The following is a 142,603-nucleotide window of genomic DNA, read 5'->3' as shown; positions in this document are numbered from 1 at the left end:
CTGCTGAGGTCTCTGCTGTCTCTCGTTTTTTTTTTTTCCTCTCTCCTTCTTTTGTGCAGTCCAGTCTTGTAGATTTTCTGGTCACAATTTGAGATCCGTATTCTGCTATCTTCTGCATTCTCTAGCTGTTTTTAGAGACCAGCTCAGACGCAGATATGCAAGTGCTCAGCAACCACACTCAGGGCCAGATTGTCTAAAGAACTCAGCTCCCTCTCAGGCACCTAAGCAAGCACCAGATTTTCTGAAGTGCTCCGCACCCAGCTGCACCCATTGGGACACTTCTGTGTCCAGATTTTCAAAAGAACCCAGCACTCAACGCACACCCAATGTGCTGAATGCTCCTGCACCCGTTTGATAGGTGCTCGAAAGGCAGCTGAGCTCTCTTGAAAGTTCCGGCCTCTGGGCACCGTGCATAGTGGTCCACATCTTCTAACAAGGGGCTAGTGCTTTTGGCTGCACGATTCCTAGAGAGCAGGCATGGTCCAGTGGTTCAGGCACTAGCCTAGGACTTGGGTTCAAGTCCCTGCTTCACCACAGTCTGCCTGTGTTACCTTGAGTACATCCCTGAGCCTTTCTGTGCCGGCTCCCTTCTGTACAGTGGGAATGGTAGCACTTCCCTACCTCACAGGGCTGTTGTGAGGATAAATACCTTTAAAGGACAGTGTGATGTCCAGATGCTGTAGAAAAAATGGGGACGTATTAGTACCTAGAATAGTGAGAGACACTCTCTTTAGGGGCTGGTTTTCAGAGTGTGGGTGCTCAGCACGTCCTGAAGATCAAGCCCCTTTAAAGTATCTCAGGTTGTGCACCAGCAATTGAGACAGCCCAAATCAGGAATCACTTTGGAGTTTTAAAACGCTTAGCTCGCCACTGCTTAGAGGGACAACATGGTGGTAGGCAATATAGTAGTCCTACGGAGTCTAGGCAAGAGAGACACTGACTACCCTCTTCTGAAACTGTCACACGACTGTCTTTACCTGCTGCTCTGAGCGATACGTTTGTGCGTCACTTCCATCTACCCATTTCCCAACCTCCGACGCCTCCAGGGGGCAGCGAATGTTTTATTTGTAAAATCTAATATGAGGAGTGATAATTAGGAAAAAATAAAACAGCCCTGCAGCAGTTTGTACGTATCTTTGTCACCTGCCCTCTTCATAACTGCATCTTGCATGGGCTATTTATAGGGCTCCCTGAGCCAGCTGGCTCTAAGGCAGGTAGGTGCTTGTGACCGAGGCATGGGTCGTATACTTTCAGATGAGCAAAGGTGTCTCTCCTGAACAATTAGCTGGCGGCAAGCTGGGGTGGGAATCTAACCTGCCGTGCACTGTCTGTCTCGGCGGATCCTGCTGGCGCACATTAAAAGTTCCTTAATGGGCTTTAATCTACTCCTGTTTCAAAGAGGACTAGAGCAAAGCCTGTTAACAAACCCGTCAGCAGGGTCCACATGGACAGTCAGTGTGCAGCATGCTAGTGAAGGGTAGATTCTCACTCCAGCTTGCGGGGAACTAAGGCCAGGTCTACACTGTCAACTTACATCAGTATAACTACAACGCTATGGGGTGTGAAAAAGCCTCGCTCCTGAGCTACGCAGCTATCCCGACCTAACCCCCGGTGTAAACAGGCTTCTCCCATCGACATAGCTACCACCTTTCGTGGAGCTGGATTAACTGAAGCTGCAGCATTTTAAGTGTAGACCTGCCCTAAATGTTTGTGTAGAGAAGCCAGTATGTCGAGTGGCAGAAAACGAATTGTAAGGCAGGTGCAGGGGAAGACACATGCCGTGCTCTAGGCATCAGGGGAGAGGCGCTATAGAAAAACCCTTTAGACTAGAGCGATTGGATTGGTTAGATTAGATAACGGGGGTTGTGGTTGGTAGAGAGGAAGGATCAATGTAGCAATCATGCTCTGAATGCCAACAGCAAGTGTCAGGTTATCACAGCACAACTGAAATGGCTTAAGGAGCAATGGTATTGCCAGAGACGGTTTAATAGTAACATTGCAGCTGCAATCAAATCATTTGGTTCCTGAATCTGCCCTGCCTTTCCAGCTATGCTAATGGGGAAATGCCCGGTGGTTCAGACTTTCATTTGACGGAAGCAGCTGGTTGGGTGAGAGAAATCACCACTCTGATCCTAGGAAACAAGAGGGTCAGCATGGGATAGCGGATAGTGCACTGAACTGGGAGGGAGCCAGGAGATCTGGACTCTAGTCTAGGTTCTGCTACTGACCAGCCAAGAGACCTTGGGTCTGTCACTTCACCACTCTGCACGTCTTCTTCCTCTTTGTGTGTCTCGCCTAATTTGTTTGTAAGCTCTTTGAAGCAGGGACAATCGCTCACTGAGTGCGTGTGCAATGCCTTGCATAATGGGGCCTTGATCTTGGTTGGGGCATGTAGGCGTTAATGTAATATTAATAACAATATTTTTAAAAATGAGTGCTCTTTGATGTAACATTGTCAGCATGGACTGCTGGCCACCTCTGCCCAGCATTTCGGGAACACACAGGATTGCCAGAGCAGGAGTATCACTGCTGTTGATGCACAAAGAAAGAAGTAAACAGGATGAAGTGATGTTAATTTCAAAAATGTGTGTGGAGGGTGAGGGCAGAGATTCTGCACGAGCCACATAAAGAATGGCCTTGCTAATGGAGATACTTAATTAGTAATAATTAGTGAGTACCTTCCAAACATTAACTCTCAAAACACCCTTGAGCTATGTATTATTATCCCTATTTTACAGATGGGTAAACCGAGGCTCAGAGCGGCTAAAAGCTCCCTTGTGCACAGTGACCTATTCCTGTTTCAAAATGAGTCATTGACAGAGCTGGGCATGGAACCCGGGCATCCTGGCTCCCAGCTCCTGATGTGACACTTGTCAGTTTATTATTTTCCTGCTTTTAGAAGAGCAAGCTGGGGTGAGAGTCAAATAAATCAATCAATGAAATTAACCTGGAAAAACAAAGCAGGTGGCTGTTAGTGTCTCTTTAATTCCGCTGTTTTTTTAGCTGCAGGGCAGTGGGTTCCCTTGGGAAATAGAAGATGCTGTTACCAGCAGCAACATCCTTGTATAACTAATGACAGCAGTGGGGTGCTGGGGCTCATGGGAGAGGTGGGGATTCTTTCCATTGCTCAGTGATGAGATTTTTTTTAGGAGACTAAGGGAATTAGGGCCAGGTTTGTCAAGGAATTTAGGTGCCTAACTCTTATTGAGTTCAGTGGGAGTTAGGTGCTTGAATACCTTTAAAAATCTGGCTCTGAGTCCCTTGGAGTGAAGATTCAGTTCATGCAGCGTGTTTCCAGTCAGGATGTCTTTGGCTGGAGACTAGGCACCCGGCTGGTGCCAAAGAAACACATTGCTCTGTGTTTTTAGGTGGTGGTCTCGGGCATAACATGGGTGGAGTGGCCCAAGGAGGAATTATCTCTGGAAGGGTTAAGATCAGCCTTGGAGATGTTCACAGTCAAACAAGCTCCCATTATAGATTCTCTCCTGCCTGGTAAATGTTCCTCCAGCCACCACACTGAATATTCAGAGCCTGGCTTCCGATTGAAACGTGTTTAAATTGGCCGAAGGTCAAGAGTGCGTTTTCAGTGCACAGAACCTCTGGAGGAAAATTAATTTATTCTGCAAGACTGGGCGTCTGGGAAGAAATACCCGGTCATGTTCTGTTCTAGTCTGTTCTGTTCTAGTGTCTATACCATGCCCATCATCGTGGTCTCTAAGCATCATCCAGAGGTGCATTAAGTAACATAACTGGCATCAGACACATGTGGTTCTCTCTTTCTCCTTTTCATCTCCCCTGGGGCAAGAATAATGTGAGATTTTTTTAATTATTATTCAGTGTCTGCCATGCTATGTTTATCATTGAGGGCGATGTTCATCCTGCGCGTTGGATGATCTCAGATCTCTCTCTTAAGCCCTCGGGTTCTGTGAGTTTAGCATTCTCAGCGAGGTAGCTTAGGGCACTACCATGCTATATCGGCTCATTTTCACACCCCTGAGCGACGTAAGTTACATCGACTTAAGCGGTAGTGTAGACCACCCCTTGGCCTTACCTGATTTCCATGCCCTTCTTTTGGGGAAAGAAAAAAAATCTTGAGGGTACAGCTGCTCCAAATGGTTTAGGGCAGTTGTTCTCAAACTGTAATCCACGGACCGTGGTTTGTAGATTGCTGCATGGGTTTGGCTCTCCTTTTTTCCCCCCACTGCTAAATAGTATTAATAGTTAGCTTAAAAAGTATCGGAGTATGTTGTTTTCCATGAGTTACTCTGGCAATTGCTGTAGCTGCCACGGGGAAGTTTGTGATCCTGAATAGGAAGGAGGGATGAAGGGGGGTGATCTCCCACTTCTCGGCCTCTTGTCTTCTGTTCAGATGTATTGATGGGACTGGTCACACAGTCAACCCCCGATAACGTCCCTTCCACAGTCCCAGAGCCTGAACTTCCTCTCACAGCTCTCGTGTGCTGCTAACACCTCTCTGTGAAGCCTGAAACAAACAGCTGGCATTTGAAATTCCTAACAAATTCTTCTAGTTTTGGGGCTGGAGTAAAGTGTGTGTGTTGGGGAGGGGGGAGGAATTTGGTCTGTTTCCCCAGCAGACCTGAGAGCAGCAATTATTGGGGTATTTTTTAAATTGAATTTCTGAATCCACAAGAATTGAATTTCTGGGCTGATCTTAAATTCCGCAGCCTTAAAACAGATTTAAATATGTGATTCCTGCAAAACAGGGAAAAATTCCAACATCCCTGTTTATTTGTGTTATTTATTGTGAATTAAATAATAATTGAAAAAGACGTCTCCCCAAAGCTCTAAGCTCTCTGACACACCATTAACAATCACAGCAGCATTAAAATGAGCCATTCCAAGATACATAGCTGTATTTCCACCTGAAACGTCAGCTTTAACCCTGCCTTTGTACCATCTAGTGTGTCGTGGATTGCTCAGTGGCCAGGTATATGTTGGAAAGTATCATTTGATTAATGGCAGGTGATAGGGAGCTGTGGTGTGGCCAGTGCTGCTGATCTTCATTGAGACAGCTCACAAAGGGGCCAGATTTTCAAAGGTATTTAGGTACCCAACTTCCATGGATTTCAGTGGAAGTTGTAGCCTTTCTGAACCTAGCTGAATACTTTAAAAAATCTAGCCCTCAGTGCTTTATTTCAAAATACAGAGGTAGGAATCTCTTCCCACCAATGCAGTATAACCACCTAGTGGGAGAAAGCCAGTACTCTTACAAACGGAATAGGAAAGGCAGTGAGGGGTGTTGGTCCAGATCCTCAGCTGGAGTCAATGGATCTATGCTGACGTACGCCGGTGAGAGAGCTGGCCCTTTGAGACTGTGAACAGAGCAGAATGTAACCACTCCACTGGAATTTGATGGAAGGACCTGGGGTACCTGTGCCATCACGCAACAAACACTGCAGGCTGGTACTGTGGGTCTCGTGTCAGGATCATCAGCCTCATCAGTGACCTCGTTGAGCATATAAATAAATAATTCTGGCAGGATTCATTCAAAGGGTGGATCAGGATCTGAAGTCAGGACTCCTGGAGTCTATTCCTGGCCCTGCCATGGACTGGCTGCGTGACCTCGGACAAGTCGCATCACCTGCCTGTGTTTCCAGTTCCCCATCTGTGTGCTGGGGATAATACTTACCTCTCTCACCGCGGGGCTGCAGCTTTATCGATGTCAGTAGAACAGCTGGAGATCCTCAAGTGAAAGGCGCTGTAGAAGGGCTATTATTAAAGGGATCGGCTGGCTGGGCACAGTAACCTTTCCCTGCATAATGTCCTTCACTCTTCAAGCTGAAAGGGTAAATTCACATGCAAAGGAACAGCAGCAAAGTGTTTTCTGGGGAAGTTTCCACCCACCCTGAGACATTTAATGCTCCTATTGCTACAGAAATACCCTAGAAGCAACCAGCTCATAATTATCTCCGAATCATTACGTGGTAATTGCATAAATGGCCGATTCCTGCTCCTGACCTCTTAGGAATCTGCCCTGCCCTTAGCACAGACAGAATCTTTTGTCTAGTCCCAGTATCAAATGGTTGCTTTACATGGCCTTTCCGATAATTACAGAACCCTCCAAATCCTGTAGAGAGAAGGAACACATCTCCACTTATCCGCGATTGTTAAATAAGGGGAGTGGGCCCAGTTCTCAGTTGGTGCAAACCGGTGTAGTTCCACTGAAGACCACGCACCGACGAACGACAATCCCTCCCCCAAAGGTCTTGCAGTTTGAACAGACATGACAGAACAAGGCTGGGAGCAAGGAGTGTCATTATCTCCGTTCTGCAAATGGGAACCGAAGCACAGAGAGATTAAATGACTTGCCCAAGGTGACACAGAAAGTATATAGCAGAGTGAGAAATTGGACCCAGTCTGTTCTATTCAGCTTCTTATATTTTGCCCATCACAGTGGAGTCTGGCCTGCTGTGTTGTCTGCCAGCCACTTAGAATGGACATAGCAAATCAGCTTATTCCCCATTCCTGTGACTGGACTTCTTTAGACGTTATTTTTAATGTTCATGAAAGGTTCCGGTTTGACCACACCGCAGAATGAAGCCTTGTTAGTCCAGTCCATGGTAACAGGCACCGCCTGGGTGGGTGACTACGAAACAGCTCTGTAATGTAGCCCTGCCAATGTTCCCTAAGCCCTGCACTCTGGAGACCACATCTAGGGGAGAGGTCGCCACCTCTGCTGCCCTCTGTATTTGTCTCTACAATAAATGCATTGATAATTTTTCAGTGCATTCAGCCCTGGTGGTAGGTGGTAAATGAACAGCCCCGGTGACTCAAAGCCTCTGTTTACCCAGAAAGCAGGTTCAGCACAGGTATGCATCCCCCCAGCACTGCCACACCCGAGTGTCTCCAGCACCACCCTGGAGGGACCTCCCTTCTCCACGGGAGCGTGGTTCACCCTCCACGGACCGTTTGGACCCCAGTCTCTCTGCTGAGCCTGGACACATGTCCACAGAAACTGGAGTAAAACCATAAACTTCATGCTGCATAGGCCACTAAGCAGCCATTAGACAGTCAGTGCCACTGAGCATCTGCAGCATGGTATCCCAATGTCACCCAGTCCCCCTTTTTAGGGGGTGCATTGTAAAATTCTGTCCAGTGCGGAGGTAGATTCTGCAGGGCTAAGTCTAACTTTCGGCTCATGTTGTCTGAGCCAGAAATCTCCCAGGGATTCCTCCGACTGCTCTGGGAAGAGGAGCCACTGTACTTATTATTTCTTTATTGTGAAGCGAAAAAGACGAGACAGAGATAAACTCTGTGACGAAGGCCTGAGGAGGAGGATGACGGCAGTGCAGAGTTACACCAGGCCTTCTGAAAAACTTAGAATGGAGATCGTTTAATCCCTGCCCTTGAGCCAGGAGGGAGAGCGGAGACACAGCAAATTAAAGCTGGAAGGCTGAGTTCTGAGAGACCTACAGCTCTGAAGACATTCTTCAGGTCATATGCCTCTGCTCTGCACAGAGACTGCAGAGACTCTCCTTGGAAGGGTCTCAAAGGGCCACAGGTGAGTCTGATGGATACCTGAGCTGGCTTGCATTGTACTGTATGAGGTTTAAGACAAGAATTTAAACTGTGTGCGCGCGTTTATGTATGTATTTACACCATGCCACCTTTCAGGAGCTTTTTGGCCAGGACTCTGGTTTCTTAGGTCTTTTCCAAAAGACCGTGTTAAATGCAGATAATGCCTCTACTTCCCAGTGACATCCAGTCTCCCAGGTAAACCAATCCCTCACCCAAGGATTGCCCCACACCCTGTTTCTCGCATGCCCCTCCCCTTTATCAGTAAATCTCCAGCCCCTCTTTCCCCCCTCCCCCCCAGCAAGAACAATGACCGCACTTTCCCTGCTAGGATGAGAATTCCTGGTACCATCAACAGCCCTGATGGTTGCACCATTTCTAAAGAGCTGTGATTGTGGCATTTCAAAGGCTTTGACTGCACAAGCAAGTCCTTTGTATTGAATTGCTGTCAGACAAATCCAAGGTGCTATTCTGCCAGGAAGGAAGGAGTCAAAGAAGATAGCAAACAAAGCCCCTTTGACTTCAGTTTTCCAGCAGAGGGGCTAGGAGAAAGGGATCCCTGGGAGTCATTTTAAGTCCATGAAAACAGAATACGGTGTCTAAGGGAGAGGGAATGATTTCATAAATTCAAATTAACAGTATGTGTTCGAGTTAAGCACGTAATCCATCCCAATCCCCTCTTATTAGCGGTTAATTGTATAATTAGTGGCACTGTGATAATGGTGTGGTGAGTGCAGCTAACTCCCATGTGCACAGCCGACTTGATGGCTTTCAAACCAGAAGGGAGTGCGGTGTAGTGGTTAGAGCAGATCACTTAGGATACGCTTGCTGAGTGAACTTGGGCCAGTCAGATTGGTGTAATACTCACCTGTCTTTCAGGGATTTTGTGAGGCACAAAGATGACCTGCAAAGGAACATTTAAAATTGCCATTTTCTGCTTCTTGAGGTACAAAGACATCCTTCGAGTTGTCTTTTACCTGCTGAGTTTTTAGGGTTTTGGGAATGCCCAGTCTGGTCTTCACTGGTTTTGCTGGAGGACCTCTTGTGAGTCTCAGATGTTTATTGTGAGCGCTCATTCCCGGACTGAAAGGTTGTGCAGTCTTTACCACAGACATATTCTTTCCAAAGTGTCCATCAGCCACTGGAATTCAATAGGTGTTAACCAAAACAAGGACATTTTAAACAATGTGGCAGAAAATCTCTTCTCTGACTTGCTCATCTTTGTCATCTTGACAGTGTGAATTCGCAGTTACGGCAGTTCTCCAGTCATCCATAGAGCCTCCTAGTATATACCAGACCTGAATAAGTTCAACCAAAAGATGAGAGAGCGCATGGAAAAATCTTTTAGGACACAAGCCTTTCAGGCCATCTTTATAAAGAAGCAAAAAAGAGGGCATCAAGCCCAGTCATCCCTTTCCACCACAGCTCTCCTTGGGATGCTCAGGGCAGCGTTAGCTCTGTCAGCATTTGTGGTATCAGTGACTGTGCACTCAAGTCACAAACTGAAACCACCAGGATGTTGTCCTCATTTATTGTTTGTATTACAGTGGGGCCTAGAGGCTGTAACCATGCTGGGGGCCTCATTGTGGGAGGCTCTATGCATATACATAGTCCTTGCCCTGGAGAGCCTAAAAGACAAAGGATGGGATAGGGGAAACATCTCCATTCTACAGATGAGGAATAGACTCCCCTAAGGAGTCCGTGACAGAGCCAGAAATCAGGCCCAGATCTCCGGAGTCCCAGGCAACTGCCTTACCCCCCTGACCATCCTTCCTTCCTGGAGCTGGTGTCAAATTCTTTCCCACTGATCTGCCATTCAGATTCCTTATAGCACCTCATCATCCTACCTTGCCTTGTAGGCTCCTCTAGCAGATCTCTCTCTCCTTCCCTCTGTGTGGATCTCATGCTGAGCTCCGTTATTGTCCCCACTTTCCAAGGGCTCAGGCATAAATGCTTTTAACTTGTCCAGGGCACCAGAGCTGTGGCTGCATGCTGAAAAGATGGGGACCCGTGTGGGAGACTGAACTACTAGACAGGTTTCAGAGTAGCAGCCGTGTTCGTCTGTATCCGCTACCAGGTTGCAACAAAGGAGCTGATAACTTCAAAGAGAGGAGGGGGCTGGGAGGGAAAAGTGTGCGTGGCCAGGATTGAACTGGGCTGCAAAAGGGATAGAGTCTGAATACATCGGAAAGGGGGTTTCTTTTCCATAGAACCACCCCTGTTTTGTCTACCACTCTAATAAGCAGCACAGCTGCTTTGAGGCAGGTTTACTGTGTAAGGGAGAGGGCCCTGTACCGCCACAGTTGCCTGGTAGCGAACTTGCAACGCTGTTCCATCCTGTCGCGTGGATGGGGTATCCGTACCCTGTGCTGCAGCCTTGAATAGTGAAAGAGCCGTGGCATGGTCCAGAGTCCTGGATCTTGTCTACTTTTTAAGGGGGAACAGCATTTTTAACCAAACTGTGTGTTATAACTGGGTCCCCCAAGTGTAGAGGGGCCCGCAGGGTGGCCCTCCATTTGGAGGCTGGAGGAGGTTTCCCGACGGCTAAACGGATGTTGGTGCTTTGTGCGCTCACAGCCCATTTTGGTGGGGTTTTCTTTATTCTTCCAGGCATGGTAGAGCAGGATCCGCTAACAGAGCATGCTGCCTGGGAATGGTTTATTCCGGGTATATCATTATCATTTGTGTAGGGTATTAACAGAAGGCAGATAACCAGCTGGCGTTTACATTCCAGCAGGGAGCTGCTGGGTGAGCCTCTCTGGCTGTTACACGTCCTCCTGTTCGCATTCCACTCCTAAGGAGGATTGCATTGCCGGTGAAAGGTTCCAGACAGACAGCCCCATGCGTAGAACAGCTACAGCGTGGACAGCTGCAGGGCAAGCTTCCCTGCCCGTATACCTCAATCCTGACCCGGAAGATGGGCGAGGTCACCTCTAGGCATCACAGGTTCATTCAGTCTCTGGGGCCTATTCCGTTCTTGCGAAGAGAAGAGTTGGAGATGCATGTGTTGGGGATGGGGGTAGGTTGCCATGTTGTTGGCAACTTGGGCATTTGTCCGCTGAACTGCAGCCCACAAAACTCATTGCACAAAGGGCTGCCTTGCATCTGCCAGATCACCGTTGAGCTGGGCCAGATTTGAACCAGGAGCGAGAGACCCTGGGCTAGCACCTCAGCTGGTATAAATTGACATAGCACCGGTCAAAGTCAAAGTCAGGGAGGAAGCTAGCCTGGCTGAGGATCTGGCTCTTACCCTTTTTTTTTTTAAAAGTACCTCTTGGTGTTTGGTTTTGCAACACCTCTTCCCGGCCTATAGCCAAAACGACGTCTGTTCATGCAGTTGATCAGCCTCTGGCCCCTTGCAAGGCCAAAATTCTTTGTGCATGAGAAGGTGCATGGGGAGGAAAGCTTAGTAATGTTGGTAGCCGGTAGAAAGGCATCCAAGAGTATTTGGCTTCCTGCAATAGATGGGGAAAGGTCACTAGCTTGGCAGAGCGCTGCGGAGGCTGGGTGACATCTGAAAGCGGGGAGGCGAAACTGACACACAAAGGAGCTCCTTGGAACCAGTTATGACAGTGGGCACATACAAGGCGTATGACCCGAGCCAAGGTAAGCACTGCCAAAGGCTGCCAGACCTGTGGAATGTCCACTGGCTGAGGGCAAATGAGAACACATAGAGTTCATCCGAGGAAGCTGTTTATTTTGCAGCAATCATGTTTTGAACAGCCTGGCATCAAGGTAACAAATCTGAGCTCTTGCCAAGCTTGCAGCCTCGAAACAATCACCTTATCACAGGGGGATCCCAGGCAGCTGCCTCTCGGCCTAGGAGGCTTTTATTTCCCTCGTTGCCTTCCTTTTTTTACAGGACTTTAATAGACATAAGCTCCCTGTTGTCTGACGGCTGGGAGTGCATCCTCAAGCAGTCTCCCCTATCGCAAGCCAGCAGCAGTTCCCCCGTCTCCTGCTGCCCATCAGCACAGGTGCAGCAAAAGGGAGATTGCACAAGCAGGGCAAAATACCTGCTGCACGCCTTGGAATGTAGCTTTATTAGCAAAGTCTGAAAGATCCCACCAAGATGATTTCAGATAAGGCCACTTAGAGGCCCACTCTTATCTAAACATTGACATACGGTTACGGCAGTCATTATTTGGATAGGGAACTGCAGGCTTATACAGTCTGTCAGAGGTCTATTCCAATGCCTGAGCAGCGGGTTGGCTGTATAGACTTGTTGGCATCAGGCTGGGAGTCAGGAGACTTGGCTTCAATTCCCGACTCTGCCACAGACTCCCCCTATGACCTTGGGCAAGTCACTTAATGTCTCTCTCTCTGTGCCTCAGTTCCCATCTGTCGAATGGAGATAAAAACATTATCTTTGGTCTGCCTTTTCTGTTTAGACTGCAAGCTCTGTGGGGCAGGGACCGTCTCTCACAGCACTTAGAGTAACAGGGCCCCAAATCTCAGTTGTGGCCCTCAGGCGCTCTTGCAATGATACGATTAATAATAGCTTTGGGAGGCAGGAGCTGCTGGGTCTAATCCCAGCTCTGACTCCCCGTGCGATGAGACTGAATTTCAGAGCCTCATCGTTCACGTACCGGGAAGCCAGCCTCCCCCTCACTGGAACGCCACAGCCTGCTCCATGGGAGTTCCGAATCCACGCGCCTCGTGATCTCTGGTGGCCTCACTGAGAAGTGTATGGTGACAGTGACCTCTTCCTGCTCACACACCTGCGTTTTGGAGGCTGCCCCTGCATGGCACTATCCTTGTGTTCTTGCACTCTCACCCGAAGGACTGCAGGCTGTTCGTTCCACCCTGAGACCTTCACCTGTGGCTCGTCTGTGGCTCTTGCATCATGAAGCACTTGGAAGCAGGTTTCCCGTTCAGACTTCGAATGGCTGTCTTTCAGCTCAGGGCTGGCAGTGGAGGGCTCTGACTCTCTCTTCCCACCCCCCTGCCCCGGCTCTGACTCCCTCTCCCCTCAGCTTTGCCAGAGAAATATTTTGGTCTACGAATTGCTGTTTTCTTCCCTTCCCCCTGCCTGTTGGCGTCTTTGTTTCCAGACATCTTCCCCACAGGTACTTTCCAAACGTTCGGCTGCAGGTTTACATGCGTGGGATGGTCCGGATTTTAACTGTGCCCCTTTGACTTTGTATAGCATCTGGGTAATGTTATGTTGTTCCAGAAAGGTAATATGTCTCCCTACACACACGCATGCATGCACCCAGAGGTGGGATGGGCAGCAGCTAAGCAACTGGGCTAGGAATTGAGAGAGCTGGATGCTGTTCCCAATTCTGCCTCTGTATTGCTCTGCCTCTTTAGGCTAGTCACTTAGGGCCAGATTTTTAAAGGCATTCAGGCTCATAAAGATGCAGATACACTGAACTCCTATTGAAATTAATGGGAGTTTGGCACTTAGGTGCTTCTGAAAATCCCGCTAGGCACCCATCTGCATCTTTAAGCGCTTAAATGCCTTTAAAAATGTAGTCCTTAACTTCTCTGTGCCTCTGTGTGTGGGGCCCTGGTTCCTTACTGGGGGCACTAAGCATTATTGCAATACAACTAATCATGTGTCTTGAGATCGACAGATAAGGATTATGAAGTTATTGTTTTTATTACTGGGGGGCTGCCAAACTTAATGATTGTTTGTGCTGTGCTTTGAGATCCTTGGAGGAAGAGGGTTGAATTGTTGCACTGATTCCCATGCAGCTTTCAGACATCTTCAAGCCACTGCATTTCCTCCACTGCTAAGCAAAACACACGTGCACACACACACACACAGCCAACCCAGGATGGGTGCACAACTGGTTTAAGGTTAAATGCCAGATTAGCTCAATCCTTGGCAAGGAGGCAGAATTGTGGTATTTGCTTATTCGCTTGCCATCATGTGACTCCCGGAGCTTTAAATAAAACAGATTTCAAACCCCGATGCAAAGCATTTTAATGCCTGATTCTACACAGTACTGCTGCCCCAGCACATGGCCTCAGACAGAAACCTAGTCAGTACCGCTTCTGTAAATTGTCCTGAAGGGGGGAAAATAGGTCAGGAACTGTGTCTTCTTTCATTAGTTTCTTCTTGTGCTGCTGCAGAAAGATCTGGCTGAGTTCTTGGGGCTGGTTTTTAGACTCAGATCAGCCCTGAGGAGGCCTGTCTCCTAGGTCTGAGCTGTAGTCTGGAGGGGATTTTAGTCTTGTGCATATCTATTTGGATTGAACCTCTCCTACTCCGCCCCCATTTCCTGAGAGTGGTGTGCAAGATGATGGCGTTTCAGGTAATCTGATAAGTGCTGACCTGGCATGGCAGTCTCACGGGAGAGATGAATAGCTTCGAAATCCAGGTATTAGAGTTTTGTGGAGTATAAACTGGCAGAGTTTCAGCCCCTTTCATAGGGGGCTAGGATCAAAATGTGATGCTGTTTGGAAAGGTCCACTCCAGTCTCAAAGATGCAGAGAGCGTACTAGCCCGTTGTGCTGCTGGGGGGTTTGTTTGGGGTTTATAAAATTTATAGCTGTTTATTGGGGGGAACCCTTTACTGTGCCCTACAAATGTTCTGTTCCATACCATGCATATTAAGGGAGGGGTGTGGAAATTGATCCTGAAGTATCAGGCTTCCTGATCTCGTGGGAATGGGAAACTGGTAACTCCAGCAGGACCTGCGGGGACGACAGAGCTTTACATCCCTGGGGCTCAAGGCACCTTACAAAGGATTCTGTCTCCTAAATGCCCGGGATTCTGACATCCAAGGATCACAAAGTACTTTACAAACACCAGCTCCCACAGTCCCTCTGTACAGCAGGTTTGTCTTGTCGGTCACCATCTTACTGAAGGGGAAAACTGAGGTGGCAAGAGAGGCTAAAGTGACTTGCTCAAGGCCACAAGCAAGTCAGTGGCAGCAGCATCCTGACACCCAGTCCTGTGCCTTCATAAGAATGGCCATACTGGGTCATATTCTGTCTTTTGATAGTGGCCAATGCCAGGTGCTTCGGAAGGAATTAACAGAACAGGTGGTCATGAAGTGATCTATCGCCCATTCCAACTTCTGGCAAACAGGCTAGGAACGCTTCAGAGCATGGTTTTGCATCGCTGCCCATCCTTTCTCCATAAAACCGTGCAACAGAACAAGCTCTTTTAAAGAAGAGTAACATTAGTGCAATGCTGCCCACATTGATTGTTGCTGAGGTCTCCCGCATGTCTGCATCCATTGATCCGGCCAGTGGGTGAGGGTCGGGGGAGGGAGCTCCAGGCAAGATCTTTGATTCTGTGCCACTTCTTGCAACAGGTAGAGGTTTGCCTTGGTATGCCTGGCATAATTCCTTCTCTTGCTGCTGCTGTCGTGTACCAGTTGTCTGCCCACTCCTTTCCTCTACACCAGAGGTGGCTGCATTTTAGTGGCAGGTGAAAATAGATCATGCCTGAATACTGATCTGTGAGATACAAGATCTCTGTCTCCTTACATGCATCCCACTAGTAATGGTTTTAATATGAGAAACGACAGATATTTCATCCCCAGTGTGCTGGTTGTTTCAGAATAAGCTGATCCCAGCTGGGATGCAGTCTCAGCCCCGCATGGTGTCTTAATGGTCACGCACAGTTAATTAGCTGGATGTAGAGCTGCTCAGACTCTGCTGTGCTAGATGGCTCTCCTAGCCTTCCACAGCAGCAGCTGCCTACCGACTGCTTTCCTGCTAGCCAGGGCCAGCCGAAAGGTCCCTTAATCGGCTTGCGAATCTATGGCGACGGTCTCGTGCGTGCTGGGGGCAGAATACAAAGGCTGGGATGTAATCGGGTGACAGGATCAGGGTACAGGGATCACCGCTGGGTAGAGCCCAGAGAGGATTAGGTTTGTGGACAGTAACTACCAAAGCTGTTTGTGTGTGTAAATCGTACTCCCCACCCCCCCAGGAACGTGCTGCATTTACATAGGGCTTACTGTCACTCAGTGGCCCCAAAGCCCCTCACAGACTTTGGAATATGTTTTAGGGTTTTTCAGGTTGCGAGGCACTATGGAAATGGCAGGTTGTTGTCATTATGAGTCAATATGGGTCTTGGATCGGTGTAACACTGAACTTTGGGTTTCTGTGTGTATGGGCCCCTGATTCTGTCCTTCTCTGTGTCCCATTATCACTGGTGTTATTTGTATTATTGTAGCACTTTGAGGACCCAGCTTTGATCAGGACCTCATTGTGTCAGGTCCTGTCCATACAGGTAGTAAGAGACAATCCTTGCCCTAAAGAGCTTGCAAACGAAATAGACAAAGGGTGGGAGGGAAACTGAGTCACAGAGCTGAGAAGAGACTTGCCAAAGGTCACTCTGCAGGTCAGTGACAGAGCCAGGTCACTCAGTGGTTGACTCCTGCCCCCCTAGAAGTCAGTAGCAAAACTCCTCTTGACTTCCATGGGGCCAAGATTTCACCTCAGGTCTCCTGAGTCACAGTCGAGTGCTATATCTGCTCAACTATGCTGCCACCACCACGATAGCTAAGAGCTCAAGACCCATCTACTTAATGGCAGCAAATTAAACTTGTAATTTAAACAGTTCCAAGAAATAAATGAATACAAAACCGAATGCACTTGTTGGGACCTTGGATGAGATCGGTATGTTCACCATAGCTGAGATTCTCATATTATTATAAGCCCATTCTGGGCCAGATCATCAGCTGGTGAGAAACGACAGGGCTCTGTTGGTTTGAAAGGGGCTATGCTGACTTCCGTCAGCTGAGACTCTGACCCAATAATCCCCTGAAAATAAGGAGCGTGCCAGGGACACGCTGACACAACCACCTTCGCTACTGCTCATCAAGAGCCCTGGTAGACTAGCAGACAATATGGGTATTGAATAGGCTACAGCCACTGGTGTGCGACAGGACCGTCTGTACTGGGCAAACGGGCTATTAATGGCCTATTGTCCAGCTGGCCAAACACGAGATACAGTCTCTCAGGTTAACCCTAGCCAAAGAATAAGCTCCTAGTGGTTTTTGGTTGCCGAAATAATGACTATCATTTTAGTGCCTTCACTCAGAGCCATCAAGCATTGCAAGGCTGTGACAGAGGGCCCTAGTGTGAAGTGCTGACTACACCGCCCGGGGCTGCTGGCCATAGAGAGACAGAGATACAAAGGAAATACAAGCCCCCTTTGTGTGATCCTGTTACTGGGCTCATTGTCAGGACTTAGGGGAACTGGGATGGAACTGCCTATCCAGCAAAACAGCTCTCCTGCCCGTGTGCAGCAGTGTGCCAAGTGCAGGTTATGGCAGCCGGAGGCTGGACCTGGAGGAAGCTTTCCGTAAAGCTTGCCTGGTGAGGCCTGGCAAGGTCTCTGTGGGTGCTTTGGACACCGGGTTTGGATATGGCTTCCGTCGCTTTGGTTTGCGTGCATCACCATCTGTGCTTCACCAGGACCCCACTGGGTTACCTCGTTGTCTTCATGGGTCCCGTGAATGAGGATTGTTGTCGGGGGGTTGAGCACAGGCGTGGGATCGAAACCTCAGTGCGCGAGGTGCTGTACGTGCGCAGAGCGACTGAGAGTCCCCGCCCCACCGAGCTGACAATCAAAAGAAAGACAGACGAAAGATGGGAGAAGGGAAGCTTTATCCTTCCTGGTTTACAGATGGGGAAACTGAGGCACAGCGAGAGTAAGTAAGAGGTGGGAACTGAACCCACCACTTCCTCTCTAACCAGGGCCTGGGGATGTGGAAGCTCAGGGAGTTCTCTGTGCCAGAAATGGGCTGAAGACCATTGCAAATGTGCTGCTGTTGCTGAAGCCAATGTGAGGGAAAAACTGCAGCCCAGGAAGTTGAGTCAGTTCCTCAAGGAGCGAAGTTCTTCTTTCAAGCAAGTGATTGATGCAAACAACCTGCCCTGGGATCAGGGCTCCTGCTCTTTGCTGCGGGACTCCCGTAGATTAATAGGAGTTGATTGCACGCCCCTCCTTGCAGGAGCATGATCTCCTGGCAGGGGTCTTTGTTTCCTGCGTAGGAGTGAAATGTCAGGCAAAGCTCAGCAGCAGGAGAACTGCATGTCAGGCAGGGCCATGGCCTTGTTCTCTCCCCTCATCACTCACGCTTCCTGGAGAGCAATCGGCACAGACAGCTGCATGGGAAGGCAAGGCGGGGTGGGGGAGCTTCCTAGGTCTCCAGCGGGGCTGGATTGAATGAGTTTCCTGTGAGTAAACAGGGTCATTAGGAACCGGGGGGGGGGGGGGGGGGGATTTTAGCCAAGAGGATGAGACCCTTAGATCTCTGTTGATCGGGTGCTACCGAATCTGTTGTGGAAATAGCTGTGCAGTGTGCCTGCCTCATCACCGGTGGGCAGGCTTAGTAATAAAGGCCCAGGGCCGGTGGCTTACATGGCGTGAGCTGGCTGAATGATAATGCCTATTTCTGACCTAGAGCATTTCATCAGTAGCTCTCAAAGTGCTTCACAATCGTTTACCGTGTTTATCCGCACCGCGCCCCCATGAGGTAGGGCAGGGCTCTTAGCCCTCGTTTTTATAGATGGGGACCTGAGACACAGAGAGGCCAAGTGGCTTGGCCAAGGTCACACAGTAATTGCACGGCAGTAGCTGGGAATTGCACCTGGGTCTCCACATCCTAAGCCAGTGCCCTAACCACTGTTAACTTTTACCACTCAAGAAGGAGATCTTGGAGTCATTGTGGAGAGTTCTCTGAAAACATCCACTCCACCTGCAGCGGCAGGTCAAAAAAGCAAACAGAATGTTGGGAATCATTAAGAAAGGGATAAATAAGAACACAGCAAATATCATCTTGCCTCCCTAGAAATCCATGGTACACCCACATCTAGAATACTGCATGCAGATGTGGTCGCCCCATCTCCAAAAAGATATATTGGAATTGGAAAAGGTTCAGAAAAGGGCAACAAAAATGATTAAAGGTATGGAACAGCTTCCATATGAGGAGAGATTAATAAGACTGGAACTTTTCAGCTTGGAAAAGAAACGACTAAGGGGGGATATCATAGAGGTCTAGAAAATCATGACTGCTGTGGAGAAAGTAAATAAGTGTTATTTACTCCTTCTCATAACACAAGAATGGTCACCAAATGAAATCAATAGGCAGCAGGTTTAAAACAAACAAAAGGAAGTATTTTTTCACACAACACACAGTCAACCTGTGGAACTCCTTGCCAGAGGATGTTGTGAAGGCCAAGACTGTAGTTCTGAAAAGAACTAGATAAGTTCATGGAGGATAGGTCCACCAATGGCTATTAGCCAGGATGGGCGGGGATGGTGTCCCTAGCCTCTGTTCGCCTGACAGGGGATGGATCACTTGATAATTACCTGTTCTGTTCATTCCCTCTGGGGCACCTGGCATTGGCCCCTGTCGGAAGACAGGATACTGGGCTAGATGGACCTTTGGTCTGGTGCAGTTCGGCTGTTCTTATGGACCATCCTTCCCCTCCATTTTCTGCGTAAGGTGGGACATGAACTGGTGTTGGCAGAGTCAGGTTCCAAGGACCACTGCTTATCTTCCAGAGCAACCTCCCAGGCTGTTGACGGGGATGTGCCACCTTGTGGATAGGCCCCAGACTTGAGATTCCCATGTGTTTGGATGAGTCACTGTGAAATCCCCATGCACACTTAGTTTTCATCGAAGGATGTTCTGGTTATTTCAATCCCATCTGCTAACTAGATCTAATCTCCCTTCTGCTCCCATTCCTCTAGCCACACCCACTTCCTCCACTGCACTCCCTCATGATTCACCCCATCTGCTAGTGCAACACGGCAGGCTAGTGGTAGCTTTCAAAGTGACCCTTGATCTGAGCAACCTCAGCTTTGAAAAAGTTCAAGTCCTGGCTTAGTCTCTTTCACTGAGTGCATGGCAGTGCTCTGGGTTCCCACTCACGTCTGGGTGCTGTTCCCAATTTCCTGCTGCCCTGCATCATGGGCAGTCATTTACACCAGTGCCCATGGGTGTAAAACTCTACCATGTTTTCACACTCACTTTGCACTGATGTTCATGACCAGCTGTAATGTAGTCAATGTTCTAGGGCCTAGGCTCGTCTCTTCCTCTATACCCGATCCTGGAAGTTATGTTCAAGGAATGTGCTTGCTGTCTGTCCCTAGGGTTGGATTCCTGAGGGCATGAGGAATGGCATGGCCAATGGAGGGACCACAGCTCTTCAATATGAGCCCTCCTGCTCAGAAACTGCCTGCCTCTATCAATCTAAACTAATCTCTCCAGGCATTTGATCGTGCTTGTCGCTGTAGTTTCTGAGCATGTTATTGGAATGTTATTAGAATACTGTGTAAGATGCATCTGTTCAACCTGGCTTTTTAGCCAGCAGGAGATGTACCGTTGGCTGGGGGAAGAAGGGGCTTGTTAATTTGGCAGATTTATTGTCGGTATGGGTGGGGGTGAAAGGCAGGAAGTGGTGCAGTTTGTGGTCATGGGTTGAAATTCGGTGCCGCCCCTCATGGAGCCAAAGGGATTTGCAGTCTTTGCTCCCTCAGGATTCTCAGCCACCCCAGGGAGTCAAAATCACCACCAGCATAAATTAGAGCAGCCACAGGGGCGTTCTAATTTATCTCAGCCTCCCAAGAACGTCCCAGAGACTCTGCAGTGGTATGTGCCAACTCCTCCCCCATCCCCATCCTGGCAGACCTCCTGTAAGGGGCCCAGTGTAGGGCTGTGCTGGGGGAATTCAGAGCGGTGCCTGCTCAGAAGGAATTCTCCCCTAACCCTTTGCGTTACAATGCCAAAGTGAGGGATAGGGGCTGGGACAAGGGATGGAATCTGTCCCACAATGGGTATGCGACACCCTCTGCAGCTGCTTCTCAGCAAGGATAGAACCCTAAACCTCCAGCACCAAGGCACAGGCCTCTCCTACTTGAGCTTAAAGAGTAACTGCAACAGCTAGTAGCAGTAGTAGGCTGTTATCCGGTGTATTGTCCAGTCATTAGAAGAGGACACCACACACTTATCCCATGTGTTACATCGATTAGCTTTTGTTCAGTTTGATGCCCATGTCTCCATAGGGATAGGCACCTAATCAACCAGTGCCTTGATTCATTATTTACTTAGCCCTGAAAGCGCATGCGGTCCTGTACAGTGGGCATGTTTGCCAAGCAAATAAGAACCTCCGCTCTGAAAAGTCTCCAACACCAACAATAACGAGTCAATGCTACCTAATAACTGTGAGCATAAAAACTAAATACTGAACCACAAGGCTTGCTGGAATGGAAAGGGGACAGTTGCGCATAGTGATGGCAAGTTACTTTTTGGCAGTCCTCTGGAATATCTGTCTCTTGAATTCCACAGCAATACGTCAGAGAGTTTTTCTGGGTTGAATACAAGAGAGATTCATCTGGCTAATTACAGCCCAACTGTCTGCTGAAATAGTTTACTGTGAAATATTGAGCAGAGGTATTGCTCATGCATCTACTGTAGCTTTAGTAAGCAGTTAAGTATCTTGTCATCAGTCCATGTAATTAGCGTTCTTGCCTGGATTTAGATTTGGATTCTGTCGACAGTTTTATCCAAGTATTTTCTATTTGACTGTTACAGTAAATGCAGATCATTCACATCACTCGTTTTAATCCCGATTTCTTAGCCGCATTCCTGTGAGAGTGATTTTTCATTTTGTCTGCTGGGGCCTAAGTTTCCCATTGCCATTTCAGTGGGATTCTTCACTTCCTGTCCTAAAGTGCTGTGTGATACTAATCAGCTGACTCTTTCCATCCCAGGGGTGGCTGCCTTTCAGTGGTGGTTGTCATAATTCACTTTGTCCTTTGGGATCCTTTGAGCTCAAAGGCATAATAATTGTAATAATATAATACCTAGCTCTTGTATAGCACTTTTCATCAGTAGACCTCAGGATACTTTACAAAGGAGAGGAGTCATTATCATCTCCATTTTTCACAGTTGGGGAAACTGAGGCACAGGGAGCGACGTTACTTGCCCAAGGTCACCAAGCCAGTCCATGGCAGAGCTGGAAATAGAGCCCAGGTCTTCCAAGTCCCAGTCCAGTGCTTTACCCACTAGACCACACTGCCAGCCCCTGTAAAAGAGTTGTATGAACCCATTGCCCACTTGGTATTCTTGTTTTGCTTCTGTAGAGGTGGCATTGAAAGGTCTAAAGTGCACTGACAGAGCCAATACACGCTTCTATTTCCTCTCGCAGCAGCAGCCAAAAGTCATTTAATACAAGACAAGGCCACTAGCAGTCATTATTTTGAAATCCATTCTGTGGGAGACTGGGCTCTCTTGGCTCATTAATGGGGTCTGCTCCTTGTAGTTACACCAGTGTATGCCACATCTCAGAAGAAACCCAAACAAAATTACCCTCTCCCCAATCCAAGAGACCACAGATGCTATCGCCTTCAGTGACGTTGCCAGTCATCTGCAGGTTACCAGGGGCCAGCTGAGAATGCAACCCCAGTGACTTCTTCATCAGCTGATTCCAAAAATCCTTTGTCACTTCTGCTGGGTGAGGAACACCCACAGCCACGGTGCCCTTAGGCTAGTCTGTCTTCTTCAGTGGTTCTATTTTCCCCATAGCAATAGTTCCTTCCAGCTACTCAGCGCTTGAACCTGGTGCTCCCAAAGGTTTGAGGGAGTGTCTCCTCTCCACCTTCTTGATCAAAGCAGTGAGGAGAGGGTCTGATGCAAGAAGTGATGGAGCTCTATATTGAAGATACCCTAGACTAACGCCAACGTTTCCCAGAGTGGCCACTAATCTAGTGTGCTTTGGTTTTTGGATACTGAACTTGAGACACGGGGGACCAGATTTTCAGAAGTATCCACCACCCATTGCAACACTTCTGGCCGGGTTGGGTGCAGAGCTCTTTTGAAAACGCATCCCCGAGTGCCGGATGTTCAGAGTGCTGAGGAGCACCTGCCCCACCCACTGACTTCTTCCATCTGCAGGTGCTCAGGACCTCTGCAAAATCAGACCTAAAAATAGAGGCACCCTTTTGCCTTTGACAATTTGGCCATGGGTGCCTCAAATCAAGCACCCGAAGGTTAGTGGAAACTTTTGAAAGTTTGGGCTGAAGCTGCTTCGTTGAAGTGAAATATCTGAAACCAAAACTCTCCAGAGTTAGGCTTTGACTCAGTCATTGATGCAGCAGTCCTGGATCAACTCCCTAGTGTAGACGTGATTCCCACCAGTGCGGCGTTGTTTACACTGGTGCAAGTTACCCTGGCTTGAAACTGGGGTATGCTGCACCGATGTTAGTCACTCGGCTCCCTGGGTAAGTCATATCTACGCTGAGGGTTGCCCTGGTACAGCTAAAAACCCAGTGCAGAGCCTTAGAAACAATCAGGTAATTCATTTGGGCTGAAACTTGACCGCGTCAGTGATATTTTGCCCCAGCTAGGCAGGACTGATCACGACAGGGTGGATGCATCGCAGTTTTAATGTAGCTCGTGACCATACAGTACAAAGTAGAATGAATTATTGTTTCGGAGAAATGGGGGGGAACAATAACTGTCCCATAAATTACAGCCTGTGGACGTTTTAATGTGAACCCCTTCATCACGTGTCTGATCTTGATTTCGTTGGAAGAAGCAGCCCGTGTTACACAGTGCACAAAGCCATAAAGATAATGAACACCGAATAGTCCAGGCACATAGCAGGAGCGGTAACTAACAATATCCTTGTGATTTCTTTGCAGCTATTTTTACCCCCAACCCACTTCCTCTCTGAGCAGGTTTATATTTAGTAGCTTATAGCAGCTAATGCTCTGGTAGGTGGCAATGATAGGAAGAGAGATTCTGACTGCAATTTATGCAGCTCAGGATTTTCTCAGCACTCAGAAGTTGGTTTCTGTTAAGTCATTGGTTACTTGCATTCATTTTGGGAGTGAGTGGGGGAAGGGGCACACTTTTTCTCCATTCTCAGTTTCGCCATTTCAGATTTAATATCTTTTTATTCCCTGATTCTTCCTTGTTTCTCTACCTCTGGAATCCAGGCTCCTGCATAGTGCCCCCTTCTGGCAATGGCACAATATAGAATCGTAATAGTGAAGGGAAAAGAAAAGGGCTCTGAAGGGATGTCAACTATCATGCTTCAGGGTACAAGCCAACCTCTATCTGATGATGGTCAGGAAGAAATTTTCCCTTGTGGGCAGATTAACTGAAGGGTTTCTTGCACCTTCATCTGAGCTTGTGGGACTGAGTGTCTGGCACATTCATCTGAATATCTGATGCTGGACTAGATGGGCTAATGGTCTGATCCAGTGTAGTACTTCTGCTGTCCTTTTGTCATGGCAGGCCTGGTGGCGGTGGATGCAACAGCCCCTGTGGTTCTTCAGCCTCCAGGAGAAACAGGAGCTTATCCAGGGCCAAGCACCCTTTTCCATGAAAGGGGTCAGGTACCACAGACAGCACGTGCTGAGTTCCTGCACCATTAGGTGTCGAAGGTTGGGCCCATTGCCTGACCACCCAGCCTAACAGTGGCTCTGCAACATTCTGCATTCTTTCATGGACCCATTTCACCTCCCAACAAACACCCCCATGGCTTGGTTCTCAAAAAACGTCTGTTCTGTGCATCACAAGGAGGGGCTCTGGAGACCTCTACTGCCCCTCAGGGCCCAGTCTGAGAACCACTGCCTTGCTCCATTCCCTGTCCGGGGTACTAAGCACCAAGGTTGGGCAACAGCAGCAGGGTTGTGTTATTGCCTGCGGTGAGCTCATTCTGCCACAACCCGGGGCCACCCAACGAAATTCATAAGGCAGTAGGTTTAAAACAAACTAAAAGAAGTATTTCTTCACACCACGCATCGTCAACCTGTGGAACTCATTGATAGGGGATGTTATGAAGGCCAAAAATAATTGGGTTCAAAAGAGAATTAGCTACATTCACGGAGGCTAGATCCATCGATGGCCATTAGCTAAGATGGTCAGGGACACAACTCCATGCTCTGTGTGTCCCTAAACCTCTGACTGCCAGCAGCTGGGACTGGACGACAGTGGACGGATCACTCAACAACTGCCCTGTTCTGTTCATTCCCTCTGAAGCATCTGAAACTGGCTACTGTCGGAAGACAGGATACTGTTGACAGGGTACCGTTGGTCTGACTCAGTATGGCCGTTCTTATGTTCATTCTTAACCCAAAAGACTAGCTTACGTGGCCAGATAATAGCATCATGACCAGCTGTTGTGTCCTGGTTCCTAAAAGAATGGCCCCCTGGCAGCTGGTGCTTCGGGGCTGGCTCTGCCATCATGTGAACAAATCTGAGCTCTGAGGGCTGTAGGAAATCCTGTCTTGGAGGGAGGGCGGTCCTTATGAACGTGGCACCAGGCAGCCCAAGGTCATCTGCTGTGCCTTCACCGTAATAATAAATTTGCTAGGCTGGGCGAAATAATCAGTCCCTAAAACCACTGCTTTGTAGGGGCTCTCTGATTGCCCCTTGCTTGTGCATTGGACTCTGTCCTCCTTAGAGGCCTGTCTGCATGGTAAAGGGCCATACTTGTTTTTGCCAGCTGTCACTGTGGTGCTAGTCTTGAGCGTTGCCACAGATGCAGATTCCTTCCGTGCTTCACCAGATCAAACAAGTTCCTGGGCCTTGTGTCTGTGCGGCCCTTGACGTAATTCCCCGAGCCACACCACCTCTGCACCTCCCCCGGCCTCATTCCCTACTGCCGGCATCGTCCAAGACCAGATTCCAGAGTAGCTCGTTGCTGGCAGCGAAGCAGAATGAGCGTGGAGAGCTTTCCTCCTGATGCCACTGGGAAGAACAAATAAGCTTGACAAATATGCTGCTGAAGTCCCAGAACGGAGATTCCACTCAGAGCCTGGGATCTGCTCTCTTACATCCTTCCTGAGCAAGGGAGACTTTGTCTTGTGGTTAAGGCACTAGACCGGGATTCAGGAGATCAGTGGTCAGTTCCCTGTTCTGCCACAGACTGCCTGTGTGACCTTGGACAAATCACTTCATCTCTGTGTGCCATAGTGCCCCAGCTGTGAAATGGGGATAATAAGCCTCACCTTCTCCTGCCTTTTGTGTGCCTGGTCTATAGACTGTAAACTCTTCTACCCATGGGCTGCCTCTCACTATGGGTATGTCTACACTGCAGTTACAGGGTGTCCATTGAAGCGTGAGTAGATATACCCGAGCTAGCTTTAATCTAGCTAGCTCTGGCCCCAGAGCAGTGGCGCAGTGGCAGCATGCACTCTGCGCAGGCTGTACAAGCCCATCTGGAAGCTGAGTAATTACTCGTACTGTTTAGCCGGTGCTGAAACTCATTCTGCTGCAATTTCTTGGCGCCAGGACCCAAGCTCACTAGAGTAGAGCTAGTTCAGGTATGTCTACTCGAGCTGTAATCACACCCTGTGATTGCAGTATCAGCCTACCTTATGTGTGTACAGAGCACGCAGTATAAGGGGACCTCTGGGCTCTATCGTAACACACATGAATAGCAGAACGGTGCTGTTCTAAGTGAGGCTAGGTTCTGGTCCCCATGCCACGTCAGTGGTCAGAGGGTTTCAGGGATGATCTCTAATAATCAGAATTATTAACCAGGTTAAAAAAAAATAGGGCAGGAGTAGGATGGTTTAGAGGCTTGGTCAATGGGCTATGGAGCTTTTCACTGCTGGGTTGCTATTGGGATCAGGCCCAGATCGGAGTTTGACTGTTATTTCCTTTCAGTGGGTCTCAGTCTGGTTCCTAGTGGATCGACTAGTGCACAACACACAGATCTGCTCTAGGAATGATTGTGGGGAAGTTCTCTGGCCTGGGTTCTACAGGAGGCCAGACTAGATCACAATGTTCCCCTCTGGCCTTGGAATCTCGGACCACAAAACTACCCCCATCATTGGCAATCTGAGCGGAGAGGCCAAGGAGCAAAGCTGCTCAGAAATCAGTCTCTGTTCCATGGGAAACTCCAAAGTTTCGACATTTGTGTTCATGCTGAAAAGTCGGAATTTTTTCACAGCCTGGCAATTCTGAAAAATGTCAATTCAGAAACGTTGAAACTTTTAGTTTCAATAATGTTGACGTGTTTCATTTTGAGAATGTCAATACATTATAACATAAAAGAAAATATAGATCTGTAATCTTAAATATAATATGATTATAATATAAAAGTTGGAATGAAACGGGTCGAAACAAAACACTTTTACTTTATAAATGAAACGTTTCAATTATAAACAAAACGAGAAAGTCAAAATGATTTGCTCTGACAGCTTCCCAGCTAAACTTTCATCAAAATGGAAACATTCTTTCGACTGAACTGCATTTTCCCATAAACTGGTTCATCAAAAACAATTTTGAGCAGCTTTGCCAACGAGAGGTTGAAAGAGGGTCAGAAATTGCTGAGCGTCCACTCTCGAAATCAGACCCTTTTAAAAAGTCTCACGTTGGGTGCCCCAGAGGGTCTGTCTACACTGAAATCAGAGGTGCGACTGCGGCATGTCTGGACACACCCCAGCTAGTTTTCATCCAGCTAGCTCCGGTAAGAATAGCAGTGCAGCTGCAGCAGCGTGGGCTATCCGCTCAGGTCCATTCCCAGGGGCCTGGGTGGGGTTGCACAGCCCGTGCCACTTCCTGTATTGCCACGGCTTCACTGCTGTGGGTATCCCAGCTAGCTAGACCAAAGCGAGCTGGGGTATGTCTACACGTCGCACGTGCTGAAGTCACACCTCTGACTGCAGCGTACACATACCCGAAGTCACTTTTGAAGCTCTCCAGGGTTGGGCTGAGGTAGACAGACTGGTGCTAGTGTGTTAACGATAGCAGTGTGGACGTTCTGGTTCAGGCCCTGAAGCCCGCCTGACCCCCGAGGCTTGAGAGCCTGATCCCCAGCTTGAACCAGAATATCCACACAGCTCGATCGAGCTCCGCTAGTACGAGTCTGTCTGCGGGCTGGGAGGCAGTGTGGACATATCGTAGACATACCATAGCGCACCGTAGTGTGGACATACCTTGTTAGACTTGGTGGAGTCTTGCACTATGCTTTTACCTGCTCTGTGAAATGAAGCGAGGACTGTCATTTTCAAGTGACATCTTTCAGGAGGATTTGAAGCAAAGTAATTGCAGTGTCTGGTGCTGGTGTAATCTTCCTTAACACATCATTACCCATAATAATATGACAGTAATGATATCTGTTGTTCACATCGCGCTGTGGATGCCAAAGCACTTTACATGCTGTGTATTTGGCCCTAGCTACTGAGATGCAATCACCTCGGCAGCATCCAGCAGCAAAATGCGGCAGCTGTTTCACAGCATGCTATACGATCGTTTAGGACAGGAAGTGAAGAAGAAAACTGCAGTTAGTTCAAAGTGGGTGCAAGGGTGGAAGGAAAAATGTAATTGCCCATATTGGAATTGGGGTTAGAACCTCTTAGGGTCTACACTGGAGATGGAAAGTGTAATGTCCAGCTCATGTAGACATACCCTCGTTAGCTCTGATCCAGCTAATGAAGAGTAGCTGCGCCAGTGAGAGCTGCAGGAGGAGTTAGCCACCCAAGTATGTGCCTAGCATCTTGGACAGATAAATACTCGGGGCAGCTAACCCCCATGCTGCTTATGCCCCCATGGCCACCTTTCTGTTTTTAGTGCACTAACTTGGTCAGAGCTAGCACGAGTATGTTTACATGAGCCAGAAGTTACCCCTGCAGCTCGAAGTGTCAACATGCCCATAGTCTTTCAAAGAGTGCCAGGCCATCACATGGTCAGGAACCCTGCTTGCTGCCTCAGTTGAAAGACCGCTCTTTTCCTGCTGGGGTGTGGCTGAACATTACTTTGGAGAGAACACCCCCTATTCCGGCACGGATGCAGGGATGGATTTTCCCAAGAGTTCTCCCATCCGCTGTCTGTCGACTAGAGCCCCAGTTGATGCAGCCCAGCATGGGCACATGGCACAAAAGCTTGGTAGCTTCCCCCAGTGCTGTTTTAACAGCATGAGTGAGTGTACAGAGCTAGAGTGAGATACATCGGATCCATTTAGGTCCATTGATGCACGTGACACGAATGGCACTGTCTAATGTGCTCAGGTTAGATCTTGCTTAGCTTGCGAGATGGAGCGAGATCTCAGCCTGATTCATCACTCAGGTCTTCAGAGGATAGTAAATATTGGTCACCACTCTGCCGGGGCTTATTAAATAGTGGGATTAAGAGGACGCCCCCTGCCTCCCCTGTTCCCAACCCCCCAAGCCACCCAGTTGTCTGCTGTGATTCCAAATGTGCTCGTGCTGCGGTCGGCCTTTTGTCTGTAGATGGAGAGGTTTGCTAGGCTGGGGGACGTGCGGAGAAGTGGGTTTGCAGGAAATCTGGGTGAGTGCAGCCTTAGCTAAGGCTAATTCCCGGGGTTCCCAGGCACTGAAGGTGAGAGATTGCATCAGCGTTGGGAGGCTGGGTCCGGGATCCGTGGGCACTGATGCGACAGCGGCTGATGACCCTGCAGATGATCTGTTAAGGTTTCAGATGCAAGCGTTTCAACCCAAGTGTGCTGGTTGCCACAGCGACACAATGCATTAGCTCCCTGGATGTGGTGTCTGATCCCATCAGTCTGGAATGTGATCACTGTTTGTTTGTGCTAATATCACGGGGCGGCTAGGGGAGGGAATGAGCTACCAGCAGACAGCAATACAGCAGACCCCTTCCCTCTTTGAAGGTCCAGACGGGGTTGAGGTGTGGGGCAGAACCCCCTGAAGTAACATTCAGTGAACTGGGAGCCAGTGGCTGATACGCCCTTTCATATTCCTTCTGTGCTGCAGGATGAGTGACTTTAAAGGAATGCAGTGCTCCTGAATGGCAGTCCCCTGCCAGGTACAAGGGCCTGGTGGAGGGGCAGCTCATCTGAGCCCAAGGTATTCCTCCTTCCCCGTCATTGGGGGGGGGGTCCCTTTCAGGCCCCCACCTTCCCTCAGCACAGCCACCACCCTGCCAATCAGCATCAGGGCCAGGAGACAAGGCCCAAGGCAGTCAGAGACATAGCACATGGAGGATCTGACTTCAGCCTCTTGTCCCCCAGCCCACTAGGGCAGTGTGGGTGTGATATAGAGAGAGGTGCTAAGGTAGCAGGACCCTGATGTGGCTTTCCCTGCATCTCCCCCCCATCCCCGTGGACTGGCAGCTGGCAAGAAAGACACAGGGCTGAGGCAGTCAGTCCCAGAGCTGCTACAGTCCCGCCCCCTGCTAGGGCACATGGCCGTGAGGGTCAGAGTGAACTAGCCACTGGGCAACAGGGAGGGAGCCCGATCAATGGCTTTGCCTTCCAGTGCCTTGTGGCCAGCAGGGGGTAGCTGCTGAGTGCTGCTGAGCCATTGATTATTTCCCCCCTTCTTGTTAAACAACAGCCGCTACGTTTACTCCGCTGCTGTGCAAAAAAAGAAAAGAAAAAATAGCTTCTCTCGCAGTTGGAGGGTGAGCGGAGTGGGCACCGCCAGCTCTGGCTGGAGGCAGGAGGCAGGCTGTCCGGGTCGGTGGAATTCTGTCCAGTCATTATGGTGAAGGGTTCATTGACTGGGCAGCAGCCTTCCCCCTCCTGCCAGCACACCTCATCGCTCCATCGCTTTCACGGACCATGCTGCAGCTGGATCATAGTAAAGCAAAGCACCTGCTCAGGGCTGGAAGAGTAGGGGGGCTGCACAGGAGGACTGGCAGAGTGGGGTGGGGGTGGTAGTGCTGGATTAATAGGGGGCTGCAGGTTGCCACTGAAAGGCATCAGCTGATTTCTGTATGGGGAGAACCCAGGACTGGAATAGTGCGGGGTGGGAGGTGCTATGGGTCAGGATTGAAGGGCATCGGCTGATCTCTGTGGGTGGGCAACCTGGGGCTGGAATAGCTGGGGGCTGTCCAGGATTGAGGGGCTTTGGCAGAGCTGTGGGGGGAATCCAGGACAGAAATGGCAGGGCGGGGGGCTGCAGGTCAGAAATAAGGGGCATTGGCAGAGCTGTGCAGGGGTTTAGCTTTACGAGGTTTAGCTTAGGGCACAGCTGTTGTCCTCTCAGTTTCAGGAGCGTTACCCTTTTCCTAAAACTATCACCCCAGACAATTACTGTAACCAGAATGCATCCCAACACCAAGCACAGAATGTGAGCGGCTCCTAAGCCAGACCCTGTCTGCATTGCTGAGGGACGGAAGCTGCAGCGCCCAGTGCAGTGGCTTGTAAGCACTGGGAATTAAGAATGCTGCAGCCGTGCCCTGCACGTGTTCATTTAGCCAGCCAGAGAAACAATGAACTTCGCTCTTTGTCCCTTGGGGGTTTTCCTCATTTAAGGGTTTTATTCTTTAATCAGATCTCTGGCTAAGAGGATTTCCATGGCCATACAGGATTTGAATCAGTCAAGAGACTGAAAATGAACGGTGAGCTCTCAGCAGCTCACTTCTTCTACTCGATCTCAGGGGTCCCCTCCCAGTCAGAACCTCTGTCCTGTCTCCCCTTGGGAGTTCGCTGGTGCCCCAGAAAGTCTCTTTGGCAAAGGCAGAGCATAGAAACTGGAGAGACACAGGCCTGGAAGCTTAGAGGATTTTCCTTTTCTTCTCTGTGGGAGTTAGATCTTCTTTCTCTTTATTTGTTCAGTCTTTCTTTCCTCCCTTTTCTCCCCCACACCAGAGCCTCACCCTTTCCAGCCAGGACTGGGAGTCCAAGCATGTTGCAGACCAGAGCGAGACTATGTATTTATTTCGATATTCCTGTATTTAGGTGTCTAGAACACAGCCCCTGGGCACACATGATAATGAACAATGAAAAGGCAACCATCGGGGGCCTGTTAGACCACAGTTAACTAATGAAAACACAAGGGGCCTAGTTCCCTGACTTACAGTAAGGCCCCATATGCTGCTCTCACAACATAAAGGGGCCTTGAAGCAGGTGGAAGGCATACTCTGAGAATATCCTGTGTACTGGGGCCTCCCCGGCTGGTTTCGCACTGGCCTCAGAGCTCTATGCTGGCCTCCTCCCAGCACAGAGGACACACGAGGGGCGTAGCTGGAGTGCCCTGCATCTATGGCAATTTGCTTCCCAGGGCCCACAGGGAAGCTGAGCATATAACAGAGCAACCCCAAGGCTGCTTTAATTGTACACACAGGGAGCTGGGCAGGAGCCCGCCCCCAGAATACATGGGGCAAAATTGTGGCCCCACTGAAGCTAATGGTAAAACTCCCATTGACATCAATGGGGATAGGCTTCTCCTCTTGAGTTTTGGGTTCAAATTCACCTCAGGCTGTGAATGAAAACGAACATGGGCCTATTCCAGAGCCTGTGCTTGTCTCAAAGGGATCACACTCCTGACAGTCCCTGCTTAGGAGCATGTCATGGTAGGAGGGTTTGCGAAGTCCTGAATGCGCTTGTTAGATGCAGGAAAGAGTCTGGAGCCTTTCATCGCTAAGTCACAGGTTCGAATTCAGTCGAAGTTGGCGTCAATCGAGAGTTGTTACGGTCTGACAACTGTTTGATGATGGGCTACAGTGGAGAGCTTTGCTAGGTGTCAGGCTGTTCCCTAATGAAGGGGTGTTCTTAGTGCAAGCGATACCTTCGCTGACTCCTTCACTTGCTAAGGGGGAAAGAGTGTGACTGAGGTCGGCACGCTGCTGCCACGCCAGGGGGCGAGGGGAGGAGAACGGGCCATCGTCTGGCACCTATTGCTTGCTTTGTCCAATGCACTCCCTGTACAGCTCCGCGGGAATAAACCCAGCAAATGTAGATCCACTGGGTCCGGGTCATGTCCCCCAGCTACTCCCAGACCCTTCAGATCCGGCCTGATTCTGTTCTGCAGCTGCTGAGGCTGAAAGGTAGAACTGGCCTGTGGTGGTTATTCCCTGTGGAATTCTGCTGCTTCGTCTCACGTTATTAGACAGGTGCCGCAATCCATCCTAATTACCCTGCTCAGTCACAAGTGGCTTGGCAGCACATCTCAGCCGAGCTGACAGTGCTGCGCGCAAGAGGGGGTCAGTATTTTAGGTATCTGCTCTTCACTGCCGTGAGGCAGCAGCAAGAAGGGAGGCAGAGGCAATCATTCCTTTGGCTTAGCGTTGAGGATTCACGCTTAGGCCCCGATCCTGTAAGGTGAGCCATCCGGACAGACCCCTGCAGCCAGGCCAAGTCCCACTGAAGTCAGTCGGGCTGTGCATGGGCACATGGGTTCGTCCGCGAGGATCCCGTGATAGGATCGGTGGTTTGGGTCTGACCCAAGGCCTGCTGAGTTCAAGAGAAAGGCTCCTAGTGATTTCAGTGGGCCCTGGATCAGGCCTCCTGTTGGTAAACTCATCAGGAGCACAGACTGTATCTCGGGCCTGATTTTCACCGAGCGCTCTCAAGTCCCGTCAGTCAGTGCTGCAGGTGCCCGACACCTCTGCAAATCAGGCCCTGTGCGTCTGGCTGCAGCCCCGAGCGGCGGGTCCTGCGTGCAATCCAAGGCCTTCAGCCTACTCTCCTTGCTTTCCCCTTCCTTCCAGGGCCCTGCCGTCTCGCCGCAGCACAGGATACAATGAACAAGATGAAAAACTTCAAGCGGCGGTTTTCCCTCTCCGTTCCCCGGACAGAGACCATCGAGGAGTCGCTGGCCGAGTTCACAGAGCAGTTCAACCAGCTCAACAACAAGAAGAATGAAGGTGAGAGGCCGGCAGGTTCATTGTGCCAGCAGGGGAAACCAGTCCAGACTTGGCCAGGATTCCCTCCAGGCACAGACAGTTGGTGCAGGGTCAGGATTTCTCTCCACTTGACCTTTAACTGTCTCAAATGGGCCCAGAAAATCAGCACAAATAATGTGTGTGACCTTGGGCGAGTCCCTGGCCACTCTGTGCCTCAGTTTCCCCATCTGTGAAACAGGGGTAATACCTCCCCAACATTCATTCCTTTATGGGAAGCGCCGTGGGTAGAAAGTGCTGTAAAAGAACAAAGCATTATTATTTTTACATCTCAATACACATTAAAGACCAGAGCAAAAAGTGGGGGAGGAAGCAGCTCTTCTGCTTAAGGCCTGCGCTTTGTTAAAGCATGGGGCCCCCTTCTCCCTGCCCAGAAATAGTAGCGATTGGCTCAGGCTCTTTGGCAGGGCTCAGGCCTTGTTCACATGCACAGCAGTTCTCTCCCCTCACAGGAATTGTCTCAGGCTCTCTGCAAACTCAGCCACACACCGCTCCCTCATTTCACTCATTTATGCCTTTCTCTGCAACCACAACAGCTAGAAACGTCCTTTTAAAAAAAAAAATCAAGGCTGAGACCCTAAAGTAATCACCTGGCTCCTCCATCCAGCCGTCTGTTCTCTAACCTAAGTGTAGAAGAGACCCAGCAGCCCGTTCTAGAGATGGCTTTCTTTCCTTCTTGGCCCAGCTCCCTGCCCCTCGGCAGTGCCCGCCGCTGCGAACAGATTACATCCCTTCGTTCGCATCAAGCTGCCGGCATCTGCACCCCCCCTTAGCAAGCAGCCACACTCGATGCTCAGAAGAAGCCATGGTGCCTGTTTGCTCCCCCCACCCTGGCAAACTGACAGGGCTATAATTAGGAACAAACCCTTAATTACAGGCATGAAAGCTACTGGAATGAAACGGTGCGAGGCTAACAAAGTGCTGGGTGCTGACAGCAGCAGCTGGCTGCACCTTCCTCAGGGGACATCAGCCCTGGGCTCTCTGGCCCTTGGCTCGTTATCGGTGTGCACCAAACGCAGGCTCTGCCATATAACAAGGCCGCTACTTTAATGAGTTCTCAGTCCTGCTTGTGCCTGGCCCCCTCCCCTTCACTTTTCAAACCAAGGTCTGCAGCAGCCCACTTGTTCTGCCCACCCCTGCTGGTCAGTACCTCTCCCCGGGTGACCTGGATGGAATAGGAGCGAGGGCAGAGCTGAGTACGCAGTTGTCTCCCTTTCATGGGCCTTGAGTCTGTCACCTTCTTGACAGGTTTCAGAGTAGCAGCCATGTTAGTCTGTATCCGCAAAAAGAAAAGGAGTACTTGTGGCACCTTAGAGACTAACCAATTTATTTGAGCATAAGCTTTCGTGAGCTACAGCTCACTTCATCGGATGCATTCAGTGGAAAATACAGTGGGGAGATTTATATACATAGAGAACATGAAACAATGGGTAGCTCACCTTACCTGATCACTCTTGTTACAGTGTGTATGGTAACACCCATTGTTTCATGTTCTCTGTGTATATAAAATCTCCCCACTGTATTTTCCACTGTAAAATGGAAACATTTTTCGCTGTAGCTCACGAAAGCTTATGCTCAAATAAATTTGTTAGTCTCTAAGGTGCCACAAGTCCTCCTTTTCTTTTTATAGTATTAAACAGTTACCTCCCACTGCACAAGTACTCCTTTTCACCTTCTTGAGGATCCCTGAACCAGGCCCGGGGGGTGTCTCTGCCCCCTACATGGCAGGAGAACCTAGTACAAGTCCAGGGATATGTCTGTGTCCCCTGTGTGGCAGGAGAACATAGTACCAGGCCCAGGGATGTGTTTCTGCCCCCCTAGGAAACAGAAGCCCCCAGTAGCAGGCCCTGTCTGTATTTCCTTCCCCCTGTTGGAGGCAGAAGAGCCTGGCACCAGGCTACAGTTTGCTTCCCACGGTATGTGGTAAATTCCTCACCCTGCAGCCTGTGCCCTTCCCATGCGGTACAGCCCAGATATGGTGCCCATCTCCACTGTCCCCAGTTCTGCGTCATTCCATCGGCTTCATTCCCTCACTCCCATATAGCCTGCTCCTTCTGGCCCGAGATCTCTTGATTAAGTTTCTCACAGATTGTAAACAAGCCTGTGAAGTCACCTCTGTGCTGCCCTTAATCTCCTTCCCCTGAAAGCTGCGGATGTTATTTATTAAGCAGCCTGACAGCTGCATTTGTCTGAAGTGTCTCTTCAACCCTGCACGGATGGCATTTAATAAACCCCTTGCTGCTCGGAGCTCCCTGCCCACAGCATTGTGCCATCCAGCATTGGCAGGGGCGGGCTCAGCAGGGGAATGCTGCGTACAGATGTACCAGGCTGTCTAGCACTCTGTTGGCTTGATCCACAGCTCACTGATGGCAAAGGACACCTTTCTACAGATTTCAGTGGTCTTTGGATCAGGGAGGAGGCCATGGTTACTGCAGGTTGGGGTTCAGCAGGAAAGGGGTTGGTTTGCTTTTTTCTGGAAGGGAATCGAGCCGGGTTTGCTCCCCAAGTTCATCTCTCTAAGGGGAGACTGGGAAGCTCGTGGGCGCTAATACAGCCGGCTGCATGCAGCTGCACCATTGGCAAATGCCTCGGTCTGGCCCTGTTTTACAAACCTGGATGCACTAAGCCTTCTGTGAGGTCGTTCTCATTATCCTGATTCTACAGATGGAGAAATGGCTGCACAGAATGGAGCAGGGACTTGCCTATGGTCATGCAGCGAGTCAGTGGCAGAGCTGGGACCAGAACCCCAAAATCCTGAAGTTGGGTTTTGTGCTTCAGTCACTCCTCCAAGCTTCCCCCTGTGCGGCCCAGGCCCAACCATTACCGGGTGTGTCCTTTCGATACTGTCGCGTATGGTGCAGTTTAAATATTCCTGCTGCCCGCATTTCTGAACGAGCCTCCTGGGCTCTCTCTGCCCGTTCTGCGTGGCAGGCCTGAAAACAGGGTGCATTGGCATCTCCTCAGGTGAACGTGTACTCAAGGACAACACGTGCAGGGAATCAAATTTCATGCACCGTGGAGAGAGCTAATCATTTCAGGGATCAGGAAATCATTTTCCTTTCATCGCGCTGCAGAGCTGGCCGTGGGGATTATTTAATTATTTTTTCCCAGCCTCAGCCGCTGCTGACAGCAGGTTATTGGAACTGTTAGACTCAGAGGCAGAGGTAGAATGGCAAATCCTGTGCGGGGCGGGGGGTCCCCAATAACCTGTCACGTAACCAATGAATGCTGCAGCCTAAAGGGGGGGTGTTACCATCTCAGCGCTGGTGTTTTCCTTTATTATGAGCCATATCACTTATCAATTGACCCAAGCTCTGAGACACGGTGCCGCAGGGCTTGTATTGCAGTGTAGACATACCCAGAGAGTTTAAAGCCAGAGGGGACCACAAGATCAACTGCTCTGACCTCCTTTATAGCAGGCCACCACCACCACCGGGCACCTGCCCACTCACTCAACAACCAAAGAGAGACCCACGTATTGCAGCCTGCAGGGGACTAGGGCTTACAGCTGGATTCCCCGCTGCTGCAGCAGTGGGAGCGCTAGTGTAGACAGGCTGCTAACAGCTTTGCCTCCCTATTGCCTGGACTGGCCCTGAGCAATGTTAGGTGACGTGGGCCTGATTTTCAAAAGCACTCAGCACGTTGGGTGTGAGTTAGATGCTGAGCTCTTGTGAAAATCCAGCCATGAGCATCGTAAGGAAAGCAACGGGGGTGCTGAGTGCTTGGGAATCTGGCTCTTATTTAGGGGCCTAAATGAGAGCCCAGTTGTTTGGAAAATCCAGCCCCAGCTGTGGGTGCTAAGTCCTGGGAAGTCTGGCCCTGAGTGTTTTGGGAAACCTGGCCCTATGGCCATTAAAAACACCCATGCTCTGGCTGTGTGAGCGCTTCTAACATTGCTGCCCTGCTAGAGCAGCTGTGGGAAAGGCCGAAGAGAACAAAAACAAGGGTGTGAAAAGCAACATAGGGCCCTTAAAGGTCACTTGGTGTGACCCCCAAGCTGCCCTGAAGGGCTGGCTTGGGGGATTCTTTGCCTGGTGTACAGCCGGTGTAGCCAGCTTTACGCCAACTCCTCCTGCCACCGGAGGTGTATCAGGCCCATCTGGGAGCTGGAGGGGCTGTGACAGAAGCCAGAGTGCAGTGCACGCCATCCATCCCCATCCAGCAGAATGGTCCCTAGGAGACCATCCCAGCTAGTGTAAACTGGAGCAGGCCTCACTTGGTCCAGTTTGGCCCCCAGCCCCCGCCCCAGGAGCAGAGGAGACAGAGAGTGGCTTAGAGGCACGCTGCTTCCCAGTGTGAGCTATAGCTGAGGCTTGAACCCCTGATATTTAATGAAATGCCGGGGCAGAAAGATGCCAAGGGGCTCTTTCTCGGTACAGTCAGTAGCCCAGACAGAGCTGGGCTACGCTTAGTTTTGGGGCAGAAGGGTCCTCCTTGCCTGGGGTGAAATTCTCCCAGGACCATGTCCTGTGTGATGGGAAATGAAATCCCAGTGTCTCTCTCCCTCGCTCAGGCTGCGCACGGAGGCTGATGAGGCAAGAACTAAAAGCAAACAGCTCCCTGGCTAGGTACAGTGGTTCCTGGGGAATTTCACAGAGTCTGGGGCACCAAGAGGGGAGGGGGCAGTTGGGTATATACGCATGATGAGATAGTGAGTCCTCTGTGCCCTGCAGAAGCCACACCTGAAACGTCTCTGCCCTGATGCTGGTGCTGCTTCGCTCCCATATCGGGGGCTTTGACATTCCAGGCACCCCTGGAGTCATGGAACTCAGAGGTGGAAGAGACCCATCGGGTTATGCACTCCACACCCGACAGTGTTCATAGGAACACTGCAACTCCTAGAGTCCATCCCGCCCAGCCTCCTGTCTCTGACAGTCGCCAGCACCAGCTGCCGTAGAGGAAGGTGCGAGAGCCCTGTAGTTATGGGATAACCTGCCCCCATTGTGTTCCTTGTGCATTGTCCAGTCTAGATTCAGTGTCCCAAGCAATGGGCTTGCCCGGTCTAGGAGATCTCACCATCTGGAAGCTCTTCCTGCTATTCAACTTAAGCTTCCCCTTTTTCCTCAGAGTCCTCTCTGTTATTGTTGACCTTGTTTTCAGAGATGCTGAGCCCCTGCATCTCCCATTGGCTTTTATCAGATTTGGGGGTGCTCAGCATGTCTAAAAATCCGGCTGCTTTAAACCCCTTTGTACCACCTTAAATAATTCCCTTCTCTGTGGCCCTTGCACACTTCAGCTGCTTGTAGACTCCTGTCCTCCTTAAGCCACCATGCAGCCAAGCTGATACCTTTGTGGCTCAGATGAGGATTCAGAGAGGAGACACCCCCCTTCTCTCTGTCTCGGTGCCAGCTTGTATCTGACCCTCAGGAGCCCTCAGCTGCAAAGGCCCCACGTCTGCAGCAAATCCTGCTTCCTCAGCGGCTTAGGAGCATGCAGTTGCAAAATATTTATCTGTTGTTAAAAAAGGAAGGGAGGGAAAATGGGGGTGAGGGGCTGGAAGGAGTCTAGGAAACAGTTCGTGCATCCATGTGCTGCATGGTGTAGCCCACTGGCTGGAGCAGAGTGGCGGCCAGGAACTCCTTGCTTTCCATCCTAGCTTTGACGCTTGACTTCTTGTGTGCCCTTGGGCATGTCCCTTCACCTCTCTGTGCCCCAGTTTCCCTCTCTATCCAATGTGCGTGATGCACAGTGGGGTTGTGAGGCTGAGTTAACATTTGTAAAATGCTAAGTGCTATACACAGGGCTGTGGCTAGGCGGCTCTCTCCCTCTCCAGCTACTTACCCCTGGGAGTTAATCGCAGTGGGATTTTGACAGGTTTCAGAGGAGCAGCCATGTTAGTCTGTATCCGCAAAAAGAACAGGAGGACTTGTGGCACCTTAGAGACTAACAAATTTATTATTAATAAAATTTGTTAGTCTCTAAGGTGCCACAAGTCCTCCTGTTCTTTTAGTGGGATTTTGTTTGCACTGGAACCCTGATTCCCCATTGTCCTACACCTGGTGCAGTCAGGTACACCAGTGCAAAGTGAGTGTAACAGGCTACCAGGCTTTACCCCACATTGCATTGTAAATGGAAACACAAGATATAAAGCAGGACGGAATCAGGCCCGGGTTTTTATTGTGCACAAATCATGCCGCACTGGTGTAAGTCATAATCATGGTTAGCACAGCGCAGCTACCCGCGTGGCTGAAAGCCTTGTCATTCTGGTTGCAAATCCAGAGTCACTCCTGATTTGCAGTGGCATTAATCAGAGGCAAACCTGGCCTTTGCTTTGCCTTGCCTCCCAAGAAACAATGTATCGAGGGTAGAAAGAGGCTGAATGATCCAAGATCTGAGTGGGGCTCAGCCTTGCAAGCTTAATGGAGATTTAAGAGGAGAGTTCACACTTAGCGAGGTAATTAAAAGTTGTAACTCAAGCAAGCAGTGGAGGGTTTTGGCCCCTTTCCCTGGGAGATCAAAGCTTGTTTTGGCAGAAGCAATGTTTAAATGTATTTATAAAAAGAGAGAGAGAGACTCGTCTAAGGCAGCTGCAGTGTCTGCCGTCTCGCTTTAATTTGCTTTGATATCCTAGGCAGCCTCATTATTCTCCGGATGTCGGGGCCCGCTATAATCCACATGAAAAGCAGAGCGGAATCAAACCGGCCCTGGCTTTCACTCACCCAGAGCCTGACATCATCTCCAACTAACACCCAGGCAGGGTGGCGAGCCTGCAAATGTCCCTGTTGGAGCGTCCCCTTTCCCTATGCCTGCAGTTCGCTTCCACGCTGCGCAGGCACCTCGGGGTGGAGGTGTTAGGGAGTGGCTGCGTGCATGTGACCCACTTTGTCTAGCCCAGGGGCATTTGGAGAGGGCCAGATTCCAGCCTTCATTGCAGGGTCTGCGGGCTGAGATTCAGATCCAGGTCATCACACTTGGCTCAATCCGTGGCAGATCCCGTGCTGATTTCAGTGGGCGGTTTGCGCAGAGAGCAAGGGGCGAATGCAGCCTTGATGAAGTAACCGCATTTTAAAGGATGCTGTCCTTTGCTGTCACGTGCAGCCCCTCTCCAGGAGAAAATCTGCTCCCTTTTAGGCCAATGCTCCTGCAGTCGGCTCTCTTCCTTCCCCATCCTCTTTTCTCTCTTTCTCTCCTTCTTCCCCTGTCTCTGTGAGTCTTCTCTGCTCTTCCTTTTCCGTGTCCTTCCTTCCGTGCTGCAATTCACACCTTCCCATGGCTTTCCCACCCTCCCACCTTCTTTCTCATTCCTTCTGCTTGAATGACCAGCCGGGAAATAGTTCCTGTTGACATTGTAGTGAGCTTTAGAGTTGTCACTCCAGTGAAATCAGTGGGGAACTGGGCAGCTCACGCGCCAGAGAGCTGTTGTATCAGGTATCTGCAGACTCAGGCAGATTTCAGTGTGTCACTTTACACTTGCTTCTCATTTGGAAGGTTTTCTTCTCAACCATGGGGGATAGAAACTTACCTGGATCCTGGAGAACCTGAGTATGTCACACAGGCCACATAAATACATTGCGCAGGTTAGGTCCGACCTGCAAGCCATATGTTCAACACCCCTGCCTCAGTGACTGCCCCGGGGACTCTAAATGTATGTCTGCACTGCTGTAAAGCACCCAGGGCTAGCCTGTGTCAGCTGGCTCAGGCTTGTGGGGCTCCGGTTGCAGAGCTATAAAACTGCAATGTAGATGGTCGGGTTAGAGCCCGAGCTCTGGGCTTAAACCCGAGCCCAGATGTCTACACTGCAATTTTATATCCCCGCAATGAGCCTGCATCAGCTGACACAGGCCAGCCATGGGTGTTTTACTGCAGTATAGACGTACCCTGACAAATGCGATGTGCCGCTTGCTGACCGAAACAGGAGTTCTCTTTTAACTGAAACAGTAGGGCCCAGGTGTTCAGAGCCCAGGCCCAAGCCTGGCTGATGACCTGTGGTGTCTCTGTGGCCAGGTGTCCACTGCCCAGGCATGCATTCATGCGGATCCTACAACAGAGCTTGATTAAGGCAGCCTCCTGGCCCTACAGTCTGAATGCAACAATGATCCGGCTGCTTCCTTCTGGGATGGTCCCCCTCACTTGCAAGGACTCGGGCGCGAGATGGAAACCAAGTCCCTCTGGGTGGACTTGGGAGGAAGGGTCTCTTGGTACCTTCATCCCCCTGAGTAGACTTATGCAAATCAGCACCACTTCAGGTGCTTCCACACCTCATGGTGGGTTCTGATTAGGAACCCTAACAGACAGAGGCCAGACAAGAGCCGAGCATCCCTTGAAACCTTGGGCACCCTTATTACACCAGTGGCAGGGAACCACATTTGCCCAAAGCCATCCTCTCTTCGGGTTGTTCATCTGCTGCATCTCATCCGGGAGATGGGCTAGTGAAGCCAGCCTTGGCTGTGTCCTGGTCTGAGCAGTGCCCTCTGAATGTAGCTCTCTTGCTGATACCCAGCGGTGAGCTGTCCAAGTAGATTGAAGTCAATGCAGTGAAAGCCGCATTAGAAATAGCAGAGGGCAGTTTCTGTGCAGCTCTCGGCTAACGGTGTCTCAGCAGGAGGATGGCCGAGGGACGTGCCCTGGGCAGCTGAGCTGAGTGTATTTTGGTCAGGAACTCTTCTGCTGACATTTAGCCTTCTCTTGCTGAGTTATTATGTATGGGTGGGCGCTGTTACTTCGAGTGTTACATCCCCGGTGGATTCAGCAGTTAGTAGGTTTAATACAGAGGGTCCTGAACTAGAACCCAGATCTGAACTCCCCCCTGTTCCTTCAAACTTTGGCTATGGTCAGAATCAAAACCTGACTCTGGAGCTTAACTTCTCCTAATGTCAGGTCGTTTGGATTTGGGGTGCTAGTTTGGCCCATTCTAGTACTAGGAGCAAGCCACACGTTCAGATCGGGGGAGGGGGTTTAGGTAGAGCCCCATTGGGTTTGGGCCCAGCTCTGTTTCTGTGAACTACAGATTCCTAGATGTTAAGGCCAGAAGGGACTGTTCTGATTATCTAGCCTGACCTCCTATGTAACACAGGCCAGAGAATTTCACCTGGTAATTCCTGCGTCTGGACCAGTAACTTGTGGTTGACATGGGGCATCTCTTTAAACAAGGCATTCAATCTCGATGTAAACTGCAAGCGATGGACAATTTACCATATCCCTTGGTACAGAGAACTCCTTGGCAGGTGAAGCTTCCCTGCCATGCAGCACAACAGAGAGAGAGAAAGCCCACAGTCTCCTTACGCTGCAGTAGCATAGTGGTTGTGGACCTCTTCCATCTGCATTACAAAATGCTTGCCAGGCAAATGCTTTCCAATGACTTCTGTTGACAAGACACACTCAGCCTGGAGCAGCTAGCGGCCTTCAGCCTGTGAAGACGCAGGGAGCGGTTTGGTGGAACCCGGGCCCCTTCAGAAACGTTTGTGATTCAGTTCCACTTGGCACCATGCTAGAGGGCCGCTGTGGTGACAGGCAGCCCCCCAGCAGCAGTGGCAGCAGCAAGAAGATATTAAGGGGAGTTAGGGCATCTTTGCATGGCAGGACACTTTCCGGACACTCCTAGTTCCCCGGGCTCACCGGGGAGGGATCTTGTGGCTGATACCCCATGGCAGGTCATGAGATGTCTCCCTGGCTCATGCTGCAAGCAACCAGTGGCGCTCCCAGGGAAGGGAGCAGCTTGCCAGGGCCTGCTCTTGATGTACAGCATTTTCCTAATGCTGCGGTGCTCTGTGCTCTTAATGGCCATGCCCCTTCATCCCTCCCCCCGCAGCACTGACCCTGGTGTTTGTCACGTCAACAGTTTATCCTGTGCAGAGGGTAAATTGCAGTGTAATAATAATCAGTATTAATGGTGAGCCCAGGCTGAAACCTCAGATCTCAACGTGAGGGTGTTTGGAATTTGAACCCTGGTGTGAAATTCACTAATGGCTCTTAAGGATAACTGTCAGAGGGCAGTAGATCCCTGCATAGAAACGCAGAGCTCTTCTGCTGATTCACACTAGCAGCCAGACCAGGTGGGTCCTACTAGCTTCAACCGAGGAATACAAAAACCTTGGAGTGTCTCTCTCATAAAGCAGAGAGAAGTAGGGAAGGGACAGAGGCCCTGCAGGGAGAAAAACAAAGGAAGGGCTAAACTCAGGAGGAAGCTTGGGCTGAGGGATGTGCTTTGTTCTTAAGAATAAGGGAAAACCTCAAGAAAGCAGGGTGAGCTTGGGACACTGTCTTTTTTTTTTTTATAACTGTTGTTGAAACCAACCCTTGAGTCTATTCCAGAGTGATGTAACTAAGCCCCATCCACAAAGGCTTTAACAGTGGCCAAGGCAGTGTGTCTGGGCCCAGGGAAGTGTTGTTAAGGAGGTTGATGGATGGATCTGTTTCGTTGGTTTTATGCTGCCATCCGTGCCTGTAGTATCTGGGCGCCTGCCAGGTAAAATCGGTAGCAGTAGTGAAGTCTCTGGTGGCAGCAGTCACCTGTCACCCCTCTCGAGCTCTGCTGCCAAAGAACAGTTGGCGTCCTTGTTCCTGCCATGTCATGTAGACAGGTTAGCAGTATCTTGTGTTCCACTGTGTCAGAGGCTGCAGAGAGGTCCAGCGTTGCGAGCATGGGGATCTCACCTCCATGGTCCATGACCACAAGAAGGTTGTCTCCTAGTGCCACCAGAACTGTCTCTGCTGTTCCCTGGCTTCTGATGGGGAGACATCTAGGTTCATGGCTGACGTTGCATGCTGCTGGAGTTTGATGATTACTACTTGCTCAGTTATTTTGCCTAGGAATGGGAGGTGGGTGACGGGAGGGTAGTTGGAGAGATCTTCAGGGTTGTGTGATGGCTTCTTGAGGATTGGGCCAACTATGGCATTTTTCAAGGGGTTTGGGAGGTGTGTCTCTCTGAAGGAGACCCTGACTGTTTCCATTAGTAGTGGGCACAGTTGTTCTTCACTAGCTTTTTCCAGCGAGGGGGGCATGGGTCCATGTCACAGGCTGTGGGCTGTAATATTTTCCTGGGCTGAAAGAAATGGATCCTTAAGCAGCTAGAGAGCTTGGGGTGGGCTGCTGGAGGAGTTCAAGAACCGGGTCAGAAAGGAAGCTGTGTCTGTGAAGAGGGCATTTACGCCTGAACAGCAGGTCCCCCATTTCTGGCCTCTTTGTTCTTCTTGATCTGTTAAAATGCCAAGCTCACTTGCAGCTCCTTCTTGCTAAAGGTGACAATCCCTGTGGCTGGCTTGTGCACCCATTACTCACGCCGGTGAGAAGTTACTATTGTTAATTGTATGACAGTAGAACCTAGGGACTCGAACTGAGGTCAGGGACCCATTGTGTTAGGGGCTGTACATGCACGTAGTGAGAGACAGCCCCTGCCCCAAAGACAGTACACTCCAAGTAAACAAAGCGTAGGGGGGATGCAGAGGCCCAGAGAGGGAATTGGTCACACAGCAGGTCAAGGACAGAGCAGGGAATAGAACCCTGGTATCTCTCTGTCCGACTCTCCTATCAACTCTGTCACCTAATGTGCAGACCTTTCTTCCCCTCTGTTCTCCCTCTCTCTGTTTCCTCAGCGAGCTGAGTTCTGTATCAATGACTGGTTTCTGTGAAAGGCTGTCTGTGCCAAAGGCAGTCGCCTTGTGTTGTATCCATGCCCTCACTGTGGAAGGGCCTGAAGACATTGTCATGTGTCTGCTGAAAGTCTTTTGTAAGGGAGTCAAATTTCTTCCACTAATCCTCGCAGGACTGTTTTGACTCCTCTTTAAATAGCCAAACTTCATTCAGAAACATCTAATTAGCAGAGGCCTTGTTTTGAATGGCTCTCTTGGAAATAATGCCCCTGCGAATTTGGAGAATCCATCTCACAGGGATTCGGGTGACCTGTGTTGAACTCGTTAAATGTTTTACTGAGCCAGGGTCTGGGTCCCTGCGCTCCAGAGCTTCCTAGCAACAGACGTTAATTGCAGACCAAGGAGGAATTAAGTGCAAGCCTAAAACTGGAGTCCTGAGGGAGCTTTGTGGCTTATTTTGTTCTGATTTCCTGCTTCTTTCATGGCGCCTGGGACTTGATGATGCTTCAGACTTGTAATCTTAAGAGAAGGGTTATTATTCGGAATCTCTTCAGCCTTCAAGAGGGCTGCTGTGTTTTAGGACCATTTCCCAGGACTACGTAATTTGCTGAGAAGTAATGGGCTGGGGCGGGGGAACTCGTACCTTCCTCGGGAGTCTGCTGGTTTTATTGTGCAGTAAAGGACACTCTGCCCCCCTTTAATCCCATAGGCCCTTTGCTCAGAATCATTCAGGTCCCTGGGAGTGAATAATGATGACGATACTGCTTGTGACAGGAGCTGAAGCTGCTCAGCGCCAGAGAGAGAAAGCCTTGCTCGTGGTGAGGAGTAGGCCTTGTTGAAGCAGGTGGTGCTCCATGAAGGGTAGAGTGCTAGGTAGTGTTTCCTCCCGCATAAAGCACTGGACTGGGACTCAGGAGACCACAGTTCTATTCCTAGCTCTGCCAGTGGCCTGCTGCAGGACCAGGGGCAGGGAACAGTCTTTTCAATCCACGTGTATACAGTGCCTAGCACAGTGGAGCCCTGCTCCCTGACTGGGGCCCCTAGGCACCACCTCAGTTGTAACAGCAGAGGTGCTATAGTTAGTAGAAATCCTTAGCACTTCTATTCACTTTGCAAACACACATTAGCTCCTGCAAGCTCCCCCCGGGATGTAGCAGTGTTGGCCCAGTGTTTTGGAAGGGAAACCTGAGCTGCAAAAAAGGTGAAGGGACTTGCCCAGGGCCACAGAGGGGGTCGGTGTTAGGGCAGGGATCAGTGTCCAGGAGTCACCTCGCTCCCCATCCTGTACTCAGACTCATCAGTGGAATGTGATTGTCCCATGTATTGATTAATAGTGGCCTTTTGGTGCCATCCAGTCTATCCACTCTGTCTCTGCTTCCTCTCTCATCAGACCTGGCACAAGGGCACCTGCAGCTGGGCCACCTGGGCAGGGGTTTCCGGGCAGAGCCACCCTCCATTTCCCCCTCGGAGGTGGAAGGCCAGTCCCCGAAAGCTGTGCGCTACCGAAGGAATAACCAGCGCCGCTTCTCCATGGAGGCAAGTACTGGGTGGGGCTGCACCTGTGGTGGGGTGAGGAGGAGGTGCATGGAGGAGGAGCTCCGTGGTTCTCATAGGTAGGAGGCAGTTGTCTAGGATGTGGGGTGGGCGGCATGGGGAGTATGTAGGCTGAGGTGAGTGGCTGTCAGGCACTGCTCCCTGAATATCTGTTTAAGATTCTCAGCTGTGTCAGGTGCTTTAGACACTAACTCTGTGCTGGCCCTGTCTGCAGGATGTCAGCAAGCGGCTCTCCCTGCCTGTGGACATCCGTTTGCCCCCAGAGTTCCTGCACAAGCTGCAGATGGACAATCCAGAGTTCCCCAAGACCTTCAGCAGGATGTCTCGACGGGCTTCCCTCGTGAGTCCCACAGCTCAGGGGGTCTGGGTCTGGGGGGAATTGTGTCAGGCCCACCACACTGTGCACGTATCCCACTGCTCACTGCTGTCTGTTTAAATCCTCGTGCACTCGTGTGCAAATTCCCATGTGAATGCCCATCCACCCACATTCCCACACGTGCACATCTCCACCTGCCCACGTGTACACACTGATGCAAGTAAATCGCTACTGCACACAACCACAAGTGTAAACCATCACACACTCATGCCTACACTTGCGTCAATCCTCACCATGCACATGCTCGCACCTGTGTGTGCAAATCCTATGTCCATGTGCAGTGCAAATCCCCACCTGTCTGCACGCATACTGCTACAGGTGCAAATCCCCTGCGCCACATGTGCCCACGCCTGCCCCTCACATTCGTACACTCCCACGTGCCCACACTAAGGTTTGATTCTTTGAAAGGATGGGGACTGAAAGCCACTTGGCATTTAAGAAGCACCTGCTGGTGGCCGCCGCTTCTCGTTAAAATGCGAACGCTGGAAAATAATGAATTAGTCTTCGTACTAATTTTGGAGTTTCACTTTCTGTATAGCACAGCATTAGCATGTATAATGACTACAACACGGCGCCTTATTTATGAATACGCCAGCACGCTTCCTAGGCACCAGCAACACTCTGTGTTGCCCAGTCACTGGGTCCAAGGCCTTGGCAAGCCTTGGACAGATATCTAGCCCCAAGTGGGAAGAATGGTGTAAGCTGGTGTACTGACAGCACACACCTACTTGTGCAGTCTCTTGTGTCTATTGAATAACATATACCTGGGTGAAGCGAGTGTGCTATAAATATTAGTAATCCTGTCAATGAATAATGAGTGTTTCTGTAAAACTCTCCACGTGGCGGTGTGCCATTCGTAGGCTGTCGGATCATGTCCAGCCTCCCTCACATTCCAACAGTCACGGTATTAGGTCCACCAACTGTGCAAAATAGACTGATGTCGCTGCTCCTGTGGGAGGCAGATTGTTCAGGGGAGTGGTAGTGAAGCTACTGACACCATTGACCTCATAAGTCCCTAGTTCAAATCCACCTCGTGTCAGCAGCCAGACTGTAAGTTTCCCTCCTCTGTGTTTTGGTGGCTTGTGTGAAATGAGTGGATGGAATGGGTGCTGATTGGAAAACGCGGGGAGGAAAATGCAGGGAAAATGGCAGAGAAGCCAGAGAGACTGACCTCCGTTCTGTAGTAGGTTGGTTCCTCCCGGATCCCACTTGTAAGGGGGATTGTGTCCCTGCTACAGCCTGTAGATGAATAGTCTCCAGGACTTGCCACCGGTTTAAAATTCACGCACCGTTTTCCTGTCCAACTTCAATCAGACGACCATGATGTTCTTTATTCTGGGAGACGATGACAAACTATTTCTCTGCTCCATGGACGGTGACTGCACTGTTCCAAAACTCCCTGTCGAGTGACAGCTGTCTCTCTAGGACCGCCTACTGATGGAGAGATGTATATGGCATGTGTTGTAGTGATTATTATGGTACATATCAAAAAGTGGAAACCCACTGAACTTCCCTGAGATAAGAGTTGTGTTTGTGACTGTCCTGTACGTAAACACGTACCAGGTGTGTGAGAGAGACATGCTAGTTACGTCACAGGAACACCTATCCATGGGATTCTTTCATCGACCTAGCAGTATGTACACTGGGGCTTAGATTGGCTTAGCCACATCGCATGGGGAGCGAAATTTTTCACAGCCCTGAGCAATGTTATTAGGTCGACTTAATGTTATAATGTAGACCAGGCCTCAGAGATAGTCCCTGCCCCCAAAATGTTTAAAATCTAAATAGACAAAGGCGGTGTCGTTTTCCCATTGGGAAACTGAGGCACAGAGAGGTTAACAGACTTGCTGACGGTCACACAGAGAGTCTGTGGTAGGAACTCAACCCAGGTCTCCCGAGTCTCCGTCCAGTGCCTTAACCGCAAGACTACCCTTGCCGTGGTTGTGTCTATGATAGTGTGTCTCTCAGTCTAACTTGAAAGAGTGACCATTGCAAACAGGAAATGTCTCTTTCCTGGTTGGTTTGAAAAGTACCTGGGATCAAGGAATGGCATTCTACTGAAGGTCAGATATGTGGGAATTGACTTTTAGCACAAGGAAGGGGCTGCCTACTTGATGTGATCCTAGGGTAGATGTCTTTGATGAAAGCGGCATCACTACATTTTAAAAAAAAAAGCAAAAAAAAAGCTCATGTTTAAATTCAGACTTAACTGCTCAAATACCAGGCTGACGGGTGAGGAGGGGACAGATGGACAGAATGATCATGGAATCGTAGCGATAGGAGCAGTGGAGGGCAATATTTCAAGCCACAGTCATATTGCAGAAGAAGACACTTAGCGCAGTGATGAAGTTAATAGCTTGCGTCATAGTTCCATGGAAGGAGAAGGCAGGTATCATTTGTTTCCTTTAAGCAACCAGTCAGTTGTGGTTTCCCTGTGATTGATTGGCTGCCTGGCTGCTCTCCCCTGCAGATAGCAATAAACGTGTATCTAGAACTGCTACCTGCCTTGATTTATCTCCCCCCAAAGCTCATACTGCCCAGCCTCCTTGACGTGACCTTCAGCCGCAGGGCTAATCTTTCCTCGGGAAGGATATTTCCTGCTGATGTTCTTCCCTTTTCTTTGCAGTCGGACATCGGATTTGGGAAGCTGGAAACCTATGTTAAATTGGAAAAACTGGGGGAGGTAAGGAGAACGTGAAATCAACTCAACGTTGTAGATGAAGTTAAGAACAGAGCCCAAGCTGCAAAGGACAGACCCAGAGCCAAACTTCCTCAGCATATGGGAGTTTGGTCCTGGCCCAGTGTGAGTTAAAAGTAACAAGAAATACTCAAACGTAGCACTTGCAGAGTTCTTTTGGGCCCAATCGAAAGACCATTGAAGCTGACAGGAATCTTGAAGTTGACTTTCAGGGGCTTTGGATCAGGCTTTTTATCTTCAAAGCAATTTACAAACACTCTATACAACCCTGCCCCACCCCCTTTCTTGGGTAATTAAGTGTTGTTCTCATTTTACAGTGGCAGAGAGGTTAAGTGATTTGCCTAAGGCTACAGAGGGAATCGGTGTAGAACTCAGATGTTCATGCTACCCAGGCTTGTTCTCGCGCCAATAGATCATTCCCACCCTCTCAAACTAAACTCTTAAAGGGCCATTTTCAAAGAATGGTGCCTAAGATGCACCCACAAAGCCCTTGCCCTTAAACAGGCAAAAGGTTATCTGGCTGCTTAGATGGCTACTCTAAATGCAGGATTGTATTTTCCATGCTGACAAATTAAGAAGGTGCCTTCTGAGCTCCAGCCTTGAAAATCTGGCCTTCAAGGTTTAAGCCCAAAACATAGACTCCCCTCCCAAAACTCTGGGTTTACAAAAGGTGTTAAATTGTGCAAGGCAATACTGTATTTACAGGAGGGGAAATTACCACCTGATCCACTGGGTTACTGAAGTATGACATTGAGTCCTATGAATATCTTACTGTATGTAATAATCCTGACCATCTTTCGTCAGCCGGGATCGACAGCATAGGTCTCTCCCACTTGAGTTAAAGGAGCAACTCCATTAGATGGTAGCAGTAGTAGGTTATTACATTCTACGTTAACCAGCCACTGGAGAGGGATTTAGCTAGTGTGCACAGTTGCATTGCTAGCAATGTCACCAGTGGTTGTAAAATTATCCTGCCCTTGTTTTTCAATCCCTTCCATCCAAAGATAAAAGGCTCCCATGGACATTGGTTTGTGGTACATGCAGGGTGTCAGATGCTCCCCTTAGCAGCCCTGCTCCATGCCATCCAAGTGTGAGTTCATGAGCTGCATTTCTCTGTCCCTTTCCCACAGGGCACCTATGCCACTGTCTTCAAGGGGCGCAGCAAGCTAACTGGGAACCTGGTCGCTCTGAAGGAGATCCGCCTGGAGCATGAAGAAGGAGCACCCTGCACAGCTATAAGGGAGGGTAAGGGGCAGTAGATACTTTTTGTGCTAAAAGACAACACACACAGGGATGGACCACAGCTCTGGAACTCGTGAGTATAAATGGTAGCAATTTATATCCGCTTACCAGATGGCGCTGCCTCAGCGCATGGGGCTAAACTTGATGCCTTCTCAAGATCCCTTCCAACCTGACATTTCTATGATTCAAATGAGCCCATAGTTAAGGCTACGTTTTAGTCACAGGTGTTTTTAGTAAAAGTCCTGGACAGGTCATGAGCAGTAAACAAAAATTCACGGCCTGTGACCTGTCCATAACTTGTACTATATACCCCTGACTAAATATTGAGCAAAGGGGCTGCAGGTGGTCTGGGGGGTGGTCTGGGGGCGCCGCTGGTGCTGGGGGTGGTCCAGGTGGCGGCACGCGGTCCAGGACCCCCGCTGGTCCTGGGAATGGGGGCCGGGCGGTCTCACCCTGCTGGTGCTCGGGCAGGGAGGGTTGGCAGGGCTGGCAGGCTCCCTACCCAACTCCATGTGTCCCTGCAGCTCCAGTGGGAGGGAATGCCAGGGGGCTCCACGCACTGCCCCTGCCATGAGCTCCTGCTCCACAGCTCCCATTGGTTGGGAACTGCAGCCAATGGGAGCTGCAGGGGCAGTGCCTGCAAGCAAGGACAGCGCGCAGAGCCCCCTGGCCCCTCCACCTAGGTCAGGAGCTGCTGGGACATGCCGGCCACTTCCGGAGAGCCCCCATGACTGTGTGAAAAGGAGGACGCTGCCTGCAATAGAAAGTTAGTAGCGAATCAGACTTCCCTTAGGGCTTGATGGGCAGCTCAGCCAGCCAATCCAAACCCACTCAGTCCTGAAGGACTGACTCTTCCATCTGCAAAACACTGACCCGGTCCATGAGGACCAGATGTTGGGACCCATCAGCCCTGCCTGGGCAGGTTGCCACCCCCCATGACAAAGTTTGCCGCCAATGGGTCCTCATGGCTAACGCTGTCTTCTTCTTGCCTTGCAGTTTCCCTGCTGAAGAACCTGAAACATGCAAACATTGTGACCCTCCATGATTTCATCCACACAGAGCGCTCCCTCACCCTTGTCTTTGAGTACCTGGTGAGTCCATGGGCTGCTTGCCTGGGCACTTGGTCTTGTGCTGGGGCAGTCTGGACACCCAGCTTTTCTCCTGCTGAGGGAGGGGTGGGGGCTCCTTCCAGACACGGGAATGGTTCATGGAATGATGAGAACTGTTGGTTGCAACAAAAGAGAAAAAATAGCAGAGAGATTCACGGGGAACAACATTTTTTTGTTTTTCAAAATTCTGAAAATTTCCAGACTGAGAATTCCCTGACCCGCTTTGTAATAGGTCAAGAAAGGGAACATTTCACAGTAATTTCATCAGCTATTTCCCTGATTTTTTTTACGTTACTATCTGTTTATTTAGAAGTATTGATGGGTTTATAAATCCTTGCCATGTAAATATCAGATATGAAACAATCAACATTACAACAATGAGATTTTGTTTAAAGAGACATTATGCAGGAATATAAACATCAGATCGCTCTGTGTACCAACCAACATTGCAGAGTGAGCATCATTACAACACCCACACAATATTAACATTTGATAGATAGGCCTGGTCTCTTCAATATGTGCAGTCAGAGATTTCACTCAGTTTTTTTTAATTAACAAAATATTTATTCACTTCTTATAACAATTGTCTGCTCTGAGCTCCTGTGTAACGTGGGCCATAGAATTTCACCCAGAGATTGCTGTATCAAGCCTGTTCACTTGTGTTTTGAAATGAGGGAGGCAAAGTTTTCCTAGCCCTCCATCTCCACCCATTCCCCCTAGCCCCTTGGGGGAGGGTTTGGGATGATCGTAATGGTTCTTTCTGACCATAACCTCTGTAAATCTGTGAAAAAGGTCTCAGGGTGTGTTAAAATTACCTGTGAGATTTAGCCACCCAGCCCTTGTTAAACCTCACTCACCAGGCTCAGCTTGACCATCGCCATGTGTTGTCAGTAACTTGCTGGGCACATGATTATTCATGGTCACTTAGAAGGTTCCTTCGGGACGTGCTTGTCGTTACAGGACAGTGACCTAAAGCAATATCTGGATAACTGCGGAAACCTGATGAATATGCACAACGTGAAGGTACGAGACCACTATCTTGCGGAAGGGGTTTACAGACTCTCAGGGGATGCTCTATGGTGGCCATGTTGAAGACCCAGGGAACTGAAGCAAGTTGCATTGCAGTCACTGGGGACTCAGACATTCACACTCAGATTATTCAGCTTATCCGATCCAGTGTGCATTATCATGTTCTTCTCAACAGTGAATTAATCTGCCATCGCGCTGCCCATTCACTTAGCATTGTTAGACGCCTCTGAAGTTCCTCACCATTTTCTCTGGCCTGGACTAACCTGAATAAGTTGGTGTCATCTGTAAACCCTGTTCACCCCCTTTCCTCAACCATTAATCAATAGTTTTACTAGTTGTCTGTATTACCGTTGATCCGATGGCAATTTCATTTCCTTCCTAGCATCTTATTGCAGGACCTTGTCAACGGATTTTAGAAAGTTCCCGAAACAGAGACTCCTCCCCTTGTCCAGTTCCTAGCAGAGTGGGGTGTTTGGTGTTAGTCTGGTGGCAAATGAGGAAACTGACTTCATTAAGGACAGAATGCAGCTACACTGGGGGGAGGGAGGGCACACTTCATAACTTCTGGAGACCGAGCTGACTGCACACCCCAAGAGCTCCTTGCATCCCTCCAGTCCCCTCTATTTCAGGGCCTCCCTGTAACTACTCCTTCATCTCCCCCCACCAGGAGTTCTGTGTGCCCCCCATGTCCCCTCCACCATACCAGAGTTCCCCATTCTTCCCCCCACCCATGTTATGGACTCTGTCTGCGCCCCTTCCTCACATTCCCACCTCAGGGCTCTGTGTATCCCCCACCATATCAGGTCCCCCGGTTTCCCTCCTCCCACCAGGAAAGGTGTGGGCCTCCCATTCCTCACCAGCATTGAATTTTGTCTGGGAGGGGAGTTATTCAGGATGTCAGCATGTTAGACTGTCTTGGGAGGATGAGCAGGGCTATTGTTATGCTTGGCAGCAATAGGAGGGGCCATGAATTCACTTATTTAATCTGTAAACAATTGCAGAGGTGCTTGAAGCTGTGGCCGCGCTAAACAGATGTCCGGGTTGCTGTGCATCCCTCATTTCCCCCCTTCCGGTTTTCCCTAAAATCCGTAAGGTTCTGCCCCTGGATGCCTAGAACATTCCCTGAACGTTTGGAATTGGTTGCATGTGGCAGAGGGAAGTTCCAGACAAACACAGAAATACCATCAATAATAATGATCATAATAATTATACCCAGCTCTTACCGAGTGCTTTTCATCAGTAGCTTTTCATTCAGTGGAGCGCCCGGCCTTTGCGAGCTCTGCCAATGAGTCAAAGAGAGAGAGGATCTCATGCTATGCTGCCAAAAAAAAAAAAAAAGGCCCTGGCCGTGAGTCTCAGAGCTTGGGTGTGCAGACTTGGGTTCACGGGGCTCCTGCTACAGCGTTAAAAGCAGCCAGGTATCGGTTCTGGCTCGGGCTGGAGCGTGGGCTCCGAAGCCGGAGGAGGGGAGAGGCCAAGCCCCAGGCTGAGCTGGAACAGCTCCGTGGCTACTTTTAGCTCGTGTCTGAGTCTGTCGAGCCAGGCCCTGAGACAGTGGAGTGTATTCGTCGGGTCAGATTTGCATTGACACACTGAAGGCCAGACTGTGTAGAGGGGCCTTACAGTGGACATGAATGTAATTTAGAAGTCAGTGTAATCTGCAGCCATGTTAAGGCCTCTGTACGCTGCCACATTGGTGTAAAGAGGCCTTAGCGTGGGTGTGAATCTGGCCCTTATTCTTGTGCTCCAGGCTGGAGACGCAGCAGTGCTGGCTTTGCACATTGCTCCATCCAGCGGTGGCACCTGTACGAAGTCTGAAATCAACCCAGAGCTGTCCACTGTGATTTTTATTCCCCGTTACAGCTAGTGATCGTTACTGTTACAGCTCACATTTATATCCACGCTGAAGGGTCCCAAGCCCATTGCAGGTTCTGCTTGTCCCTGCTCTGTGCTGAACAACATGCCAAGCCCTGTTTTCCCTCTGCTCTCACCCCTTCTGCTCCCCTCCCCCCAAGATTTTCCTGTTCCAGCTGCTCCGCGGCCTGTCCTACTGCCACAAGAGCAAGATCCTGCATCGAGACCTCAAACCGCAGAACCTGCTCATCAACGAAAGGGGAGAGCTAAAGCTGGCTGACTTCGGTGAGTAGGGCAGAGAGAGAAGAGCACCGGCCTGGGTTGGACCAGGTTCGGGCTGTGCAGACAACAGCGGTTGTGCAATCCCTGGAGCTGCAGAGCAGCATCGGGCAGGGGCAGCCCCAGACACAAGCTTGCTTGCACTTCTCAAGCTGGTGCTTTAGTCACCTCTGTATGGAAACTGCCTGCTCACTTAGCTAGGTTTCAACTTGGTGCCTGGCCTCTGAGGCGCACAGGTTAGGGGCCGGGCTTGGTCTGGGAATGCAGGGGGGCAGGACTCCTCTGGGAACATGGCTTCAGCACCTAACAGCTCCCATTTAAGCTCCTAAATGCAGTGGGCCAGATTGTCAGACGGGCAGCTCCAAATCTGGCCCGCTGCATTTAGATGCCTAGATGGGAGCTGAATTCTTTTGCAAACCTGGCCGTGCAGCTCCCTGGGATGGGCACGCTGCTGCCGCAAAACACAACAGGAGCCGTCTTGCTAACATCCCTTTCGTCTCTAGGTCTAGCCAGAGCCAAATCAATCCCCACGAAAACTTATTCCAACGAGGTGGTCACTCTGTGGTATCGGCCCCCCGATGTCCTGCTGGGATCGACTGTGTACTCCACACCCATCGATATGTGGTGAGCCGGCATCTGCATGCAGGGCGGGGTGGGACGGCTCCATCAGAGTCCCACATTAAGATTCCAAGCTCTGCGGGGCAGGGGAATTCATTGTCCTCCATGGGTCTGTACAGCACCAGGCACCCTGCTGCCCAGTTAAATAATGTTCAACAATAACACTGGGCTGCCGCCTGCTTCGGTTTCTGTGCCGTGTCCTGCATCTCGGAGGGCACAAGCTCTTTGGAGCAGGGGCGCTATGGCACGTGAACACGTGTGGTGCTGTGTGCATGGTTAGCTGTAATAATAGTGTGGTAGCTCTGGGTACTGATGTCTCTTCCAAGGGAACTGGTGGGAGCCTCATCCAAGGGCTGGAACTGGAAGAAACCAGGCTACGCTGGACACAGGGCAGGGACGGACTAGGACGGCTTTCCCATCTCTAATTCCAGTGTCTCTGCTGCTCCTTTAGGGGTGTGGGCTGCATACACTACGAAATGGTCACAGGACGGCCCATGTTCCCAGGCTCCACTGTGAAAGAAGAGCTCCATTTAATCTTCAAGCTTCTTGGTGAGTCTTCTGCATTCTCCCTTGTCTCCACGAGAGGGAGGTGGCTGGCTAAGCAGAGAGGGAAAACTGTAACCTCCCTGGTGCTGCTAGGCTGGCCTTTAACTCCCATCCTGTAAATCTGGTAGGATTTATGAGAGCAGTGGTTCTCAACCAGGGTAGGCAGAGGTCTTCCAGGGGGTACATCAATTCATCTAAATATTGCCAAGTTTTACAACAGGCTACATAAAAAGCGCTAGTGAAGTCAGCACACACTAACATTTCATGCAGACAATGACTTGTTTCTACTGCTCTATGTACTATCCGCTGAAATGTAAGTACAATATGTTAAAAATGAGCAAGTCAGCAATGTTTCAGATCCAGTGTGCTGTGACGCTTTTGTGTTTTTATGTCTGATTTTGTAAGCTAGTAGTTTTTAAGTGAGGTGAAACTTGGGATACACAAGACAAATCAGACTGAAAGGGGTACAGTAGTCTGGAAAGGTTGAGAACCATTGTACTGGAGAATCAGATCCTTTCTATAAGGTTTTATAACCTTCTTGTAGAATTTGAGAGAATTCTCTATTCAGTTCCAGGGGATGGTTCACACCGCCTATAGAATAGCCATTGTTTTTTAGTAGAGACAGTGGGGCTTTTCCACAGGGAGCTATTCTCTCTAGTGTCATCTAGTGTCGTTAAGAGCAACTTTCCATAGCCCATGCACAGGGTGATGTGTGTAAACCTGCCTTTCTTCCCCAGGCACCCCTACAGAAGACTCCTGGCCTGGAATCACATCCAACGAGGAGTTTAAGGGTTATCATTTCACCCGGTACCAAGCCCAGCCCTTGATAAATCATGCACCCAGGTACCTCCCTTGAGCAGAGACCCACACTTGCACTGTGGTTTCGGGCTATTCACAAATGGGAGACTAGGGCGATGAGTGTTGGGGTCGGGGCTGGACGGATAACCCTGGATATTAAGGATCTCCGCCAATCTCCAGAACAGGTGCAGGTGAAGCCAGCACCAGAGCAGGCCTCCTCCACTGTGCCCTGCTAATGTGCAAACAACTTGCCCTGGAAGGATGCCCCTCCAGGGGCTCGCAGATAAGTACCCATCTGACGGGCTTATTCCATCCTTTCTGCTGAGACTGCCACCACTCCAGATAGCAAGTGTGAATAATAGGGGGCTAATAGGGTCCTATACAAGACAAAGCTCCTAATATCGGGATGGTCCCAATAATACTGGGACGTCTGGTCACTCTATGAGGGGTGCCAATTAATACTTGGAACCCCGCCCACCAGATGGGCAGGGCAAGGCACTGTCCCCCATTGTGCTCGCACGGCCCTGCAGTGAGATCCTGAGCAGTGTACAGTCTCTGGGGCCTGGTTACAGTCTCCTTCTTTTCTCAGGCTGGACACAGAAGGGATCGACTTGCTGATGAGCCTCCTCCTGGTAAGTGGCCTGACCGTCCTGCCAGACTGCAGGGGGATGTCTTGGGTGGAGCTGCCACCCTGGGGCTCCGGGGCTGCTGCCTTCCTTCCTGGCTACCTATCATCGTCCTTCTCATCGGGGGGCTGGGACATAGGGCCTGGCCAGCTGCAGCTGGGAACACTGCACACACAACAGCCGATCTGATGCTAACTTGGGATCAAGGCTTTTCATTGGGAAGCACACAGGGAGGGGCTTCTATCGGAGGAGCCAACTGGGATATGTCCTGCTACCGTCCGCCTTGACGAAGGCATGTTCGTGTCTGATCATGCAGCCGTTGGAGTCCTCTAGAGAGCTTCATGGGCACTGGATCAGGCCCTCATGCCATAGAGCAGTGGCAAGGGGTTCTGGATCCAACTAAGCCATTTCTCTGACCCTAACACCAAGGTCTCAGTAGAGCTTAGTACCAACCCACTCCCATTACTTCAACCCGCTAACTGCCCTGAGTTCACTCAGAAACTCTCATGAACTCTCCCCTGTGGCTGGACAAGCCCTTCTACCTTCTTCTCCTGGTTCATGTCCTCCTTGATCAGAGCCCTTGTCATTACCTTCCCTTCAGTTTTTAGAGACGAGCTCATTTGTCCCTGTATTTAAAGTCAGTGGAACTCCCGAACTCCAAGCCAGCATCTCACCTGCGTTATCTGGTCGCTCACCTTTTCTCTGCTGCCAAGTTCCTGGTTCCACTTTCCTGGATTTGCCCAGAAACACAATGCTGCCCTGCAGCTGCTGCTGACCAGAAACAAATGCCATTTCCATCACGGCATTACTCCCCAGTGCCCACGTAGGTGCCCCAGCGTGGGATTTGGACACCCTACCTAGGGGCCCTGATTGAAAATTGGGGAGCTTGTCTCCACCTTCCCTTCCCCGTCTTCTCTTCTCCCACAGAACCTAACACGCAAACACACACACTCTCTGTGGTGACACACACAGAGCACAGGTAAACACCTGCACACACACACACACTGCTTATGTCATCGTTCACACACACACTCAGAGCTTATATCGCCCCACACGCCTCTTTCTGTGGTTTTTACAGTACGAAGCCAAATGCCGGATCTCCGCCGAAGAGGCCCTGCGACACCCTTACTTCAAGGCGCTGGGGGACCGAGTCCAGCTCCTCCCTGACAGTGAGCACACAGATTATCCTGTTGGGCTGTCCAAGGGCAGGACACAGCACTTCAGGGGCTGCCCAGCCAGTTGTTACATTTCTTACTGACACCCTTTGGGAAGTAGCACAGCCTCCCCCCGCCCGCCCATTGCTGAAAAACCCCGTGTCTGAGTCATGCGCCTCTGTGAAGTCCCCTCGTCGGTATTAAGCTAGATTTGGACACGTAATAATAGCAATACTTAGTAGGTTCAGAGCACTTTACAAAGAAGGTCAGGATTGTTATCCCCTTTGTACAGATAGGGAAACCAAGGCACACAGAGAGGAAGTTTCTTGCCCAAGCAGGCCTGTGGCAGAGCCAAGAAGGGGACCCAGGTCTCCTAGTTCCAGTCTTTCAGAGTAACAGCCGTGTTAGTCTGTATCCGCAAAAAGAAAAGGAGTACTTGTGGCACCTTAGAGACTAACCAATTTATTTGAGCATAAGCTTTCGTGAGCTACAGCTCACTTCATCGGATGCATACTGTGGAAAGTACAGAAGATCTTTTTATACACACAAAGCATGAAAAAATACCTCCTCCCACCCCACTCTCCTGCTGGTAATAGAAGTGAGCTGTAGCTCATGAAAGCTTATGCTCAAATAAATTGGTTAGTCTCTAAGGTGCCACAAGTACTCCTTTTCTAGTTCCAGTCTAGTGCTTTGGCTATATTGCACCCATGGGCATTGGGCCAAGCCAGGCTATGTATCTAGGCTCCCTCGTCCCCGGGAGCTCCGCATTCGGGCTCAGCCCTGCACTAGGCAGGCAGGGAGCACGTCTCACGTCAGGGCCCGGGGAAGGTGCTGAGGGGAGCTGATAAAGAACCAGGTTTAATCAAAAATGAATTTTTTTGTGGAAAAAATCTCCGTTTTGACAGTGTTTTTCGTCGTCTGAAAAAGTTTCTAAATGAAAAATGTCTGGTGGGGGAAGAGGGTTTTTTTTAGTATTTTCGAAATTGTTCATGTTGCTAGTGTGAGGAACCTGCTTTTCTCCCTGACAAAACCAGGGAGAAGGTCAAGAAGAGCGTTCCTTTCAGAGCGGTAGAGACACTTTCAACCCTTTCTGACTCTTTTCCAACTGGCACAAGTTGGAAGACAGAAAGTGGGAGTTTCGCAGGTTTTCTCACACTTCCTTTATTTCTGAAATGTTTCCCGTGGGAAAACTGTAGTTTCCTATGGGAAAACTTCAAATGAGCATTTTTCCTGTGAAAAATTCCCACAGGAAACCTTCCCATTAGCTGCCCAGTTCCAGAGCCGATCAGGACAGAGCGCACAGGGCACCGCTCCTGCGTGAACGAGCAGCTGCTGAGTCGTCCTGCCCCACAGCAGGCGGTGGGCCTAACAGGCGAAGGCAGAGCCTTATTAACACCCGAAGGATTGTGCTTAAGCACGGCTCTTTAGAGAGCCCCATTCCGTGGCTCTGTGCCCGTTTAGAGAAAGGGAGCCAGGTACTCAGGCAGCTTGAAGCTGTGGCATATTAGGGAGGGGAATTGTGGGTTCAGGGACACCACAGTGTGAGGGATCTGGGCACTATCGGGCCAGGGGAATTGTGGGCCTGTGGGTGCTGTGGGGTGGGGGATCTGGGCATGACAAGATGGAGAATTCATGGGAGCCGCAGAGTGAGCACCAGGGGTGAAGCTCTGAGGGCTCGTTGGTGTTTGGCTTCCTATGGAAGCTCAGATCGCAGCTCACCCAGCCAGTTGCATGAACTCTCAACTTCTCTTTCCCTTCACCCAGATGCCTCCATCTTCTCTCTGAAGGAAATACAGCTTCAAAAGGACCCTGGCTACCGAGGTTCAGCCTTTCAGCAGTCAGGTAGGACGCTGCAGCGGGGCACAGAGCCCTAATCTGGGCCCCGTGGGAGGAGAGGCACTCTAGAAATGCTCAGAGCTGGAAGGTACCATGCTCTCTGGCAGCACCTTCCATGTGAGGATCCCAAAGCGCAGAACAAGCACATGTGCAATTAGCCGCACAGCCCCCCAGGAGGGAGATAGTGTCCTATCCCTGCTTTACAAATGAGGGAAACTGAGGCACAGAGAGGGAACTTGTCCAAGGTCACACAGTGAACCTAATTCTCCACTGCATTGCATCATGGGGAGTCATTTACCCCCCCCAGGTGTAAAACACTGCCAGGTCAGAACCCTGTGCCCTCACCAGTGGCTGTGTTTCACACCCACTTCCCTCTCGCATGAATAACAACACGAGGTGCCAGGCAGCAGGTGCCCAGGCCCATTGAGTCTGTGGGTCTAGAATTCAAGGGCCCGCTCCTCCTCTCGCTTACACCAGTTTTACACCACAATCGGCTGCAGAGTTACTCCAGATTGACACCAGCGTGAGTGAGAGCTGAATCAGGCCCCAGGTCTGAATCAGGTCTCCAGAGTCAGTGCTGTGCTTTCCCCACAAGAGCTAGACCCTCCCGTGTGGGTGGCCCCGTGGGACGACAAGGCTTTGCCCACACTGGAGTGGAGGGGTGAGTCCCAGCTCGGGCAGACGTACCTGTGCTACAGCCACATGGGCAGCAGGAGGCGCTACCAGCTCAGGGGCCAGTCCTGTCTGAAACCGTAGGTACGTACTGGGGCGGCTAGCCCATCCTGCCACCGCGGCTACGCTGCTGGTTTTAGCACGCCGGCTCCATCACAGGGGATGTCTGCCTGAGCTGGCAATTACGCCCCCAGCCCAGTGGAGACAGACACTAGAAACAGCAAGGCCAGTGTGGGGAGCTCTGCCTCCCAGGCTCTGATTCAACCGATCCTGTCTCCTGCTGGCCTTGGGAGATCCTGGCCTGCCCCGCGCTGGTGTGGTCACGCTGACGCCCGCTGCAGTGACAGCACTGGACTGCATCCATGTGCAACGCCTCACGCACCTGGTATCCTGCCAGCCTTTCCACGCCGTCCAGGCAGTGCCATGCGGGTGATGTGTACGCCGCGCTGCGGTGACCTTCTCTTCCAAGCAGCCGGGCGGGTCCCATTGTTTGTTTCTCAGATTAATGTCAGGGGAAAGTCTGTTTGGATTAGTGGGAAATGCCTCAAAGCAGCCTCTCCCCATCCCCTTCCCCGTATGCAGGTGCACACCTCAGAGTCCCCTAGCTGATTGGGAGGAGGTTATTAGTGAGGGGAAATGATTGGGCCTAATTATGGTGTCATGACTAAGTGTCAGGACTCCTGGATTCTGTTCCCAACTCTGCCACTGCCCTGCTGTGTGACTTTAGGGACGAGTCATGTCCCGTCTGGAGATTTACTGACCTGCCATATCAGGGGTGGGTGGGTTCTCAGGCCGGCACTCGGAGTTCCACAGAAGAAAAGCAATACAGTACCCGCTGAGCAGGCCAGACACAGCTCCCAGGCCTAGCCCCCCAACACCCCACCTTAGAAGATTCAGATCCAGATCTTTGTCGTGGACCAAACCAGAACCCTGGATTAGGGCGCTCATGACCAGGGAAGTTTGGATCAAGATTCAGATGTTGTGGCTGACCCTGGACCAAACTAAACACATCAGATCACAACATCCCTGAGCTTAGGGCGAGTTCGGCTCCAAAACCTGACACGCAGGGCCCTTCTTCTCCAGCTTCATATTATTGACACATTTGTTAATATTCAGCTGTGTCCAGAAAAGCACAATGGGGCCAGTGGCCCCCTGGCGTAAGTCCACTGGTTTAGATGCAGTTATGTCAGGGATCAGTCTTGGCCTGAACCACTTTGCATGGTCTCCAGACTCTGTTTCCTTGGCTCAAAGGTTGTAGCGGACTCATACATTTTTCCACATGACTTAGCCACTAGAAGGAGACATTGCACCAGACTGTTAGTGGGTTACATCATCAAGAAGCATCTATGTTCTAGTCCAGAGGTGGGCAAACTATGGCCCGCGGGACAGTCCTGCCTGGCCCCTGAGCTCCTGGCCGGGGAGGCTCGCTCCCGGCCCCTCCCCTGCTGTTCCCCCTCCCCCACAGCCTCAGCTCGCCATGCGGGCAGCACTCTGAGCTGCCGGACTGCGCACGCCTGCAGGGCAGCGCATCTGGTTCCGGCTGGGCGGCGCGGCTCCAGACAATCTGCTCTGAGCAGCATGGTAAGGGGGCCAGGGCCGGGGGGTTGGATATGGGGCAGGGAGTCCCAGGGGGCAGTCAGGGAGCAGGGAGCGGTTGGATAGGGCAGAGGTTCAGGGGGGGTCAGGGGACAGGGAACAGGGGGGATTGGATAGGGGGTGGGGTCCCAGGGGGCCTGTCTAGGGGTGGGGGTGTGGATAGGCATTGGGGCAGTCAGGGGACAGGGAGTGGGGGGGGGGGTTAGAGAGGGGGTGGGGTCCCGGGGGGGTGGTTAGGGGCAGGGGTCTCTGGAGGGGGCAGTCAGGGGACAAGGAGCAGGTGGGTTGGATGGGTCGGAGGTTCTGAGGGGGGCAGTCGGGGGGCGGGAAGTGGGAGGGGGCGGATAGGGGGCGGGGACCAGGCTGTTTGGGGAGACACAACCTTTCCTTCCCGGCCCTCCATACAGTTTTGCACCCCGATTTGGCCCTCGGACCAAAAAGTTTGTCCACCCCTGTTCTAGCCTTTCTGATCTCTGTCTCTCTCTCTCTCTCTCTCTTTTACTCTTCCAGCCCGAGGGAAAAGCAGGAGACAGAGTATATTTTAAACTTGGCTCTTGTTCCCTTTGTCACCATGGAGATCAAAGCACTGAGAAAGGAGAGGACTTCATGCTCCCACAGGACCCATCCACAGAATTACTGACTCTAACAGGAAGATACTGGAACGCCCCTCTACCATGGGGTGCCCTCTGTCTGCCCCCCAGAATCCCACTTCTGACACCAGTCATCCCACCAGTAGTTGTTTTCAAAGGAGCTCTGCCCCCAGTTGCTCATTTTTCATGTGACACCACCAAGAGTAAACTACTGCATTCTATACCCGGGTAAGGTACTTTAACTAGTGACTAGCTACCCTGGGAGTAGCCCTGAACTCAGGAGAGTTGTGTGCCGGCCTTGTTACAGTCCTGTTTGCTGCAGGACAGGGAAGTGATCTGGAGTGAATAGGGGCGCCGCAGGCAGAGGGCAGAATCTCCAAGGATTGGCAGACAGCTGGGTGGTCATATCGCGGAAGACATTTCTGTGAATGCACGGCATGCCTCTGCTTGGGCACCCTGCTATGCCCACCGGTGGGGAAGTCAGACCTGGCAAGATGCATTGCACTGAATGAAGGAGATGCTCTCACCAGCAGGGGGCGCCCTATGGTGAGCCCCATCCAGGGCTTCCTGACATCAGACATTGAGTTGGGATGGAAACATGTAACGAGGGAGCGCTCTCCTTCAGCCCCTCCCCCCATGGTTATCAACCAGGGATTCCTCTTCCCCACCCCATAATTTGAGTCTCATGCACAGTTCCTGGGATTGCCTGAACGGCAGCCCCAGGAGGTGCAGAGGAAAGAGGCTGTTAAGGGGAAAATGCAGATTAGCTGGATTCCTCTGATCCCCTCAGTTTCCCCAACAACCCGACCCCCCCACCCCTCCCACAAGTTTATTTTCTAAGCTCTGACACCTGTTTTGCGGCAGTTCCCAGCCCCTCTGATTTAGCGAGAAACCAGTGAAGTCCCGTTTCCTACATCAAAATCATGCTGTGTTTCTAATCTGCCTTGCGCGGAAAGGTGCGTTTCCACTAGGAAAAGGACCCATTTCCCAGCGTGCGGCTCTGGAATTGCAGCAAATTGTCCAGCCAGTTGGGCCCATCTTTGAGCTCATTGCAAAACATGAACGAGCACAAGTAGTTTCACCTATTGGTGCAAATGAGCTGTGAATGCACAATGCTGCGTCATTCCACCTTTGTGGTGGGCGTGCAAAGGTGCCGACCCTACCTCTGCAAGGCTGCAGGATCATGACCCAACTCAAACATAACACACCCTATTAAGCAGAAAACAGACCCACCTTTCACGACCTACCCGGTTCCCTAGGACTGAGCATATTGGTTTTGCCCCATGTATTGCACACCTGCTGCACTCAATGGGACTCAAGCGCTTTGTTTGCTTTGCATATGTTCCTCCCCCTCTATTCCCAGGCTGTGCTCAATCCTTTCTGGTACAAGAAGGACCTGCTCAAACCTTCCTCCAAAGCTCAAACCAAACCTGAAACTTTTTTTTTTTTTTTAAGTTTGAAAAATTTGTCAGAATTTTTTGATTGGTTGGTTGATTTGGGGATTTTTTTTATTTATTTTTTTAAGTTTTCATTCCCCGTCCGGCTACCTCATCCTCACCGATACCCATCATGGCCCAGCTAGCACCAGGAGATGATGGGGCATTGCTCTAGAGAGCATGCATCATGGGCTGGTAGACTGACTGTGGGACTGGTAGGCAGGAAGTCCTGAGTTCTAATCCAGACTCTCCTACTCACACACCGAGTAGCCTTGGGCAGGTGATGGCACTCTTCTGTGCCTCAGTTTCCTCATCTGTCAAATGGGGCTAATAATCATTAGCTGCCTCACTGTGAGGCAAAGCATAAGTTAGAAATGGGCCTGGATCTGAACTTTCCCAAAGCTTGAGGAGGTTTGGATCCAAGGTTCCAATGCAGGTCAGACTCTAAATGCTCAGCATGATCATCCCCATGAGATTCCCAGCCCACTCTATACACCAAAGCAGGTTGGACCAAGTTAGGCCACTCCCAGATAAGCATCCAGACCTGTGCATTGTGTGAGATTTGCCCATCCCTGGTAGGTTTCTTTCGGTGTGTGTCCAGTATACAGCTAGTTGGGGAAAACACTTTGTTTCCATCCATTAACTCATTCAGCACTTCATTGGGTAGCACGTGAGTGATGCAGCCAGCCTTTCTGCATGCACATAGAAATAGTGTTCTCTGTGCCAGCTGTATCAGGGGTTTTCTTTTGACATGTAAGAGGAAGGTTTACAATATTTGGTTGGTGTTAGCTAGAGTAAGTTTTAACCCCTGTTCCCCTTTAGCTATCCCTTAACAAAGCTTTTTCCATGAGCATTTCCTAGGTAGAGCAGGAATCTGTGCCACGGGCTTACTCTTTCCATTGCAGACACCTCTATTTGTGGGTGAGTAACTCAATTGTTTACCCCATCGATGAAACTTCTCCTGTCGGCTCTGATTCAGCAAGGGACTTAAATGTAGGCTCAGTTTTAAGCACCCGAGTAATCCCATTGATGTTAGTGGGCCTACTCACGTGTTACAAGTTAGGCACTTGTTTAAGGAGCTGTGCTAAATTGGGTCCCGTAATGTCCCAGCCTAGGGGTGAATATGGACCTAATCCATCTGTCCCCTTGTGAGTTATAGGGCCAAGTCCATCACTAGCCTGGGACAATGCTCCCCATCACTGGAATGTAGAGCACTCATACCCAGTGCCAATGTCTCTTGCTTATTCTCCTACATACCTTGTCTGTGTTCTTCCTGCTCTCATCAGCCCCAGGCTCTGAGGACTCATGTAGTCATGTAAGTCGTGATCAGTTATGTTGTAACATCTGTGGCCGCCTCTGAATCACAATTGCTACAATTCTGTGCTTGGAGTCTGTTTGGAATTTCCTGGCCACAGCAAGGATAGAACTCAGCGCTTCCTGCTCCAAAGTCACAGGCTCCTGCCACCTGAGCGAAAGGGGGATCCCCACTGAGCTTTCTGAGTATAGAGCCTATGAAGCCCACTTAGGCAGGTCTAGTTCCATCCTGTAGAAGTTGCCCTAGAAATTCTTGGTGTCCAACATAGTGAGGTTCTGGGGCAGCTAACAATTTGTTACACTGTTAACGACAGCGATGTTTTCATTGTCTTTGGGGCAGAAGAGGAAAAAGTGGTCTACTGGTGCTTGCAGTCTGTTTTCTGAGCACCCGCAGCGCCCACTGAAATTAACTTTTGTCGGAAGTGCACAGTGCCTCTGAAAATCAGGCCCTGTCTGAATCAGCTTAAATCCTTCCAAGCCTAGGGACCAGATCTTCAGATAAAGGACAGACAAGACTTTAAGAAGGCTTACAGGAGAGCGAGGGCCAGTGGCTTGGTAGGGTCAATAGAATCAAAGAAATCAAAGGTGGAAAAAGATGTTATTAAGTCAGCTCATCCATCCCCCTTAGTCTTTTGGCTCTAACAACACAGGCTTCTAGCGCTGGTGCTAAAGGAGAGCTCCCTTACCTGGCATCAGTAGCAGGCACTTGGTCTCTAGAGAGCGCCACCAGTCTCTTGGACAAACACGTCAGCATAGTGCGTACCCTGCCTCCCACGCCAGTGCCGATAGGGCTGATTTTCAAAGGTGTTGCTGAGCATCTGAGGTGCCTGTTGGCTTCAGCTGAATCAGTGGGTGTTCAGCGCCTCTGGAAGCCTGCCCCTTTCCCTGCCACTGTCCACTCGAGAGAGGCCCACCATGGAAATACCAGGGAGAGGAGAGCAAGGGAGGCAATGTCACCGACGAGTGGAGTCATCCGGGGCTGCAGACTGGGACAGAAGGGTATCAAATGACCGTGACCGTGCAGCCGGGACTGTTTTCTCCAGTGAACGAGAAAGTTATCTCCAAGCCTGTGACCTGTATGCTCTTTACTCCTGCGTAGCTCTGTCCGTTCCCCCACACACCCTTCCTGAAGGAGATCTCTTGGGCTGGACACTCTTATTTATTAGCCTATTGAGCTGCTATCAGGGTGAGTTTAAGATAACACCTTTTGTTCCACTGCATTATTCCTTGCATAATGACAGGTTTCAGAGTAGCACAAAAGCTTATGCTCAAATAAATGTGTTAGTCTCTAAGGTGCCACAAGGACTCCTTTTCTTTTTGCATTATTCCTATTCAGGAGAGCGATAGCGCATGTAAATATTTGGCAGCCCTCTGAGCAGGGTTTGATTTATAAGCCCCCAGGACTCACTCCCTGGCAGGGCTTGGCAGGCTGAGTCCTAGTTGTGTGATCTCTGGGTTCCTGCACATGCTCTGCCGGTAAATGCCTTCCAGACACCTACATCGGAGCAGAAGCCTTTAGTACAGTGGCATGAGGACACTGGTCAGATCCTGAGCAAATGTAAATTGCCATAGCCCCACTGAAGCTAGTGGTATTTAGGTGCCTGAAGAGGCAGATAGGCTCCTACTGGGGTTTACAAAAGCTTCTAAGCAGGTTAGGTGCCAAACTCCCATTGAAAGCCAGTAGGCGATAAGTATCCAACTCACTTGTAAATCCAACTAGGCACCTATCCGCATGCTTAGGTGCCACAATATGTTTATAAATCTGGCCCCTCTGCAGATTCGCATCTGCGGAGCATTCAGCTCTGTCTCCTTTGGCAAATGAATCCAGTTCTGTTCCACTGTGTATGTAGAGCGTTGCATTAATTTGAGTGTTTTCAAGGCTGAAGCATTGGTTGTATTTTGTTTCCTAGGGTTTCATGGGCATTATTTGGTAATTGCTTGGTGCAGCTGAGCTGTTTGCAGAAGGGAGATGGCAAATGCAATTAATAATTTCATAGATTCAAGAACTAGAATAGAGATTCAGCCAGGAATCGCTGACCTACCTCGTCTGTTTGACAAGAAGCATGCATTGTACTGTAATATGGTATTGCCATGAGCTGGCACACTTCAAGGCTGTGATCAACTGGATTGGCTACTCTGGTTGGAGTATCAGCAATATTAATGGAGTGCGTTAGCCCAGTTGTTCTTGCTGCACATCGAGTTCTTTAGGCGTGGTACTCTTCTCACTTAGCAAGGTGTGTATCAGCCAACTTCACTGAAGTCAGTGGAATGACCCCAGTGTAAAACTGGCGTGAGTCAGTGGAGAATCAAACCCTGTGTTACTAATCCAGTATTAGGTTTGTGAGCACAAGTAGTTCCCCGTTGGAAACTGGGTTTTGTTTAGCTCTGTCCCAGTCTGACAGCCAGTTCAGGCAAGGCTTGGAGAGAGTCTTAACCGAAACCTGCTCTATCCCCAGAGATATGTGAACCTTTTCCCCCCTCATGGCCAGCAAGTAGAATTAAAAGGACATAAGAACAGCTATACTGGTCAGACCATGGGTCCATCTAGCCCACTGTCCTGTCTCTGAAACTGGCCAAAGCCAGATGCTTCAGAGGGAATGAACAGAACAGGGCAATTTTGAGTGATCTGTCCCCTGTCGTCCAATCCTGGCTTCTGGCAGTTGGAGGTTTAGGGATACCCAGAACATGAGGTTGCATCCCTGGCCACCTTGGCTAATAATAGGACCTCCCCCGCATTTAAAAATGCTTTTTATAAAACCTAATAGAAAAAAGGCCATGACTTTTATTAACTCAATACATTTAAATCGGTGGATTTAAACATTCTCCAGAACTACAGCACTAAGACCAGGAAGTGAAACTGATCAGTCTAATATCGCCTGATGAAGCACATACATGGAATAGTGGGTTAAAAGTAGAGCTGGTTGAAAAACTGGAAGTTGCTATGGTTTTATTTTTTTAATGTTCACAGGTTTGAGTGTGTTTTGACCAGCCTTTAGTGTGGTTGAAATTTTTCCAACAACTGGAATTTCAAGGAAACTTTTCTGCACTTTTTTTTTTAATTTCTTGGTTTTTTTGTAGACTTTTTAAAATTTTTTGACCAGCTCTAGAAAAAAAGTGGGTTGGATTTTTCTTTCAAATCTAGGCAGTACTCCTTTAAAACGCTGTATTCTTCCGTCCCAACAGCTGATCTCTAGCTCCAGTAATGCCGATAACGCTAGTGTCAATAACAATGTCTGTGTTACAGGGCAACAATAAAACTTTGGCGACATAGTCATTTTATTTCCGACTCCCCATACACCTTTCCTGGCTCGACGCATTTGCAGATTTTTGTTGCAATTTTAAATAGCAAAACTGCAGTGTGTCTGTTCTCATGGTAACGAGGAAATAAGCATTTTTCTCCCCCTCCTTTAAGGTGGATAATTAGAGGAACCATTTTCTCCTAGCTTCCGAGCTGTGTGTGTGTTTTCTCATGACTTGGCTTCACTCAGAAATGAGGTCATTGTTAGAACATGATCTTGAGGAGTTGATTTAACTAACATGATGTTTAACATGACCTTGCAGTCCATGTCATCTTGTAGGGGGAAATGGTGCTTAAGATCAGACCAGCTGGTTGGGGTTAAACCTAGGGGTCCAGCTGGCACCATATTAACACACACAGATTTCTGTCTGCACTGACTGCAAAGGTGTATTTAACACCACTTTAGTTAATATGCCTCCTCAAGGTCATGTTCTAACAGCCTCATTTTTGAATGAGGACAAGGCCCCAGTGATGCAAGAACCTTGAGTCACTAAGGCTCGGGGTAAAGCAGGCAGGTGGAGAAACAGCAGGAAGGTGGAAATGGCTGAGCCCTACAGATTCGCATCTCAGTGGGCTTTGTGCCTTAATATCTGCTTGTGGAGTGGAGACCAGGACCCCCATGGGTTTGATTCTGCTCTCACGTGGGTATTACACTGGTGGAACTGAAAGCAGAAATAGATCCCTTTATCTTAATTAGGACGCTGTCACTGTGGCCTCTGATAGGAAGATCCCATGTCAGGTGCAGCTGCAAATTTTTGATGCCTGCAAACCTCACTCATTGGAGTGATCCCTACTCAAGGGGAGCATCCTCAGTGGAGTCCTAGATCCAGGCCATAACCAAATGCTACAGCATAATTCGTATCAGTTCAACCAACCGGCTCCTAGTGAGATCTCTCAGTCCATAGGGCCTGATCCACTGCTCACTGAGGTCTGTGGAAAGCCTCCCATTGCCTTCAGTAGGCATGCTGCCATGCCTCTGACATCTTAATCCCGAGGGGCCTGCACAGCTCCCAGGGAGGTGAAGTCCCCAGAGAACTGAAACCATCGCACCCCACACTACCACCATTTTCTAGCCCTTGTTGGCCAGAGTCTGCTCAGTTTCACCAGTGCAAATCTGGCATCCCTCTGCTAAAGTCTGGATTTACACTGGTCTAACTCAGAGCAAAATATTGGCCCAGGGGGTTCAACACACGCAGTTCGGTCTTTGTGCGAATTGGGGTTGAAACTAACAAGGCCCCTCATGCCAAGAGCCACGGATCTTTGCCTGAAAATATTGCTTTAGCTGTACTTTACCTGTTCTTCTCCTGTACTCTTGAGTCTTGTTGTTGAATGCACCTTGCTGTCCCTTCAGAATTTCTTGCTAGTGGTGTCCTGTGTTAACAGGTGCAAATAGTAAGAAGCCCGCTTTCTGGTTTATTCGTCACCTTCTTCGTCCTCAGCATCTTGCTTTTCCTGGAAGGGGAAATACACACACCCACGTGCGCCAGCCACCAAGGGTACCCATGCTGTGAATGTTCTCTGGTGTGATTCATTTGCAAATACAAATAATATATTTAACTATTATTGTAAAAACAGAAGATGAATTTTAAAAGGAATCATTTTAAAGGTTTATTCCAAAAGCTGCAATGATTTTTTTTGTATGGAAAGTTTCTCTGGAATTAATCGAAAGGTACAAAAATAAATAAAAGATGGTATCCTTGTGTCAGAATGTTTTATAAAGATCCTGCGATTTTTGTATTTCAGATGTGCCATGGACTGTTTTGAGAATGTGTTTGTTTTCTTGCTAAGGCTTATATTACAAATGTATTGTGAATGCTACGAAGCCAAGATTGGAAAATAAACTTTATTGAGTAGATGGTAGTTTTGTTTGGGGCTTTATCTGTTTGGAAGGGTTAAATGTCTGCTTTGGTGTGTAGTTTTGAATCAGTGAGGTTGGCTAGTGCAGTCCCTTCACTAGAGCTGGTTGAAGTTTTTCCCCTTACAACTAGGATTTCAGTGGTAGCTTGGTGCTTTTGAAAATCCCCCTAGGTGCCTATCTGTGTGTTTAGGTGCTTCAGTACCTTTGAAAATCTGGTCCTAGGGCCCAGATCCTCAAACATGTTTAGGCACCTAAATAACTTGGAGGATCTGGCCTTAGGTTCCCAGTTTAAATCCAGACCAAGGGCCCAATTCTGCAATCAGGTCTACATAGCCTTCAAATCAGTGGGATTCCCCACATGTTTAAGGACCCAGCCACCTGGTGCCAGCTACAGGATCAGGGCCCAAGTGTGTAGGGCCTGAAAGATGTTGCTATCTGATAGTGGGTCACTGATGGACCTCACCAAGAGTTGGCAGGGAAGAGGTTAATACTTTGTTGGTCAAAAAGGATCGTTGAGTGACGGGAGTTGGAGGGCTGGACCAGCTGGGGGTAATTGGTTAATTTTCCTGTACTGTGCTGCCTGGAGCTGACTTGGACAGGGAAGATCCATGAGAGCTGAGCAGAAAACCAAGGTGAGCCACTTTGCTGTCTGGTCTCTAAGTGAAGACAGTTTTACTGCAGGGGTTCTCAAACTGTGGGTCCGGACCCTGTTTTAATGGGGTCGCCAGGGCTGGAATTAGACTTACAGGGGACCAGGGCCGAAGCCCGAGGGCTTCAGCCCTGAGCGGCGGGCTCAGGCTTTGGCTTCAGCCCTGGGCATTGGGACTCAGGTTACAGGCCCCTCACCCAGGGCTGAAACTCTTGGGCTTCAGCTTCGCCCCTCGCCTGCCCGAGGCAGTGGGGCTCAGGCTTTGGCTTTGTCCCCCCACCCACCCGGGGTGGTGGGGCCTGGGCAGGCTCAGGCTTTGGTCCCCCCTCCTGGGGTCATGTAGTAATTTTTGTGGTCAGAAGGCTGTTGCCGTGCAGTGAAGTTTGAGAACTGTTGTTTTACTTGTATTCATCTGGTCTTTAAAGGGACAGGACAATGTATTTGCAGGAATTTAGCACCATAATTTCATTTCCTAGGATATGCAGGCCTGGAACCCTTTATTTTTTCACCTTTCTCCTGCTCTATAATCTTGTGCCACTTGGTGCTAACATGTTTGTTCCCTAGACTTCAAGCTAAACCACCAGGCAGGAATACGGATTAAAGGGAGGAGAGCAATTTGTCAGTTAGCTAGGCGTACCGGGTTCATCCGCAGAGAAATATGCTGCTCGTTCAGGTTGCTAGACATATCAGGTTCCCCTAGCTGCAAATGGACACAGTGACGCATCACTGGGGGGCTGTGTGAGAATTAATTGGCCCAAATTCTCCACTGGTGTAAATCTGTACAGCAGTGCCAGTTTGTAGCAGCGGAGAATTGGGTCCATGATGTGTGCAAAGCATGGAGTTCCCCTGATTAGAGGTGCTGCAGCAAGGCAAAGCAGTGCACATCCAGGACACTTGGTGCTAGCTCATGCCCAGTGCGGAGCTGTCCTACCTTGAGGTGTGTTACCTTCATTAATATCTGAGCAGTGGGCCTGGGCAGGCAGTAAATGTGGTGCTTTCCCAGCTGGAGCATATCTCATCATCCCTGGATCAGACACTTGGAGACCACAGCCTTGCAGCTGACCTGCTTTGTTTTTGCTTAGCACAGGTGACTGTGTTTCTCTCCTTTATCTCCACTTTTGCATGGTCCTCCTAGAGAGACTCAAAAATGCAATAGGCCCTGTGGGAGAGGCAACCTTTCGTACAAGGCATTGTCGCAGGACTTCCCGTTTTTTCCCCCGTGGTGAAAGCTCAGGTCAGACACAGTGCTTTGCTGTGGGTTGAGGCTTCAGGTGCCTTTACCCAACCTGGATTGAGACACAAGGATAGAGGGGCTTGCCCACAATAGAAAGCACAGGCAATTCCAGAGCCCCTGTTGTCTGAGGATCTCAAAGTGCCTCCCAGATAGTTCACTAAGCCTCACAAAAACCCTGTGAGGGGGGTGATTATCTGAGATGGTTTAACTGAGGCAAAGCACAGATATGGCTCACCCATGACTACCGTGCAAGTAGAGGGCAGAACTGGGAATAGAACCCAGGTATCCTGGCTGCCATTGCCCTGGGAGCCCTGACCACTAAACAATGCTTCCTCCTGACGCTCTGAGCTGTGTGAGCCACAGCCGTTTTTAAACACCACTGCTGGCCGGGTTTTGACCCAGGACCTGGACTAATTTGGGGACTATAATATGCTGCTGAAAAGAAATCCCAGTCCACAGTGCAGTGCTGAGGGATCCCATACTGGAGCCTAGCCAGCTTCACTCATGTTCAAACAAGGCTGCAACTGACACAGGTGTGACGCATGGTCAGCTGCTGTATGATGATGTTTTGTTTGTCAAACTGGTTCTGTCTTTGTTTCCTAATTGCTCCAGTCACACGGCTGTGGCAGTGGCTGGCAGGGTACTGTTGGAATGTGGTCCTGAATCTGGGTCTTTCCCCTGGGGGATTAATGGGAGTTTGGTGTACGAGTTACCCAAACAACTCTGACTTCTTCTAATGAGCTGAGCCTCATTAGCAGATCTATTTTTGTTTCCTTTTTTGACTGATGGCTCTCCCCTTTGGGTACGATCTTCTGCTGTCCATCCCCGATAACACACCAATAGAGCCCACTGGAATTTTTCTGACAAACTACGGGATTTAGTTTTCAAGGGACAATGTTTAATCTTGACTAAATTTTCTGATTTGTCACTGGGAAAATTCAAAGTAAAATGTTTAGTCTTGGTTGAAGATGTTGCAATGTTTCACTCTGATGTTTCTGAACTGGAATTTTTCCAAGCTTTTTGGTATTTTGACTTTTGGGGATGAAAACAAACATAGAAACATTGGACTTTCCCATGGGATAGAAATGCCATTTTCTAAACAGCTGTGCCTGCCAGTGATTCTACACAGCATGATCCACCCAGCTTGACCAAGGATCTGTTCATATGGGTTGAGCAAACCACTTCCCTCTCTGTGTCTCAGTTTATCCATCTGTAAAATGGGGATGATATTTACCATCCTGAATGAGGTATTGAGACTATTTTCCCTTTCCCCCCTTCCCCCCCATTAAAATGCAGCCACCCCTGGGAAGGAGCGTGGTAGCTCTTTAACAGCACAAAGCAATAATGCAGAACAGTTTCAGGTTGGTAAATGAGGAAGAATTTTTAATGCATCTGAAACTGCAGAGGGAATTTAGATGAGAGGAATTATTCAAATTGGATGGCCAGGAGACAAGAGTCATGGGATCTTTAATGACCAGACCACGATTTTAGAGTTACCTTTAACCAGGAAGGTGTAATCTAGGGCCAGACATCAAAGTACTCAGCACCCACAATTGGACCAGATTTTCAGAGCATCTAGCACCCAATGTGCTGAACTGTTCTGAAAATCTGGCTGATAATTTCTCCAGAATATGAGACTAACGTGCGGCAGTCCTAGCTGCCCATGACCATTCATTCCCAGAGTATAAGCACTGGTACTGAATGTGTGCATTCTGGAGGAATTCGACCCACTGTTTGAGAGTTTCCATTGTATTGTGGGTAAAAGAAACACAAAGTCTTTTCTCATTAAGTTTCGATGACTCTGGCTGGGTGTTTCCATTTCCACACAAATTCGCTTAAAGGTTCTTAGGTTGGCCATTGCGGCAGTTGAAAGGCTTTGAAGTTCACACTCAGTGGGCATGGGGGAAGCACACACATCTCTTGTTCTTCCCGTTGTGCCGCTGTATCTGGCTGCAGGCGCAATGCATCAGTGTAGAAGTACTTGCAAGGATATTGGCCCTGACTGGGCCTGGATCTGTGGATCCCTGAAAAGGGTTGAAGGGAAAGGACAAAGGAAGGGCAGCAGAGCTGGGGGAGGGCGTGGTGTACCCCAAAGAAGCACAGGCTTTGCAGGCCACATGCTCTTGTGCCTGTGAATTCATAAAGAGGGGTAGGGTTCCTCAGCCAGGAGCGTCAGACAGGAAGTAGAGTGCCCGGTGAGCACCCTAGTCCTGCTCCTGGGGATGTACTGCCCCAAATCCTGCTCCAAAGCCTTGCAGCCTTCATCCCTAAAGGTATTTAGGCACCTAACTCCCATTGATTTCAATAGGAATTTGGTATTTAAATACCTTTTCTGAGCTGGGCCTCAGCCGAGCCCAAAAGCTAATGGGAACTCCGAGTGAACAAGCACCCTCCCTTGCAGAGGCACCTATCTTGCAGCTGGTCCTCGGGCAGGTGAGGGCTGGGACCTGCTGCCTGGAGTGGCCAGAATGTTCAGGAGTTGCCGGTGATTCTGGGTGGTTCCCAGGCTGAGGTACTGTGCTGGGAACCCACAACTCCAAATGACGTCGATGCTCGCTCAGCAATTCTGAAAAAAAAACAAGTGCCAGGCATCCCGAACCACTGGCCACTTCTGAATGTTTTGGCCAGTGTTGGCAGGAGCTTCTCCATTCAGGGTCTCTGTTCCAGTGCTGGGACGCTAGTCGGCTCTGCCAGTAGTCCCCATGTCCTGACCTGCGGCATCCCTCCCTACTCCGCTGTCTGAAGACAGGCTGTCCTGTCCAGCTGCTGCTGGGTTTGTAAGCAAGAGACCAACCAATCCTGCAACTGGGCCTGGGAGGAGAGTCCAGCCAGCGCTGCTGTTTGTTTTCATGGTTTGCCCTGGTGTCTTCCCAAGTGAAAAGCTGAAACATACTGCCCCACAGAGCCCCGCCTTAATCAACCCCTTACGTGAGCAGTGATTTCCCCTCTCCTCCAGAGATTCGGCTGAGGGAAGCAGCACCAGCACCATAACAATATTAGATTGAATGATGACAGCAAGCTTCCTGCTTGGAGCTATATTAAAATACAGTCATGACAAACCATGGCCCGTCACAGTAAGCCAGCAATCACCCCATCCGCCACAAAGAGGACCACATCTGGACAGGGGAGTCTGAAACAGGCTTTCATGCCTCATGCTCCCCAAACAAGAGGGGCCGAGGGCAGGAGAAAGTGAAGAGACGATGTTGCTTAAATACTCAGCTCTCTTTGAGCCACATTAGCAAACATCAGATAATGTTGTTGGCTGTAGGTCTGCTGCTATTAATAATTCATTCTTGGTTTTACCTTGCAGTTCGCAGCAGGCACAGAAACGTGGCTGTTCATTCACTATCCATACAAAATTGATCCCAGGATTTGAAAATCAGCAAAGGTGTCACTTTGTAAAACTAGTTCTGCTGTTAGATGCAGGCCCTGGGGCTACCATTATATGTACTATGAGTTACTCAGTACAGGTGCTCAGCCCGCTGGGGACACTAGGGGGTTTGTGTGTTCGTATGCAGACAAGCCTTTACAAACATATCTTCTGTCACCTCCCTTATCAGTATTGCTTAAAATGGCCTGACATTCCCGGAAGCAGTGCTGGTATTTAAATCCTTAGTTGCTAAGGCCATGTCAGATGTTGCTGGAATTTGAAATGTGCTAACCGTGACACCGAGCTTAGACATTGCTTTTCATTTGAAGCGCCAAAGGGTTGTTATCTCCATTTTCCAGCTGGAGAAACTGAGGCACAGCGTTGCTTAAGGTCATGCACTAATTCAAAGCTGGGAAGAGAACACGTGCCCAGTCTAGCTCCCCATCCACTGGTTCAATAAAATTGGATCAAATACAGAACTGATCCTGGCGTAAGATACAGGACAGATATAAAACGAATAGATTTGTTTTCTCATTCACCATCTGGTGTGATTAAAAGCAAGATAGCTGAAATCCATCGTTGTTCATACCAATTCAGCATCCATACAAAAAATGTCTATAGCGCTTTTCTTCTTCCAAGCACTATGTCACTTCAGGTCTCTCAGAAAACATTCTCCAAGCTTTTCCCACAGGGTTTGAGTAGTGTGTGTAAAATGCCTGGCAACTTTGGAAAATATTGCTATAACTTAATACTTGACAAGCAGCCAAAGTGCAGAATCCTGCACTTAGGAAGGAAGAATCCCATGCACCGCTACAGGCTGGGGACCGATTGACTGAGAGGCAGTTCTGCAGAAAGGACCTGGGGATTACAGTGGATGAGAAGCTAGACATGAGTCAGCAGTGTGCCCTTGTTGCCAAGAAGGCCAACGGCATATTGGGCCGCATTAGTAGGAGCATTGCCAGCAGATCGAGGGAAGTAATTATTCCCCTCTATTCGGCACTGGTGGGGCCACATCTGGAGTATTGCGTCCAGTTTTGGGCCCCCCACTACAGAAGGGATGTGGACAAATTGGAGAGAGTCCAGCGGAGGGCAGTGAAAATGATTAGGGGGCTGGGGCACATGACTTACAAGGAGAAACTGAGGGAACTGGGGTTATTTAGTCGGCAGAAGAGAAGAATGAGGGGGGATTTGATAGCAACCTTCAACTATCTGAAGGGGGGTTCCAAAGAGGATGGAGTTTGGCTGTTCTCAGTGGTGACAGATGACAGAACAAGAAGCAATGGTCTCAAGTTGCAGTGGGTTAGGTCTAGGTTATATATTAAGAAAAACTATGTCACTAGGAGGGTGGTGAAGCACTGGACTGGGTTACCTAGGGAGGTGGTGGAATCTCCATCCTTAGAGGTTTTTAAGGCCTGGCTTGCCAAAGCCCTGGCTGAGATGATTTAGTTGGGGTTGGTCCTGCTTTGAGCAGGGGATTGGACTAGATGACCTCCTGAAGTCTCTTCCAACCTGAATATTCTATGATTCTAATTCAAACTAGAAAAAACAAACTTTTAACAGAGTGGGTGGTTAACCACTGGAACAGACTACCACGGGAAGTGGTAGATTCTCCATCTCTTGAGGTTTTCAGATCTAGCTGGCATGCCTTTCTGGAAGAGATGCTTTAGCCAAACACAAGTCATGGGGCTGAATACAGGATAACCAGGTGAAATTCAATAGCCTGCATTATACAGGTGGTCAGACTGTTATTTATTGTGCCAGGTGCTGTACAAACACAGAACAAAAAGACCTGCCCCATGGAGTTTACCATCTAACATAAAACAAGAGACAACATATAGATACAGACCAACAGGAAGTACAAGGAAACGTTGAGATTATATTGGTCAGCATGACAAACAGTGGTCTCAGTTCACCAGCAGCCTAACTGTGGTCAGATTTTTTTATCAGCATTCTTGGGGATCTTAAGGAGGGAGTTGAAGGTGGATAAGGAGGTAGCTGTGTGGCAGTTTACGGGAGCGCCTCCCAAGCGTGCGGGGCACCATGAGAGAAAGCAAAGCACAAAGGGGCTTGTTTGAAAATGTAACAAGTGGATAACAGATGCTCATTGGCCAATAGGAGGCAGGAGTGGACCTTTTGATAGTGGAGGAGAGAAGAGCAGTAGGGTGGAGACAGGCTGTGAAGGGTATGGAGGACAAGGAGCTTATGTTTGATGTGCTAAAGAAGAGGTGACATGGTCAACAAGACAGGCTAAGAAAAGATCTTCACAGCAGTGTTCTGAAGGGATATGAGTGAGGCAAGGCTAGAGAAAAGTAACTGAGACAGCAGACAATGCATGTCTAACTGTCCCTTCTGGCTTTCAAATCTCTCTTCTCAGCCCTTTTACAAACATCCTGACAAACTTCCCTCCATGCTGTCAATAAGAATCATTATCCCCATTATACAGATGGGAAAACTAAGGTAGAGAGAGGAAAAGTTTTGTCTACAGTGAAAAGTTATGATGTGGCAGAATCAGGACCTGAACCCAGAGCTTCTGACCACCCTTCCTCTGTGACATTGGTAGGTTACCTGACCTGCCTAGTAAAAAAAAATGTGGGTGGCGGATAAATCATTAGGGTGCAATTCGATTTTTGGCTCTGCCACTGACTCACTGAGTGACCTTGAGCAAGTAACTTCACCTCTGGGTGCCTCCGTTTTCCCAGCTGTAAAATAGGATAACACTGACCTATCTCACAGGGAAGTTGAGAGGTTTCTTTAATGGTTTCATCTTCCACTCACTTAACAAACAAGGGAGTTCTCACACTAGCCTGTGCCTATTCATTAATGTTTCCTTTCTTGGGCTGCTTTTGTTTATTAACTCAAAGTCTTTTGGATACAATTTTCTGAGTGAGATGGGAAATGAGGGCCTGATCCTGAACTCCTCAATCAGTCCCAACCCCTATTGGCCTCCCGGGATGTGTGACTTGCTAGCAAATGAATGTAACGATGAAGAACCAGGGGTCAGGTGCAGTTTGGATTCCCCACGCTCTAAAATAACAACCTATTGTGCAAACTAGAACCGACAGGCTCTGCAGCAGCATTCCTAAGCCATGCCATAAAGCTCACGCATGCCACGCTGACACACGGGCCAGAACTAACCCATCCAGCCTGGCTGGACTCTGGGACACTGCTTTGCCTGGGAAGAGTGTTCGAACAATCACTGGTCAGGGGCTAAATGGGTGATCAGCTTTACTACTATGGGCATGGGGCTAAAGTTAAGCGGATGCATACATGTTTGCAGGTGCAGGGCCTTAGTGGGTTTTCCCCTTGCTGTAAAGAGCCTTTTAAGCCACACTAGGGGAAGAAGAACCCCAGAACAAAAGTGGGTTTGTTTTTTCCCCCCGGGGTTTTTTTAAAAGCCTCCAGACAGGCCATGTAAAGGGCGAAGGGCCTAGAAACTAACCCAACATTCAGCTGGGTGGCCTCCCTTCTGAAAGCCTGAGCCCTGAGCTCGGGGCCCAGGCTGCTGGAGCCCTCCTGGCTGGCACTTCACTGCAGGCCAGCCCAGGGGTGCAGGGACAATCTGTAGGGGGGGCTGAGAGCCACTGAACCAAACTGTAAACCCCGCACATGATGGAAACCGCTTCAAGCCAGGGGGGTGCAAAGGCAGCGCCCCGAGTTCCAGCACCTGTGGCCTAGGCTCCAGCAGGGCCGGGGCCAGGGCTGCTGGGCGCTCACATTTCCCTTTGCTGCAGCCTGACGGAGCCCACGATCCAGCGGGCACAGGGACCTGACCCAGTGCCTGGCCGGGGCGGGGATTTCCCCGCTTTCCTCCTTGCACAGGACCAATAACCCAAATCCCCGGTCTCCGCCCTCCACTCTACAAACTGCTCCAGCCCCGCAGCTCCTTGCCCAGGATCCGACCCGCTGGCCTCTGGGCACCGCGGCGAGCCCCCGTCCCCGCCCCCGCCCCCGCCCCGCTGCTGCCCCGGGAGGCGGTGGCCGCTGCCCCCGGGGCCCAGGGGCGGGGCCAGCGCCTGAGTCCAGCAGCGCTGCCTGCCCGCGCCAGGCACATCCCTACTGCCCGGGGAGCGGAGCGCCGGCTGCAGCGAAAGCGGAGCGACTCCGGATTGCCGGGGAGCGGGAGAAGGGCTCCCGGGCGCATGAGATCCGGGGCGCTGTCCACCCGCCGGCCCTCACGCTGAGCCGAGCCCTGCCCGTGGCCGGGAACCCGCTGCGGGCGGCTCTCCTCGCCGGAGCCCGAGCCCAGGATGGTGTGGGATGAGCGGGTGGCTGCCCTGTTCCGGAGGAACCTGCAGCCCACCCTCACCTACTGGAGCGTCTTCTTCAGCTTCGGGCTCTGCATCGCCTTCCTGGGGCCCACCCTGCTGGACCTGCGCTGCCAGACCCAGAGCTCGCTCTCCCAGATCACCTGGGTCTTCTTCTCGCAGCAGTTCTGCCTCCTGCTCGGCAGCTGCCTCGGGGGAGTCTTCAAGAGAACGTAAGGCCCCTGGCGAGCTCAGGGCCCCCCCCCGATCAGCCTCACCCCCGCGGCCCGGGGGCCATGCCGGCTCTGATCGAGAACCCAGCGCCTGCCCTGTCCCCCTGCTCACACCACCTTCCCTCTCCGGCCAGCTTCGGGACCCTGAACTTCCCACGTGGCTTGGCTGTAGCCTCCCTCCCGGCGCTCTATGGGGCCTTGTGGGGACGCTCCTTTCTGTGCCCCCCTAGGGCAGCCGGGAGAGCAGGGCCCTAGTTCAGGTTGTACCGTCACTTTTGCTCTAACAGCTCCAATTTTTATTTCATGTTCCCCCAGCAGCTTGCAACTCTCCCCCTTCTGGCTTGAGACGCCCCATGTGTGGGCTCCACGTCTCCGGTCCCTATTTCACATCACCTCTGAAAACATGTCTTTTCATTTCTCCTCTTTTCCCTCCCTCTTCACTCCCCCCTGACTTTCTCTTTGCTTTTGTCTATTTCTCTGATTGCGGTATGGAACTCAAAGCATCTGGGGAGACAAGTTGTGTAAAAGATCCTGCACCAACTACACCCTTTGTAATGGACCCGTAGCCCTCACTCACCTGAGCAGTTCCACTGAAGTCAGTGGAATTGCTCATGAGAGTAAAGGCTGCAGGTTTCATTCTGTAGGAGCCTGATTCTGTACTTGGGTCCATCCAGCTAGTACCTCGCTGCATCCATGTGGAGTGTCATTGATTTTATTGAGCTCAGTGCAGAGATGGTGCATGCAGGGGGGAAATTGCAAGTCTTACTCCAGACTTCCCAATGTATTTATTTAACCCAATCGTTTAAAAACATTGTGGAAAGCCTGTTTTAATAACCCCAGTGTCAGCAATCACACTGTTATCTTACGCTCGGGGAGGTTGGCCAAACAAGATTCAACCTCAAACAATAACACTCTAAACATGAAGTTGCTACAGGGTTGAAGAGAGTACAGTCCGATTTCAACTTCACACAAGGCATGTGTGAGGGACAGCAGCATTCTTCACAAATCACTGAGGCTTCCAAGTGCAGCCAGGCAGGGGATCTGTAGCAAATCTTGTGTTAAGATCTCGCTTAAATAGAAAACGTGCAACAGCACTGTGAGAGGTTTCCAAACAGACGTGGACACTTGGATGTGAGGACAGCTATTGCATATCAAAATCAGCTGATTATTTACCGTCTTACTGATCCCTGTAGCTGACTTTTGTAGTCTCTATCTGTATCATTATTTACATGATACTCTTGTGGGTATAAAGTGTTTGTTTTGAAACTGTTCTCTTGACTTATGAAGGAGGCATTCGGTAGATAACTCTGATTAGTACCTGTAAAGAGTTTTGGAATTAGAATAGAGGTGAAATTGCCATCCCAGCCGGCACTCCCGGAGCTGCATTGATGGCATTTTGAGCAGAGGAGCCAAGGGCTGTATGTACTTGGAGATGAAACAGTCCTAGAGGAGATCAGCAGAAGCATCTTGACTAGGAGACCGAACTACTTGCCAAGTCAGGGGTGGTGCGTATTGGAAGGGGACGGTGTGCGGGAAGCTTGCCCAGCCTGTGATATGGATAGTGGATTTCAGATTCCCTGGTCAGTACCTTTTGCCAGCACTTAATTTACTGCCTGTGTGTTCAAAGGTGAGATTATGCAAATACAGACCAATGATTGCTCAGTTGGAAATGCCACGTTCATGTTGCTATGCTTCTTCCTGGTGTCCAGCCTGTGCTGCACGGACCTTTTAGGGTTTCCCTAAGAATGGATTTTTGGTGTCTTGGATTTTTAATCCTGTGCGGGGCAAAATGAGCAACCCCCTCCTGCCTTAATAAACCAGGGCCCTATTTGTGGCTCTTCAGTGCACGGGCAAGATTCTTAAAACGGTTGCTGACATTCTTATTGGGAAGTGGTAGGTATTTTGGGCAGTGGGGGGTGTTTCCCATGTGTCCGAGGTGCACTGAGCAGCATTACAGAGCTATCTTTAAAATGTGCCATGGCACCCGACTTTACATATATTAGATATTAGCTATCTAAATCCCACAATGCCCTGCTGCAGTTGGTATTATCGCTATTTTACAGATGGGCAAACTGAAGCACAGGGTAGTAAAGTGACTTGCCTGAAGTCACCGCTTGCTAGAATGCTGCATGATTATAAAGGCTAGAACTCAGGAGCTCCTGGCTCCCAGTCCTGTGGTCAGAGCACTAGTCCATGCCTCCTACGGTTCAGAAGGTGATAGCTTCTACTAGAGCTTGCTAAGGCCCCATTGACATAACAGTCACAATCAAGACAGGAGACCTGGCTCTAATTTGTAGTGCACATGGCATCTAGGCTTTGTTTCTTATATGGGCTAAATCCTAGGACATGGTTCTGGTTCTGTCTGCTCTACAAAATGGAATGTTATAATCAAGTCAGGGGATAACGATGCTGTTAACTGGGCCACTGGTTGTAACTGTAGCATAGATGGGGCTCAAGATGGCCTTTGGTTCCTCTAACCAGAGAGCTGAATTAACAGTGGGCCAAGCTCTGAGCTTGTGTAACCCCACTGAAATCTAGGTGTTTGCAGGCATGTAACAGAGCAGAACATGAGCTACTGTGCCTGAGTTGTTATGAAAATATCAGTCTTGTACACCCCCCTTACTGATGCTGGGAGCTGCCCTTTCGTCTTACTCTTGCAATGTGCTACACTGAAACTGTAGGGCGAGAAATGCCCTGTGTAACTGAAAGGAACAGAATTCAGCTAAAAGTGTGAGCCTTGTTCATAAGACTGGCATGTTACTGTCTTATGACTCAGTGTGTTTGTAGTTTTTGTATTGCACCCGTGGTACAGAGTTCAGAAGAATATAGCTTTTAGAAGATGACATGAACAGGGTATTCTCTTGCATGGGTGGTAACAGCTTTTAAGCCTATTGCGCACCCTGGATCACACCCTAGCACTACCTTAGCTTTGTTAGAGAGATGCTAAATTATATGTCAGATCCGTTAGGGTAAAGGAGGTCTATGCGCATCTTCCAGTTGGCTGGTTGGCTTCTTGTAAGCAGCCCCGTAGCTCACTGTGCCTGGAAATGCATTAAAGAATCCCATTTTATTGTGTTCTCTGGACCGGATTATCAGATGAGCTGAGCACAGTGGGTACTCGCTGAGAGCTGAGCGCTTGCGAAAATCTGGCCATAAGTGTCACACGGGGAGCTGGTCCGGGTGGAGCCTTTCTGCAAATCTGGCCCTGATTTAGGTGCTTGAATAGCAGCTGATCTCTTTGGAAAATCCAGCTCTGACTGTGGGTGCTGAATGCTAGGAAACCTGGCCCTGCACTCTTTTGAGAAGCTCTTGTCTCACTCTCTGCTTACCCCCACCTTCCTCTGTTCCTCTGACTTCTCCTGATGGTTGATTTGAATACTGGGTCCTGCCATTATTAATACTAATATCTTATTTCCCCCCTCCACCTTGCACTCCTCTGTGCTGCCCTTCCATTGCCATCCAGTCTCTGCTCTCCTGCCGCTCCCATTGCAGTGGTATCTGGGCGCCTGTGCCCTTGTTTGCCTTTTCAGCGGCTGCGTCTGTGCTGAGAGTTGGTAGCGTTTCTCCCGCTGTTGGCACAGCACCCAACTAGCCCCACTGGCGCTAGCCAAGCTGGGGGTGTGAATGTGGATCGGGCACAGGCATGTTTGGCCCTGTGTGGTGTAACCCTGCTCAGGCTTCCTCCAAAGGTGTGTTCCCCTAGGTGGTCCTGTGAGGGCAGATGAGACGAGATTCTTCAACTTTCCGTAATCCTAAACTATCTCCCCTCTTGGGGCCTGATCCTGCCCCACTGAAGCCAAGGCCTGTGTCTGTCACTAGGGAAGGCAACCGTGGGAAACACCAGGACTGGTCCTACAACCACTTCCTCCTCCACCCTTCCCATCTTTCTAAGGTTTTTGTTTCAGCGTCTCCTTCATTTGGCACCGTGTGCGGCTCCAGTATTGGGAGGGACTGAGGGTGGCACATTTATATAGTGTCTTTCATTCCTAAGCATCCTGGGAAAGCTCTCTGAGCATTGGGCCTGACTTTGCAGGGAAACTGAACATCTGCGGCTCATAGGAATTGCCAGATGGACTTAGACCCCTGGTCCATCCAGCCCAGTATCCCGTCTCTGACAGTGGCCAGCACCAGCTACTTCAAAGACAGTGCGAGAAACCCTGCAGTTGACAGATGTGGGATAATCTGTCTCCCTGTGAAGGTCTCATCGTACCCCATCATTATGAGACTGGCTGTAACCCTGAAGCATGAGGTTCCATATCCCTTCCCCTAGCTCCCCTTGGCTTCAACAAAACGTGGACACTTCTGAAAATCAGATTCTCTGTTTGTACAGGAATCCCTTCCCCCCAGTGCAATGCAGCCTCGGGGGGCGGGGGGAGAGGTAGCAGATGTTTATGCAAGGCAGTGCTCCACAACCGGTTAGCACAGGTTACCACTGTATCCCACTGCAGCCAGATGTAGGGGAGACAGAGTGTTAACTGTCTGATGAGGTGTGCAATGATTTTTCATGTTCAAGACCTGGGTTTATGTCATGCCTGTTACAAAGATACAGGGAAAGAGCTGAGATTTTCAAAGGAACCTAACAGGTTAGACACCCAACTCACACTGCCTTTCAGTGGGAGTCCAAATCCCACCTTTGGTGTTGAGCAGTCCACTCTTCAAACTTACCTGAAAGCAAATGACTTCATTTTGGATTCAGTGGCTGGAAGAGAGCAATTCCTTCATACTCACTAATGCCAGAGTTGGGGATGTGGGGGTCGATGGGGCGCAATGCAAAGTGGGTTCTCTTGGTGCTTGCTCCGGGGGCTGTATAAAGAAGCGATGGGTTCATTAGTGGTACGTTGCTGGAGGCACACATTTTTGCTATTTAAAAAAAAAATCTTTTTAGTGCTTTTTAAGGACATGAAATAATTAGCGATTAATGTTTAACTCCGGTAATGAATGCACTCTCTAACCAAGCCGAGGCAGCTCTGCAGTTGTTTTGCTAACACTGCAGAACATAAAAGGCACTTCTGGGATCTCTTGGTGCACGTATCTACCATCTCATATTCACTGGCTGCTAATCCCTACAGTTCTCTTCCCCAGTGGGCTCTTGCCATACCTCACGGGTGCTGCCTTGTACCTCTGTGGCTCCTTTCTCTTATTTGCCTGTTGTTTTATTCCATGGCCTTATGTCTTTGGGGTTTGTTTTTAATTTGTCTTGTGAATTTGCTCATGGGGATCAGGGTTTTAAAAAGGGCTAAACTGCATGAGAGGCTGGGTTAGTGCCCAGCAAAATGTTGGACCCTCAAAAACAATTACATTAGTTTTTTAATTTGAATACATGGACCTGGGCTCCAAGATAAAATGTGTCTGTGAGTCCAGAATACCAAGTTTATGCCATCCAGCAGAATAGGAAAGTAAATTTGCACTTAGGTCTGTTTTGCCCGAGGATGTCAAAGTGTGTTGTAAACTATTCAGCCTCATGCACTCTGTAAGGCAGGAATTACCCTCATTTTGCAGATGGGGGAACGGAAGTGCAGAGAGGAGAAGGGGTCTGTCCAAGGCCAGCCCGCCAGCAAATAGCAGTCAGGACTACATAGCAGATGTCCTGGCTCATGGCCGGCTGCTCTAGGCAACCTGCTTTGGAGAATGGATTTTGGTTTCCACAGCCCTTTTCATCCTCTTATCTTAAAGCCCTTGGCAAGGCAGGGAGATAGCTACAGACTCAGCATTCAAATGAGCTTGGCGATCAGCTACTGCCCAGCCGGGGCTCTTGCCTGTTGAGTGACAGGGGGCAGCACGTTGGCTAGGACACACAAGTTATTCCCCTATGACCCAAAACACTCGCCTCAGCGACCCCCAGAAACGGGCCCAGGGTCCCCCTGATCCAAGTCTCCTCTCTGCAGCTGCGGCGTCGCGAATGGCCCAGGCGTCCCTCTGTGCTGCGTGGCAGTGTCAGCTCGGGGTGGGGGTGGGGGGAACCTGTGACTTGTGACCAGAGATGCTGCCCCCAAGCCAAGCTGCTCCCCAAGGAGATGTGGCTGTGGATTTCCTCTGTGTTGCGAGTTGCTTGGGAGCGAGGGGAATGGATTGTGCATGCAGACGGTATGGTTTGCATGCCTGTGCGAGGGGGGGCTTGGCTGTTACTGCTGATCCCGCTCTCTGTCTCCAGCCAGAACTGGAGTGGCTTGCATCACCCAGCAACGCCCCCCTCTGGTCGGTTAAGGAGTGATGCTTTCATGTGCCAAAGGGACCAGCCCTGCTCCATCAGAAAGCTGTGGGTGCCTAAAGGTGGGGAGAGGTGCTAACTGGGATGCGTTCTCTCCAGGGGGACCTGTCTGTGCTAGCTGTTCTCTGCTGAGGTTTTACAGTCTCACATTTTGCTACTCTTGGTCTTTTCAGTGCTTTGCTGTCTGGTCTCTGTTTCCTTCCTTCCTTCCTGCCTTCAGACTTGGCAGCTTTGCAGCGGTGCAATGCCAGCCTGGGCTCGGTTCTCTAACTCAGCGAGCTGGCCGGCTCTGAGCTGACAGTGAGAGCAGCCTTGCTCCCTGCTTAGCTCATAGCAGTCCGGACAGAAGGCAGGGAGTGGGCTTATTACCCGCAGGATCTGTGACGTGATGCACTTGCCCGCCTTATGCTAAGGTCTTTTAAGCATTTCCAGACCACTCGCCTGTGGGAGTGCCTAGGGAAGTAGGAGCTCAGGACCCTTTCAGTTGGTTACAGGGGAAAGACTGAACAGGTCCTGCTGTTGTGATGTAGAGGTGATCCTCACTGGGGATGTAACCAGACTGTGAACGGAGGAAGGGATCCACTGGGGAAGATGGAACTTCTGGCACCTGGGTGGGTTGTAGCTGGGGCTGTGGGGACGGTATTGTAGGAATAACAAATATTTGTTATGGTAGAACCCAGAGGCCCCAGTCAGGACTGTGGCCCCACTGTGCTAGGGCTATACAAGCACAGAAAAGAGACAGTTCAGCCTCTTACAGTCTGAGCAGTGGTTAGGTCAGATATATTATGATGTTAAAATGATCAGTAATGGAAACAGTTGATACTGAACCTGGGTGTCAGTAGGTTTCAGAATTAACACTCATTGAGAGGAGCACAGCAGGTCACGACTCCTGGAGCTCTCGTTTCAGGCTGTCTGCAGACTCAGGCTGGCACTGCTGCACCATTTACACTCAGGTCACGGTTGGAAGGCTCTCTTCACACCCGTCTGGTCTAGAAACTTTTAATTTCAAAAGAAACTTGAAAGTCTGCAGCAAATAATGGACCTGCAGCGTGTCAGGTACACACGAGGCTGGGTACAGTCTGACTCCATCTCACGGTCACAATGTGCAATATAATGCTTGTGGTGTAGAGGGGCCCTAGCACTCCATTCAGCAGAGCAAAACCCTCCTGAACGGAGGGCACGTCCCACTGGCTTGCAGCCTGTCCTCTAGCCATCCTACAACCATTAGGTAGCTGGGTAAATTCCACCTGATTAAAGAGGTTTCAACCCTTGATGTGGCGATCAAGGTTATCACCTCCCCTCCATGCAAACATTGGGTGAGATCATGGGATGTGGGCACGAGGACCTTTAACGTGGTGCCTGGGGCTTGGTGTGCAAGGCAAAGCTTGGAAGAAAGCCTCAGACAGGCGTCCTGCTTGCTCTGTGGTGGTGCAGCCAGGAAAGGAAGGAGGAAGGGTTGAACTCCCAGAAGGCAGGTTCTTGCGGAGATCCAAAGTTAGGGCAGGAGACAAGCCAAATGGGAAGACGACTAAAGCAATAAATGAGCTGTTGAAATCAGACATTATGGTGCCCAGGACCCTAGCTGGGGTATATGTGGCCTACAGGCAGCAGCAAATAGAGCACCATGTCATGGTTTAAATAAAAACGGAATGGATGTAGCTTTTCCTAATGTGACATCAGTGCGATTGGTGGCCCTGGGGGCTGGAGACTACCCACAGCGCAGGTGCAGCATGGTCAGCGCCATAGTCTCCCTGCCAATATGCCCCCTTTGGGCCTCTACAGGGGAGCAAGGAGTTAAGTGTCCATGATGCATTCAGTCCACAGTGCCTCTGAGACTAGCAAGAGATGGGGGTGGCTGGAGGGGTAGGGTAGTGATGGGACATATTTCTGTGGCCTGTGTTGGACAGGAGGTCAGACTAGGTGATTGTAATGGTCCCGTCTGGGCTTAACATGTGTGGAAACCATGCTAAGGGCCACATCCTGCCTCCCTGCAGCGTAGCTGGATCCTACATCCATTATCTAATCAAGGAATATCCCTCGTAATCCTTTCCCCACCATGTGCTGAATGGTAACGTAGCCAGCGTAGTGAATGGTACGTGCACCATGGGCTGATGTGCCATGCTCAAGTGACTCCGAGTGCACGGGGGACGGGGCAGGCCTGTTAATAGACTAAGAATGCTACTGCCAGGGGTAGCTATGGGTGTGTCCCTAGTGAGCAGGTTGATGTCATTGCTGGACAGGGCTCTCCCCAAGGTAACTCTGTCCCTTTGTTTCCTCTCTCCCTGCTCAGGTTGTCTCAGTCCCTGGTCGCCCTCTTTGCGTCGTCCCTCGCCATCTCTGTGGTCTTTGCCATCATCCCTCTCTGCCACAATGTGGTGGTGCTGGCTGTGGTCATGGCCGTGGCGGGACTGGCTATGGGATGCATCGACACCATCTCCAACATGCAGCTGGTGAAGATCTACCAGAAGGACTCGGCCATCTTCCTGCAGGTGAGGCAGATGCGTTGGCTTCCCCTTGGGGCAGTTCTGTCGGGACGCGGCAGCTCTTGCTGTATTTCTGTCGTCGGGTCTCGTTCTTTCAGGAGGAGGCTCCAGCAGCTTCCCTGCAGGGGAGAGCAGAAAATTAACCTCTTGGCATTTGTCCTTTCTTCCAGGCCCTTCACTTCTTTGTGGGGTTCGGGGCCCTGCTGAGCCCACTGATAGCTGACCCTTTCCTCTCGGACACCAACTGCATCCTGTCTAACTCCACGCTCAACGCCACCAGCAACCTCCCTCACATCCGCAAGTCGTTGGTCCCCCACCATCCCGGCAACCTGTCGCAGTACGAGCTGCCAATGAAAGGGATGGTGGTGACGCGCGTGTCCTATGCTTTCTGGATCATGGCCCTGATCAACGTGAGTATCGCGGCGTGGTGGACCAACGGGAGTCCTCTGTGTCCCGTGCCTTAGCTCTTCCTCTTGTTGTTCCCGCTCCCCTCCGGGCACCGCGGTTTGCCTGCCTCCAAGCAGCAGCAGGAAGCACCAGGGCCATAGAGTCCCTCCAGCAGCCAGGCTGGAGTCGAGGCTGTGGATTAGCTCCATGGCCTGGGAATAAGTAGGCAGGAGAAGGATTCACCCCCTCTTTTCTCATAGTGAGCTCCCCAGGGCCTAGCTGAGTTACTGAGGCCCAAGACTGGGCCATAGGGATTCAGTTCCTTTGTGATTTTACCGTACAATTGAGGGACAGCACTAAACTGTGAGGGTTAATGCTTTGTGGGATGGTGACTTTAAGGCCCTGTCCCCGTCCCATTGCGTCCTGACCTGGAATCTAACAGGCAGTGAGATGCGGGGAGCCCCTCCATGCCCCCGCCAGGAACTGGATCCCCTGAGTGGTCATTGCCCCAGCACTGGAGTCCAGCCCAGTTCCCAGCTCTCCCCTCTCATCCCGCAGCCATACAGGGCCCCCAGCTTGGGGGTGGAGATCGCTGCAAAGGTCGCGCTGGCAGCTCAGCCATCCGGCACGGGTGACTGCGGTTGGTGAATGTTCAGACAGGGAAGTAGGATTCCTGCCAGCGGCCCCCTCGGAGCTTTCCAATTTGCGCCGGACATTGGAACCTCTGTGTGAGGGCCCTTCCACTACCCCCCCGTCCCTGCTCACCCCATGTAGGGCAAAGTTTTAATAGGGTTGCTGTGGTGTTTCCCAGCAGCTATCTGGGAAACCTGGATGGCTTGGGATCCTGGGCCCTTCCATGCCGTCAAGGCTCTTCTGGTGTAAACCTCCCACATGCCCAGCCTGGGCCTTTTCCCCGGGAGATGGGCAGCAAGGAATCCGCTGTCAGCCCAGCCCAGCTCCTCTCGCTCGCTCAGCCATCTGGTCCTCGTGTGCCAGGCTCTCCCCTGCGGCACGTTCCTGGGGTGGCCCGGACCAGCTGTTGATCATCAGCCTGTAGTGCAGCCAGACTTCCCGCTCGTCACTGATGTGCGGCCATGAGGGGGGAGCTGCGCGTTCGCCCTGAAGGGGAGTGTGATGCAGAATGTGAAACAATAAATCCTGTTCTTCCCACCTGATGCTGAGACCCAGAGTTCAGCAGGGCCAGGGCAGGGCAGTGCTTGAATGGGAGACCTGGAAGGAGCAGGGAGGGTGCAGTGGGAAGCTGTGTTAATGGTTCAATAGGTGGCATTTTTCTATCTCGCACTGTTTGCAAGAGTAGAGGTGTTAGCCCCAGTGTCCTGGCCAGCGACCAACCTAGGGACCTGCCTCCTGCCTCCCCCACTCCCCCCCCCCCCGCAACCCCTCTTTTGGATTCAATAGTCTTCACTTCCTGTTCTGAGGACTGGGATTGGTTAGATTCACACGTGGTCTGGTGCCAGGAGACTGTTCCTAGAGATCAGTGAAAGGATTAGTGGGTCTGGTGTCTTGCAAACGTCCACGGGGAGACAAGTGTTGTAAGTTGCAAGGAAGCTGAAAGCCCAGCTCTCCATCAGTGGATGTCACGTTATTCTGGCCTTGACAAGTTGTACGATCTCTGACCTGGGCTCACCCTTTCAGACTGCCTAAGGGCTTTCCCCCCCTACTTCAATTCAAATGGATATTAAGGGGTCATCGTCTTGAGAGTCTGTACAGCTAGCATCCGCTGCGCTATACTCTCTTGGAGCTGAGGATCTTGGCTTTCCAATGGCATGAAGCGGTAATGTCCAGTTTGTCAGAGATCAGCTGCTGAAAATGGCACCTGAACTGAAATGAGAGAAGACAAGATGGTGTCTAGAATGACACGGCTTTGCCTTGTCACCAGTTGGGGCTGGAAACAATCTGACATTACGATTGTTTTGTGTAGCACCTCCAGGCCCCAGCTGAGATCAGGCTGTGCAAAGTGCATTGTGAGAGACAGTCCCTGCCCTGAGTAGCTTGCAGTCCAAGTAGCCCAGCACAGGTAGGAGACAGGGAGCAATAGTATCCCTGTGTGACCGGTGGAGAACTGAGGCACAGAGTGTTAAAGTGATTTGGCTGAGGCCCCACAGGGAGTCTGTGGCAGAGGCAGGACCCAGATCTCCTGAGTCACAATGCCTTAACTCCCCACCCTGTCGGTATTTCAGCAGAATGGGTCAGTGTGATGTTTCCAAGTAGTTCTCAGAGGGGGAATGTTAATCTTCACATGCAGCAGTGAGTCCCAGACATGTGTCTCTCCGTCTGCCCCCGGAGACGGAGTCTGGCCATTCTCGGGCAGCGAGCCGCACTTGAGTTACAGCTGGAATACACTTGCAGGAAACGCGCTCAGTTGGCTGACGCCATGTACACACCAGCTTTTGCTGGTGAAACAAAGGGGTGTCTCGCACTCTTCTCACCAGGCAACCAGATGCGATCTCTCCTTCTGTACCGCTGGTCTCAAGCCCAATGGCCTGCCTGGGTAAGGGGCTCATGTTTTCCTCCACCCACTCTGTTCTGATACCCCTGACGTACCCTCTTCTCGTAGACAGCCAAAGCTGACGGCCTCATCCTCCCGCTGGGGCTGAGTGCCCTCCCTGGAGGTGCTAGCCGCAAGAGAGTCAGTAAATGATGCTGATCAAGCAGATGAGCACTTCCTGTCTGCCTGCTCTGCAACCCATCTGAGCTCGGCTGTCCAAGGCAGGCTCCGACCCCAGGGCTCAGTAGCAAGCAGTGCAGGTAATCCATAGGGCTGGATGGAGTGCGCCAAAAGAGAGGAGACCTTGTGGTTAAGGCACTTGACTGGGACTCGGGTGGTCTGGGTTCCGTTCCAGGCTCTGCCACAGTCTGACTGCGTGGCCTTGGGTGAGTCACTTTAGCTGCGTGTGCCTCAGGCCCTCCTTTTTAATGGGGGGAATGGCCCTGCCTATGAGGAGAGGTTGTGAGGATGCGTTCATTAACGTTTGTAAGGTGCTTGGATAGCGTGGTGGTGGGGCCAGAGAAATTCCAGGAGAGAGAGAGAGAGAGAGAGAGAGATGATAATTCTCTGCATCCCTGTGGCACCATCCCTCGAAAGATCTCAAAGCATAGCCACGAGTGGTGGGTGAATTCAGTTCATTTGATTTCTCTCTATTATTTCCATGTGCTTGCCAGGACAGTCCTGCTCTCCCAGAGCATTGACCGCGGCTGCTCACCTAGCCAAGCTGTCTAAGATCCCATCCCATTCCCTCTCCCAGCCCCAGACTGAAGCGGGGAGCAGCCCGTGGTCCCAGTACATACATGCTGTGCTAGGCAGAGGAACAGGTGTCTTCACACCATCTTGATTTGTCCATGTGCTTATAAACCAAAACACAGCTCAAGTGCATCTCACAGCTGGTGTTCATCAGGCTGGGGTCCGGGCAGCCTGTTTGATGCACTTCTCGTTGCATCAGTGAAGCAAATGGTACAAAGCGAGAATGTCATTGCAGAAGAACTCAGCGAGGTGCAGCCTCCTTCGGGTGAGAATCCAGTGTTACTTACCTCTAACTCTGGGTCTGCTGTGGCGGGAGGTGTCCTCTCTATTTTAGCAATCATCCCTGATCATCCGAGTAAAGGCTGCAGTTAATGTAGGCTTTGAAGTGCAGTGGCAGTGCTTGATGGGTTAGTTTTTGTTGGGGCCCGGTCCTGTTCCCAGCGAAGTCAATGGGAGCTTTGCTGTTGATTTCATGAGGAGCAGGACTGGGCCCCAAGCGATGTCTCGGTTCAGATGTTCCAAAATGGCCTCTAGAATTGTATTCACCATTTTCTTTGCATCCTGGTTTTTGTGCATGCAAACTCGGGGTGTCTCTGCTGCAATCACAGTGTGTGACTGCAGCTCGAGGAGACCTGCATGAAGTTAGCTCGGCTCACGGAGCAATGAAGCTGCAGCAGCGCACACTTCAGCATGGGCTGTGTAAACCCACCCGAAGCCCTGGATAACCCAGGGGCTAGCCCTGAATCCCAGGGCTAGCCCCTGCTTCGTTACTGTGATACCAGAGCAGAGCTAGGTAGATTAAAGCCAGCTTGGGTATGTCTATTTGAGCTGCAGTCACATCCTGTGATTGCTGTATGGGCATACCCTCAGAAACCACATTTGTGCACACCAAGGAAGAAGTGTGGTGTGTAACTAGTTGACTCACAAGCACAAATCCAGTTTGCACTTCCATCAGGGTGGGGTTTTCAAACATGCAGACTTGGGCTTGAAAAATTGTGGATGCAAAAACGGAATGATGTCCACTGGAGGCCCATTTAGTGAAGTCCTCTTTGAAACGTAGTCCTTTATGTGGCATGAGACGTTGGTAACAAATGTGAAGGAAAGCTGGGAAGCAGGGCACACCTTCTGTAAACTTCTTGGGGTGTGTGTTTGTCTCCTGCCAAAGTAGTGTCCTTGTTCTCTTTCCCAAGTTGTCCTATGGCACAGGGACGAAATTTAGCCTTCCTGTTGAATTATATAATCCAAACCAGTAATTCTAGTTTAACAAGAGCAGTGTGAGATTGGGATTGGCACGGTCTCTGCCACATTTCAGAGAAAATACGGGCATAAACTGGGCAAATAGCTGGAAGGGATCTGGTTAGACTGAAGGCAGAAGGTGGGAGGAGATACTAGCCTCATACAGGGAAACTTTATAGTTTCCACTTCTCTCCTCAATGAAGTTTTTATCCCTGATGAAGGGAGATAAATCCAGATCTCAAATACTTTAGGAATTTTGCATTCCGGAGTTCCCAAAGCAAGTTCTTCTCTTTATGCATCCCTGCCTTGCCACCAAACGTGTTGAAAATCTTTTTAGATGGAAAGAATCAAACTTTAATCAGGTTAATATATGTAGCTTGGAAAAGGGGTGATCACACCACCCCTGTTTGAACGGTGTAAACATCAAGGAAAGAGAGAGAAACTAATTAGTACAATGAAATTGGGAACAAGGGGATGAAATGAAGTAGGCTTTAGAGGTGGCCGAAAAAACGTTGGCTATTTTCCATTGGAAAATGCAGTTTTGTCAAATTCTAAACATTTTGGGGGGAATGTATCTTAATGTGACACCATTTCCTACAGGAAAAAGTCAAAATGAATTGTTGTGACTTTCTTGTTTCAACTTTTATATGATATTAAAACCCTAATATCCTGTTTATTATATTACCCAATATTTTGTGTTATGTTTTGAAATGATCAAAAACGAAACCTTTGTGTCTTATCAAAGCAAAATGATTCAACATTACAAAAGCGTTTCAATGGTTTTCAATCAAAAATGTTCAGACCCTTCGTTTTGCAGGAGATGTTGACATTTCAGCTTTTCGTTCTGATTTGAACAAAAGCAAGATTCAATGCATCAGGGTTCTCCGCAGAATGGAAACTCCATTCGCGCCCTGGCAGTGCAAGTTCCTGAGGGTGGGATCTGTTTGTCTGTGGGGTAATTATCCCAAAGGAACTGGTGGAAGCTCCTTTGTTCAGGTTCTTAAGAAGCAGGCTGGGGGTAATCCGTGCTCCGGGAGGGAGATTGGCTGAAATAGAATCTAGAGATGGAAGAGAGCTATGATTATAACTGCATTTGCCACCTTGATCAACCAATTTATTGAGTTTTGAATAAAGAGCCAGTTGAGACAAATTGAGGGGAAGTTTGGTCCAATGATTGGGGTTCTACCCTGGGACTCAGAAGAGCTGGGTTCAGTTCCCTGTTCCACTACGAACTGAGTGTCCTTGGGCAAGTTACTTAGTCTCTTTGTGCCTAATTCCCCATGTCTAAAATGAGAACAGTAGCAGTGCCTACTGTCCAGGGGTGTTGTGAGGATAAATAGAGCAAAGACTGTGATACACTCACATATTTTGGTGATGTGGGCTATAAGAAGTCCCTAAGAGAGACCAGGAGAGAGGAATAACACCTGAGTTTATTGAGAGCTGACGCAAAACAGCAAGATCAGGAGAGAGATTCTGACCGCTTCCTTAGCAATGCAACCCACCAGCATTTCCCAGCAAGAGGCTAAGCTGAAAAAAACTCTGGGCCAAATTCATTGCTGCTGAAGTCTTGGGATTACCCCATGGAAGAATGAGCCAGGAACCAACTTTCATTGCCTGGCTGTACCCCGAATGGCTGGCTCTGCTAGCTGCTTGGGGAAGCAGGAGCCTTTCCAAAGATAGACTGAGCCTTGAAAAGGTTATCCTTTCAATGAGCGTTACCACATCCATGGGGGTGCATCTCCAGCCCCAGGGGTGGGGCAGTTAGCCATATAACGCCTGCGTCTGCTGTCTGTTCCTTTATAGTTCTGTTTAGGATCGCTGCAGGGTATAAGGAAGTCTCATTAAACCATGTGCCAAGCAGCCCAGGTGACCGGTGTGTTAGCCTAAGAAAACCAAGCCTCTCCAAGGAGCAAGTTCCTGTAATAAATGCCTCGGCCCTGCCCCATATATCTTGGCAAACAAATCACATCCGTGAGCCAATGCCGCTCCTCGCTGTTTGCCCTTTTCTGGTGGAACATAGGGAAATATCAAAGGAGGACAGAGGCAGCTGGCTCTATAAGACACTTGGCTGGACTCAGGCAAGCAGCATAAGCACGCTCCAGAAGGTGCGAGTAACTAATGAGAAATCCCAGGGTAAAGCCTTAGGGACCAATTTGTCCCCTTGTGTGACTCCACTAAAGTCAGTGCACTTTGTGCCAGGGGTGAGTTTGGCTCCTTGCTTAGTGAAACATTCCCTTGCAAAGCTAGTGTGGTGATCTCTGTTTGCTCGTCTAACCAACGAGCTGCTTTGATTGGCTAACTCCCCACCCCATGCACTCGCCCTGTGCTGGTTTGAGTGACATCAGCCTCTCCCACAGCCGCGGTGGTGCCAACGTTGCCCCAGGCCGTTATCCAACAGGCCAGGAGCTGGTTTAAGATCAGAGCCGCCTCTGGGGATCGGGAGCCTGCTCTCTTGGTTCCCCTGTTGTCTGCACGGAGCCCCTTTCCGATTGCTCCTTCCGCTTCAAATGCCCAATCTCAGCGACAGCCGGGCACACGGGTGTCCTGACTTCCGGCACAAGGCTAGGAATCAATCCATGCTTCAGCAGGGCCTTTCCCATCAGTAGCTGTTTGCTGTGGTGGGTGTAATCCCATTGATTTCAGCAGGGCCAGGATTTCACCCTGTATTTTCTAATATGTGAGAGGGAATGGTGTGTCTAATGGCTACAGCAGGAGACCGGGACTCAAGACTCCTGGGTTCTATTCTTGCCCCAGGCACTGACTTGCTGTGTGATCTGCGGCGAGTCACTTATTCGCCCTGTGCCTCAGTTTCCTCTCACCTGTAAAATGAAGATGATCTTTACCTTCCTCGTATGAGGGTTACAATAATACTACTAATATGTGGCACTTAGGAAGCGCTTCTCATCCAGAGGTCTCAAAGTGCTTTACAGTGATCCGTGCCATGCTCCCAAATGGGGATAATCTGAGGCACAGAGAAACTAAGTGACTTGCCCAAAGTCACTTGATTAGTCACTAGTGGAGCTGGGACTGGAACCTGATTCCCAGGTCTGTGTCCTGTCCGCTGCACCAGACTGTTGTCGTACTTGAACAGCTAATGCCCGCAAAGCTCTTTGAGCCCCTTGCACCAAAGGTGCTGCAGAAAGGCAAAGAACGAATACGTTTTGTGCATTAAACCAAATGTATGCGGAGACTATGACCTTCTCCTGGAGGAATTAAACATCTCCTGACACTTCGCTGTTGGGAACATTGGATTGCTTGAGTACCAGAATGGGATTGATGTGTATGTACGTGCTCGGTCAGCGGTACTCATACATCCTAGAGTTAGGGTAGCCTCATCTCAGGACCTGGAAGGTCAACTGATCTCTCTCTTGCTCTGCACTGCACAGCTGGCTATGGTTGCCTTCTAGAGAAGCATCCGGTCACTTGGCCACTGCTGGAGCCAGGGTAGCAGATTTGAATGACCTGATATCCTGATCCAGTCTGGCTGTAGAGAAACCCCATCCATCTTCATGAATGAAGCAGCTCGCGACTGAGCAGCTGATGTGCCATTCTGATTCACTTTGTTGCATGTAGTTGGCTGCCATGGTTCACTCCAGAGGTGGCTGCGCTATGGTGGTGGGTGATAATCTGACTGTGGGTGGTATCAGAGAGGGCTCTGAATGTTTGTTACTCAGTTCTAGGGTTTGGTTTGGGCCCATTGCTAATTCTGGTGTGTGTGAGTAAGGTACATGTGGTGTTATTTGTATTAAGGTAAGGCCCCATTCTGCTAGGGGCTGTACATACACATAATGAGACAGTCCCTGCTCTGAAGAGAGAGGACGATTATTATCCCTGTTTCACAGATGGGCCCTGATGCCCAGAGAGGTCAAATGACTTGTCCAAGGTCACACAGGGAGTGTTTGCACCCTGGATTCTTGACTCTCAGTCTAGTACCTTACCCACAGTGGCCTCCCTTTTATTCACACACACTTTGGATCCTTTAGCCTGGAAGGTGCTGTGTTAATACATTGTGAGAATGTCTGCAAGGTCTGCTAAACTGGTATTTTATTATTGTGGCAAATCCGCAATTAAAATATGGTCCTAACCTCCGGAAGGATTAGAACTATCAAGTGAATACATTTTTCTTCCATGGGACTGAACTAATTGTTCCCATTCCCATTGTTCCCAGAACAATGGAGTCCTCGTAAATGAATTCAGTGGGGGGAGCGGGGGGGGGTGGAGGGGAGAGAAATCCTCCATACGTTTAAATAACACCCTGAGCCAACAAAAACCAGGAAATTCAGCATTAGCGCTCACACTTGCTCACAGATGTGTAGAAAACAAAACCAAGTAGCCAGAACTGGGACAGAGTGTGAGCCGTAACTTATGGATTTCCTGGCTTTCTCCCTCGGTTTGTCACAGAATAAACAGGACTTCAATTAAGCGGTGAAGGAGGGGACGTGACTTTACTTAATTCCCTTTATTTTCCCTTCAAACAAAAAGGAATAAATCCCTGTGGGTCTAAAGGCACCACTGAGTCATGGGTGTGAGAAGCCCAACCTAAGCCGTGACCTTGGACTGATGCTGCAGAGAAGTGCCAGGTGGCATAGCACCAATGTGTGTTTGCACAGTGACAGCCCGGAGACTGTTCACCAGCGCGCTGCAGCTCTGTCCGGGAAGGACTAAAGTTAGTGAGCTCTTTGTAGCAGTGACTGTCCTTGACGACCCCCGGCACAAGGGAGACTCTGAATTCAGTGGGAGCTTCTAGGTGACACTGCAGTATAAAAACACCAAGAGGGGCAGCTCAGTCTCCATTCAGGCCGTGGTCTTTCAGCTGAGGCTACCAAAGAGGAGGCCAGTGAAAGCTTGTTGTGGGAGTGCCATGATCCTTGTGATGTGGGCACTGGGTGGAGACTCACAAACTCATCTGATGCCAGACACTAGTTAGCCACTGAGTGCTAACAATGAGGGCTGGCTGCAGAGGTCCCGTCCAAACTGGCTCTTTCTCTGAACAACACTTTGTGTGCAAACTGTCTGCTTTCCACAAGAGAACCTGGATATTTTTCATCAAAACCATAATTCCCAGGAACCAAAGTATTTCAGTTGTGAAATGCTGCCGCGGTGCTTCATGGGATTTGTATTTCAGGATCCTTCATCTTCCCATTCCCTTCTATGAGCTGGGCTCCCCAGCTGGAATTCACCCCCCATGATGCACCTTGGCCACAATGCCCGGCCTCCTCTCACTAAGAGGTGAGACCATGGCGCACCCTGAGGAATGGAGTCCTCACTGGGCCGGGCTCCCTCGTGGGAGCCTGAGGCATTGCTGCCGCATTTCACAACTGAAGTATTTCAGCTTTTGAAATGCTGCTGAAAAACTTGACATTTGTCAGCCAGTTCTTCGTTCACCCCCAACCTGCCAGGTGGCAAGTGATAGCCTCCTTCTCTCACTGCCAGCCCCCCAGCCCTCCAGCCCTTTCTTCATTCCCCAGTTGGTTGGGACAGAGGGAAGGTGGGGTGTATGTTAGCCAAGGGTCTTTGCTCTGCTACCTGCAGCTTCGAGGAGGCTTACACCCACTAGGCTGGATTCAACTTCACACAAGCTTATGCCCTTTGGAAGTTGAGTCCAACATCATAACCCCCCTAGGCGGGAGCAGCTCCTGCCCCTGGAGGAACAAATCTGGAGATTGGGCAGGGGACATTTGAGTCAGAGGGAGAATAAATCCAGGCTGGCTGACCTGCCTTTTCCCATTGCTCCACCAGCTGCCAGTCCCCATCGCGGTGTTCTTCCTGCTCTACAAGGAAAGGCTGGTGCCCTGTTTCAATAACGGGCGCCGCCCGCTGCTGTCTGCAGACGAACTGGCAATGGAAACGCAGTCAGCCGAGAAGGAGAATCATTCCGTCACGTTGCAGAGAGCCCCGCCAGACAGAGGTGAGATGACGACAGCCCCTTCCCCCTAAGGAATGTGGTTTTCAAGAAGGGGACACAGGATGGGCTCAAACTGAACCTCCGCAGGTCGGGAGGTGCCATGGAAAAGTCAAGTCAGTGTAACACCTGCAAAGGGGACCCGATCGCCCATAGCTCCCATTCATATCAGCAGGCATCCTGCGGGCAGTGGTGAACCTAGTCTGTTGCTATCGCTGGGGTGTGCAGAAAAGCTATGTGCTCAGCCCTGCATGCTCTTGTGGATTTCCTTTGTGGTGTTCTACTCTAGTGGCTTGACTTGCATTTTGGGTCACAGATCCAGGTCGGGGGGATTGGGCTTGGCTGGGGACTGGCTTTCCCTTTAAACTGTCTGGCTTGGCCAGCAGGTCCATCGGGCATTGAATTACTGCCGAATGCACCTATTCCTGCACGTGAGTTTTGCCCAAAACAGGACTGCAGATTTGATTATTGTTTATATTACGGTAGCATCTAAAAGCCCTAACCAGGATCATCATGCTAGGCCCTGTACTTACCCAGAGACTCAGTCTCTGCCTGAAAGAGACAAGACAGACAGCGAGTGGGAGGGGGAGCAGAGGCACTGAAAGTGGTGAAGTGACTCACCTGAGGCCACACAGCCGGTGGGTGGCAGAGCTGTGAATAGTTTCCTGACTCCTCTGTTCACTGCTTGAGCTGCGGGAGTGCACTGCCAGCCCTGTAGGTAGAGCGCTAGACTATGGGTAAGATGTCTGAGAGCCTAAGCAACTTAGGCCCCGAACCTGTGGCATGGAAGTCAAGGGGGGTTTGGCCACTGAATTGAAGGCAAGGGCCCTCGTGACTAAGGGCAAAACTTTCAAGAGCACCCAAGAGATTTAGGAGCCCCAGCCATTTTCAATGACACTGTACTGCTCTCTAAGCTTTTATACTATGCCCAGACGGTAGTACCTGGCCACCTTCCAGTGGTGCATTAAGACAATGTAGTTGTTGCTACACAACTATCCCATATTACTAAGGGCCTCCCTCACTTTTGGAAAGGGGACTTGGGCTGCTAAAGCACATAAGCTCTTTCGAACATTGAACTCTATTTCTTTTGTTGTTGTTGTTTGCTGAGTTTGAAACAAACTCCTCTCGGCTGGATTTCTGTTTCCTTCTGAGCCATTCTCACGAGGTAGGGGGTAAAGCAACCAAAGGAATTTCACCTGTTTGGTCCTAAATTTTGACTTTGTAGGAAGCAAGCTTATGTAAAACCCAAGACCAAAAGAAATTATTTCCTTGATTTTGCTTAAATTCAGCTGTTCTTAAATGAATGTGGGGGCTCCTTTGCATTGTGTGCATCCCAAAAGCTGCTGCTGCAAACCAAAGACACGTAACTGATTCTTTACCAAGCTGAGAGAAACAAATGCCAAGTATATTTAACCATTGGGATAAATAGTGGTAAGTGAATGGGTATTTTAAAATGCTTTGTTTCAGTATCTAGGTTAAAGCTAGGCCATGTCTATATTCGGAGCACTTTACGGGTTAGAAATACGGGTATGCTATACCAACAAAGCGCTCCTGGTTGTGTATGCAGCTAAACTGGCAAGCTACAATTGATAGGTGCAGTAAAACCACCCCTCTGAGGGGAATAAGCAATATCCATAGAAGTCCAGCTTTGCCAACAGAACTGCATTTACACTAGGGACTGCTGCTGGCATAGCTGTCGGGCAGGGGCACACCTTGACCAACAGCTAGCCTGACAGAGGTCTACAGGGTAGACCTGGCCTTCATAACGCAGGTGAAGACACCTCTTTCTTTACAATGAAGTAAAGGTGAGTCGTTTAGGCAGAGAGAATTAGGGGCAGGGAGAGAGGAGATACTGCAAAGAGGGAAGTGGATGCTTGACCACATCTATGCTACAGACTTCTGCTGGCTTCCGTTTGTCAGTCAGGGGGATGCAGAGCTGTGATTCCTGACCAACAGAGCTGTCCTGGTAAAATCCCTACTGTAGACTCAGTGACATCAACTATGCTGGCAAAAGCACAGCTGCTCGTATAATCTGTGTCCACACTTGCCGGTGTAGTATATTAAGTACTTGTGTAGACGTAGCACAGGGTCCAAAGCTGTGTGCACCTTAACTCTAATCTTTTACCCTGTCTAGAGATTTTTACTAATGAGAAATGTGGTCAAAGCACAGGATGGATGGCCAGGGATTCCTAGCGGCTAATCTTAAATGACTTTTGAGGCCATTGTTGAGTGTAAATTTATTCAGGTGCAGCTATCTGTGTTATCTTGTCCTCCCCACAGTTTGTTGGTCTGTGCACCTCTCAGGTATTGTCTAATTGAGCTTTTTGGGGCAGTCAGTCTTGGTAGTGTTTGTCTGTGTTTGCACAATGGAGCCCTGATCCTGGACTGGGGTCTTTAGGCACTCGTACAGTAGAAAGAATGGGCCTGATTCTCTATTGTCCTGTACCTTGTGTTGTCATTTATATCAGTGCAAAAGTGCAGGTGAAGCATGATTCACTAGCGCTGGCTGAAACTTTTGAGTCAAAAGGTTTTTTTGTGGAAAAATGTCCGATTTTCCAAAAAAGAAATTTTGCATTGAAAATTCTACTTTTTTTCAATTTTTTTTTTTAAACCCCAAATGGCTACCAAATTTTCATTTAACGAACAGCAGGTTTTTGGCAACTGAAATGTGTCTGGTTAGTGACATTTTTCACTTGCCAAAAACCTGCTTTGTGATCGTGTTTCAATAAAATCCCCCCCCCCCCCCACCGATATTTTTTAAAGGGGGCGGAGGGCGGAAAGTCCAATTCAAATGCCCTGAAATCGAAACAAAATTGATTTTATTTATTGGTAACCCCAGGTTTTATCTTTTAACCAGCTCTTGTTCTAACTCAGCATGGTCACAACAGTGCAGGGGACTGGACTAGATGACCTCCCGAGGTCCCTTCCTGTTCTGATTTTGTCTTACACATGTGCCCTCTACGCTGGAGTAAATGACTACACAAGATGCCAGGCAGGAGAGAATCGAGCCCCATAAATAATGATGCTAATTCCTTTTGTGGCCTCGGGCAAATCCTTTCACTTCCCCGTCATGCCATTCCCCCCCCCCACGCACACACACACAAGGCGGGATAGTTACTACCTTATACACTGTGTTGTAGACGAAAAACACACTCAATGTGCCAAGCACTTCATTAACTTTATTGAAAGCTACCATGGTTTTTTCACTCCACCCCCCATTTATTCTTTGCGCAACATTAGTCCCAGCCAAGATCATGGCCCCACTGTATAGATACATACCTTGCCCCAAATAACTTACAGTCTGCATAGACCAAGGGTTGTTATCCCCATTTTACTGAGGACTAGCGAGACTCAGGGATTTGGTCCCAGAGGCATCAGGGCATGGGGTCCAGGGCCTCTCTCCAGTGCGATCAGAGTGGTGACTGCAGCCCATGTGGACATACTGAGCTAGCTTTCGTCTATCAGTAGCAGTGAAATTGCAGCAGCATGACCCTGCCGAGGACCCTGGGTTTGTACTAACACTGATTGCAGTGTAGACCCATCCTCAGCCTGTCAGCTCTTGGGACAGGGATTTTCTCTCGCTGTGTACAGTGCCCCGCACAATGGAGCCTTGATTTTGGGCAGGACCTCAAGGAGCTACCGCAATGTAAATAATAAGAATAATAAATCCATGGCTGAGCTGGACTTGACCCCAGATTTTCTAAATCATCAGTCAGGCTAGCGCTCCCCAAGTCCATCCTCCTCAGCTTCCGAGAGCTTTGAGGTGAGGCTACCTGCTCCCTAGATGGCACGTGCTCTGGCAAGATTTCACATGGGTACCTCTGCATAGCATAGCATAGCATACTGATAACCTCTTATCAGTGTTCCAGCTCGTACGCAACCCAGAACAGAGCTGTATGTTTGTTCTCCATTTGTCCAGGGGCAGGTGACAGAACAAATCCCCATTGTGAGTGGTAGGGCGAGCAGCTAGTTGGGCGCTCCACTTACATTTGCTTTGAATTCTTTTTTTTAACCCAGTGCATGACGACCTATTTAGCTGCTGCCAAAGCAAAAACTTCAGAGGAGCTCCTTGCTCCTACTTCGCAGTCCACGTCGCCGGGGCTCTTGTCCTCTTCATGAGTGACGGGATCATAGTAAGTACTGCTGGCCAAGAAATCCTCTCTGAATCAAAGCTATGTGGCACTCTCTCCACCCTGAATCCTTTACAACCAGGCTAAGCCTCAGGCAAAATACACGTACTCTGTTCATTGCGCACAGTGCGGGCTGGACCTCAGTGGGGTTTGAAGGAATCCTTTCTCATCACCCCACTCATAGATTGAGAGCAGCTGTGCTTTGCAGACGCAATGGCTGCTAGCTCTGTGTTCAGGGAGCTTTCCTGAGCCTACAGGGGCTGGGCTGGAAGTTCCCACCTGGCTTGTTTCAGAGCATACTGTGCATTCTCTACATGTCCCTCCTCTACCCTGATCAGTGGCATCACACTGGCTCTGCTGCATCTGGATTCCTTTCTACTTGTGGGGGATGCAGGGAGGATTCCCCCATCCCACCCCCAAAAATGGGCAATATGGCCAAGAACTGAGGTGTGGCTGCTCGTCCTACCTTTGTAAATTGTGCCTGATTTTGCCCCATCTGTGTGAGGGAAAGTGCAAAACTCACCGAGTCTTACTGGGGCATTAAACAGTCTTGAAAACGTGCTTCGCTGTGAAAAGCAGATATGGCAGCTGCTGCTAGAACACAGCTGGCCCTCCATTTTCAGACATAACTGATGACTTTGGGTACCCCTCCTGTGGCTCTTATCTTTCCCCTGCATCAGAATAGCTTGTTTTTGAGCCTCTAGTATTATTACATCTTTTAGGAACTGCCAGCCCCCTTCAAAGAGAACCTTTTTCTATCCCATTTGCTGACACAGGCATCCCTGGCCCTCACCCAGGCACCATCTATCACACTAACTCAGCAGCCTACTTGCCTGCTTTTGCAATCCATGTAACCGTTACAAAGGACAATGCATAGAAGGCTTAGTTCTGCCATAGCAGCTCCAGGAGAAAGCCACTCTCATAATGCAGTCAGGAAACAGGCTTGTATTTCTTGCCTAAGTCCCACGCAACAGCAATTCAGGAGATGTAGAGCGGTTTTATTATTACTACTTGTAACAGAGTGCAGAATTTAGCCCTTCATTCTCTAGGTCTTACACTGCACTTTTCAGTAATAGATATCAAAGCACTTTACAAAGGAGGTCAGTGTTATCATCCACACTGCAGCTGAAGCTTTTCCACTTTAATTCATTACCAGTTGGGCCAGTAAAAGGCTCAGAATTGCTCTAAGGACTGGTGGTTAGGCTGCTGATCGCCAAGGGAGGAGACTCTGCTTCACCTCCTTCCTCTGCCTGTTAAGAACAGCTTGAGAGAGGGAGCTTCTTTTCTCTTGAGACTGTTCCCCTTTAATTAACTAGGCCAAAACAAGCCTCATTTGTAAGAAGCCCCATGTAGCCTGGTGGTTAGGGTGTGGACATTGGGTACATGAGACCCTGGTTCAATTCCTGCCTGCGTGAGAAAGGTTTAGCATACCAATAGTCTTTCCTATTGCAGTTTTTCTACTTTAATTAACTCTTAAATGGTCCAAAGCAAATATCATTAGCAAGCAGCCTTGTATAGCCTAGTGGCCAGGGCCTGCACCTATGGTGTTGGAGAGCCTGGTTCAAGTCCCTGGTCCTGAAGGAGTGAGGATTTGAGCTGTGTGTATCTTTTCTCTTGAAGCTGTCTCCACTTTAGTTAACTATGAACTGGGCCGGGCAATGGCCTAGGGTCACTCTATAGTCCAGTGGTTAAGTTGCTTGCTTAGGAGGTGGAGGATTCTGGTTCAAATCCTTCCTCTGACTATTTAAAAGGATTTGGAGAAGGCTGTCCCACCTCCCACGAGAGAAGTGGGAGGTTCCTGTTTAGGTCCCCTTTTCGCTTGCGGAAGGCCCTTGTCTTTCTGGAAACAGAAGGGGGTTTGAACAGAGATCGCTCACTTCACAAGAGTGGTGGGTGGGGGCAAGGGTGGGAGGGGTGGGGGGTGGGCCTGGGAGGCGGGAGGGGCGGTGGCTGGGGGGCCGGGAGGGGGGTGGGGCTGGGAGGTGTAAGCGGGAGGCGGGAGGCGGGTGGTCTCCTGGGAGGTGGGAGAGCCTTGGCACAACCCCTTGCAGAGGAGGGGTTGGGCCTGGGGTCTCCCACAGCCTGGGCGGGTAGCCTAGCCGCGGGGGACAAAAGAGTGACTTGCTTTTTTAAGGTGCGCGCCCCCCCCAAACAAATATTTAAATAAAAGGCCCCAGAGGCAGCTGATACATGTTGTAAACCCCTTGCCCGTGGCAGGGATTGAACCAGGGCCCTCAGCATCCCAGGGGAGTGCCCAAACCTCTACACCAGAGAAGGCATCTCTTTAGAGGAGCTTGCTTTGGAGTAATTCATAGTTAATTAAAGTGAAACCAGCTTCAAGAGGAAAGGTTGGGGGTGCTCCCGCCTCAAATGTCCGTCCCTCCCCAGGCAGAAGGAGGGATTGAACTAGAGGCTTTGCTAGCCCAGGAGAGTACCCAAACCACTACACCACAGAAGGCATCTCTTTGGGGGTACTTGCTTTGGCCCAATTCATAGTTAATTAAAGTGGAACCAGATTCGCAAGGAAAGGACAAGAGAGCGTCCTCTTCAAATCCTGCCCCACAGGAGTGAGAGAGAGAAGAACTGAAACCAGGGCATCAACATCTCAAGAAAGAAGGTTAACCCCTGAGCTAGTGAGGATGTCTCATTTTTGTTTGGCCCAATTTATAGTTCAGTAACATGGAAACACTTCAACAGGAAAGGCTGAAGGTGCTTCCCCCTTCAGATCCCTGCCCTTCAGCAGGGTCTTCATCCCACAAAAAACCCCAACTCTGAGCTACTGCGGGCGCCTTACCTTTACATCTTGCTTTGGCCCAATTCATAGTTCATTAAAGTGGAACAGTTTCACGAGGAAAGGTTGAGAGGGGTAGGGGCCCACATCAGAACACCTTATAACCCAGCAGTTGGGCCAGCTACTTGAGAGGTAGGTGGCTGTTATCCAAATCCTTTTTCCTCAAACAGCTGGGGGTTTGAGTCAGACTCTCCCCCAGCCGTGGTGAGTACCCAAACCACTGGACGATACAGTGATTCTCAGGCTGTCTGTGGCCCCATTACTACAGTGGAACAGTTTCAACAAGAGATGAAGAGCAGCCCACATCAGAATATCTCCTATCTTAGGGCACTCACGTGAGAGACAACAGATCCCTGTTCATCTCCATCCTTATAAGGGGGCAGGTGGGGAGTGGGTGGGTGTGAGAGAGAGAGAAGCAACAGCTACCATTTAGGTGCCCATTTCCATGTGCAGACAAGTGATCATATCTGGTAAATCAGATGCATGATTCATGGCTCAAGATTTCTAACATGAATTAACTATCCTTATATTCTGAACCTGGGTAAGCATCCCAGCTGCGCTGCCACGGCACGCACACATCTCCTTGCTGTGCTGTGTCTATTTGCTGCGGCTCAGTAACGTTAAGGAAAGGAGGATACATGCAGTATCCTGTCTGGAGACTGAGGTTCAAAGCCAGACTAGCATAGCTTACAAGGGGAAGAGTTTGTGGTGGCCTGCAGGGGAGCAGCATTGTTTCAGGCCAGGATACAGCTCTTTAGAGGTTTGCATGGCATCCCCCACTTTCAGAAGCAGTACGTCCCTTCCTTTTCCCTTAGGGATCAGTCCTGCAAGCCCTCCATGGACTCTTACTTGAATTGTATGCTCTTTGAAGCAGAGAGCATCTCTTTGTTCTGTTTGTACAGCACCTATCACAATGGGGACACACGATAAACAGCATCACAGAGGACATATTAGAGCAGGCCCGTATTCTTCAGGGGGCTAGGCCTATGAGATGTAAAATTAATGCAGAGTGCTGTTTGCTTTCCCTGCAGGGCGAGTACTCTGGGTTCGTATACAGCTATGCAGTGGAGGAACCTCTCTCTGTGGTTCACAAGGTGGCTGGCTACCTGCCGAGCTTATTCTGGGGGTTCATCACACTAGGCAGGCTCATCTCCATCCCTGTGTCCTACCGAATGAAACCTGCAACCATGGTGTCTATAAATGTGGTAAGGCAAACTGTACTGTCATCCTCTGCATAGCGCTTCTGATCTGGAGGGGAAAGAATCTTCCCCAGAAGTGGACTGAGCTAGCTCAGAGGCTTGGTTACCCTGGGTATTCTTGCACCAATGTAGCTACATATCCCTTATGTGGATATGCCTCAGCAATGCAAGCAGTGATTTGCACCCCAATTTAGGCAAGGCGGCACAAATCACCATGTACACCACTGCTAACCGAGTACAAAGAACCCAAAGCAAGACAAAGGACTTAGTCTGAAAACATTTTTTAACTTTTATTGCATTGTTGATTTCTCTCATAGGCTAAAATCTGTCCGACTAGAACTCAGTGGAAATGTTGAGTGACGTGGACGTCAACTTTATTTACTCTTATGTCCTCTGACAGAACAGCAGAAGACTCAAAGTCCATAAATATTTCAATACAGCCCACCGTGCCCATAATTCTGGTTGCAGTGCCCCTCGGCTTATAATGAAATCATTCTGTAGAAATAAGTAATTTAACGGAGTGCTCCAACCAATCTCTGTATTGTTGTCTAGTAATTAGGCAATGTCATGATCACAAATGCAAACTAACGCCCATTGGAAGGAATAATTTTAACTACTCCATCTACTTTGCTGGGTTCTAATGACTGCTAATCACTTGGAGGGGTGCTCTGCCTGTCTCAGTGAAATGCTCAGCATGCAGTAACAGTCAAAAAGCAAATGATATGAGGATGTGTAAGGAATTGGATAGAAAACGCTAAAGTAATCATGCCTTTATGTAAATCAATGGTGCACTTCTACCTAGAATACTGTTAGCTGTGGTCACCTCATCTCAAAAAAGGCTGTGGAAGATGGACTAGACGAGAGGCAACAAAAATTATTAGAGGCCAGGAGAGAGTGTTATGTGACAAGGGATTGAGAAGATTTAGAGTGGTTGAAGAGGAGATGAGGCAGAGAAATTCAGGCTCTCCTAATCACCCTTCCTTCTAATATAAGAACCGGGGGAAAACAGCTAAATAGAAACAATTTACCAAGATGTGTGGTGGGTTCTCCACCCCTGGCAATTTTTAAATCAAGATTGGATGTTTTTCTAAAAGATACGCTCTAGTTTAATCAGGAATTAATTCAGGGAAGTTCTGTGGCCTGTGTTTTACAGAAGGTCAGACTAGGTGATCACAGTGGTCCCTTCTGGCCTTATAATTATGAATCTGTAAGGCAATTCATTTAAAATTGGGAGAAAAAAAGGAAACCTTTTATAGAATGTATAGTTAACCTGGGGAATTCACTGCCACAATATACATGTGAGGCTAAGAGCATGGTAGAATAATGGGAAAATGGGACTGGATATTTATGGGTCTAATTTTTCAAAAGTGAGGAGTGCTTTCTAAAAACCAAGTGCTTTTGAGGTGTTTTAAATTGGGCATCCAAACACTGAGGCACCGAATCACAAATTGCTTAAAAAAAAAATCAGGCCACAGAGAAACAGCCACGTCACTTTGTTTTTTAAGATTAAAAATATCTGAAGCCCAGAGGGCTTCAGAACATAAATCAGTCACTAACAGCCTGAATTAGGGAGAAACTTCCCCCTACTGCCAGGTTATTTCCATAGTTCTGACAATTCTTGCACTTTCCTCTGAAGTGTTTTACTAGTCACCAGACTAGGTAGACCACTCCCTGGTTTGATCTGGCACGACTGAAGATCGGAGGACTAGGCATCCAGACTCCTGGGTTCTATTGTTAACTAGAACTGATTTGGGGGGCTCCTTTTAGTCCTGTTGAATTTATTGGAAGTTTTGCCTTTTACTTCAATGGCAACCAAATCTGCATTACGCAAGTATACCCACAGATAGAAAATTACGTACCTATTTTGACTGTTTGTGATCACTGAATAAAATTTGTTCTAGACTTGCAATTATTAATATTGTATGTACACAGTTTTGACAGTCATTTAGGATTAAAATTTGACTTAACTCTCATATTAAGTTAAATTTAGAGGAACGGCTTTTAGATTCCAGGTTGCTCTATGTGTTTTTATACATGCACACATTTTTAAAACCACCTATCACTTAGTCCTGAAGGAATTAAGGGGAAAAAACAGCACCTTGATTTTTGGCTGGGATTACAAAATGTGGTGAGAGCTCCCCCTGCTGGGTGGTCACTAGCAATTCAGCAAAACAGCACAGAGTTGTGGCTTGAAGAACAATTGGGTGCAAATGAGGGAAATCGCAAAAATCTGCATTTAAGGCTCACTCGAAACACCAAATTGCAACATCTAGAAAATCAGAGGGGGCTTGAGGGTAATCTTAATTCTTTGTCTAATGAACTTGGGACAGATGGTTCTGCTTGGCTTTTTGACCAGAATCCAATGTAGCTGGCTTATGTCCCTCTAGTGAGGGTACTGAATACTGCATTTGGAGGTGAATCGACTCTGATTTCTAGCTGTGAGCTCAGTCAGTGAATAGTTACTCCTATGTGACGTGCACATTATGCCTGTAACCCAATGTTCAAGAGACAAAGCTCAGTTGAGCTAGCTCGCTTAGACCAGATAAATCTACTTCTTTTCCAGGCCCTCAACTATTCTTTTTAAAAGCCCGCTAGAGCCCAGTGCTACCTCAGCGATTATTTTCTTCCCTGACAGTGACTCTGGGCTTGTACTGTTGCAGGTTGGAGTGCTTGCAACTTTCCTCCTGCTCCTGATTTTCTCCTACAGCGTTGTCTTCCTGTTTGTGGGCACAGCGTGCCTGGGTCTCTTCCTCAGCAGCACCTTCCCCAGCATGCTGGCCTACACGGAAGACATCCTCCAGTACAAAGGTGAGCATCCCTACCCCCTGTCAGACTCTGAGCAGAGAAAGTACCAGCAGCAAGCCCTTTTCACCTTCCTAAGATCATGCTTTGCAGGTTACCCAGGAATAGCTCCAGCTAAGTTAGGATGGTGATTTCCACTACCAGTTACCACCCCGTGGAACCATCCACAGCTCCTGGCTCCATGCACCACGTGGTAGGGTAGATATGCGGGAAAATGGAGAATGAATGGCAAACAGGGAGCACAGGTCCTTCTGCACACAGTGGAGAGTGGGAGGATCAGGTAACTTTTTACTGGTACCCTTGCTGGCTGCAGCCATTATTTTTTTAATATCCTCTGCTGTCCATAAGGAAGCAGAGGGCTTACAGCACAATAGGTTGCCAGGCAGTAACTTGCGGTGTAGACAAGCCTTGATAGAATATCAGAATGCAAAAGGGCCACATTTGTGCAGGCTCATGAATGTAGAACAGGTGGGTCTCACCTCACAGAGCTCTAGCCTGGGGACATTCTTTGCCCTCTGAAGCTATTCATTTCAGCAGTTCCTAGAACTTGTACCATTTGTTTTCAGGCTGTGCCACGACAGTATTAGTCACTGGAGCTGCAATTGGAGAGATGGTGCTACAGTTACTCGTGGGGTCGGTAAGTGCAGAAAAAAGGAAAAACCCAGGATATGCCCTGAATTGACGAGACTTTTAATTCAAGCACATACAGATCTGTATTTGAGCGAATGGCAGCCTTAAGGCTTGCCTACACAAGATAGGGCGTACACGTACCTCACAACAGCCTGCTGCCATGCACTAAAAGTCCCCTAGTGCTCTTTAAATCTACCCGATTTAGTGGATTAAAGCACACTAGGAGGCATGTATTGCACGGCAGCAGGGTTTACATGAACATTTAGTGCATGGCCGTTTTATACAATCATGCTCAGACAGACAGTTCTGAAAGCTACACAATCATTCTGTAAAGAAAGAGGGGGCAGTCTTCTGTAGAGAAAACAAGCAACACAATCAGTGGGAGCTGCTAAGAGACAGCTACCATCAAGCGCTGAAGAGTGCTAGGTATAATTATAAAAGTGCCCACTCTTACAGCAGTATGCCTACAGTGGAACTGTAGTTTCCAGGTTGGGTAAATCTAGCCCAAAAAGCAGTAGAGTCATGGTGGGATGGGCTAGCTGCCCCACTCCGTACCTTACCATCACCAAGCAATGCTACTGCAGCTATAGGTCATTTTGCATTACCTCTTGTGTTAGAAATTCAGTTGTCCAAGTTTGGAGAACTGTGGAAGCAACATATTCATTGTGTGATGTTCCTTAGAGCAGCAACGCCCTATAATGGAGCAGCTGCCTCACTCCAATAAACAGGAGTTAAAAGCAGCCAGGCGAGGCTGAATGGGGAAGCAGCCACAGCTGTGGCCAGCTCAATTAGGGCCCAGCTGGCCCTGATAAGAGGGCTGTGGGCTAGAAGCTGGAAGTCTCTCTCTCTGGCCCTGGAGGGAAACGGGCCAGCTGCCTGAGAGGAGGGTACCTGAACTGGAGCAGTGCTGGGGAATAGAGCAAGGGAACTCCAGCCCGGTAAAACCCCAGGTTGAAGGCCTACAGAGGTGCTGGGCTGCAGAGATACAGCCTGGGAATAGGCAAAGGCAGTAGGTCCTACCCCCTGGCCAAAGATGAGTAGCCATTACAGACTGCAGTCTGCCCCAGTGAGCAAGGAGAGATGATGACTGGCAGTAGCCACTGAGGCAAGGTGGGTTTAGAGGGTTGGGGAGACCCAGTGTGTGGGGGTACTGTGGGGGCAGAACCCTGAGGTAAAGGGGCACCAGGAGGGACATGGGGGGCCTGAGGCAGGTGAGACACCAGCCTGCAGAGGGTGCTCTGAAGCTGGAAAAGAGCTAATTCCAAGATGACCAGCAGGAGGCACCATGGCGGTGAGTCAAGCTTCGCTACACGCCCTAAATGTAAATCTACCCAGTTCCAGGGCTTCCAAAAGCTCCACTCCCCACTGTTCTTTCTGCCACAAGTTTATATAACTTTTTTGGGGGGGGATGGAGGAGTAACTAGAGTCTGCCAGGTGGTAAAACAAGAATATCAATTCACCTTGTATCTGGTTCAGGTAGGTCTTGGTTAGGCCATTTCATGGCAGGATTTATTTGTATAACACACACACAATACATGTGCATAAAACAGGCCATCTGTACAGATGGATAGCAAGAGAGTCTAGAGAGCCAACACAGCCTGTGAAAACAGATGGGCCTTGGCACCTGCCTTGCAGGCCACCAGATTGGCTTGGCCAGACCAACAGGGGAAATGGATTCCTGAGCTGAAGGTTCCCCTATGTTCAAACAAAGGAACACTGCTGACCTCTGCCAGGCGTGATGTAAACAGCCTGCTGCTCCCTGTGGCTTGCCCTGGTATGAAGCACCTCTCCCACTGGACTTAAGACCCTTATTTTTCTTTATTGCAGATTATCCATGATCAGGGCAGCTACAGTTTCCTGGTTTGTGGGATGATCTTTGGAGGTTTGGCCTTTATGTTCTACACTTTCCTTTTGTTTTTCCACAGGATGTACCCCAAGCCCTCATCAGGTAAGAAAATGCCAGCAGTTAGGCCTGCTTTAGAATGACAGGAAAAATGACATGTGCATTAACATACAGCCAGTGTGCAGCGTTCCAAGTAAAATGCAAGGAAATGTTTATTTTCCTGTTCCCTCTTCCTGCTCTGACTTGCCCACAAAACCCTGGCAGACACAAGTCTGACTCTGCTTTCTTTGCTGATATGGGAAGACATTAAGCAGGTTTTGGGGGGGGTAAGGGAGGAACCATAAATTGAGTGGGATGATAGCTGAGAAACCAAATCACTCTGCTATCTAACTAGTAGAAGCAAGTCCTGACCGTTGCAACGTGTACCGTCTCTCTGGCCTGCTTCCTAGCTAAGCCAATGAATAATGCAACCTTCCCTCTGAAAGACACAAAGCCAGAGCTTGTAATAGTGTTGATGTAACATGCTTAGACTTGGTGCCACATGACCTGTTGTGTAACGAACTAGAATGATATAAAATAAACCTGGCACCCATTAAATGGGGTGAGCTGATCGGTCTCAAAACATAACTGTAAATGGGGAATAGTCACAGAGCAGGTGTTCCCAATGGAGGACTGCAGGGATTGATTCTTGGCCCTATGCTAGTTAACATTCACAACAGTGACCTGTCAGAAAACACACCATCAGTTTGCAGATGACACACAAACTGGGGAGTGATAAATAAGAGGAAAGGTCACTCACAGAGAGCAATCCAGAGCACTTGGTGAACTGGATGCAAGCAAACAATGTGTCTCTTAATACAGCTAAATTTAAATGTATACATGTAGGAACAAAGAAGGTAGGAGATACTTGCAGGATAAGGGACTGCATTCTGGGAAGCAGTCAGTCAGAAAAAGGTCTGGAGGTTGTGGTGGATAATCAACAGAACATGAGCGCCCAGTGTTGAGCTTTGGCCAAAAGAACTAATTTGATCCTGGGATGCAAGAATGGGAATCTCAAGTAGGCAGAGATTTTTTTTCACCTCTGCATTTAGGACTTGGTGACTACTGTGTCCAGTTTGGGTCCCACAATTCATAAAGGATATTGATCAATTGGAATGAGTTCAGAGAAGAGCAATGAGAATGATTAAAGGAATAGAAAACATGCCTTTATAAAAACAGATTCAAAGGGCTCACCTGATTAAGTCTAAGTATCTACAATGGGAACAAATATTTAATAATGGGCTCTTCAACCGAGTAGAGGAAGATAACATGATCAAATGGCTGGAAGCTAAAGCTAAACAAATTCAGACTGGAAATAAGGTGTACATTTTTAACAGTGAGTAATTCATCTTTGGAACAATTTACCACAGATTATGGTGGATTTTCCATCACTGACCAATCACAATTGGATTTCTTGTTTAAAGCTCTGCTCTAGGAATTATTTTGGGGAAATTCTATAGCCTCGGTTATACAGGTCAGACTAGATTATCAGTGACCCATTCTGGCCTTGGAATCTATGAAATGTCTTAGTTGCAAACTCTAGATGGGCAGCTGCTTTCTTTGGAAGCTAAAGACAGCATTGATCAATTCTATCCAGGTGAGAGATGGAACATTTCCTGTGTTGTCTCTGATACAGTGGGCTGTTACAGCACCCTTTTACACCAACATCACTGTTCCCCCAGAAAGGAATTAAGGCTCCTGACACCCGTATGAAGTAAACCCATTTTGAAAGCAAGTGACTAGAGGTCCTGCAAAGTTGTGACTTGCCCAAGATAAGTCAGGCAGTCCCAATGCTAGGAATAGATTGAACTTGTGCTGTGTAAACCATCCAACACTCCCCCTTACTTTTTATTGATTGGTACTAGGGATGCCTCCCAAAATTAAACCTCTCTATGGCAGAGGAAACTGCCTCTGCACCAATAACTTCAAGAACTACTGCAACTAGGTATCCAATAGAGCAGAGGGCCTCATTTTATGTTCAAACATGTTAGAATGAATGCTCATTGATTCTGCACATAGTGTTATACTGACAGGTGAACTAATCTTATTTTGCAGCAGTGGATGCCTCCTCACCTGACAAGCCAGCAATGATGGGCGACCCTAGACTTTATCAGCGCTAAAATGAAAGTATAACCCTGGACAACGAGTTATGTATTTGCAATAAACACAAATCATCAAGCATTACTAGGAAGGATGATTTCACACTAATGACATGGCTAAATTACCTGAGTTTTCTGCAATCAAAAATATTAAATTTGAATAAGTCAGAACCAACCAAACATCCCAAGTCACCTTGGGAGGCTAAGTACAGCCAGCAGAAGTTGCTCATGTCTGTTATTCCACTAAGAAGGTCAAACTGCAGAATCCTGGAAATCTGCAATTTATGGCAGCTTGGTGGAGAAAAATTCCTCTTGTAAGCAAGCTTCTCTTCAGAGGAAAGGCTGGAAGTTGTAAGTCTTACTGTTTCATGTGTCCTATTTTGGGTATCATCACCTGGTTTAGAGTTACTATAACCAATAGGTTTCTCTATTAGTGTGTAAGCACAGGACCCATTTGTAGCCATGGTCCTGACAACCTACAGCACCAATTCTAGCTTTTAATTAATACAGAACAATCCTCTGCGTAACGCTGCACTGCAAGAGTGGTTCAGAATTAGTTTTCCAGCAACCAGACCTGTAAGAGTATCCAGGCTTCAAATATGCTCCCAAAGGGGAAATCACAATATTAGCAGAAACCACCAGGTGCACTTTGATAACAGGTTCAATCTATATTACACAGTATCAGATATGTTCATTGCAGCAGAGCCTTAATCAATGGGCTCTACCATACAAAGTATTTTAAATTAGTTATATAGCAGAGGAAAGAGTAAGTTTTGCTTAAGTCACTGGTAAGCTGCAAAAGTGACTGGTTCAAGTAGCAGTGTTTTTGGGAGGTTTGTAGTCTTGCTTCTATCTGAAACCTTAAGCAGATGCATCTAGGCTCCACCTCCACCCATTTAATCTGTGCAATAACCTCTACAAAAGGTGCCTTCCATGAGAGAAACTCTCGAGGTACTGTATACCCCAAGAATGATCTGTTACAAGACCATACTAGCAAATCTAAAGATGCTAGCTTTCTGGAGATACTTCAGGAAAGTTTGAAGAGATAAAGGCTTTAGTGTGATTGTATGTGGATGGATGTACATATGTGTGTGTATATATAAAGCAATGTTAATTAAAAGTGATTACTATATTCTCACTAGGCTCTGAGTGTAACTGTTACAGGCCCTGAACAATTTGAACCAAACCCCTTCCAGCCAGACAACCCTGAGGCTGAGATTAGGATGGGCTCTCCAATGCAACAATTTCAATCGTTATCTAGAGCAATTTGACTTAAGTCCTTATTTATTCTGTTCAGTATGCACAATTCACTTTGGAATTCCAAACTGCAGTGCCCTCTATAAATCCAGTTGCAGTGCCCTTTAGAATTTGTATCCCACCTACCATATTCCCCATACTTAGCAATGCAAAATCTCTTCCCAGAAAGCTCCCTTAGGAGGTAGTACTTTTGTAAAACTAGTTTATGGCCATACATTATGTAAGGTGAGCACACACTAGCCCTCACCAAAGAGAGGAAACAGAATGGAGGTGTTAGATTAAATGCAAAATAAATCGCTACTCGTAGGTGTCCTCCAGAAGAACAGTTTTTAGTTAGTGTGACTTTACTCCTTCAGGTGGAACTGGAAATGCACTGTAATTCCTCTGTGCCACCAGCTGATGCCACTCTTACTGTGCAAGTGGCTCAGTGAGGCAGGACAACAGGTCTTAGTAATTGGCTGTAATGGGGAATATTTGCAGAACAAGCAATAGCTGGTATTAGGGTGCATTTCAAACACCTCTTACAGTAGGAAAACCCTTCTTTAACAGAGGGCCTGAGATAAGAGATCCTTTCCCACCCTCATAAGACACAGGTCCTCAGACATGTCTCTTTCCTGCATTTGGGGGGGGGGGGGGGTCAACCACCTGTCTCTGTGGGTACAACCGGACTGATTTAGATTATGCACCAACACAATACAGGATTAATATGAAAAACGTTAAAAATCCAGTCATTTGCTATCTTCAAAGGAGTCTACTCCAAATAAGACATTACCTGTATTAGAGATCCTAGTATTTCATCCTTAAAAAAACAGAGCTTGGTCTTTGCAGTAGGCTAAATACTGTTGCTAGGATGCAATGTTTCACATTTCCTAGCACTATAAATCCAGCTTTTTACCATCTCCAAATCCTTAAGAAGGGTGCTGTCATAGGAGATCTTACCTGGAGGAAACCAGCACTGAGCTCTCCAATAGGACCTTTACCTCTGCTAGACAAGATGCCAGTAAACACTTGAAGGTAATGAACATTCCTCATTATCAGGGAGTTAATTACACCCATACAGCAGCTGTGACTGTTTCCTCTAAAGGAGAGAAGATCAAGGACTTTGTTAAAAATATTTATTTAAAAAAATACAATTGTTTTCCATGTCTGGTTGCAGGTATCTATTAACATATGATTGACTTGAATAGTTTGCTACAATGCTTTTTTCTTAAAAGCCGGCTTGCATTATTGTACAAAGCAAATCCCTCTGTCAATTCTTACACAAAATAGATTTCCCCAACCATTCCCTACCCCATTTTAAAAAAAAACTGCCATACACTATATTTTCTTCTGCACAAAAAATTGAAGCAATAGACAAGTCACCTGCTTCCTCAGGGAAGACCTTCATTAGGTTTGAATAATGTACTTTAGCCAATGCACCAACCTTTTAAAGCAAAGTGTCGCTGACGTGCAATTCCTCAACGATTGGCTCTGCACCTTAGAATTTAGTAACTCTGCCCCAATAATTCTTCTCAAAGCTGAAACACACTCAAGTGCATAATCAGCCGTAGTCAGTGTCTCAAATTCCATCAGATTAGTTTTGATCACATCTTAATATGCTGAAGGTCTCCCTAATCTCTTATGCAAGGTGGTTAAATAAAACCAGGTTTAGTAACACTGAACCGTTTCTCAGAACTTGGCTATTTATGCACTTGCATTACATTAAAAAATGCTGGTAACAGCACAATGGCATTAAGATAACTGGATAGTATAAAAGTACAATTTTCAAAAGAACAGAGAGTTACACTAAAAAGCTACTTTATTCCCAGTTAAGTTTACCCTAGTGTACTCAGAGCACCAGGACTATCTAATATTACAGTATTTGTCCCAAACTAAGAGATCATGTGTAGAATGCATAGGAGGTTAATAGATGTACACAACTCTGCCTCAGAGCAGAAATTTGCTTTATCTGCTGACTCTGTATAAGATTAAAGTGCAATTCTACTCTGGAAAGAATAAGTGAAAAATGGCATCTACTGCCCCCTGTGTATTCAGTCAGAGCGGCTGATTTTACTGCTTAAGGTTAGATTTTACCATTGTGGGCTCTGCAGGTAAGTAAGATGGGTTCTTTTCAGAGTTAAAAAAATAAAATCAAATTACAGGGTGATAATTCTGCCCTCTGCTCCACGAGTTCACCATCAGTGAAGACAATAGGGCTGCATCAATGAAAATGACTGCAGAGTTTAGGCTACGGACATCATCCACAGGTGATGATACGCAAAGAAGAAAAGAACCCAGCTCAACTTTCAGATCCTAGTTTGAGTTTGCAGGTGTTTTTTGTTTTTTTTTCCAACTTGTAAACAAAGCAAATTTAAATCTGAAGTTACTGACAAACATGATTATACTTTATTAATTTTAAAAAATTACTGTGCCATTTACCATGTTGCTTAAGCTCTCCCAAAATTAACTCATGTCCCCCTGCTCTGAGCCTTTTAGATAAAAAGCTACAGGGCCAGATTTTCTGCTGGTGTACATCAGCTCAGGTCTACTGGAGTCAATTATTCCAAGTTACACCAGCTACAGATCTGGCCCACAATTCAAACTCTCCATCAAGAGGGCATCAGCTCGCTCAAAATACCCCAACAAAGTCTCGTGCTCATTGACTCTCTTTAAGAGTTTTCTGTCAGTATTTCCTGCTGTCTTAATACAGCTCAATGCAGATAACCAGCGCTCAAGTCAGTCCTCATAATACAAGTGGAGAGTTTTCTTCTATGCTTATCTCTATTACCAAGACTATACACCTCAGCTATACCCACAAAAGTAAGAGGGAGGGATAAGCATTAAATACACAACTGTACCTATCACAAACACTGTGACGTATATAAGGCCACCTGGTAACACTGCAATAAAAATACAAGTTTCTAAAAGGGAACTTTAGAATATGACTTTTTTTTTAAACTATAGAGAATAACCGCAACTATGGTTACAAAGAATTAACATTAGAATCTAGCACATCATATAGAAAACCCTGTGCAACTGAACAATAGCAGAACAAAGTCAACACAACTGTATAAAGCAGTAGCCTATAGAGTTAAGACTTCTAGCCAAAAAAACCCCCAAACCAACAACCAAAACAAAAAAAACCCACAACACATCAAGGAACCTACCACCAAAACTGGGTATTCTAATCCTTTTTCTCTCTCTCTCTCACACTCACACACACGCACACGCAGTACAAGTTTTAGAAACCATGCAAAGGCCATTCAGAAAGCCTTCTTGTGTGAAATTGTTCACAATAATAGCTTCCAGTTATTAGTATAGTGCTCCTTTAAGTATTGCTCAAGGACTGAATGGGGCTCCAACAGAACTCCTGCCAACTTTTTTTCCTTCCATCAACGCCATGCAACTTAAAGTCATGTCAGCATCTCTGCTAAAAGAACCGTGCTTTCCGGAGGTTCAGAGTTCTGCTGTTAAGCCATTTGCTTTGCGATGACCCTTCCTAATGCAAGGTCTCAACTGAGAGGCAATTATTTATTTCCAAGTTTTAAAAATAAAATCTGTGTCCAAATTTAAGGTCTATGAGGATAAAACTAATCAAGGACCAATTTAAGACACTTTTGGGGAGATGTACATCATATCAAAGACAGATTTAAAAAAATAAAATTTGGCAAGCGGTTAGCCCGTAATATGGCACAACAGATTTTAGTATTTATTTCTATTTTAAAAAATAATTGAAATGTGCAAGACATTAAAAAGTGGCAACTGCCAAGTGCAGTATTTATTTTTAATCTACATCTTAAGCATTATTTATATGATACAAGTCTGGAAGGTAGTCTAAAAAGTGAACATATGTCCCTCAAAAAAAAAATATATATATATATATATATATATATATATATATATATAAATATGCATATTCATGAGATTAGAGCTGTTCCAGTCAATTAAATAACATGCATAAAAACAAATCTTCAGCTGTCAAAAAATTGTGCATTTACCCAGGTGACTGGAATAACTTCAAAGTCAGTTAATGTGTTCTACAGCATTCTTTTGGTTAGAGAGGAGGGAATTAAGTTTAATATTAAATCTAGTTAATGTACGGGCTTTTGTAGAACCATCCAAGTTAAAACTGACATCATGAAAGGAGGAGACGTACAATGGTGTGCACGTCCACAAAAGAACGTCAGGTTTTGCTTGGTTTTCTTACCTCGTGTCACTTTTTTAAAAGCACTGTCACTGTCAGCAAAGCTGTGGCCTCCAGAAAGGATCTGTGTTCCGCATTGACTCTGTTCTCGGATATGAATACGTTCATTTCACAAGCCAACGCCATGGCGTTTCTAACTTCAAGCTCCATCAGTCATCTGAAGATAAAGTTCTGTTCTTTCTGCTTCATGAACCACCAGAGACAGAGCCAAAAAATTTAAAACAGCAAACCGGTTGATGCACAAGGCAGACAGCAAGGCTGTTTTCTTTCCTGCAATTACAATTGCTCTGTAGTGCCAAAAGCTTTACGTTCTTGTTGCTGACAGCAGGTTATGGGGAGAAGAATGCACAAACAAGGTGTCATCTTGAAAGACTTTTCTCTGTACTGAACCACCACCCTCTAAAAGAGGCCCTATCAAGAATGACTAGCTCAAGGCATAGCCATTTTATTACCTAGTAGAATTCTCTCACTAGGCAACTCACTGCCATGACCCAACAGTTCCAATTAAGAAAAGACCTTTAAAAACAACAGTCTTCAAGAACTGCATACAATATTAAAAGAATAAATGCAACTGTCACTGTATTCCATCTCTAAATCTTCATTTGGCAGGGTCTGTACTGAAAGGACCAAAACTTAGCATTTTACATAATAACCACCACTTAAGCCACTGGCACTAGCCAAATGCTTCCACATTAAGTGAAAGTTTTGCTAATCCTGTCCAGAAGAAGCAGCAGTCACTGGTATCCACCATCATTAAGTTAAAATCAGTTCCTCAAGAGACTTCCTATTTACAGGGTGACCTGCTTACCTTTTTATTTTTCAGGTATCCCAAATCAGCTTCCCAAAGACCAGGATTGCAACAGTGATGACATATTCAACTTTGCTGGTGGGTCATGGGTTTTCTTTACAATAATGGACATACTATGCCCTGGGCTCCATTCTTAAGACAGAGTAAAAATATACATAACCCTAGGTCTCAGAGACCAGAATTTAGGTATATTTCTTGCACGAGAAGGAAAGATGCCGAGCAAAATCCTTGCAGATATCCACATACCCAAACATCAAGTTTTAATGTATGTCAACCTTGACAGTGTCCCTTAACTACTGAATTAGTTTATTTTGTGTTTGACACATACCAAGATAGCCTCTTGATACAACATTGAGATGTGTCTTGTAAACAAATATGCATCAATTGAACAATTTGTGAAGCTGTATAGTAAAATAGGATTACATATAAAAATACTATAAAACGGTAGCAAAAAGATAACTAAAAAGTAGATATATGATGATACAGATATATGATAAGACCTGAAGAAGAGCTCCATAGAGCTCAGATGCCTAACTCTTTACCAACAGAAGTTGGTCCAATAAAAGACATTGCCTCACCCACCTTGTCCCTCCCATACCCTGGGACCAAAACGGCTATGAGAACACTGCAAATATCCAATAGATGGTCAGAACTGTAGACTGTTGAATGCAGCACTGGAAAACCTTTACATCAACAGATCAGAATTATAAATTTGTGTTCACCTGGTGAGTGGAATTACACAGATGCTACGATCAAGTTCTTGTATAGCATTTTGATTTGCTCCAGAAGTGTTTGCATGAAAGATGATTGCACGAGAGATTCTTCCCATGTTAAGTAATGGTTTATGTAACACATTAACTTTTCAAAGGAGGATATACATACCACAGAATTGGATACAAATGGCCTTCACTGTGGTTAAGCTCAATTTAAGAAGACCAAAAAGAATCTATTTGCTAGATAATTTTGAGGCTGTGAAACCATAGCAGAGATATAACTTTTCCCAAGCAAAGTCATTGAATGCCAAGGCCTTTCAGAATGCAAACCCTGTTCATAAGCCAAGGAGTGCACAGTTGTTGAAGTCTTAGAAGTTTGGGACACAAGCAAGAGTTCCCAAATTTAAGGAATCCATCTTTCATTATTTCCTAAGTTTCTGCAAAACACAACCTGAACTAACTGAAGACGACACATAGCAATAAGTGCTGTCAGGAATGTGCCAATCGGAAAAGATGGCAATTGTACGCAATTACAGGATACAGTATTTCACTACAAAGCACCATATACACAAGACAATGACACTTTTTTAAAGTGACCTGAAAAGTTATGAAGGGGAAAGAGAAAAGGCTATGTAAACTAATCTCATAGCAAGCCTCTTCTTACCCACCTCAACCTGCTTCCCTTCTTTAACTCATATTTCCACTGCTTTCCAAACATACTTCCTGACAGTATTTAACCCTACATGGGAATTTTTTTCTCCATAGTCATTAAGGGGCAGCAATAATAGTCCTCAACAGTATCTGTTAGGAAGTAGGCAGTTAGAGTGACACTGACATATGCACACAAGCTGCATTTGCAACTTAGCTTCTCTTGTTCACTACCTCCACAGAAGGTATCCTCCTGCAATGAGAACACAACTCCCCATCCATAAGGTGGTGAATGTACATCATCACAGATGGTGCATGTTACGAGTCAGCCAGCTATGGCAGTGCATCCCTTCAAAGCTGCTGAGAGGGGAACATGAAACTGGACCAAGCAAAACTGATGCCTGCGCCAACATGCATATGCATTTGGTTCTCTTGCATACATGTACTCAGAGATCTATGCCACACACATATGAAAACAACACACACACAAAAACGTGCAATCTTTACACACAAAGAACCTGGCTTTTCTCCTTGGGGGAAAGGGAAGCAATCAAATTGCAATTCTTTAGTGCTCATGAAATTTTTTTAAAATATACATCCTCATTCTACAATACTACCCTGCAGTCTGCACACTTACTGGGCATAAAGCTAATCAGCCTAATACAACCATCACAAAGTGCTGCTGATTATATATATATATATATATTTTTTTTTTTTTAAGTAGGCAATAAGCTATCCTGCAAACCAAAGAATCCCAGATGCCTGCTCTTAATTACTACCTGCAGCTTTCTTTCTGCATTACTACCTTAAAAACTAGTAAATATTGCACATTGTAATTTTGAGAGCCACAGGCATGGGACTTCCTAACCATTAGCTACTGATGTTCAAAAACTGAACCAGTAACATGCCTTTAACTTGATCTGGCAGGGAGGCAACAGACTCCCTTCTGCTCCCATCAAAAGCCAGATATTCCTCTCCTCTGAATTCACTTGGGACAGGAGAATTTCTGGCTGAACAGTCCAAAGAGGAACTCTAACATCCATTTCTCAGGGGTGAAATATTAAAGATCCATGATGCATTGATTTATGTATTTCAGTGCTGGAATATAACAAGCTACTTTCATCTTACTACATTCAGTTTTGGGCGTTCTCAAACACACATGCTTTAAAGTGAATTCAGAGCTTGCAAAACGTGTCAGATTGAAAGCTCTGGAGAACGAAGTCCTCTCTTTGTCTTAAGGCCAGGTGCAATGAAAGGAGTAACACTGCAAGCTTCCCTCACTAACAAGACTCAACTTTGTTCTGAAGATACTGCCTCTCCATGCTCATCCCATCTTCAGCATCTCTTCTGAAACAGCTAATAAGGGTTGGGTGACCAGAGAGCAAGTGTGAAAAATCAGGACGGGGGTGGGGAGTAATAGGCGCCTATACAAGACTAAGCCCCAAATATCGGGACTGTCCTTATAAAATCGGGACATCTGGTCACCCTAAATAAGGGTGATTGAGAGAAGCGCAGTCTCAGTCCACTTTCTAGTGGACAGGTTATCCAGGTGCATCCTCATTGCATATACATTGGTAGCAAGAGGAAGTTGTTGCCTGACAGACAGTGGATGGCAGAAGTCCAACTGCAAACACCTGAGACATCCCCCAGTCTTAGGCGCTCTTTTCATATCTCAGACTGATTGACGTTATTGCCCTAGTTGCTGGTCTTAACTCATCAGCGTGAAATGGCTTTTAAGAACCCTCATATTAACCCTCCAACACACACCTCCACCTACCCACCACCAAAAGATAGGCATGTTTACCTGGAACATGCATGGTTTTACCTCACTGTTGATACTGCATAATTCTCTTCCTATTTTAGCTGCAGACATCAAACCCAAATTTTCATGAATTCCAACACTTCCTCCACTTAAAAAGCAATGTGTTTAAAGTAGAACTTGAGACAACAAGAGCTGGGCAAAGGGGCTCCTCCACTTCTGGTTCCTCATTTCTGGGAAAAGCAGAGAGTTTAAGTGTTCTTTCCCCTTGAGCTGCAGACCAGAACATCAAGCAGCAACCAGCTTCAGAGTGTCATTTGCCAAGTACATAGACAACCCTCAATCTCACACAGAATATCCAATACCAGGGACAGGGGTGGGGAGAGTCCTAGAGTAACATGATTTCTTAATCCTCTAGCAGCCAATTTACAGGCTTTACACAGATATCAGGCATCAGAGATGTGTGTATATATAACCATCAAGAAATACCAAAGAATTCAAACAGTTCAAGAACCCCAAATAATTCATGCCATGATCCATTTGTCTCAGAGCCCTGCTTGCTCACAGTATCACAAGTAGCCTCTGGGAGCTCACCAGCCCCCTCTCAAAGAGTGAAACTTAACTGCTGGATTACCTGTGTGCAACACTATCCAAACAATGGTCTGCTTTTCACCTATACCACCATAAGTACTCCTTGAAAAGTTTAGATGTTTTTATAGCATGAGATATTTGCTCTTTTTGTCGTTGCAGGAGAAGTTATCATTGCCCCATAGCAAAGCTGCACTCAAACCCTTTTCTTCTTCATGCCCAGCACAGGAAGCAGAAGAATGGAGGTGTTGGAATGAGAGAGGAGAGACTTCTTAGATCTTGTTTTGCTGCAATCAATACAAACTCAGTCACTGCATCCCACCAGAAACTCCCTTTCAGAGACTTCTTAACCGAGGGGGCAAGGAAAAGATTGTGGAGCCTGGACTCCCATTAAGGCATTTCCATCTGCAGTCCCAACTGAGTCTTCAAAACAGAGAATTTTGCAAAAAAGGCAGCTGAACTGGGAATGGCAAAAATTATGACTGTTCATGATCTGGGTGGAATTATAAATTGCTCATTTAAAAATGGATTACATTTAATGTCATCTCTTTCCATTGTTCCCCAATTTGTCCTTTCCAGGAGTTCATGTGCTATGTCTTCTGCAGATCTGGGGAAAACGGCCCAGGAGTGGAGGGTCCATCCAGTCCAGACAGAGTAAATGGCCCATGGCTGCTCAGTACTGATGGAAACTAAGAAACAAAACAGAGAGTTAGGGTTGCTTTTTTTAGTTTAGATTCTTTGTTCTCATGTCTCAGGATCTCTCCACAAGAAGTTCTACAAAGAGCCCAAAAGGCTTTGAAAAAGCCCATATAGCTTCCTCCACTACCAAGGGCTTTTACAGATCACCATCTGGCAATGGAAACTTTAATTGCTAATGCATCCAGGTGTCCCTGGACCCCAGCATTACTATCAGTGTAGCTGCAGTAGACACAGTGATTAAGTTTGTAAGTTAGACTCAGACTTTAAGGCAAGAAGGGATCATCATGATCAGCTAGTCAGATCTCCTGCACATTGCAGGCCACAGAACCTCGCCCACTCACTCCTGTAAGACACATACAACCTCTAGCTCAGGGGTTCTCAAACTGTGGGTTGGGACCCCAAAGGGGGTCACGATCCCATTTTAATGGGGTCACCAAGGCTATGTTAGCCCTGGGCCCTAGCAAGTCTGAAACCCAAGCCCCACCACCCAGGGCTAAGGTTACATGCCCCTACTCCAGGGCAGAAGCCCTTGGGCTTCAGCTTTGGCCCCTCACCCAGAGCAGCGGGGCTCGTGCGGGCCTGGTCTACGGTCCCCCATCCTGGGGTCGTGTAGTAATTTTTAGTGTCAGACGGGAGTCACAGTGCAAGGAAGTTTGAGGACTGCTGCTCTAGCTAAGTCAATGAAGTCCTCATATCATGATTTAAAGACTTCAAGTTACAGCATATCCACCCTTTACAGTAGTTGAAATGTTCAAGTGACCCATGCTGCAGAGGAAGGCGAAAAACCCCCAGGGTCTCTGCCATTCTGATCCGGGGGAAAATTCCTTCCCGACCCCAAACATGGCAATCAGTTAGACCCTGAGCATGTGAGCAAGAAGCCAGACACCTCGAGAAGAATTCTCTGTAGTAACTCAGAGCCCTCCCTATCTACTGTCTAGTGATATTTGCTACTAGCAGTTGCAGGTCGGCTCCATGCCATTGTAGGCAGTCTCATCATACCATACCCTCCATAATCTTATCAAGATGAGTCTTGAAGCCAGTTAGGTTTTTTTGCCCCCGCTGCTCCCCTTGGAAGGCTGTTCCAGAACTTCACTCCTCGGATGGTTAGAAACCTTCATCTAATTTCAATCCTAAACTTGTTGATGGCCAGTTTATATCTGTACTGAGCAGAGCCTTTATCTCGACTAATAAAATAATCACAGTTCTATGACTCTTTAATGCAAGTATCTGCACAGCAGAACTAGCATTCCACACTGTGCCTCAATATTATCCGCAGGTATTTAGACAGTGGGGAGTCCAACTGTTCTGCAGATACACTCATTAAAAAAAACGTACACTGACAACGTCAGTACATGTAAGCTACTCCCTTCATCTCCATGGAGACGTTAAGTTCAAAACACAAAAATGGCCAGTAAAATGTCACTGTTCATTTTCACAGAATCAAGCAGAAGACGTGCTTAACCCAGTTCCATTTAATAGCACCAAGTACCAACTGTATAATTTGTATTCACATGTAGTTCATTAAAAAAAAAAAAAAAATCCATTTAAAGAAAAAAAAATGAAGCTGACAGAATTTCCAGTCCATTGCAATAAAGTGGTGCAGAATCCAGGGTCCATGAAGAAAACCTGTGGTCCAGGTTGTCACAGACCTGTACAATAGGAACACTCTCCCTCTCCCATACTATGAAGATTGCATTAGAGAGAAAGATGTAATAAACTACACAAAGTGTTATATCATTGTCACTTACACTGTAACACTATTACTTACGCTGACATACAGTTATGGCTATTGAGTAACAAATTGTCACTTCTGGTGAAGTTTCAACTAATGAATCTACAATTTGTTATTGGCAATTTATGATTTTACTGTTGATTCAATGGCAAATATTTCTTGCATAATCTTACTCTAAAAATTTTAGACCAACCCTACCCCTCGCATTTCCACAAAGTGCGCTGAGAAGGCAGTCATAAGTAGAGCTCAACTGGACAGGCCCGGCTAGTCTTGCTGGAGCTTACCTGAAAAAGGGTGTTAGCACCTTGCAATCTGGCTGGACTGAGCGGAGCTACTGGACTGAGCGTGCTCCAGAAGTGAATACTCGAGAGCAAAGGGCTTGGGGTCAGCAAGATGGGAGTCTGAGAGAGATACAAAATACAGTCATTTATGTTATAGGTTATTACATGTCGTAATACTTAGTCATTCTTAACACTTGTACCCTTAGGCCAAAGTTCTCAAGCCCTAGGTGCCAGCAGTTAGATATCTAATTCCACATGAAAGAAACAAAACAAAAAAGGCCTGATTTTCAAATGTGTTGAGCATCTACAGCTCCCCCTGATTTCAAAAGGGATTTGCGGGTGCTCTGCACTGCTGAGAAATCAGGCCAATCATTTCAGTCCCTACATATACACCTAAGAATAGGCACCTAGGTCAGAAAACTTTGTTCTTAGCACCTGCATAGTTCTTTACAAAAAATCAAGGCGCCCATAGGAGGCAGGAATTATCCTCACTTTACAAGTGAAAAGAGTGGAGGCGCAAAGGTGACATGACTTGGCTCCCGGGTGCCTGCTCTAATTGGGATTCAGTGCACAGTATCCTTAAGCTGATATTTCCAAAACCACCAAAGTGATTAAAATTAAAGGGAATTTGAACATCCAAATGCCCGAGGTGGCACTCTAAACCTCAGCCATAGATCAGGAATAACTAGTGTCCTACTTTGGCGCGTTCTCTAGATTTTTCATGTGTCGCCAACAAGTATTTTCGCAAGTCCAACCAAGAATGGCTAAATAACAGTGCAATGGTTCTATCTCCCACATCTTCAGCAGTTTGTGCTTCCAATACTGTGAATTTAGGGAAGCACCTACTTTCAATTTACTACTAGGAAAGAGATTAAAACCAACCAGAACAATGTAACAACCAGATTCAGAGCTCTCTGGATATTCTGCACATTTTCCCAAGAGATGTAAAAGCCTGGTTTTCCACAGAAGAGTAACCCCCATATTATGCTGCCACTCAGCCTCCTTTTTGTTGAAAGTAGCTTCCGACTGGATAGAGTGAAGGAACAGTTAGGCTGAGGTTTCAACATTTCTCTATTAAATCATCTAAAACACAAACGTTTTTAAGTCTGCCTGAAGTGCATCATGACATGGCCCTGGAGCGAGAACACTGGGTCACCTTCAAAGTATTTTTAATCATGCCTCCTATGCAAATGATTTAACAACAGAGGCAGCCGGGTACCCCAGTTTGTCTTCCTCCTGTACACCAATATTGTACAGACGTCCATGGTTGAAGAACTGCTGAGCACTTTTCAAATAGGATGCCAGTAACACTGGTCATTTATGTTCCAGAATAGATTTGTTTTAAAAGAGGCAGACACACCTCATTTCAGGAGTCCAAACACAACCATTGCCATTGGCTATTCATTTTTCAACCTGCCCTCCCTTACTGTTGTCAAGTACAACAGATGCTGTTAACAGAAACAAGAGAAGGGAATAAGGTTACCTGTGAAAAAAATGCTGGAGTAAGAGAAGCAGTAGGGAGAGAAGGGCTTAGTATCCCCAGTGGGCTTGGATCACTGCCTGTAATGACAAGAGTGGGAGCAAGCTCCAGCCCTTTGGGTTTTTTAGCTCTGGAGAGGTGATTGGCAAGATCCTTCTCTAGCACAGATGAATCGTGCTCTCTGGGCTCTGGTGATAGGTGCTGAGGGTTCTGAGACTGCTCCAACTGCTGAGAAGCCACCGACTCTATGTCCGTGTCAATGTCCAGGTCAGGGTTAGAACTCAAGGGTGGTGAAGGGGGTGTGGAAGGAACCTCCAGAGTGGGAGAAATGGAAGGTACAGGTGGTGCTGGGGTGAAGGTGGTGGTGAAGTTTGGCAAAGGGGCTGGAGCTTCAGTGGGAGTTAATTTTGGTGGAACTAGAGTCTCCAAAGTCGGGAGAGTTTCTTCTGATTCTGTAGGAAGAGTGGAGACAATTGAAGTGGCCGAGGCAAGGGGTGAAACTGTAGGCCTTTTGGAGGGCATGGTCACAAACTTTATGACTGAAGGTGTCAGATCCTGAGCGGGTTTTTTCTCCATCAGTTTCTCAGCTGGATTCTCAATCTTGACCGACCTGAAGAGCTTCACACCGGAAGAGTTCAGAGAGTTCAGAGTAAAAGAAGAGTACAGGCCTGAATGGATATAGTCATTGCGGCTGGATGATTTAGCACAGGTCTGGGGCTTCTCTTTCACACCATTTTCCAGGTCCTTCGGAGTGCAGCTGACTTCTGCAAAGCCAGCCATCACTGGGTCTCCCTCAATCCTGCCCACCATCAGTGGAGCAATATTCAAAATCTCCGGATAGGAAACAAACTTGTACACAAACTTCTGACCATTCACTTTTTTGATGATATTCTGTGGGTAGAGAAAATAATTTTCCATCATTCCACCTACTAATTTTCTTGCTACAGATGCTCCCCAAAACTGACTAATGCGTAGGTGGCATCTTTACTTCAGTAGGAAAAAAATTTCACTTTTAGGAGCATTAGGATTCCAACAACCTAAAAAATACCCACCAAAACTATTATTTCTAAAATACCCCAACCAAAACACAAGCAAATCTCACCTGAAATGCATTACTAGCAAGGTGGATTTGATATAACTCACTAGTCAGGAAGACTCGATTTAATAATGGTTTTCTACATAAAAGTGCATTCTTGTTGGTTGTTATAACCTTCATACATATTCTTCACAACTCAGGGATAGATGTAGGTTTCATTTTTAGAAGGTACACACGATACATTTTTAAGCAGCGATTTATTTTGAAAACTTTTCAGATTAGTTTTACAGCTATATCAGAAAATTAATGACTGCTTGGTTATTTCGTTTACCAAAGGTAATTGAGGCAGATATTTATGAAGTCACTGGGAGGTGAACTATCTCCAATTCAACAGGTTAATCATTAATATTTGGAGGATTTTCTTGCCATCCTGTGTTAGGAGGAGAACATCACCAGACAGACATTTAAATTGTTTTATTTAACTAAAACAACAATGTTATGTATTCTGGATTTTTTTCTTCAACAGCAAACATATAATATTTTAACAAAACAAGCATATATGTCCCTTGCTTCTCACATTTATCTCCAGACTTCTTCTCCTTGTCCAGATTTATTTTGCCCCCAACAATCTTCTATTCATTGCACTTTTAGAGAGAGGTAAGGGATTGACCCTGCGTACACAAATTTGCAGAGGGACAATAGAGTTGAGGTCTGTTATTTCTCACCTCTATATGTTATTTATTTATTTAAAAACATTTTTGCTGTTAACAAGCATGTTAACTCTGGAGACCCAAATCCACAGTTTGAGAACTGCAAAACTAATCATCTCTGATGGTATCTTCTAGACTGAGCACTGAGTCCCATTGGGTAAATAGAAAGATTAACCTAAATAATCTGTACAGAAGCCTGTGGAACACCATGAGATTGGGTCCCTAATCCATGAACTATTGGAACTCATTTACAAAACTTTTCTTAAGCATTACATGAATATATTGTCCCATACTATGGAATTAGAATTTATAATCCCTATTCCATGATGAGATATCTTTGAGCTATAATGTATCTTAATTAAAGCTATCTTTAGATAAATTTTTTCCTCAAAAAGCATTTTAATCAAAAAAATCCAATTTACATAAAAAAAATCCAATTTAAATTGAAAAAAATCAGATTTTTTTTTTTAAATCATTGATTTTTATCCACCCTGATTACTAGCAAGGACCTTAAAGCTACTCAGCAATTATTTTTTAATCTCATAATAAAAAAAAAAAAAGGTACAATTAGCAACAACAAACAGATGCAGATAACGTCACCTGTCACCAGCATCAAGGTCAAACGCAATGAGTCAAGTACACAGCAGGTAATCACAAACGTAGGCTCCAATCCTGCAAATACGCCTCTTAACTGACGTCAGTAGAACTACTCATGTGCAGAAGTGTTTGCAGGATCAGGGGGTGAGTATTCAAAACAGACCATGCTTATTTTAATAAGATGTTATAATAAAAGCAAAAGAAATAGGCAAGATGAAGTATTCAGCAGAACAGTATGCTAAACTGCAGCCAACCTATGCAACATTTGTTGTTACTTATTTTTGTATGTATTGAAAAGAATACACAAACATTTTTGGTCTACATGGATTCTTATTTATTGTACATCTACCTACGACCAACTAAGATTTTTTAATACAAGAACAGATTAAGGAAACTGTGCAGTCCTGGTAACAATAAATTCTGAGCAACCGACTAACAGTTAGCTCAGAAACTGTATGTTATTTTCTTATCTTAAACACCCACATAATAAGAGTTGTGGGATAAACCACTTATTGAGAGGTTACTGAAATTATGGTCACTACCCCGTTTCTAATTCTAATTCAGCTCCTTCAAGCCTTTTGTCAATGCCTGGGTGGTGCCTGCGACTTTCAAAAGGTAACAAGAACTAAAATCATTAGCTAAACAAGAGAAGCTTCTCTGAGCTTCATCGACTCATTCTCTACTATAGAGGTGCGGATTTATACTGAGCACAAGAAGAAGAAAAAAAATAAAAGATTTTGGGCTACTTTGGAAACCTGTTTTTCTACCGGCCACTTTGTCGAAACAGTTGCAGGAAAGATCTGAAGTAGATAGAGGGACACAAAATTCTCACAGTTATTGGCAAGATTTTAATTAGTTTTGAGCATTCAAGACTTTAAACCCTTTCAAAGTATACACCTGTTTTTGTGGACTATTAATAAAGGAGTGTGTGATACAAGTAAGTTAAAGAGGTGATATTTCACTTGGAGCTCTCTGGAATCTCTGAACAATTAAAACAGTAACACTGCGGCAGCGGGGACCTTTGGTCACACCTCACCTAAGCCAAAGACACAACTGACATCTATCTTCTTGAAGAGAATGAAAAAGGGAACAAAGCTCATTAGGCAGAAGCTGGTGTAAGAGGGATAAGATTTGAGGTGGACTAATGGGTGTTGTTACCTTCACATAGTAGTATCTGAGAGCACGACTGAGTTTGTCATAGTTCATGCTGGGCTTGTTCTTGCGGATTCCCCAAAGCCGGGCCACCTCCTCTGCCTGCAGTAATTTGAACTCCCCGTCGTTGGAGGTCCAACAGATGATATGCTTGTTCTGAGGCTCCTGGAGGAGTTGGAGGAGGAACTGCCACAAGGTGATCGTACTGTCCATAGCAGTGAGCTGAAATGCAGACGGGGCAGGGATCAGACAGGCAAGGGGTTATGAACTGTACCATTTCCTACATCTCACCAGGACAGGGAGGGGGCAAGGATGTTATTTCCACAGGCAGCAGGAGTCAAAAATTATTCGTCACCAGCTGTGGAAGACATTTCCTGCCGAATGACAGCCTAGGAGCCGGGTGCCATCATCGCCTCCCACATCGCAGTCTCTCTCACAAGGTCTATATTTAGCCACATTTAACTAAATCAGGTCACTTTGGGAAAGTCACACTGAATCATTAGAAAAAAGGATTTCTAAACTGCTCTGTGCTCACCCACTTCTGGCTTCTGTTGCCTCCTGAAAAACAGTGCAGGTGCAGCAGTGTTCAAGAGCTCCTTCTCCCCTCCCACAAAGCCCAGATCTTTCTTCGAAAGGAAAGAGATGGCTGGTCAAGTCCCTCCAAAACAATTACAATTAGCAGGAATTAGAGAGAAAACACTGATACTGCAGGACAGTTCATTTTTCCTTTGGGCATTCAGAGCCTCTGTTACCTCCTCTGTATGGAAAAGTCTCTCAATCCCAGTGCACTAGTCCCCATTCTCTCCTAAATCAAATCCCACAAATTGGCTCTTCCCCAAATTTTTGAGAGGGTTTGAAAACAGGGAAGAAAATAAAGATCCAAATGAACACCTATTGCATCTTGTCCTATCTGTGTCTGTCTTTTACAGTGCGCACTCCTAGGGCTAGAGCCCCGCAGGTCTGAACACATCACCTGCACGTCAATCATGCCCATATGGGTAAATACACAGTCCAATATACTTCCTAGCGCTGTCTACACCAGGGTTAGGTCAGCTTAACTAGGGTGTTCAGGGATGTGGTAAAATTAACTTTCCTTTCTTCTACGGGTAGATGTGAATTTAAGCCAATATAGTCACACTGGTATAACTCCCCGTGTGGACACTCTTATTCCAGCATAGTGGAGCCTTTTCTCCTGTTTGGTTCACATTGCTTTGGAAGGAGTTTAAGATAAACCAAAAAGGCACTTTTATTCCAGAATGAAGAGCCATAGTTATACTGGTATATCGGTTTAACTATACCAGAAGTAACTGTTGGCTTGGCTACATGGGAAAATACTATTGGACAGGCAAACCTAAGGGTGTAGTTGTGTACCAAAGCGAATGAATCAGACAAAAGATAAATTATCATTCATGTGTAGGCATTGTACTCCAAGTGGTTCTTGAGCAAGGTGACACTGTGCCAGGATTCTCCAAGATGCCGGTTACCTGCATTGGTAACTTTAAGATTCAGTTGGGGTTGCCAGTGAAATAAAAGGCTTTGGTAATGATTTCATTACTACCAAGCACCTACCCACCCACAGGCCAGAAGACAGCCCCTACCTAAGGAAGAGAGCAGGCAGTCTAAATGTCCGAGTGTCAGATTTTAGTCAGTCCTGTAAATGGATTACAGCTGACAGCTTACACAGGGCTCAACATTCCTACTTAAATTAGGTGCCTCAGGGAAGGCACTTTTTTGGGCAGATCCTAATTCAGTTAATCTATTTTTGAAGTGTACCTGCCCAAAGAAGCACTTTCTCTCCCTTCTCCCAGAATGACTAAGTGAGAGAGAGCACAAATGGAGTACCAAGAGAGTAAAGCAGCACTTCTCTGCTCCTAGAAGAGAGGAAAGTTAATTTTACCACACTAAGGAAAAAAAAAAAAAGACAGGCAGACAAAACAGAAAAGACAGAGGGAAGAGTGAAAAAATAGGAGAGAAAGCACTACAGAAATGAGTCAGGATAAAAGAGATATGCTAGTGAGATGTTGTATCCTTCTGGACAATACCTGCAGCTCCAATACACTGGAAAGGGAAGGAGGTGTTAATGGCTTATCAACCTGTAATGAGGTTAACCAGGCAGATATTTGATTAGCACAGTTCTTAAAATGTAATATCCAGTTATCGCTAATCCTTTCATATAAATACTTCTAAGCCTTAGGGAAATGGATTCTCCTGCATTACTGCTCTTAATGTTTTATCTTATGTACAAGTTCACTCATTTTACCTAGAATAAAGTAAGGACCTTAGTGCCTATTATACGTGGGACACCATCTCCATGCTAGTCCTTAAGGTCACTATCTAGCTACTTGCATTTCCATGCCCACATCATTGTAGTATCTGAGCATCTCCCAAGTATTTCTCTCTCTATTATTGTGATTCATTATTTGTACCACTATAGTGTCTAGGTGCCTAGTTATAGACAAGGACCCCATTATGACAGGCACTGTACAGATATAGAACAAAAAGATGCTCCCCTTGCTCAAGAAGTTTACAACCTAAGTACAGACAAAAGACAACTTTACTAAAATGCAAGATGTACCAGAGCAACATCTGGACTTCTTCTACCTGCATCAGCTAGTATTTTGATGGCAAGCCACAACTCAGCATTACACATTGCCTTAAAACTCAGTAAGGCTTCCAGTTCAAACAGGCATTTGCCAGTAAAAGCCTGTTTACAATAAAAATTAAGGTAAGCAATTCACTGCAGATATTAACTTAAACTGGAGACCTGGATTTCCACACTCCCAACCAAAAGTCTGAACAAAACAAAACACCTTGTTAGTTCCCAGGGAATATCTTTCAAGTAACTTTTTCACTAAAAGTAAATGCTGAAATCCAGAAGCCAGACTTCAAAAATAAAGAATTAAAAAATCCAGCCTTCTTATCTCTCTGGCTTCCACTGAACACTGGGTTTCATGCCAGACAGAAAAACATGCCTGCTCTGCAAGAGAAACTGTGGCCAGCAAGGCAGGAGGCACCTCTGAGGGCAAGACTGGAGGAGACACCCTTATGATAAGAGCTTGTCTATAATTTTCACCTTTCATGTTTTATCATTTGACAGTTATGTCTACTTCAGACTCACACTGCACAGGAGCCTCCAACTCCATATCGCAAAATTAAGTTGCAATTTTACACCAAAGGTTTTTAGAACTAGAGGTGAAATATACATCCCCCCAAGAACTAGTACATTTACATCAAGGAAATAAATATATCCTTGTCTTCTGTACCTTATACATTTCCATGGGAAAGTCTTGCTTGTTTCCAACACACACTGTAGGAAGATGAGCCATTGGTAACAATTTCAATTGGGATCGCCTAGCCACCCTGGAATTGAAGACCACAGGCTGCTACAGCAGATGGACCAACATTGTTTTTCCAACATCATTACAGAAAGCATGATTGAGGCAATCTTCCATGCTTGTTGCAACGTCGTTGAAAACAGTTTTGTCTTGCCTAAACTAGCATTTAAAACATTTCAATCCCTGTTCGGAGGTGACAAGTAGGGAGGACTCTTGTGATCGAGAATAATTTTCCATGCATTTCCTCCAGTTGTTGCAATCATTCTGATCCACCAGCTTTCTTGGCTGGAGACGTGATAACTCCCCAATGAGATGAGTTATGTAGCATTGGACCTAACTTTCATAGTTTGTTTCAACATGGTTGGAAGTCTGAATTTCCATGATCACCCTCACCCCACAAGGGATACTAGACTTAAAGGGAGACATCACAGGAGTCCTTCGAACTGAAATAGAAAACATTATGAGCTAAATGCCTTTATCTGGTTTTTAACCTTCCCGATGTGGGAAAGAAGACAATTATATTTTTTGTTTCCAGGATGTATTATAAAACCCTTATTTCTAAGGACACTCAGCTCTCAGTAAACTATACATGTTTTCTCCTGGTCCGCAAGCACAAAGAGGAAAAAGTGTTTATCAGCTGCATATGAAATTAGCTATGATATGCACATCTGCTAAAAGTAAAAGCATCCTTGTTTATGACTGAATGGACAATTCTCTGTAGCATGCTGTTGAATACTCCCTGAACAAAAAGGTTAAATGTCTGAATGTTGACCCTAACTTTATTATGAAAAGGAAGTCTCATTTAGGATGGAAAAGGTTTCCTTTAATAATGTTTATAGTACACACAGCCTGGTTGCTACGGCGACAGGACAACTATTCTCTACAAACAGGAGCTAAGACCCTAAAAATAAACAGGCTGACCAAAATCATGAACACGCAGTTCAGTCAGGGAGTGTCAGCGTGTTATATGGATCATGTTTGTTTTGAATACATTAGGAAGATAAGTAAATTGTAACCACTAAAATCTGCACATAGTGAATGAGGCATTGTCTTGTAATTCGATCCCTTTACATTTCAGAAGCTATTTAACACCAAGATCTTGTACCCACACTTGAGTGGGAAGAGATCGAAAATAAAATTAAGGAATTAGCTCAGTGGAAGCAAAAAATACATACTGTGAATGTAATATGTATACACTAGTACACACATACCCAACAATACACACGCTAATCAAACATAACATCATCTTGAACTTATATAATGCTTTAATCCAAGGCCCTCAAACTAATTTATCAAGATGGGTATCAGCCTCATTATACAGATGAAAATACTGAGGGGAGAAGCATGCAAAAACTTGCCTATGATCACAAACAGACCATGGCAAACTTTGGAACAGAAACCATGGCCCTGCTCTAACTCACATCATCACATTGAGCCAAATAAGTAATAAGTACCAAATGGCAAAGGGCTTAGGTCTTGTAATTAAAATACTACATCAGAAAGGAAACAGTCCTAGTTTTAGAGGAAAGTGTTCCACTAAAAATGCCACGATAAAAAGGCTGAGGGATGACTGCTGGATAGCTGTAAATCTGAGACTAGGCATTCATACAGTCACGACTGTAGAAGTGTGTGTAAATTAGGTATATCCTCATTATCAACAACTGTATTCCGTTAAAAAAATTTTTTTTTCAAAGCACTTCAAGCAAGGAGAGAGAGAAAGGAAACTTCACACCAGATAAAGGGAGAGCTTCCACCAATCATGAAACAACTGTGATGGTAGTGACACAGATCAAAGTCCTGAGGAGAGCTACACCATTTCAAAGCTTTTAACAGAGTTGCTTTCATTTTCCAACTTCCTGGCAAACTCACAGAAATCCCCTCCACCCCGCGTCAACCCCCACCCGTTTCATACAAATAAAGCAAACACCCACCCATAAAGAACAGTACCTTACTTGCCATTTAAAAATCAGTTTATGTTTCCACAAGTTTGCTAATATGAACCATGCGGGTGTTTAGACACACAAACGAACCCAATACAGAGTGTGTATAGTAACTATAGATCTTTAGCTTTCTTTTCACTGTGACAGACACAAAATAAGCCACTTACTGCCTCCTCTTCTGAGAGGATTCAGACTAATCCCCAAGACACCCCATCCTCAAACTCATTCAGTGGCACCAGCACCTAAATTTGTTTATTTTTCCACCCAATCCCTACCAGCCATAAAAACATCCTGTTATGTCTGGCGCTTTCCTCCTGCAGCCGCCCACTGCTGCTGCCCCATCTCCCAGCCAGGGTGGCAAGCTGGTGCGGGGGCAAGCAGTTTAGTGGGGTGCAGGGGAAGAGGGGAATGGAGGAAGAAAGAGGGGAAATGGGCAGCGGCAGAGAGCAAGGTGAGTGCAGATCATGGGGTAATTGCTTGGGAAAGGGGGCTGGGATGCATGGGGTGACTGGGAGGGGCAGGAGGCGCAAGCACTGGGCCAGAAAACGGGGCTGGGGGGGTGAGATCAGGAAGAAGAGGAACAGGATGCATGGGGTGACTCAGGGGACAAGACGGGGGGGGGGATATGGAGGGAGACTGTTGGGGTCCATGGGGTGACACAGGAGGACAGGGCCGTTGAGCGGGAGGGGGAGTGTTAGGGTCCAGGGAGTGACTCAGGAGGGGAGAGGGCTGGACTGGGAGGAAGGGGGGGCGTGCATGGGGGACTCAGGGAAGGGGAACGGCTGGGGTACATGGGGGAAGGCAAGAGAGGGGAAGTGTTAGGATCCATGTGGTGACTTAGAGGGGCGGGACTGAGGGACACGGAGGGAGGGGTGCAGAGTGACCCAAGGGTCGGGGGCAGGACTGGGTGGACACGGGGAGGGGAGTCAGGGCACACAGCGTGACTTGGGTGTTGGGGGCAGGACTGGGGGAGGAGGGGTGCATGGGGTGACTCGGGGGAGGGGGCAGCACTGGAGGGGTACGGGGGGAGGAGGAGTGCACAGGGGACACGGGGGGGTCGGGGCGCACGGGGTGGCTCACGGGGAGGGGGCAGGACTGGGGGACACAAGGGAAGGAGGGGTGCACGGGGAGGTCAGGGGACACAGGGGTCGGGGGTAGGACTGGGGGGCAGGGGGGGAGGGGGGACACGGGGGGTCGGGGCAGGACTGGGGGTACGGGGGGGAGGGAGGGACACCGGGGGGGAGGGGCAGGACTGGGGTTACAGGGGATGGGCACGGGGGGGTCGGGGCAGGACTGGGGGACACGGGGGAGGGGCACGGGAGAGTCGGGGCGGGCGGGGGCGATTTCCGGGGGGGGGAGGGACCGGACCGGGGTCCCGGGCAGGGTCGGCTCCGCAGCCCCCAGAGCCCGCACTCACCGAAGCGGAGCCCCCGCTCCCCGAGCGGCGCGGTCGCTGGCAGCGGCAGGTACCGGGCTCCCCTCATGGCCGGGGGCCCCCCTGTCGGGACGGGAGCCGGGCCCCCATCCCGGGCGCTGGAACCGAACCAGAGCGGAGGCGGCAGCGCTCTACATGGCGGGACACAGGGCACATTCGCTCACACGCGACACGGGCCCGCCCGGCCGCCGTAAGCCCCACTTCCGCCCCGCAGGGAGGGGCGGGAGGCCAGAATAGACTTAGCCAATCACGGCTCGGCTCTGGGGAAAGGACTGACCTATTAAAAGGCTTGTTCCACCCCCTTCGCTGCAGAGCATTATGGGGAATGTAGTTTTTTTGGGGGGGGGGCCTTGGCTCTAGTAGGGGCCAGCCAGACCATGTGCCTAAGGACTGGCCAGGGGGCTAAGACTGAGGGTGGATTCCTGGCTTCTGAGCCCAGCTGTTGAGCAGCATGTAAGACCCAGAAGGAGTCCTGGGGGGGTTGTCTGGCTGGATCCCCGAGTCACTGCTTGAGCCTGTGCAAATCACAGCACCCAAACTTTGTGTGCCCACCTTCCCAGGTGAGCGCCAGCAGCTCCCTACCCCAACAGTTGGAACGTGGGGGGCGCTCAGCCTTTCTGAAACCACACCAAAGACCCCCGCTGTTGTGTATGCAGCATTCGTAGGCAGAAGGAAGGTGTCTTTGAGGGCCTGGGCAGTGCTTTTACAAAACCCGCATGATGATACTGGCTCATTTCAGAGGGGGAATGGAGGTTGCTTCATTCATTAACAAGGGGAGTACGCGTTGGAATCCTCAGCGGAAAAAGCAGACGGACATTCAAGTCTTAGGGTGATTATGCTAATGTTTTTACATACAAACTTAAAGACTTTCTCAGTACCTGCTGTATCATCCACTGTTTTCACATGTGCACAATTACAAAGCTAAAGAAAAACATAAGAAGGTGAGTGAGAAAAATAGGAGACAGCTAGTGTCAGCTGCCTGAGACTAAATTTTTGAGGCAGAGAGGTACAGGGAAGCTACTGGAGAGGACAGATGCTGAACAAACCATTCATCCCAGGGGTGGGCAGGGAGAGCAACAGAGGCAGGGGATGGAAGATCAGTTTGGGAAAGGAAGAGGTGAATGATTGAAACAAACAAGAGCAACGCCCTGGAAGATTTTAAAAATCCCTGCACTTTTGAAGCACATGATTGAATAAGTATCAAGTAGAGCTGTTGAAAGGAATGATGCACTAACAGATGGGAGGCAGCATTCTCCCCCAGCCAGAATATGGGAAGCTGAGACTTTAGGCCATAAAGAAGGAAAGCTCAATAAGCAAAGTGAAAGGAGATCAAGTCACACATGACAGCATGAGCAGTGGCAGGAGTACAGCCCTAGATGGGCAACACTGTGGAAGGAGCGAGAAGGCCATAATGAGGAGAGAAGAGGTGCAGGAAGAGAAGCAAGTTTCAGAATTAAGTCTACAGTCCATGGAGGGGAATGGGAAAGCGCGTGCTGTGATTGAGGATGAGGATCTTGCCCAAGAGAATTGCTTCCATCCTGAGGTGCTTAGTTTGAAGAAAGCAGAAGTGAAGTCACAAGTTTGTGGTCAAGAGAAACTGAAGAGGCAGGGAAGGGGAACCCCTTGAAAGATGAGTGGAGTATCAGCATGAAAATGGTAGTGAAGGGTAAAAGATAAGAGCAGCAGAAAAGATCCTGAAAAGTGATAAAAGAGCAGAAGATCAGGCCCTGAGCCAGAGAGGGGAATCTTGCTAAAGCTAGGAGCTACCATCAGACAGAGTCACTTTTCTCACTCACTCTCTCTCTTCACTGCTGTCTGCTTTTGAAAGTCACTGTCTGTGCTACTGAGTGAGGTTTATAAGCAAAATATTTCCTCATTGAGGAATGACACTGTGGTTCTTTTTGGTCATTAGGAAACACAGTAGAGCTTGGAGCAGTAGAGTCACTATATTACAGTAGAGCAGTAGAGTCACTATATTACATAATAAATATTTTTTTTAAAACCCCACAGAAATCTATTCCTTATGCAAGAATATCAGGTTCCCCAACCTCTCTCTAGACAGCTTTCTGTTCCTGTATCTTGTATATGGTTCACTCAACCTATGGTACTAGAACATGCACTGCTTTTAGGTACCCTGAGACTCCATTTTTATAACACCCCATTCCTTTAAAAGGGAAGTTAGGAGACTACACCCTCAGTGGGGAGCGTTTCTCCTGAAATCAACTGAATTCCTCATGAGCTCCATTAGATTATTCACAAATGTAAGGTCTGCAAAATTGGAACCCTTACCTTGGGAGTTCCTGAAGGCGGGGACTGTAACCCCTCATTTGCTTGTACAGCATCAAGCATGGCTAACTGCTGCCAGTTTGTAACCCCAGCGATTGGTGCTGAAGGTTAATCTTTCGTAAGAGCAGAAA

The 142,603-nt window shown here is 48.3% G+C and overlaps 3 protein-coding genes across 4 annotated transcripts in view; 2 read left to right on the top strand and 1 right to left on the bottom strand.

Annotated features, from left to right (window-relative positions):
- CDK18 (cyclin dependent kinase 18) overlaps positions 1–65,238 on the top strand; it is a 69,349-nt gene extending 4,111 nt beyond the window's left edge. Inside the window, exons 2-16 of one of the 2 annotated variants that reach the window (XM_074936372.1) lie at positions 32,889–33,044; positions 46,000–46,145; positions 46,378–46,503; positions 49,166–49,222; positions 50,368–50,482; positions 51,476–51,570; positions 52,549–52,611; positions 54,633–54,756; positions 55,254–55,374; positions 55,820–55,917; positions 56,652–56,757; positions 57,302–57,344; positions 58,417–58,507; positions 60,257–60,334; positions 63,107–65,238. In XM_074936372.1, coding sequence (XP_074792473.1) covers positions 32,921–33,044; positions 46,000–46,145; positions 46,378–46,503; positions 49,166–49,222; positions 50,368–50,482; positions 51,476–51,570; positions 52,549–52,611; positions 54,633–54,756; positions 55,254–55,374; positions 55,820–55,917; positions 56,652–56,757; positions 57,302–57,344; positions 58,417–58,507; positions 60,257–60,334; positions 63,107–63,141 — 1,422 coding nt within the window. In that variant the 5' untranslated portion in view covers positions 32,889–32,920 and the 3' untranslated portion in view covers positions 63,142–65,238. The remainder of the gene's footprint in view (positions 1–32,888; positions 33,045–45,999; positions 46,146–46,377; positions 46,504–49,165; positions 49,223–50,367; positions 50,483–51,475; positions 51,571–52,548; positions 52,612–54,632; positions 54,757–55,253; positions 55,375–55,819; positions 55,918–56,651; positions 56,758–57,301; positions 57,345–58,416; positions 58,508–60,256; positions 60,335–63,106) is intronic. The other variant, XM_074936374.1, reaches the window with a different exon arrangement.
- A 15,127-nt stretch (positions 65,239–80,365) lies between these two features.
- MFSD4A (major facilitator superfamily domain containing 4A) lies at positions 80,366–116,738 on the top strand. Its single transcript, XM_074935880.1, has 10 exons — positions 80,366–80,822; positions 89,321–89,519; positions 89,684–89,923; positions 100,138–100,306; positions 104,318–104,433; positions 108,253–108,426; positions 111,081–111,228; positions 111,789–111,859; positions 113,680–113,800; positions 115,790–116,738. The coding sequence occupies exons 1-10, from the start codon at positions 80,593–80,595 to the stop codon at positions 115,852–115,854; spliced, it is 1,533 nt and encodes a 510-aa protein (XP_074791981.1). The 5' UTR covers positions 80,366–80,592; the 3' UTR covers positions 115,855–116,738.
- Positions 116,739–121,044: 4,306 nt separating this feature from the next.
- ELK4 (ETS transcription factor ELK4) lies at positions 121,045–140,353 on the bottom strand. Its single transcript, XM_074935903.1, has 5 exons — positions 140,169–140,353; positions 133,483–133,698; positions 129,985–130,872; positions 128,505–128,621; positions 121,045–126,478 (listed from the first exon to the last, which is right to left on the bottom strand). The coding sequence occupies exons 2-5, from the start codon at positions 133,687–133,689 to the stop codon at positions 126,380–126,382; spliced, it is 1,311 nt and encodes a 436-aa protein (XP_074792004.1). The 5' UTR covers positions 133,690–133,698; positions 140,169–140,353; the 3' UTR covers positions 121,045–126,379.
- Between the last annotated feature and the right edge of the window lie 2,250 nt (positions 140,354–142,603).

This window comes from Natator depressus, chromosome 21 (genome assembly GCF_965152275.1).
Source record: "Natator depressus isolate rNatDep1 chromosome 21, rNatDep2.hap1, whole genome shotgun sequence".
NCBI classification, from domain to species: Eukaryota; Metazoa; Chordata; order Testudines; family Cheloniidae; genus Natator; species Natator depressus.
This window is presented reverse-complemented; position numbering and strand designations above follow the sequence as displayed.

Bases quoted from the DNA above. Each gene is read 5' to 3' on its own strand.
- MFSD4A (XM_074935880.1), top strand. From the start codon at position 80,593: ATGGTGTGGGATGAGCGGGTGGCTGCCCTGTTCCGGAGGAACCTGCAG. The intron at 80,823-89,320 runs GTAAGGCCCCTG...CTCCCTGCTCAG, and splicing joins GGGGGAGTCTTCAAGAGAAC to GTTGTCTCAGTCCCTGGTCG. The intron at 100,307-104,317 runs GTGAGATGACGA...TTTTTAACCCAG, and splicing joins GAGAGCCCCGCCAGACAGAG to TGCATGACGACCTATTTAGC.
- ELK4 (XM_074935903.1), bottom strand. From the start codon at position 133,689: ATGGACAGTACGATCACCTTGTGGCAGTTCCTCCTCCAACTCCTCCAG. The intron at 130,873-133,482 runs GTAACAACACCC...CTCTACCCACAG, and splicing joins TCAGATACTACTATGTGAAG to AATATCATCAAAAAAGTGAA. The intron at 126,479-128,504 runs GTAAGCTCCAGC...TTTGTTTCTTAG, and splicing joins GTGCTAACACCCTTTTTCAG to TTTCCATCAGTACTGAGCAG.